The 144179-nt window shown below is 42.2% G+C and overlaps 1 protein-coding gene and 1 pseudogene across 23 annotated transcripts; one reads left to right on the top strand and one right to left on the bottom strand.

The window, feature by feature from the left end:
• Positions 1–72219: 72219 nt before the first annotated feature.
• On the top strand, positions 72220–131939 carry LOC139361351 (centromere protein I-like). Of its 23 annotated transcripts, none has more exons than XR_011618912.1 (9): positions 83933–84061; positions 85727–85816; positions 86493–86564; positions 87373–87493; positions 94309–94442; positions 107038–107123; positions 108829–108886; positions 110515–110698; positions 111357–112207. XR_011618912.1 is itself a non-coding variant. In XM_071089994.1 (8 exons), exons 4-7 carry the CDS (start codon positions 94435–94437, stop codon positions 110679–110681), a joined length of 309 nt encoding a protein of 102 aa, XP_070946095.1. In that variant the 5' UTR covers positions 83940–84061; positions 86493–86564; positions 87339–87493; positions 94309–94434; the 3' UTR covers positions 110682–110698; positions 111357–112207. The 23 variants fall into 23 exon arrangements, 8 of the variants coding, with proteins under 8 accessions (XP_070946097.1, XP_070946092.1, XP_070946093.1 ...); XR_011618918.1 differs by adding an exon at positions 97321–97368 and having other exon boundaries at positions 110515–112207; XR_011618920.1 differs by lacking the exons at positions 108829–108886; positions 110515–110698; positions 111357–112207 and adding exons at positions 97321–97368; positions 130610–131937.
• Positions 120379–122894, bottom strand: LOC139361338 (sphingomyelin phosphodiesterase 4-like; annotated as a pseudogene).
• Positions 131940–144179: the final 12240 nt, after the last annotated feature.

Raw genomic sequence — 144179 nt, 5'->3', positions numbered from 1 at the left:
TCTGAAGTCCTTGCTTTCCTAATAAAAGTGCAGAAGTGACTGCTTTTGCTGGCCTTAAAAACACATGTAGTGGTTGGAGCTGCAGTAGCCATCTTACAACCATGAGCAAAATTCCAATAGACTCACAAAGATGCTGGCCTAACACTGTTGAACCAGTGAACCACACCCAGGAACCGTAGATACTCTAACTATGTAAGAAAAATGAACCTGTATTTGTTTAAGTGACTGAACTTTCAGATTAATGCACTCCCAACAGATACAGAGCATGATCCCATGTATACCCGTATGTAAAAATATGAACAAAAAAATTAAAGTGATTATCTCTAGGTGGTAGGATTCTCCTTCATATTTTTTTATTTTATAAAGTTTTCCCAAATGACACGTAAATAATAATCAGACAAATTTTTCTGTACCTTCAGAAAATAAACATTTGTACTAATTTTTTTTAAATAAACAAAATATTGGGCCCCCAGAAGGTACTTCACTACCAGATGATAACTTAGTTAGCCACAACGGAGATGAACACTTGTGGGTATCCTGGAAGACAGGTCCAGCCGCAGTGAGAGGTCCCCTCCAGAACAGTATGTGTTTCCAAACTCCTGAGGGAGGCAGGGCAGACCCCAGGGAAGTAGATGAGAACCTGAGTGAGGCTCTGCGGGGAGAGAGGATGTTCCTCAGCCCTCACAAGGACATGTCAGTTTCACCTGAGATTAGGCCCCGGCCTTGGCTGGGCAGCCTGCCAGGCAGGTTCTCAGCGGCATGGGGTGATAGCAGGAGGAGGGGAAGCCTGGCAAGCTGGGGCAGCTCTGGGGTCTTCAGGTGGGGCTGTCTCGGGAAGCAGCTGTGTTGGCTGTAAACACAGATTTATAGGAAGCAGAGCTTAGCAATCTCTCCTACCACAAACCTGGACTATCAGGGATGTTTCCATAGCAGCATCCACACCAGTGAGGAATCTGGACGTGACCTATGATCCTCTCTCCCGCTGTTCCTTTTCTCTTAGAATGGGACAGAGCAGCTAGTGTCCTGTAGTGACTCCAGTTTGCTGCTCTCTTCCTTTCCTTCTTCCTCCTGCCCTCAGTCTCCTCTGCTTCCTTCACCTTTTACATGAGGAAGCTTAAGTCACCTGCCTGAGCCTGAGCTTCTCATCTAAATCACGGAGTGCCAGTCAATGCCTCCCTTCCTCTTCCCAGGGAGCAACTTCAGTGTTCCCTGCCTGCTGTGGGGAGCTAGACACTGCCCCTTATTCCCTGTGGGACCATCCACAGCCCGTTTCCTCACCCCTGTAATGGGACAGCAGTCCTGTCTGCCCACTTGGTAGTGCTGATTCCAGGCCTGGGTCCCTCCTGAGAAAAATCTCCAGTGTGGTTGATACGGTGGGTGTTTGTGCATGTGGAGGGGTGGAGCATCCATATAGCCATTTACAGACCCCATCTTTCCTCTCTCCCCATGCTTATTGCATTTCAGGAATCCCTCTCCTTTATGCCAAGAAACATAAGACATTTTCAGATCCATCATCTCATTGAGACTCACATCTCCTTGAAGTTGGAGTTATTGTCACCCTTTTACTGATGATTAAACTGAGGCTCAGAAAGGGGCAAGTCATTGCCCAGAGTTCTACTGTGAATTTATAGTCAACCTGGGATTAAGATGCATGTTCTGGATTCCTGCTGGAGTCCTGGCCCATCTGCAGCCAAGGCCCATCTTTCTGCTCCCATGAGGCCCCCTTCCCATTCCTTTCCTCCCCATGACAGCCACTGTCACTACCACCCAGAGCCTGTGCTCACTGTCACACCACCTCTCGCTGCATCTGTGCTGGAACCCACCATGTCCATCAGATGGATTTTCCTAAATGGTGGTTGGGCTCCAAATCCATTCCCCCAAGACTGCCACAAATTGCACTACAGGGGGCCTCAACTGTAGGCGTTTCTGGTCTAGAGAGAGAGATGGTCCCATAGAAATGTCAACATCACTTGGAAAGAGGAGAGTGGAAACACAGGAGAAAGTTCAGGAAGTGACATCAGGAGGAGGTGGCCCTTAAGTTGGGTCTTGAGGGATGTGTGAGAGTTACTGGGAAAGGAATGCTGAGAAGGGCATTCCAGGAGGAAAGATCAGCATTCTCCAAGACTCAGACTGGTCTGGTGGCTGCAGTGTAGAGCTGGGGGTCACTATCTGTGTAATTACTTTGCAGTGTGAGGATTCATCTCACAGAGTTAAACCTTTGTTTTAATTCATCAGGTTGGTAACACTCTTTTTACACAATCCGCAATGGAACATTCCTAAGCCCATTGAGGCCTATAGTGAAAAATCAGAATATCTTCAGATAAAACCTAGAAAGAAGCTATCTGTGAAACTGTTTCATGATGCATGGATTTACCTCAGAGAGTTAAAGCTTTATTTTGATTAAGCAGGTTGGAAACCCCTTTTGTGTAGAATCTGTGAAGGGACATTTGGGAGCCTATTGAGGCCTATAATTAAAAACTGAATGCCCCAGATAAAACTCAGAAAGAAGCTATATGTGACCCCACTTTGCCCGGTGTGGATTAATATCACAGAGTTAAACTTTTCTTTTGACTCCGCAAGTTGAATACACTCTTTTTGCAGAATCTGCAAAGCGACATTTCCAAGCCCATTAAAGTCTATAGTGAAATACTGAATAACTCACAATAAAAATTGGAAAGAAGCTATCTGTGAAACCGCTTTGTGAGGTTTGGATTTATCTCATGAAGTTAAACCTTTCATTTGATTCAGCAGGTTGGAAACACTCTTTTTGTAGAATCCGCAAAGGGACATCCGGGAGCCCACTGAGGGCTATGTTGAAAAAACAAATATTCCCAGAGAAAAACTAGAAAGGAGCTATCTGTGAAACCGATTTGTGATGTGTGGTTTCATCTCACAGAGTTACACCTTTCTTTTGTTTGAGCAGGTTTAAAACACTTTTTTTTGTAGAATCTGCATAGGGACATTTGGGAACCTAAAAAGGCAGAATTTGAAAAACCGAATATTCCCTGATAAAAAGTAGAAGGAATCTATCTGTGAAACTGCGTTGTGATGGGTGGATTCATCTCACAGAGTTAAATCTTTCATTTGATTAAGCAAGTTGCAAACATTCTTCTTGTAGAACCTTTGAAGGGACATTTTGGAGCCAATTGAGGCCTATAGGGAAAAACTGAATATCCCTTGATAAAAACTAGAAAGAAGCTCTCTGTGAAACTGCTTTGTGATGTGTGTATTCATCTCACAGAGTTGAAACATTCTTTTCATTCAGCAGGTTGGAAACACATTTTTTGTAGAATCTGCGAAGGGATATTTGGGAGCCTATTGAGGAAAGTAGTGAGAATCCTAATATATCACGATAAGCACTAGAAAGAAGCTATCTGTGAAAACACTTTGCGATGTGTTGATTCATCTCACATACTCAAACTTTTCTTTTGATTCAGCGGGTTGGAAACACTCTGTGGAATGTGTGAAAGAATCTTTGTGAGCTCAGTAAGGCCTATAATGAAAAACGGAATACCTTTGATTAAAAACTAGAAACAAGGTATCTCTGAAACCACTTCATGATGTGTATGTTCATCTCCTAGATTTAAATATTACTTTAGATTAAGCAGGTTTTCCACACTCTGTTTGTAGAATCTGTGAAGAAATTTGGAAGCCTACAGAGGCCTAGTGTAGTAAACCCAGTACATCCTGATGGAAATTAGAAAGAAGCTGTTTGTAAAACCTTTTAGAGATGTGCAGATTCACTTAACAGAGTTAAACTTACCTTTTGATTCACCAGGTTGTAAACACCATTTTTGTAGAATTTCAAATGCACATTGAGGAGTTTATTGAGGACTATAGTGAAAAATGGAATATCCTGATAAAAAGTAGAAAGAAGCTAACTGTGAAACTGCTTTGCTATGTGTGGATTCTTATCTTAGGCTGAAAACTTTCTTTTGATTCAGCAGGTTGGAAACACTCTGTGTATATCTGTGAAGGGACATTTGGGAGCCCATAGAGGCCTAGAGTGTAAAACCTAATACCTCAAATACAAACTAAAAAGAAGCTGTCTGTGAAACTGCTTTGCAATGCATGGATTCTTCTAACAGAATTAAATTTTTTCTTTGATTCAGCAGGTTGGAATAACTCTTTTCGTAGAATCTGCGAAGAGACATTTGAGAGCCCATGTAGGCCTATAGTAATAAATTGAATATCCCAAGTTAAAAGCCTGAAAGAAGCTATAGGTGAAAGTGTTTTGCAATGCGTGGATTTATCTCAATGTTAAACTTTTGTCTTTTTTCAGCAGTTTGGAAATGCTCTGTTTGGATAATATGCAAAGAGACATTTTAGAGCCCATTGAGGCCTATAGTGAAAAACTAAATGTCCCTTGATAAAAACTAGAAGAAAGCTATCTGTGAAACTGCTTTCTGATATGTGGATTCATGTCACAGAGGTAAACCTTTCTTTTGATTCAGGAAGTTGAAACACTCTATTTTTAGAAGCTGCAAAGGGACCTTTGGGAGCCCACTGAGGCCTATGGTGAAAAACCAAATATCCTTCATTAAAAACTATAACGAGGCTATCTGTGAAACCACTTGGTGATGTGTGGGGTCATCTCAGATACTTAAAACTTTCCTTTGATTCAGCAAGTTGGAAGAACTTTTTGTAGAATCTGCGTTAGGAATTCGAAAGCTCATTGAGGCCAAGAGTGGAAAATTGAATATACCAGGATAAAAAATAGAAAGAAGCTATCTGTGAAACTGCTTTGTGATTTGTGAATTCATCTCACATAGTGAAACCTTTCTTTTGATTCAGCATGTTGGAAATACTGTGTTTGCAGAATCTGTGAAGGGACATTTGGGAATCCATTGAGGCCTTTATTGAAAAACAGAATACTACTGAAAACAACTAGAAAGAAGGTGTCTGTAAAACTGTTTTACAATGTTTGGATTCATCTCATAGAGTTAACCTTTCTTTTGATTCAGCAGGTTAAACAAACTCTTTTTGTAGAATCTGCCAAAGAATACATCATAGCCCATTGAGGCCTATAGTTGAAAACCAAATATCCTTTGATCAAAACAAGAACAAAGCTATCTGTGTAACTGCTTTTTGATGTGTGGATTAATCTCACAGAGTTAAACTTTTCTTTTGATTCAGCAGGTTGGAAACACTAGGTTTCTATAATCCGCAAAGGGACTCTTGGGAGTCCATTGAGTCCTATAGTGAAAAACAGAATATCCTTCTATAAAAACTAGAAAGAAGCATCTATGAAGCCACTTTGTAATGCGTGGATTTTTCTCATGGAATTAAACATTGTTTCATTTCAGCATTTTGGAAACATTCTTTTTGTAGAATCTGCAAAGGAACTTTAGGAACTCATTGAGGCTTATTGTGAAAAACCAAATATCTCTGGGTAAAAATTCGAAGGAACCTATCTTTGAAATTGCTTTGTGATGTGTGGCTTCATCTCACAGAGGTAAACCTTTCTATTGATTCAACAGGTTGGGAACACTGTTTTTCTTAGAATCTGTGAAGGGACATTTAGGAGTCTATAGAGGTCTAGATTGTAAGACCAAATATTGCACCATAAAATCTAGAAAGATGCTATTTGTTAAACTACTTTGCAATGTTTGGATTCATCTCAGAGTTAAACTTTCTTATGATTCAGCAGTTTAAAACACTATTTTTGTAGAATCTGTGAACGAACACAGCCCATTGAGGCCTGTAGTGAAAAAACGAATATCCCATGAAAAAAGTGGAGAGAAGCTATCTGTGAAACTGCTATGCAATATGTGGATTTATCTCACAGAGTTAAACCTTTTGTTTAATTCAGCAAGTTGGAAAATATCACATTTTAGAAGCAGCAAAAAGACATTTGGGAGCCTTAGAGGCCAAGGGTGGAAAACAGAATATCCTCTAATAAAAACCAGAAAGAAGCTATCTGTGAAATGGTTTTGCAATGTGTGGATTCATCTCACATAGGTAAACCTTTCTATTGATTCAAGATGTTGAAAACACCTTTTCAGTGGAACCTGTGAAAGTACATATTGGAGCCTGTTAAGGCCTATAGTGTAAAACCAAATATCCTTTTATAAAAACTAGAAGGAACCAATTTGTGAAACCTTTTTGCGATGTGTGGATTCATCTCCCAGTGTTAAATCATTCTTTTGATTGTGCAGGTCAGAAACACTGTATTTATACAATCTGCAAAAAAAAATTTTGGAGACCATAGAGTCCTAGAGTGGAAAATAAAATATCCCCCAATAAAAGTAGGAAGAAGCTATTGGTGAAACCAATATGCAATGTGCGTATTAATCTCAAGGAGACAAACCTTTCTCTTGATTCAGCACTTGAGAAACACTCTTTTTGTAGAATCTGTGAGAAGACATTTTGGAGCCCAGTGAGGATAACAGTAAAAAGCTGAATATCCCACGATAAAAACTAGAAAGAAGCTTTCTGTGAAACTGCTTTGTGATGTGTATTCATCTCACCCAGTTAAACCTTTATTTGATTCCAACCTTTATTTGGAAACACATTGTTTGTAGAATCTGGTAGGAACATTTATGTGTCCATTGAGGCCTACAGTGAAAAGGTAAATATCCCCTGATAAAAACTAGAAAGAAGATATCTGTGAGACCGTTCTCCACTGTGTTGATTTATCTCACAGAGTTAAATCTTTCTTTTGATTCAGCGAGTTGGAAACACTCGGTTTGTAGAATCAGTGAAGGGACATTTGGGAGTCTATTGAGGCCTATAGTGAAAAATTGAATATCCTTAGATAAAAATGAGATAGAAGCTTTCTGTGAAACCGTTTTGCAAATGTGTGGATTCATCTCACAGAGTTAACCTTTGTTTTGATTTAGCAGGTTGGAAACACTCTTTTTGTAGAATCTGCGAAGAGACATTTGGGAGTCCATAGAGACCTATAGTGGAAAACCAAGTATTTCTGAATAAAAATTAGAGAGACGCTATCTGTGAAGTTGCTGTGTGATATGTGGATGGATCCATCTCACAGAGTTAAATCATTCTTTTGATTCAGCAGGTTGTAGTCCATCTTTTTGTAGAATCTGCAAAGGGATATTTGGGAGCCCATTGGGGCCTATAGTGGAAATCTGAATATTTGCCAACAAAAAGTAAAAAGAAGAAATCTGTGAAACTGCATTGTCATGTGTGGATTCATCTTAAAGAGTTAAACCTTTATTTTGATTCAGCAGATTAGAAACACTCTTTTTGTAGAATCAGGGAAGGGACACTTGGGAGCCCACTGAGGCTTACAGTGAAAAACTCATATCCCTAGATAAAAACTAGGAAGAATCTATCTGTAAAAATGCTTTTCGATGTATGGAATCATCTCAAAGAGTTAAACCTTTCTTTTGATTCAGCAGTTTGAAAATACCTTGTTTGTAAAATCAGAAAATAAGATATTTGGGAGCCTATGGAGGCTTATTATAAAAAACAGAATATCCTTTGATAAAAACCAGAAAGAAGCTATTGGTGAAACTGCTTTGTGATGTGTGCATTTATATCACAGTTAAACCTTTCTTTTGATAGAGCAGGTTGAAAACACCCTGGTTATAGAATCTGTGAAGGGACATCTGGGAGCCCATAGAGGCCTATAGTGAAAAAGTGAATATTTCTTTTTTCTTGTTTCTTTTTCTTTTCTTTCTTTCTTTCTTTTTTTTTGAGACAGAGTTCCACTCTTTCACCCAGGATGGAATGCAGTGGCGCTATCTCGGTTTACTGCAAGTTCCACCTCCCAGGTTTATGCCATTCTTCTGCCTCAGTCTCCCAAGTAGCTGGGAGTACAGACGTCCGCCACCATGCGTGGATAATTTTTTTGTATTTTTAGTAGAGACAGGGTTTCACTGTGTTAGCTAGGATGGTCTTGATCTCCTGACCTCGTGATTTTCCTGCCTTGGCCTCCCAAAGTGTTGGGATTACAGGCCTGAGCCACCGCACCAGGCCTAAAACTGAATATTTCTAAATAAAAACTAGAAAGAAGATATCTATGAAATTGCTGTGCAATGTGTGGATTCATCTCACAGAGTTAAACCATTCTTTTGATTCAGCAGTTTGGAAACACTCTTTTTGTACAAACTGAAAAACCATTTGAAGTCCATTGAGGCTTATAGCAAAAAACAGAATAGACCCAGATATAAACTTGAAAGAACCTATCTGGGATACTGCTTTGGGATGTGTGGATGCTTCTCACTCAGTTAAATATTTCTTTTGATTCAGAAGTTTGGAAACATACAATTTGTAGAATCTGCTCAGGGACATTCGGAAGCCTATAGTTACCTAGAGTGAAAAACCAAAAAATCCCAGAAGAAAACTATGAAGAAGCAATTTGTGAAACTGCTTTGCGATGTGTGGATACATGTCACCAAGTTAATCTACTCTTGTGATTAAGCAGGTTGGAACACTCTGTTTGTAGAATGTGTGAAGGAACATTTGGGAGTCCATTTAGGCCTATGTTGAAAAACAAAATATCCCCTGATAAGAACTAAAAAGAAGTTATGTGTGAGAACACTTTGCAATGTGTGCATTTATCTCAGGGAGTTAAACATTTCTTTTGATGTAGTAGGTTGGAAACACTCTGTAGAATCACTGAAGGGACATTTCAGAGCCCACTGAGGCCTATAATAAAAAACAGAATATCATTTGATAAAAATGAGAAAGAAGACATCTGTGAAACTGCTTCACAATGTGTGGATTCATCTCACAGAGTTAACCTTTCTTTTGATTCAGCAGTTTGTTAACACTCTTTTTGTTGGATATGCAAAGGGATATTTTGGAGCCCATAGAGACCTAGAGTGCAAAACCGAATATTTCTTGATAAAAACTAGAAAGAAGCTATCTGAGAAATAGCTTTCCAATAAATGGATTCATCTCACAAATTTAAACCATTTGATTGATTCAGCAGGTTGGAAACCCTTTTTTTGTACAATTTGCATAGGGACATTTGGGAACCAAATGGGGCCTGTAGTGAAAAATTGAATATCACTAGATAAAATCTAGGAAGAAGCCATCTGTAAAACTGCTTTGTGATGTTTGAATTCATCTTACCAACTTAAACCATTTTTTTTGTTCAGCAGGTTGGAAACACTCTTTTTGTAACATCTACAAAGGGACATTTAAGAGCCCATTGAGGCCTATTGTGAAAACCAAAATATACTCTTATAAAAACTAAAAAGAAGCTATCTGTAAAACCATTTTGTGATGTGTAGATTCATGTCAAATAGTTAAACCTTTCTTTTGATTCAGCATGTTGTAAACACTATTTTGCCAGAATCTGTGAAGAATCTTTTGGGAGCCCACTGTGGTCATTAGTGAAAAACAGAATATTTCTGGATAAAAACTAGAAAGAAGCTATCGGTGAAAACGCTTTGCAATGTGTGAATTTATCTCACAAAATTAAACCTTTCTATTGACTCAGCAGGTTTGAAACCCTCTTTTTGTAGAATCTGCAAAGGGACATTTGGAACCAAATGAAACCCGTAGTTTATCCCTGGATAAAAACTACAAAGAAGCTATCCATGAAAATGCATTGTGATGTGTCAATTCATCTCACAAAGTTAAATCTTTTTTTATTCAGCAGGTTGGAAAGACTTTTGTAGCATCTTCAAGTGGATATTTAAGAGCTCATTGAGGCCTATTGTGAAAAATTGAATATCCCCTGATGAAAACTATAGAGAAACTAATTTTGAAACCACTTTGCACTGTGCCGATTCATGTCAAAGAGTTAAACGTTTCTTTTGATTTAGCAGGTTGGAAACACCTATTTTCTAGAATCTGCAAAGAGACATTTGGGAGCCCATTGTGGCCTACAGTGAAAAACAATATTCCTGTACGGAAACTAGAAAGAAGCTATCTGTGAAATCGCTTTGTGATGTGTGGATTTATGTCAAAGATTTAAACCTTCCTTTTTATTTGGCAGGTTGGAAACACTCTTTTTGTAGAATCTGAGAAGAACTTTTAGGGGTCTAATGAGTCCAATAGTAGAAAAGTGAGTATCCCCTAATAAAAACTAGAAAGGAGCTCTCTGTGAAACTGCTTAGTGATGTGTGGATTCATGTGAAAGAAGTAAACGTTTCTTTGGATTCAGCAGGCTGGAAATGCTCTTTTTGTAGAATCTGTGAAGAAACATTTGGGAGCCCATTGAGACATATAGTGAAAAACATTCTATACTCTTATAAAAGTAGAAAGAAGCTATCTGTGAAACCACATTGCGATGTGTGGATTCATCTCACAAAGTTAAACCTTTCCTTTAATTCAGCATGTTGGAAACACTATGTCTGTAGAATCTGTAAAGGGTTATTTTGGAGCCCATGGAGGCTTATGGTGAAAACCATAATATCCACCAACGAAAGTTAGAAGGCTGCTACCATTGAAGCCACTTTGCAACATTTAGATTTATCTCACAGAGTAAAGCCTTTCTTTTGATTCAGCGTGTTGGAAAAACTCTGTTCATAGACTCTGCAAAAAGACATTAGGGAGCTCATGGAAGCCTAACATAGAAAACTGTATATCACCCCATAAAAACTAGAAAGAAGCTCTCTGTGAAACCTCATTGCAATGTGTAGATTCACTTCACAGAGGTTTACCTTTTTTTGTTTTGATTCAGCAGGGTGAAAACACTCTTTTTAAAGAATCTGTGAAAAGCCATTTAGGAGCCCATTGAGGTCTATTGTAAAAAACAGAATATACTTCAATGAAAACTAGAAAGAAGCCATTTGTGAAACTGCTTTGTGATTTGTGGATTCACCTAAGAGAGTTAAGCTTTTGTTTTGATTCACCAGATTGGATACACTCTTTTTGTAGAATCAGCGATGAAACATTTGGAAGCCCATTGATGCCTAGAGCAAAAAAAATGAATATCCTTTGATAAAAACTACAAAGAAGTGATCTGTGAAACCACTTTTCAATGTGTGGATTAATCCCACAGAAATAATATTTTCCTTCAATCCAGCAGGTTGGAGAAACTTTTTTGTAGAATCTGTGAAGGAACATTTGGGAGCCAATGAGGCCTGTAGTTAAAAACCCAATATCTACCATTAGATACTATAAAGAAACTACCTGTAAAATTGCTTTGCCATATGTGTGTTCATCTCACAGAGTTAAATCTTTCTTTTGATTCAGCAGATTGGACACATTGTTTCTGTAGAATCTGCAAAGGGACAGTTTGGAACCCATATATTGGAGTAAAACTCCAAATATAGGCCGGGTGTGGTGGCTCATACCTGTAATCCCAGCACTTTGGGAGGCTGAAGTGGGAGGATCATGAGATCAGGAGATCAAGACCATCCTGGCTAACATGGTGAAACCCCATCTCTACTAAAAAATACAAAAAATTAGCTGGGCGTGGTGGCAGGCACCTGTAATCCCAGCTACTTGGGAGGCTGAGGCAGGAAAATGGCATGAACCTGAGGACAGAGCTTGCAGTGAGCCGAGATCATGCTACTGCACTCCAGCCTGGGTGAGGGTGAGACTCAGTCTCAAAAAAAACAAAAATAAAAATCTCAATATAATTTGATAAAAACTTGAAAGAAGCTATCCGTGAAATCAATTTGAGATGTGTGAATTCATCTCACAAAGTTAAAACTTTCTTTTGATTCAGCAGGTGGGAAACACTCTTATTGTGGAATCTGCAAAGGCACATTTGGGAGCCCATTGTCTATAGTGAAACATTGAATATCCAGTTATAAATGCTTGAAATAAGCTACTTGTGAAACTTCTTTGTGACATGTGGATTCATCTTACAGAGTGGAACATTTCTTTTGCTTTGGCAGGTTGGCAACACTCTTTTTGTAGAATCTGCAAAGGGACAATTTGAAGCACATTTTGGCCTGTAGTGACAAAGCAAATATCCTCCAGTAAAAACTAGAAAGAAGCCATCTGTGAAATCACTTTGTGATGTGTGAATTCATCTCACAAAGGTAAACTTTTTAAAAATTCCACATGTTAGAAACACTCTTTTTGTAGCATCTGAGAAGAGACATTTAGGAGGCCATTGATGCCTTTTGTGAAAAACAAAATATTCCCTAAAAACACTAGAAAGAAGCTATCTGTAAAACCGCTTTGTGATGTGGAGATTCATGTCAAAGAGTTAAATCTTTCTTTTGATTCAGCAGGTTGGAAACACTCTTTTTCTAGAATCCGGGAAGATCATTTAGAAGCCCATTGTGACCTATGCTAAAAAACAGAATATTCCTGGATAAAAACTAAAAAAAAACTCTATCAGTGAAAACACTTTGTGATGTGTGGATTCATCTAAGAGAATTAAAACTTTCTATTGATTCAGCAGGTTGGAAACCCTCATTTTGTAGAATCTGCAAAGGGACTTTTGGGGAAAAAATGACACCCATAGTGAAAAACCGAATATGCCCAGATAAAAACTACAGAGAAGTTATCTGTGAAACTACTTTGCACTGTGTCAATTCATCTCACAAAGTTAAAACCTTTTTTTATTCAGCTGGTTGGAAACACTCTTTTTGTAGCATCTGTGAAAAGACATTTAACAGCCCATTGAGATCTATTATGAAAAACCAAATATCCCCTGATAAAAAGTAGACAGAAGCTGTCTGTGAAACCACTTTGTGATGTGTGGATTCACCTCACAGAGGTTAACCTTTTTTTTTTTTTTTGATTCAGCAGGTTTTAAACATTCTTTTTAAAGAATCTGAGAAAAGACATTAAGGAGCCCATTGAGACCTACAGTAAAAACCAGAATATACTTCAATAAAAACTAGAAAGCAATTATCTGTGAAACTGCTTTGTAAAGGGTAGATTCACCTCAGAGAGTTAAACTTTCATTTTGATTCACCAGGTTTGATATACTCTTTCTGTAGAGTATACTCTTTTGTATACTCCCAGCAATGGGACATCTGGGAGACCACTGATATCTATGGCAAAAAACCAAATATCCCCTGATACAAAATAGAAATAAGCTACCTGTGAAACTGCTTTGTGATGTGTGGATTCATCACACAGAGTTAAACCTTTCTTTTGATTCAGCAGGATTGCAAAACTCTTTTTGAAAATCTGTGAAGGGACATTTGAGAGCCCATTGATGTATATAGAAAAAAATGGGATATCACCAATAATAACTAGAAAGAAGCTATCTGTAAAACCGCTTTGCAATGTGTGGATTCATCTCCAGAGGTAAACATTCCTTTTAATTCAACATGTTGGAAACACTCTTTTGTGTTGAATCTGTGAAGAACCTTTTGGAGTCCATTGAGGTCTACAGTGAAAAAGAGAATATACCTGGATATACACTTGAAAGAAGCTATCTGTGAAAATGCTTTGCGATGTGTGGATTCATCTCAAATAATTAAACCTTTCTTTTGATGAATCCGGTTGGAAATATATTGTTTGTAAATCTGTGAATAAACATTTGGAAGCCCACAGAGGCGTAGAGTGGAAAACCGAATATCATACGATCAAAACTAGAAAGAAGCTATCTGTAAAACAGATTTGAGATGTGTGTCTTCATCTCACAAAATTAAAACTTTCTTTTGATTCAGCAGGTTGGAGACAATCTTATTTTGGAATCTGCCAAGGGATATTTGGGAGCCCATTACAGCCTATAGTAAAAAATTGAATATCCATTGATAAATACTAGAAAGAAGCTACCTTTGAAACCACTTTGTGATGTGTGGATTCATCTCAAAGAGTGGAACCTTTCTTTCGATTCAGCTTGTTGTCAACCCTCTTTTTGTAAAATCTGTGAAGGGACATTTCAGATCGCACTGAGGCCTACAGTGAAAAACTGAATATCCCACGATAAAAACTAGGAAGAAGCTATCTTTGAGACTGTTTTGCAATATGTGAATTCATCTCACAAATTTTAACCTTTATTTTTATTCAGCAGGTTGGAAACACTCTTTTTGTAGCATCTGTGAAATAACCTTTAAGAGCCCATGGAGTCCTATTGTGAAAAACTGAATATTCTTTGATAAAAACTAGAAAGAAGCTATCTGTGAAACCACTCTGTGATGTGTGGATTCATGTCAAAGAGCTAAACCTTTCTTTTGATTCAGCAGGTTGGAAACACTCTTTTTCTAGAATCTGCAAATAATCATTTAAGAGCCCACTGTGGCCTATAGTGAAAAACAGAATATTCCTGGATACAAACTAGAAAGAAGCCATTGGTGAAAACTTTTTGCGATGTGTGGATTCATGTCACAGAATAAACCTTTTTAGTGATTCATCAGGTTCAAAATCCTCTTTTTGTAAAATCTGCAAAACAACATTTGGGAACCAAATGAGGACTATAGTGAAAAACAGAATATCCCCAGATCAAAACTAGAAAAAATGCTATATGTGAAACTGCTTTGTGATGTGTTAATTCATCTCACAAAGTTCAACCTTTTTTATTATTCAGCAGGTTGGAAATACTCTTTTTGTAAGATCTGCACAAATACACTTAACAGCCTATTGAGATTTATTGTGAAAAACTGAATAGCTCCCGATAAAAACTAGAAAGATTCTATCTGTGAAACCACTTTGTGATGTGTGGATTCATGTAGAAAAGTTAAATTTTTGATTCAGCAGGTTGGAAACACTTTTTTTTAGAAATCGGCAGAGAAACATTTGGAAGCCTACTGTGGCCTATAGTGAAAAACAGAATATTGATGGATAAAAACTAGAAAGAAGCTATCTGTGAAATTGCTTTGCAATGTGTGGATTTATCTCACAAAGTTAAACTTTTCTTTTGATTCAGCAGGTTGGAAACACTCTGTTTGTAGAATCTGTAAAGGATTATTTTGGAGCCCATGGAGGACTATAGTAAAAAACAGAATATCCCGCAATAAAAAATAGAAGTAAGCTACCAGTGAAACCATTTTGCAACGTTTGAATTTTTTCTCACAGAGTTAAGCCCTTCTTTTGATTCAGCAGGTTGGAGACACTCTGTTCATAAAATCTGCAAAGAGACATTTGGGAGCTCATAGAAGCCTAGAGTAGAAAACCGTATATCGCCTGATAAAAACTAGAAAGAAGCTGTCTGTGAAACCCCTTTGCAATGTGTTCATTCACCTCACAGAGTTTAACCTTTTGTTTTCTTTATTAATCAGTTTGGAAACACTCTTTGAAAGAATCTGCAAGAAGACATTTAGGAGCCCATTGAGGCCTATTGTAAAAAACAGAGTATACTTTGATAAAAACTAGAAAGAAGCTACCTGTGAAACCTCTTCATGATTTCCACATTTACCTCAGAGAGTTAAGCTTTTATTTCGATTGAACAGGTTGGATACACTCTTTTTGTAGAACCAGTGAAGGGACATTTGGAAGCCCATTGATGCCTATAGTGAAAAACCAAGTATCCTTCTATAAAACCTAGAAAGAAGCTGTGAAACCACTTTGCACTGTGTGGATTCATTTCACAGAAATAATACTTCCCTTCAATTAAGCAGGTTGAGAAAACTTTTTTTGTAGAATCTGAAAAGGGACATTTGGGAACCCATTGGGGTCTGTAGTGCCAAACAGAATATCCTCCGATAAATACTACAAAGAAGCTACCTGCGAAACTGCATTGTGATGCGTGTATTCAGCTTGCAGAGTTAAATATTTCTTTTGAATCAGCAGATTGGAAACACTCTGTAGAATCTGTGAAGGGACATCTGGGAGCCCATTGAGGCCTATAGTAAAAATCTCAATATAATTTGATAAAAACTTGAAGGAAGCTATCTGTGAAACCGATTTGAGATGTGTGCATTCATCTCACAAAGTTAAAACTTTCTTTTGATTCAGCAGATGGGAAATACTCTTATTGTGGAATCTGTGAAGGAATATTTTGGAGCACATTGTGCTCTATAGTGAAAAACTGAATATCCATTGATAAATGCTTGAAATAAGCTACTTGTGAAACTGTTTTGTGATGTGTGGATTTATCTCACGGAGGGGAACCTTTCTTTTGTTTCAGCAGGTTGACAACACTCTTTTGTAGAATCTGTGAAGAGACATTTTGGAGTGCACTTAGTCCTATAGTGAAAAACCAAATATCCCGCTATAAAAACTAGAAAGAAGCTACCTGTGAAATCGCTTGGCAATATGTGAATTCATCTCACAAAGATCAACCTTTTTTTTAATTCAGCAGATTGGAAACACGCTTTTGTCACATCTGAGAAGGGACATTTAAGAGCCTTCTTAATCAAAGACATTGATGCCTTTTGTGAAAAAACAAATATTCCCTAATAAAAACTAGAAAGAAGCTATAGGTGAAATCACTTTGTGATGTTTGGATTCATGTAAAAGAGGTACACCATTCTTTTCATTCAGCAGGTTGGAAACACTCTTTTTCTAGAATTTGCAAGGATCATTTAGGAGCCCATTGTGACCTATGGTGAAAAGCAAAATATTCCTGGATAAAAACTAGTAAGAAGTTATTAATGATAATGCTTTGTGATCTGTGGATTCATCTCACAGATTTAAACCTTTATATTGATTCAGCACGTTGGAAACCCTCTTTTTGTAGAATCTGCAAAGGGACTTTCGGGAACCAAATGAGGTCTGTTGTGAAAAACTGAATATCCCTGGATAAGAACTACAAAGAATTTATCTGTGAAACTACTTTGTGATGTGTCAATTCATCTTACAAAGTTAAAATGTTTTTTATTCAGCAGGTTGGAAACACTCTTTTTGTAGCATCTGCGAGAATTTATTTAACAGTCCATTGACGCCTATTATGAAAAAACGAGTATCTCCTAATAAAAAGTAGACAGAAACTGTCTGTGAAACTGCTTTGTGATGGGTGGATTTACCTCACAGAGGTTAACCCTCTTTTTGATTCAGCAGGTTGGAAACCCGCTTTAAAATTTTTTTTTTATTATTATACTTTAAGTTCTAGGATACATATGCACAACGTGCAGGTATGTTACATATGTATACATGTCCCATGTTGGTGTACTGCACCCATTGACTCATTTACATTAGGTGTATCTCCTAATGCTATCCTTCCCCTCCTCCCCAAACCCACAAGGGGCCCTGGTGTGTCATGTTCCCCTTCCTGTGTCCAAGTGTTCTCATTGTTCAATTCCCAACTGTAAGTGAGAACATGCACTGTTTGGTTTTCTGCCCTTGCAATAATTTGCTGAGAATGATGCTTTCCAGCATCATCCATGTCCCTACAAAGGACACAAACTCATCCTTTTTTATGGCTGCATAGTATTCCATGGTGTGTATGTGCCACATTTTCTTAATCCAGTCTATCATTGACAGACATTTGGGTTGGTGACAAGTCTTTGCTATTGGGAATAGTGCCACAATAAACATACGTGTGCATGTGTCTTTACAGCAGCATGATTTATAATCCTTTGGGTATATACCCAGTAATGGGAAGGCTGGGTCAAATGGTATTTCTCATTCTAGATCCTTGAGGAATTGCCACACTGTTTTCCACAATGGTTGAACTAGTTTACAATCCCACCAACAGTGTAAAAGTGTTCCTATTTCTCCACATCCTCTCCAGCACCTGTTGTTTCCTGACTTTTTAATGATTGCCATTCTAACTGGTGTGAGATGGTATCTCATTGTGGTTTTGATCTGCATTTCTCTGATGGCCAGTGATGATGAGCATTTTTTTCATGTGTCTGTTGGCTGCATAAATGTTTTCTTTTGAAAAGTGTCTGTTCATATCCTTTGCCCACGTTTTGATGAGGTTGTTTGTTTTTTTCTTGTAAATTTGTTTGAGTTCTTTGTAGATTCTGGATATTAGTCCTTCGTCAGATGAGTAGATTGCAAAAATTTTCTCCCATTCTGTAGGTTGTCTGTTTACTCTGATGGTAGTTTCTTTTGCTGTGCAGAAGCTCTTTAGGTTAATTAGATCGCATTTGTCAATTTTGGCTTTTGTTGTTGCTTTTAGTGTTTTAGACATGAAGTCCTTGCCCATGCCTATGTCCTGAATGGTATTGCCTAGGTTTTCTTCTAGGATTTTTATGGTTTTAGGTCTAATATTTAAGTCTTTAATCCATCTTGAATTAATTTTTGTGTAAGTTGTAAGGAAGGGATCCAATTTCGGCTTTCTACATATGGCTAGCCAGGTTTCCCAGCACCATTTATTAAATAGAGAATCCTTTCCCCATTTCTTGTTTTGTCAGGCTTGTCAAATATCAGATGGTTGTAGATTTGCGATATTATTTCTGAGGGCTCTGTTCTGTCCCACTGCTCTATATCTCAGTTTTGGTACCAGTACCATGCTGTTTTGGTTACTGTAGCCTTGTAGTATAGTTTGAAGTCAGGTAGCGTGATGCCTCCAGCTTTGTTCTTTTAGCTTAACATTGTCTTGGTGATGCAGGTTCTTTTTGGTCCCATATGAACTTTAAAGTTTCCAATTCTGTGAAGAAAGTCATTGGTGGCTTGATGGGGATGACACTGAATCTATAAATTACTTTGGGCAGTATGACCATTTTCACGTTATTGATTCTTCCTATCCATGAGCATGGAATGTTCCTCCATTTGTGTCCTCTTTTATTTCGTTGAGCAGTGGTTTGTAGTTCTCCTTGAAGAGGTCCTTCACATCCCTTGTAAGTTGGATTCCTGGGTATTTTATTCTCTTTGAAGCAATTGTGAATGGGAGTTCATTCATGATTTGACTTTGTCTGTTATTGGTGTATAAGAATGCTGGTGATTTTTGCACATTGATTTTTTATCCTGAGACTTTGCTGAAGTTGCTTATCAGCTTAAGGAGATATTGGGCTGAGATGATGGGGTTTTCTAAATATACAATCATGTCATCTGCAAGAAGGGACAACTTGACTCTCTCTTTTCCTAATTAAATACCCTTTATTTCTTTCTCCTGCTTGATTGCCCTGGCCAGAACTTCCAACACTATGTTGAATAGGAGTGGTGAGAGAGGGCATCCCTGTCTAATGCCTGTCTAGTCCCTGTCAAAGGGAATGCTTCCAGTTTTTGCCTATTCAGTATGATATTGGCTGTGGGTTTGTCATAAATAGCTTCTATTATTTTGAGATACATCTCATCAATACCAAATTTATTGAGAGTTACTGGCATGAAGGATTGTTGCGTTTTGTCAAAGTCCTTTTTCTGCATCAATTGAGATAGTCATGTGATTTTTGTCTTTGGTTCTGTTTATAAGCTGGATTGCATTTATTAATTTGCGTTTGTTGAACCAGACTTGCATCCCAGGGATGAAGCCCACTTGATCATGGTGGATAAGCTTTTTGATGTGCTGCTGGATTTGGTTTGCCAGTATTTTATTGAGGATTTTTGCATCGATGTTCATCAGGGATACTGGTCTAAAATTCTCTTTTCTTGTTGTGTCTCTGCTAGGCTTTGGTATCAGGATGATGTTGGCCTCATAAAATGAGATAGAGAGGATTCCCTCTTTTTCTATTGATTGGAATAGTTTCAGAAGGAATGGTCCATCTCCTCCTTGTACCTCTGGTAGAATTCAGCTGTGATTCCTTCTGCTCTTGGACTTTTTTTTTTGTTGGTAGGCTACTAATTATTGCCTCAATTTCAGAGCCTGCTATTGGTCTATTCAGGGATTCAACTTCTTCCTGGTTTAGTCTTGGGAGGGTGTATGTGTCCAGGAATTTAATCATTTCTTCTAGATTTTCTAGTTTATTTATGTAGAGATGTTTATACTATTCTCTGATGATAGTTTATATTTGTGTGGAATTCACGGTGATATCCCCTTTATCTTTTTTATTGTGTCTATTTGATTCTTCTCCCTTTTCTTCTTTATTAGTCTTGCTAGAGGTTTGTCAATTTTGTTGATCTTTTCAAAAAAATAGCTCCTGGATTCATTGATTTTTTTGAAGACTTTTTTTTGTGTGTGTTTCTTTCTCCTTCAGTTCTGCTCTGATCTTAGTTATTTCTTGCCTTTTGCTAGCTTTTGAATGTGTTTGCTCTTGCTTCTCTAGTTCTTTTAATTGTGATGTTAGGGTGTCAATTTTAGATCTTTCCTGCTTTCTCTTGTGTGCATTTAGTGCTGTAAATTTCCCTCTACACACTGCTTTAAATATGTCTCAGAGATTCTGGTATGTTGTGTCTTTGTTCTCATTGGTTTCAAAGAACATCTTTATTTCTGTCTTCATTTCGTTATGTACCCAGTAATCATTCAGGAGCAGGTTGTTCAGTTTCCTTGTAGTTGAGCGATTTTGAGTGAGTTTCTTAATCCTGAGTTCTACTTTGATTGCACAGTGGTCTGAGAGACAGTTTGTTTTAATTTCTGTTCTTTTACATTTGCTGAGGAGTGCTTCACTTCCAACTATGTGGTCGATTTTGGAATAAAGTGTGATGTGGTGCTGAGAAGAGTGTATATTCTGTTGATTTGGGGTGGAGAGTTCTGTAGATGTCTATTAGGTCCGCTTGGTGCAGAGCTGAGTTCAATTCCTGGATATCCTTGTTAACTTTCTGTCTCGTTGATCTGTCTAATGTTGACAGTGGGGTGTTAAAGTATCCCATTATTATTGTATGGAAGTCTAAGTCTCTTTGTAAGTCTCTAAGGACTTGCTTTATGAATCTGGGTGCTCCTGTATTGGGTACATATATATTTAGAATAGTTAGCTCTTCATGTTGAATTGATCCCTTTACCAATATGTAATGGCCTTTTTGTCTCTTTTGATCTTTGTTGGTTTAAAGTCTGTTTTATCAGAGACTAGGATTGCAACTCCTGCCTTTTTGTTTTCCATTTTCTTGGTAGATCTTCCTCCATCCCTTTATTTTGAGCCTATGTGTGTCTCTGCACATTAGATTGGTCTCCTGAATACAGCAAACTGATGGGTCTTGATTCTTTATCCAATTTGCCAGTCTGTGTCTTTTAATTGGAGAATTTAGCCCATTTACATTTAAGGCTAATATTGTTATGCGTGAATTTGATCCTGTCATTATGATGTTAGCTGTTTATTTTGCTCGTTAGTTGATGCAGTTTCTTCCTAGCATTGATGGTCTTTACATTTTCGCATGTTTTTGCAGTGGCTGGTACTGGTTGTTCCTTTCTGTGTTTAGTGCTTCCTTCAGGAGCTCTTATAGGGCAGACCTGGTGGTGACAAAACCTTAGCATTTTCTTGTCTGTAAAGGATTTTGTTTCTCCTTCATTTATGAAGTTTAGTTTGGCTGGATATGAAATTCTGGGTTTAAAATTCTTTTCTTTAAGAATGTTGAATATTGGCCCCCACTCTCTTCTGGCTTGTAGAGTTTCTGCTGAGAGATCTGCTGTTAGTCTGTTGGGCTTCCCTTTGTGGATAACCTGACCTTTGTCTCTGGCTGCCCTTAACATGTTTTCCTTCATTTCAACTTTGGTGAATCTGACAATTATGTGTCTTGGAGTTGCTCTTCTTGAGGAGAATATTTGTGGCGTTCTCTGTATTTCCTGAATTTGAATGTTGGCCTGCTTTGCTAGGTTGGGGAAGTTCTCCAGGGTAATATCTTGCAGAGTGTTTTTCCATTTGGTTCCATTCTCCCCATCAATTTCAGGTACACCAATCAGACATAGATTTGGTCTTTTCACATTGTCCCACATTGTCCCAAAGCCCTTGGAGGCTTTGTTCATTTCTTTTTACTCTTTCTTCTCTAAACTTCTCTTCTTGCTTTATTTCATTCATTTGATCTTCAATCACTGATACCCTTTCTTCCAGTTGATTGAATCAGTTACTGAAGCTTGTGCATTCATCATGTAGTTCTTGTGCCATGGAAACCCTTTTCTCAAAGAATCTGAGAAAAGACATTTAGGAGCCTATTGAGACCCTCTGTGAAAAATAGAATATATGGAGATAACACCTAGAAAGGAAATGTCTGTGAAATCCCTTTTTAATAGACAGATTATTCTCAGAGAGCTAAACTTTTATTTTAATTCACCAGGTTGGATACAGTCTTTTTGTCGCATCAGCAAAGGGACATTTGGGAGCCCATTGATGTCTATAGTAAAAAACCGAATATCTTCTGATAAATAGAAATAAGCTATCCATAAAACTGCTTTGTGATGTGTGGATTCATCACCCATGGTTAAACATTTCTTTTGATACTGCAGGATGGAAACACTTTGTTGTAAAATCTGTGAAGGGACAATTGGGAGTCCATTGAGGCCTATAGTGAAAAGCTGAATATCCATTGATGAATGCTAGAAAGAAGCTACCTGTGAAACTGCTCTGTGACATGTGGATTCATTTCACATAGTGAAACCTTTCTTTTGATTCAACAGGTTTGCAAAACACATTTTGTGAAATCTGCAAAGGGACATTTGGGAGCCCACTGAGGCTGATAGAGAAAAATAGAATATCCCCCATAATAACTAGAAAGAAGCTATCTGTGAAACTGCTTTGCAATGTGTGTATTCATCTTCAGAAGTTAACTTTTCTTTTAATTCAGCATGTAGCAAACACTCTTTTTGTAGAATCTATGGAGAGCTTTCTGGAGTTCATTGAGGTCTAAGTGAAAAAGAGAACGTGCCCAAATATACACTTGAAAGAAGCTGTCTTGAAAGAAACACTCTGTGATGTGTGGATTGATGTCACAGAAGTAAATCTTTTTTTTTTTTTTTTGTTATTCCATAGATTGGAAACACTCTTTAAAGAATCTGCGAAAAGACATTTAGGAGCCCATTAAGGCCTATTGTGAAAAATATATATATACTTCGATAAAAACTAGAAAGAAGCTATCTGTGAAACTGCTTTGTGATGTGTGGATTCACCTCAGAGAGTTAAACTCTTCTTTTGATTCACCAGGTTGGATACACTCTTTTTATAGAATCTGCAAAAGGACATTTGTGATGTCTTTGATGTCTATGGTGAAAACCCAAATATTCCCTGATAAAAAGTAGAAATAAGCTACCTGTGAAATTGCTTTGAATATGTGAATTCATCTCACAGAGTTAAACCTTTCTTTTGATACAGCAGGATGGAAACACTTTGTTGTAGAATGTGCAAAGGGACATTTGGGAGCACATTGAGGCCTATAGTGGCAAACCAAATATCTCCCAAAGGAACTAGAAAGAAGCTGTCTGTGAAACCACATTGTGATGTGTGGATTGATCTCACAGAGTTAATACTTTCTTTTGATTCAGCAGGTTGGTAAAACTTTTTTGTAGAATCTGCGAAGGGACATTTAGGAACCCATTGAGGACTGTAGTAAAAAATGAAATATCCCCCAATAAATACTACAAGAATCTATCTGTGAAACTGCTTTGCAATGTATGTATTCATCTCACAGAGTTAAATCTGTCTTTTGACTTAGCATATTGAAAATACTTTTTTTTGTAGAATCTACAAAGAATCATTTGGGAACGCATGGTAGCTTATAGTGAAAAACATAATTTTCCTGGATAAAAACTAGAAAGAATCTATGTGGGATTCATTTCACAGTATAAACTTTTCTATTGATTCAGCATGATGGAAACCCTCTTTTTGCAGAATCTGCAAAGGCACATTTGGGAACCAAATGAGGCTGGTAGTGAAAAACTGAATATCCCCAGATAAAAACTAGAAAGAAGTTATCTGTGAAACCGCTTTTTGATGTGTCAATTTATATCACAATGTTAAACCTTTTTTTATTCAGCAGGGTGGAAACACTTTTTTTTGTAGCATCTGTGATGAGACATTTAAGAGCCCATTGAGGCCTACTATGAAAACCCGAATATCCCCTGATAAAATCTAGAAAGAATTTATATGTGAAAGCACTTTATGATGTGTGGATTCATGTCAAAGAGTTAAAACTTTCTGTTTATTCAGTAGGTTGCACACACTCTTTTTGTAGAATCTGTGAAGAAACATTTGGGAGCCCATTGTGACCTATATTGAAAAAGAGAATATTACTGGATAAAAACTAGAAAGAAGCTATCTGTGTAATAGCTTTGTGATGTGGGGATTCTTCTCACAGAGTTAAAACTTTCTTTTGATTAATAATGTTGGAAACACTCTCTTTGTAAATCTGTGAAGGGACATTTGGAAGCCCAAAGAGGCCTAGCATTGAAAACCCTATATTCCTTGATTTAAACAGGAAAGAAGGTAACTGTGAATTCACTTTGCAATATGTGGATTCATGCTAAAGAGTTAAACCTTTCTTTTGACTCAGCAGGTTGGACAGGCTCTATTTGTAGAATCTGCAAAGGAACGTTTGGGAGTCCATTGAAGCCTATAGTGAATAACAGAGTATCACTTGATAAAAATGAGAAAGACAGTATCTGTGAAACTCCTTCAAAATGTCTGGATTCATTTCACAGTTAACCTTTCTTTTGATTCAGCAGGTTGGAAACACTCTTTTTGTAGAATATTTAAAGAGACATTTAGGAGCCCATAGAGACATACAGTGGAAAACTGAATATTCCCTGATACAAACTAGAAGGAACATGTTTGTGAAACTGCTTTGCAATGTGTGGATTTACCTCAAAGAGTTAAGCATAGAAAAAAAAAAAAAAGGTTGAAAACACTCTGTTTTCAGAATCTTTGAAGTGACATTTGGGAGCTCATAAAGTCCTACAGTAGAAAACCAAATATTGCATGATAAAAACTAGAAAAAAAGCTATCTGTGAAATTACTTTGTGATGGGTTTGATTCATCTCACAGAGTTTAACCTTTCTTTTGAATTAACATGTTGAGAACACTCTGTAGAATCTGTGAAGAGATATTTGGGAGCCCATAGATGCCTAGAGTGGGAAACTGAATATTCCTTGATAAAAACTAGAAAGAAACCATCTTTGAAACCACTTTGTGATTTGTGGATTCATCTCACAGAGCTGAACCTTTCTTTTGATTCAGCGTATTAGAGATTCAGCTCAGAGTTAAACCTTTCTTTTGATTCAGTAGGTGAGAGAAACTTTTTATGGAGAACCTGTGAAGTAATATTTCTGAGCACATTGAGGACTATGCTGAAAAGCTGAATATCCTGCAATAAAAACTAGGGAGAAGCTATCTGTGAAACTGCTTTGTGATGATAGGATTCAGTTCGCAAAGTTAAACATTTCTTTTGATTCAGCAGATTGAAGAAACTTTTTTTGAAGAATCTGTGAAGGGACATTTCAGATCGAAATGAAGCCTATAGCGAAAACCCGAATATCCAGTGATAAAAGCTAGAAAGAAGCTGTAAAACTTCTTTGTGATGTGTGGATTCAGCTCACAGAACTAAATTTTTCTTTTGATTCAGAAGGTTGGAAACACTCTTTTTGGAGAATCTGCAAAGGGACATTTCAGAGTGCACTGAGGCCTATATTGAAAAACAAAATATCCTGTGATAAAAAGTAAAAAGTAGCTATCTGTAAAACTGCTTTGTGGTGTGTGGATTCAACTCACAGAGTTAAAGCTTTCTTTTGATTTAGCAGGTTGGAAACATTCTCTTTGGAGGATCTGCAAGGAGACATTTCAAAGTGCACAGAGGCCTAGAGTTAAAAACTAAATATCCCGTGGTAAAAACTAGAAAGAATCTATCTTAGAAACTGTTCTGTGATACATGGATTCAACTCACAGATTTAAGCCTTTCTTTTGATTCAACAGGTTGGAAACAGATTTTTTTTATTTTTGGAGAATCAGGAGCACATTGAGGCCTATAGTGAAGAACCGAATGTTCCACTATAAAAACTACAGAGAGGCTAACTGCGAAACTTCTTTGTGATTTGTGGATTCAGTTCACAGAGTTAAATCTTCTTTTCTCTTCACCAGGTTGGAAACACTACTTTGTAGAATCTGCCAAGAAACTTTTTGAAGTGCCCTGAGACCTATAATAAAAAAAACAAATATCCCACTATAAAAACTAGAAGGAAGCTATTTGTGAAACTGCTTTGTGATGTGTGGATTCATCTCACAGAGTTAAACCTTTCTTTTGATTCAGCAGTTTGTAAAAATACTTTTGGAAGAATCTGCAAAGGGACATTTCAAAGTGCACTGAGGCTGATAGTGAAAAACAGTATGTCCTGTGATAAAAACTAGAAAGAAGTTACCTGTGAAAATGTTTTGTTATGTGTGGATTTGGTTCATATATTTCAACCTTTGTTTTGAGTCAGCATGTTGGAAAAACTGTTTTTGGAGAATCTGCGAAGAGATATTTCGGATCAAACTGATGTCCACAGTGAAAAACAGAACATTCTGCGATAAAAAACTGGAAAGAATCTATTTGGCAAATTGCTTTGTGATGTATGGACTCAGCTCACGTAGTTAAACTTTTCTTAGATTCAGCAGGTTGGAAATACTCTTTTTGGAGGATCTGTGAAGGGACATTTTGAAGTGCACTGAGGCCTACTTTGAAAAACTGAATATCCTGTGATATAAACTAGAAATAAGCTATCTGTGAAACTGCTGCATGATGTGTAGATTCAGCTGACAGAGTTAAACCTTTCTTTTAATTCAGCAGGTTTGAATCACTTTTTTTGAAGAAACTGCAAAGGGACATTTCAGAGTGCACTGCGGACTATAGTGAAAAGAACAATTTCCATGATAAAAATTAGAAAGAAGCTCTCTGTTAAACTGTTTTGTGATGTATAGATTCAGCTGACAGAGTTAAATCTTTCTTTTGATTCAGCAGGTTGAAAATACTCTTTTTGGAGAATCTGCGAAGGGACATTTCAAACTGCCCTGAGGCCTATAGTGAAAAACTGAATATCCCATGATATAAACTAGAAAGGAGCTATCTGGGAATCTGAATTGCTATGTGGGTAGTCAGCTCACAGAGTTAAAACTTTCTTTTGTTTGAGTAGGTTAGAAAAACTGTTTTGGAGAATCTGTGAAGGAACATTTCAAAGAGCTCTGAGGCTTATAGTGAAAAACAGAATAACCCCTGATAAAAAGTAGAAAGAAGCTGTCTGTGAAACTGCTTGTGATGTGTAGATTCAGCTCAGTGAGTTAAACCTTTCTTTTGATTCAAAATGTGGAAGCACTCTTTTTGTAGAATCTGCAGAGGGATGTTCTGAAGCACAGTGAGCTCTAGAGTGAAAAACGAAACATCCCGTGATAAAATCTAGAAAGAAGCTATCTGTAAAACTGCTTTGTTATATGTTGATTCAGCTCCCATAGTAAAACCTTTGTTTTGATCCAACAGGTTAGAAAAACTCTTTTTGGAGAATCTGTGAAGGGACATTTTGGAGCACAGTGTGGCCTATAGTGGAAAACCGAATATCCCATGATTAAAAACTAGAAAGAATCTATCTGTGAAACTGCTTTGTGATGTGTGGATTCAGTTCACAGAGTTAAATGTTTCTTTTTATTCAGCAGATTGGAAATACTCTTTGTAGAATCTGCCAAGGGACGTTTCTGAACACACTGAGGCATATAGTGAAAAACCAAATATCCCACAATAAAAGCTAGATAGAAGGTATTTGTGAAACTTTGTGATGTGTGGATTCAGCTAACAGAGGTAAACCTTTCTTTTGATTCATCTGGTTGAAAACACTCTTTTCGGAGAATCTGCAAAGGGACATTTAGAAGCACACTGAGGCCTGTAGTGAAAAACTGAATACCCCACAGTATAAACTGGAAAGAAGCTATCTGTGAAACTGCTTTGTAATGTGTGGATTCAGCTCACAGAGTTTTCCTTTCTTTTGATTTAGCAGGTTGGAAACACTAGTTTTGTAGAATCTGTGAAGAGACATTTAGGAGCACACTGAAGCTTATAGTGAAAAACAGAATATCACCTGATAAAAATTAGGAAGAAAGTATTTGTGAAACTGTTTGTGATGTGTGGATTCAACTCACAGAGTTAAACCTTTCTTTTGATTCGGCATTTGGAAACACTATTTATGTAGCATCTGCGGAGTGCCATTTCAGAGTGCACTGAGGCCTATAGTCAAAAATCAATAATCCCACAATAAAAACTACAAAGATGCTATCTGTTTAACTGCTTTGTGATATGTGGATTCAGCTCTCAGAGTTAAACCTTTCTTTTGATTAAGCCAGTTGGAAACACTTTTTGTATATTCTGAGAAGGGACGTTTCATATCGCACTGAGGCCTATCGTGAAAAACTGAATATCCCATGATAAAAACTAGAAAGAAACTGTCAGTGAAACAGCGCTGTGATGTGTGGATTCAGCTAATACAGTTAAACTATAATTTGACTCAACAGATTGGTAACACTTTTTATGTAGAATCTGCGAAGAGACATTTAGGAGTGCACCGAGGCCTATAGTGAAAAACCAAATATCCCACAATAAAAACTACAAAGATTGTATGTGTGAAACTGCTTTGTGATGTGTGGATTCAACTCACCAAGTAAAACCTTTGTTTTGATTCAGGACGTTGGAAACACTCTTTTTGGAGAATCTGCCAAGGGACATTTCAGAGCACACTAAGGCTTATTGTAAGAAAACGAAATATCCCGTGATAAAAACAAGAAGGAATCTGTCTGTGAAACTGCTTTGTATTGTGTTGATTCAGCTCACCTAGTTAAATCTTCCCTTAAATTTGGCAGGTTGGAAACTCTCTTTCTGGAGAATCTGTGAAGAGATATTTTGGATTGCCCAGAAGCCTACAGTGAAAAACAAAGTATCATGTGATAAAAACTAGAAAGAAGCTATCTGTGAAACTCCTTTGTAATGTGTGGATTTGGCTCACAGAATTAGACCTGTCTTTTGATTGAGCAGCTTGGAAATACTCTTTTTCAGAATCTGTGAACAGACATTCCAAACTGCACTGAGGCCCATAATGAAAAACTGAATATCCAATGACAAAAACTAAAAAGAGGCTATCTTTGAATCTGTATGGTGATGTGTAGAATCAGTTAACAGAGTTAAACCTTTCTTTGGTTTGAGCAGATCAGAAACAGTCTTTTTGCAGAATCTATGAAGGGACATTTCAGAGCACACTGAGGCTTATAGTAAAAAACAGAATATCCCCTAATAAAAACAAGAAAATATCTATCTGTGAAACTGCTTTGTGATGTGTGGATTCAGCTCATGGAGTGAAACCTCTCTTTTGATTCAGCATTTGGAAGCACTCTTTTTATAGAACCTGCAAAGGGACATTTCAGAGTACACTGAGGCTTATAGTAAAAACAGAATATCGGGGGGCGGAGCAAGATGATCGAATAGGAACAGCTCCAGTCTCCAACTCCCAGCGCAAGCGACACAGAAGACTGGTGATTTCTGCATTTTCAACTGAGGTACTGGGTTCATCTCACTGGGGAGTGCTGGACGATCGGTGCTGGTCAGCTGCTGCAGCCCAACCAGCAAGAGCTGAAGCAGGGCAAGGCATCGCCTCACCTGGGAAGCGCAAGGGGGAAGGGAATCCCTTTTCCTAGCCAGGGGAACTGAGACACACAACACCTGGAAAATCGGGTAACTCCCACCCCAATACTGGGCTTTAAGCAAACAGGCACACCAGGAGATTATATCCCACACCTGGCCGGGAGGGTCCCATGCCCACGGAGCCTCCCTCATTGGTAGCACAGCAGTCTGCGATCTACCGGCAAGGCAGCAGCGAGGCTGGGGGAGGGGCGCCTGCCATTACTGAGGCTTAAGTAGGTAAACAAAGCTGCTGGGAAGCTCGAACTGTGTGGAGCTCACAGCAGCTCAAGGAAACCTGCCTGTCTCTGTAGACTCCACCTCTGGGGACAGGGCACAGTAAACAACAAAAGCAGCAGAAACCTCTGCAGACGCAAACGACTCTGTTTGACAGCTTTGAAGAGAGCAGTGGATCTCCCAACACGGAGGTTGAGATCTGAGAAGGGACAGACTGCCTGCTCAAGTGGGTCCCTGACTCCTGAGTAGCTTAACTGGGAGACATCCCCCACTAAGGGCAGTCTGACACCCCACACCTCACAGGGTGGAGTACACCCCTGAGAGGAAGCTTCCAAAGCAAGAATCAGACAGGTACACTCGCTGTTCAGCAATATTCTATCTTCTGCAGCCTCTGCTGCTGTACCCAGGCAAACAGGGTCTGGGGTGGACCTCAAGCAATCTCCAACAGACCTACAGCTGAGGGTCCTGACTGTTAGAAGGAAAACTATCAAACAGGAAGGACACCTACACCAAAACCCCATCAGTACATCACCATCATCAAAGACCAGAGGCAGATAAAACCACAAAGATGGGGAAAAAGCAGGGCAGAAAAGCTGGAAATTCAAAAAATAAGAGCGCATCTCCCCTGGCAAAGGAGCGCAGTTCATCGCCAGCAACGGATCAAAGCTGGACGGAGAATGACTTTGACGAGATGAGAGAAGAAGGCTTCAGTCCATCAAACTTCTCAGAGCTAAAGGAGGAATTACGTACCCAGCGCAAAGAAACTAAAAATCTTAAAAAAAAAGTGGAAGAATTGATGGCTAGAGTGATTAATGCAAAGAAGGTCATAAACGAAATGAAAGAGATGAAAGCCATATCATGGGAAATACGTGACAAATGCACAAGCTTCAGTAACCGACTCGATCAACTGGAAGAAACAGTATCAGCGATCGAGGAGCAAATGAATGAAATGAAGCAAGAAGAGAAACCAAAAGAAAAAAGAAGAAAAAGAAATGAACAAAGCCTGCAAGAAGTATGGGATTATGTAAAAAGACCAAATCTACGTCTGATTGGGGTGCCTGAAAGTGAGGGAGAAAATGGAACCAAGTTGGAAAACACCTTTCAGGATATCATCCAGGAGAACTTCCCCAACCTAGTAGGGCAGGCCAACATTCAAATCCAGGAAATACAGAGAACGCCACAAAGATACTCCTCGAGAAGAGCAACTCCAAGACACATAATTGCCAGATTCACCAAAGTTGAAATGAAGGAAAAAATCTTAAGGGCAGCCAGAGAGAAAGGTCGGGTTACCCACAAAGGGAAGCCCATCAGACTAACAGCAGATCTCTCGGCAGAAACTCTCCAAGCCAGAAGAGAGTGGGGGCCAATATTCAACATTCTTAAAGAAAAGAATTTTAAACCCAGAATTTCATATCCAGCCAAACTAAGTTTCATAAGTGAAGGAGAAATAAAATCCTTTACAGATAAGCAAATGCTTAGAGATTTTGTCACCACCAGGCCTGCCTTACAAGAGACCCTGAAGGAAGCACTAAACATGGAAAGGAACAACTGATACCAGCCATTGCAAAAACATGCCAAAATGTAAAGACCATCAAGGCTAGGAAGAAACTGCATCAACTAACGAGCAAAATAGCCAGTTAATATCATAATGGCCAGATCAAGTTCACACATAACAATATTAACCTTAAATGTAAATGGACTAAATGCTCCCAAGAAAAGACACAGACTGGCAAACTGGATAAAGAGTCAAGACCCATCAGTCTGCTGTATTCAGGAGACCCATCTCACATGCAGAGACATACATAGGCTCAAAATAAAGGGATGGAGGAAGATTTACCAAGCAAATGGAGAACAAAAGAAAGCAGGGGTTGCAATACTAGTCTCTGATAAAACAGACTTTAAACCATCAAAGATCAAAAGAGACAAAGAAGGCCATTACATAATGGTAAAAGGATCAATTCAACAGGAAGAGCTAACTATTCTAAATATATATGCACCCAATACAGGAGCACCCAGATTCATAAAGCAAGTCCTTAGAGATTTACAAAGAGACTTAGACTCCCATGCAATAATAATGGGAGACTTCAACACTCCACTGTCAACATTAGACAGATCAACGAGACAGAAAGTTAACAAGGATATCCAGGAATTGAACTCATCTCTGCAGCCAGCAGACCTAATAGACATCTATAGAACTCTCCACCCCAAATCAACAGAATATACATTCTTCTCAGCACCACATCGTACTTATTCCAAAATTGACCACATTATTGGAAGTAAAGCACTCCCCAGCAAATGTACAAGAACAGAAATTATAACAAACTGTCTCTCAGACCACAGTGCAATCAAACTAGAACTCAGGACTAAGAAACTCAATCAAAACCGCTCAACTACATGGAAACTGAACAACCTGATCCTGAATGACTACTGGGTACATCACGAAATGAAGGCAGAAATAAAGATGTTCTCTGAAACCAATGAGAACAAAGATACAACATACCAGAATCTCTGGGACACATATAAAGCAGTGTGTAGAGGGAAATTTATAGCACTAAACGCACACAAGAGAAAGCAGGAAAGATCTAAAATTGACACTCTAACATCACAGTTAAGAAAACTAGAGAAGCAAGAGCAAACACATTCGAAAGCTAGCAGAAGGCAAGAAATAACTAAGATCAGAGCAGAACTGAAGGAGATAGAGACACAAAAAACCCTCCAAAAAATCAATGAATCCAGGAGTTGGTTTTTTGAAAAGATCAACAAAATTGACAGACCACTAGCCAGACTAATAAAGAAGAAAAGAGAGAAGAATCAAATCGATGCAATTAAAAATGATAAAGGGGATATCACCACCGACCCCACAGAAATACAAACTACCATCAGAGAATACTATAAACACCTCTACGCAAATAAACTGGAAAATCTAGAAGAAATGGATAATTTCCTGGACACTTACACTCTTCCAAGACTAAACCAGGAAGAAGTTGAATCCCTGAATAGACCAATAACAGGCTCTGAAATTGAGGCAATAATTAATAGCCTACCAACCAAAAAAAGTCCAGGACCAGATGGATTCACAGCTGAATTCTACCAGAGGTACAAGGAGGAGCTGGTACCATTCCTTCTGAAACTATTCCAATCAATAGAAAAAGAGGGAATCCTCCCTAACTCATTTTATGAGGCCAACATCATCCTGATACCAAAGCCTGGCAGAGACACAACAAAAAAAGAGAATTTTAGACCAATATCCCTGATGAACATCGATGCAAAAATCCTCAATAAAATACTGGCAAACCGGATTCAGCAACACATCAAAAAGCTTATCCACCATGATCAAGTGGGCTTCATCCCTGGGATGCAAGGCTGGTTCAACATTCGCAAATCAATAAACATAATCCAGCATATAAACAGAACCAAAGACAAGTACCACATGATTATCTCAATAGATGCAGAAAAGGCTTTTGACAAAATTCAACAGCCCTTCATGCTAAAAACGCTCAATAAATTCGGTATTGATGGAACGTACCTCAAAATAATAAGAGCTATTTATGACAAACCTCTCAGCCAATATCATACTGAATGGGCAAAAACTGGAAAAATTCCCTTTGAAAACTGGCACAAGACAGGGATGCCCTCTCTCACCACTCCTATTCAACATGGTGTTGGAAGTTCTGGCTAGGGCAATTAGGCAAGAGAAAGAAATAACGGGTATTCAGTTAGGAAAAGAAGAAGTCATATTGTCCCTGTTTGCAGATGACATGATTGTATATTTAGAAAACCCCATTGTCTCAGCCCAAAATCTCCTTAAGCTGATAAGCAACTTCAGCAAAGTCTCAGGATACAAAATTAATGTGCAAAAATCACAAGCATTCGTATACACCAGTAACAGACAAACACAGAGCCAAATCAGGAATGAACTTCCATTCACAGTTGCTTCAAAGAGAATAAAATACCTAGGAATCCAACTTACAAGGGATGCAAAGGACCTCTTCAAGGAGAACTACAAACCACTGCTCAGTGAAATAAAAGAGGACACAAACAAATGGAAGAACATACCATGCTCATGGATAGGAAGAATCAACATCGTGAAAATGGCCATACTGCCCAAGGTTATTTACAGATTCAATGCCATCCCCATCAAGCTACCAATGAGTTTCTTCACAGAATTGGAAAAAACTGCTTTAAAGTTCATATGGAACCAAAAAAGAGCCCGCATTGCCAAGACAATCCTAAGTCAAAAGAACAAAGCTGGAGGCATCACGCTACCTGACTTCAAACTACACTACAAGGCTACAGTAACCAAAACAGCATGGTACTGGTACCAAAACAGAGATATAGACCAATGGAACAGAACAGAGTCCTCAGAAATAATACCACACATCTACAGCCATCTGATCTTTGACAAACCTGAGAGAAACAAGAAATGGGGAAAGGATTCCCTATTTAATAAATGGTGCTGGGAAAATTGGCTAGCCATTAGTAGAAAGCTGAAACTGGATCCTTTCCTTACTCCTTATACGAAAATTAATTCAAGATGGATTAGAGACTTAAATGTTAGACCTAATACCATAAAACCCTAGAGGAAAACCTAGGTAGTACCATTCAGGACATAGGCATGGGCAAAGACTTCATGTCTAAAACACCAAAAGCAATGGCAGCAAAAGCCAAAATTGACAAATGGGATCTCATTAAACTAAAGAGCTTCTGCACAGCAAAAGAAACTACCATCAGAGTGAACAGGCAACCTACAGAATGGGAGAAAATTTTTGCAATCTACTCATCTGACAAAGGGCTAATATCCAGAACCTACAAAGAACCCAAACAAATTTAGAAGAAAAAAACAAACAACCCCATCAAAAAGTGGGAAAAGGATATGAACAGACATTTCTCAAAAGAAGACATTCATAGAGCCAACAGACACATGAAAAAATGCTCATCATCACTGGCCATCAGAGAAATGCAAATCAAAACCACAATGAGATACCATCTCACACCAGTTAGAATGGCGATCATTAAAAAGTCAGGAAACAACAGGTGCTGGAGAGGATGTGGTGGAGAAATAGGAACACTTTTACACTGTTGGTGGGATTGTAAACTAGTTCAACCATTATGGAAAACAGTATGGCGATTCCTCAAGGATCTAGAACTAGATGTACCATATGACCCAGCCATCCCATTACTGGGTATATACCCAAAGGATTATAAATCATGCTGCTATAAAGACACATGCACACGTATGTTTATTGCGGCACTATTCACAATAGCAAAGACTTGGAATCAACCCAAATGTCCATCAGTGACAGATTGGATTAAGAAAATGTGGCACATATACACCATGGAATACTATGTAGCCATCAAAAAGGATGAGTTTGTGTCCTTTGTAGGGACATGGATGCAGCTGGAAACCATCATTCTTAGCAAACTATCACAAGAACAGAAAACCAAACACCGCATGTTCTCACTCATAGGTGGGAACTGAACAATGAGATCACTTGGACTCGGGAAGGGGGACATCACACACCAGGGCCTATCATGGGGAAGGGGGAGGGGAGAGGGATTGCATTGGGAGTTATACCTGATGTAAATGACGAGTTGATGGGTGCTGACGAGTTGATGGGTGCAGCACAGCAACATGGCACAAGTATACATATGTAACAAACCTGCACATTATGCACATGTACCCTAGAACTTAAAGTATAATAAGAATAAATAAATTAAAAAAAAAAGAAAAAAACCCCAGAATATCCCCTGATAAACATAAGGAAAAATCTATCTGTGAAACTGCTTTGTGATGTGGATTCAACTCACAGAGTTAAACTCATCTTTTGATTCAGCAGGTAGGAAACACTCTTTTTGTAGAATCAGCCAAGGGACATTTCAGAGTGTACTGAGGCCTATAGTGAAATACGGAATATCCTCTGATAAAAACTAGAAAGTAACTGTGAAACTGCTTTGTGATATGTGGATTCAGCTCACTGAGTTACACTTTTCTCAAGATTTAGCAGGTTGGAAACACTCTTTTGGTAGAATGTGCAAAGGGACATTTAGGAGTGCACCGAAGCTTATAGTGAAAAACAGATTATCCCTTGATAAAAACTAGAAAAAGGTATTTGTGAAACTCTTTGGGATGTGGGGATTCAATTCACAAAGTTAAACCTTTATTTTGATTCAGCATTAGGAAACACTCTTTATGTAGAATTTGAGAAGGGACATTTCAGAGCTCATTGAGGAGTATAGTGAAAAACAGAATATGCCCCAATAAAAACTAGAAAGAAGCTATCTGTGAAACCACCTTGTGATGTATGGATTCATCTCACAGAGTTAAACCTTTCTTTTGATTCAGCAGGTTGGAAACACTCTTTTTGGGGATTCTGAGAAGGGACGATTTGGATTGCACTAAGGTGTATAGTGAAAAACAAAATATCCTGCAATAAAAACTAGAAAGAAGCTATCTGTGAAACTGCTTTGTGATGTGTGGATTCAGCTCATAGAGTAAAACCTTAATTTTGATTCACTAGGTGGAAAACACTCTTTTGGTGAAATCTGCAAAGGGACATTTCAGAGGGCACTGAACGCCTATAGTGAAAAACTGAATATCCCGCGAGAAACACTAGAGAGAAGCTGTCTGTGAAACTGCTTTGTGATGTGTGAATTCAGTTCACAGAGTTCAACTATTCTTTTGTTTCAGGAGGTTGGAAACATGATTTTTGGATAAACTGGGAAGGGACATTTCGGAACACAGTGAGGCCTGTAATGAAAAACTGAATATCCTGTGATAAAAACTAGAGAGAAGCTAACTGTGTAACTGCTTTGTGATGTGTGGATTCAGCTCACAGAGTTACATCTTTCTCTTGATTTAGCCGGTTGGAATCACTCTTTTTTTAGAATCTGCAAAGGGACACTTAGGAGTGCACTGAGGCCTATAGTGAAAAACAGAATATTCCCCAGTAAAAACTGGAAAGAACATATTTGTGAAACTGTTTTTGATGTGAGGATTCAGCTTACAGAGTGAAACCTTCCTTTTGATTCAGGATTTGGAAGCACTCTTTTTGTAGAATCTGCAGAAGGACATTTTGGAGTACATTGAGGCCTATAGTGAAAAACAAAATATCCCGTGATAAAAACTAGAAAGATGCTATCTGTGAAACTGCTTTGTGATGAGTGGATTCAGCTCACAGAGTTAAACCTTTCTTTTGATTAAGCATGTTGGAAACACTCTTTTTGGAGATACTAAAAAGGGACGTTTTGGAGCACACTGAGGCCTACAGTGAAAAATTGAATTTCCCGTGATAAAAACTAGAAACAAGCTATCCGTGAAATTGCTCTTTGGTGTAAAGATTCAGCTCACAGAGGTAAAGTTTTCTTTTCATTCATCAAGTTCGAATCACACTTTTTGTAGAATATGCAAAGGGACATTTGGAATGCACTGAGAACTATAGTAAAAAACCAAATATCCCTCAATAAAAATTAGAAAGAGATTTTGTTGAAAAGAAAGACAGCCCCAAAAGTCTCATATCAAATGAAAAATATTAATGTGCTTGCTGAGTTCTGAAAATAAAATCTCCACAAATTTCTATGAAAATATGCAAAAGATGAATCAGTATAAACACTGCAGTTCTATGTAGGGTCAATGGTTAGATCACAATCTGAAGTGTGCAAAACATTTAAATCCAACTTAATGAAGCGAGGACAAAACTATTTTAATTGTTGTTTCCAAATAATGCGTCCAAAATAGATAGGTCTATATAACTGTCACCCACCAAAAATGTAAAAATGCCCCAAAATACTGAAGACAGCAGCAGCCTCACATGTGGTAAGGCACACTGTGCTACACTAGCCAATGCCCACTTTAGGAATCATGTAGAGAAAACTTGGATGTTTCTTTGTATGACACGAATGTTCTTAAGGGGCAATTCTGTGCTCCCTCTTTTGCCCTCAGGAAAGAAAGTTCTCAACCTAGGTTTTATTGTGGAATTTGCAATATGTATGCTGTTAGAGGGAAACAGAAGCATGATTTCCTCAGTAGACACCAACCCCTGTGTCTGTTCTTACACATCCTGGGCTCAGTGTGTTTTGCTCCCACTCCCCAGGAGCCACTACTGCTGCATTTGCATTGTGGAGACAGGCTGGATGCTGGGATATGTATGTAAGTGAGTAAATGTGTGACCCAACCTAGAGGAAGGAGCTGGCCCCTCAGGATGAGGCCCGTCTTCCACCATGAGCCAGGATGCAGGTGCAAGGCTGCTTCTTTAGGAAAACTCCAAAGGCAGATGGGAGGTGAGAGCCCTTTTTAAAGGCAGCAGGTAACAGACTTAACTCGAGGCAACACAAGGACGGAAAGCAGACAGAACCTCTCAGAGCCCCACCCCGCATGCAAATCTAGACTATCAGAGAAGCATGACACCCAGTTATTTCAAGATCTCTATTGCATGGTGAGCAATCGCTCCTCAGACTGACATTAATGTTTGCTACCTTGGAAGCTGCAGCACCACACACATGAGATTTTAAAGACTAAAGGTGTCTGTGTATTCTTTCTAATAGAGTCCTTTTGATTTAACTGAGGATTTGGTGAAGTACATTTTATTTTGCCTACTTCCTCATCATATTTTCTGTGTCATAAATTTATGGTATAAAATTTCTGCAGTAACATAAATGAGAATTTCCACTGAAATAATCATCCAGAAAAACTAGCTTAGATGCAGTTACAAATAAATAAACAAGGATACTATCAAAAAGAACATCTGTGTTTAATTGACATTTGTCCTCCCTGTCCAAAAAGAATCTTACTTTGACCCTGCAGCTGGGTATGGCAGAAATCTGAAGTCAGATGCAGGGGAGACACCTGAAAAACACAGGAGCCAGAGAGGGACACAGGTTTCCATCCACATAGATGGACTGACCATCCTCCCTCCTTTGTCTAAGAAATCCCTCACATGCTCCTCCTCATAGGCTACAGCTAAAGCAGAGGCTTCCTTATGGCCTTTCAATGAAATATCAGACTGGGGTTATCTAAGGGAACACGAAAAGTAAAAGGAACATAAAACTCCAAATTTAATGAGGTGCTGTGACCTCCCCACTTCTACAGCACTTGTTTCCACAGGCTAAGACTTTATAGACAATTGGCTCTAGAAGCTTCTCTGAAGAGTACATCATCTGATATTTAAATTTATTCTTACCTTGTTTCTCTTTTTTCAGCATAGATAGTTGATATTTATAACTACAGCCAAGGCATAACATCTGAGTCTTTCTGCAGTGTGAGTCTCACACACATTGGGCAGACACAAAGGAAAGAAGAACATGGTTCCTTTGACCCATGCTCCTGGCTTCATGTCAACTTTTTATAACCCATTGCTCCGCAGTTTCCCGGGTGAAGCATGCTGGAAATCATGCTATCCCCAGACAATTGTCCAAGGTACCACTGTCCTTCAAAGCCAATGAAGCAAGAGTTCTAACAGTAGAGTATCAGTGGTGGAAGAAAGTAAAATGTGAAATAAAACACACTGTTCTTGGTGGGTGTGTGTCCTTTGGTCTGAAAGATGCTTCTTAAAGGAGTAGTTGATCTCCAAAGAAACAGACTGACTTGTTCTTTCTCAGCTGCAGAGTAAACAAATTTACAGCATTTGGGCAGTCTAGGGAAGCTGCGTGGGGTCAGCACTTTGGGGTCCTGCACTTATGACCCCACAAAGTAGGCACCACCAGGCCCTAGGGAAGTCACCCAAGGGTCCCCTGTGCATCCCAATGTTTGCCCCATGCCTGACCATTGTGTGGAGGGAGGTGTCCTGACATCCCATAGGACCCTGGCCATCCACCTCATAGGGAGGTCTGAAGACAGGCTGGGTTTTGGGAGCTTCTGGGAGTCTATTGAAAATCTCGTGGGAAACCATTTACAGTACTAGAAGCAGGCCAGTCCGTTCCCATCTACAGGATGCTGCCAGAAACAAAGATTCTTACAAAGTTCCTGAGTTCTGGGGAACCCACTGCTGAACTGAATCAAATGAAGAGAGATGAGCTCCCTGAGAGGGATGGAGAATAGCAGGGACTCACTCTCAGCTTCAGTCCCCTTCAAGGAATCATTCAGTAAGAAGAAAACATCAATTTACCAAATGTATTAATATCAAGTAAATGTCAGAACTTATTAAAAGAATCAGGTTGAAGCAAATCAATCACAAAATTTTATAATCACATAGAGCAAAGCTGCTCAGGAAATATCAGTTGTCCATTGAATAAACGAAGAGCTTGTGTGTGTGTTTATGTGAATGTGTACATATGTGTATGTGTGTATGTGTATGTGCATGTATGTGTGTATGTATGTATATGCATATGTGTGTATGTGTGTTTGTGTATTTGTGTATGTGTGTCTCCCATTAAATGAATCTAAAATATTTCATCCAAGTTTTCACTGAAAAAATTAAAACAAAAATAATATACAGTTTACAGAAACCTAAATGTCTACTGAGAGAAAAAAAACTATAAGGACAAAATAATGATATAGAACTAGAGAACTTCAGGTAGATTAGATTCAACAAATTATTTTCCCTTTCCTTGAGGTAAGAATGGATGTTTAGGGAAAAAAATTAGTCACTTACAAAACATCATTTATTTTAAATGGTATATTCTATTTTCCCTACATGACAAAGAAAGCTGGAGCAGCTATTGTTGCTGCTTTATTCAAAGTTTCAACATGTTTTTAATGTAGATAGTGCATACAAGTATACAATTCAGTGAAAGGATGTCAAATGCTTTCAATTTTAATCATGTTATCTTTTATGGACTATTTTATAGAAAGATGTTTCACATCTGTATTTTAGATAACTTTAAACTACTTTTTCTACTAAAGTAAACTTTATATATAGTTCTTTCTCTTTACCACATTTTCCAAGTATTGCTATTTTCTATTTGCGCTAAAGTTAGATGGAATCTGTTCCTCAGTGTGCGGCTGCACTGGAGGATCAATGGATAGCATCATCACAAGCTATTAGCTGTTTCTAGAAGGGGATGGAACTCCCTCAGGCCATAGAAAATGGTTCTCCAGGGTACCAAAGAGCTGCTTCAAACAGATGTGTGTCCAGAGCCCAGCTCTCTGAAATGGATCCTGAGGTCTGGGGCGGCGGGGGGGGGGTGGTCCCGTGAGCTGGCAGCAACCATCCCAGGCCACACACTGTGGTGTTTGCCAAATCTGTCCCACTAAGTTCACTTCAGCATCTTTAAACTTTGTGTTTGGGATTCAGATATGATACTGCCACTGCACTTCATTTATTTAAAGTATGAATCAAATGCATTTTTTCTGCATTTTGTTCCTTGCAATCCCAGTAGCATATTGAGGTTAATGAGTGAATTAAGGTCCCATTTTCCTTTTGAAGTAACTCACCCCTTCCCTTTATATTCCTTTCTAAAGCATGCCAGGGCTTCAGCACAGCAAGACTTGTTGCAATCATGCTGGTGGCGCTGGAGCCTGGCGCACCTGGACAAAGGCACAAGATGGGTGCTGGGGCAGGGCAGCCTGGTGAGCTCAGGGAAGCATGTGCCTTGCAGAATGGCAATTTGCTTCCATCCCTGTTCTGCCCATGAGTTCCTGTGTCTTTCCATTTCCCACAGGTGAGTGCAGACTCCAGGATCCAGCACTCAGGTCTGCCCACCTGACTCCACCTACTTCCCTCTCAGCCCCTCCTGTCGGTCCTCATAGGGCCCTCTGAGTGGGCTTCTGCCCTAGGGTCTTCATAACTCCCCAAGCATGAGGGGAGGATAACACCGTCATGTGATAAACACTTTAGAAACAGCATCTGACCACAAAAGCAGAATGGACGTTTAAGCTCCGCAGCACCATTCTCTCTTGTGCCTTCAGATGTATAATAAAATCATCTTATCAGGGACTCTTACTGGATAATCTACCTGCCTACCTACGTGCCCCATACCTGGCATTTGTGTAGCCTTTAAACACTGTGTCATGAAACACTCTGACTTTGAACAAATCAAATTTCAGAAAAAAAATCCTTGATAATGAATAGCCTTTTGTCATGGGCAAAGCCACAGGTGCATGCAGAGAGGAGTCTGGCCTTTAAATCAAGAGTCTGTGCATGCTGTTGGTAGGTAAATGCATAGTGAATGGGTTTGCCACTGGGCAAAGACCAAGACTCCAGAGGGAGATTATGCTGTTCCTTGTTTTCAGAGCACTATATCTGGGTAAAGGCATGCATTTCTTCATAACAGGGATACATTCTGAGAAATCATTCTGATATGGTTTGGCTGTGTCCCCACCCAAATCTCATCTCGAATCATAGTTACCATAATCCCCATGTGTCTTGGGAGGGACCTGGAGGGAGGTAATTTAATCATGGGGGTGGCTACCCTCATGCTCTTCTTGGGATAGTGAATGAGTTCTCATGAGATCTGATGGTTTTATAAGGGGATTTCCCCCCTTCTTGGCACTTCTCCTTGGCACTTGTTCTTGCCATCATGTGAAGAAGAATGTGTTTGTTTTCCCTTTTGCTGTGATTGTAAGTTTCCTGAGGCCTCCCCAGCCATGCAGAACTATGAGTGAATTACATCTCTTTCCTTATAAAAGTCTTGGCCTTAAGTATGTCTTTATTAGCAGCATGAGAACAAACTAATACACACCTTTAGGCAATTTCATAATTGTGTGAGCATCATAGAGTATACTTATACAAATTTAGATGATATATACATCTTTATTTATATACTTTTTTGGCATGGAAAACAGAATTTCCTAGCATCATTACTGAACATCAGTCATTTCCCCTACTTGATCTCAATGCCAATATCAAGTGACATCCAACAGGTTTCTATATCTGCTCTGTTAAACCTTATGGGACCCTGTTGGACATGTAGTCTGTTATTGGCCAAAAAATCCTTGTGGCTGTATATAGAAATATCTTTATAACATCAGTAGGAAGAACTCTCAGGTCTAAAGAACGTGGCAAAATTCTGCCTTTATCATCTGCAAAAGTAATGGAAATGTGTTTACCTCGTATTGCACTATTAAAGTAAGAACAAGCTTATTCAAAACCTGGGTAAGCATGGACCTAGACACTGCACTCATAGTGCTGGTTTGCAGTGTGGTTGCTGTTTTGTTTCATTTAAGAGGATTGTTGAAGCTAATCACCAGATAATGCAGAACATTGTCTCAAAGGCATTTTTATAGTCCCTGTAGTCTTTTTTTTTTTTTTAGATAATAAGACAAAGAAAGTAAATCTCTTTCTGAAAATAACTGAAACATCAGCATATTTTGCTGACTCAAACCCTTCATCGATGTACGAAACATTTCAATCTTTGTCTCTAAGCATTAGATTCTTAATTCTGAATCTAATTCTTAAATTGGGAAAATTGAAAATTGAGAATATAAAATCAACACCAAAAAAAATCACTGAAAACTGCACAAGTGCTATTGTACACATTCCACTTGCTATAAAGAAAAATGAGAGAGAATCACTAACAAATCTTATTGAGAATAATTTTAGAAGACTTTGGGTAAAAAATGAAATATTTGGATAAATTTCTTTCATGATGACATAAGACATTCTAAGAAAAGAATATTAGACACATAAAGACTCTGCTCTTAAAATTCATAGAAATTACTCTTCTTCCTTACACGCTGTGAAAAAAATGCAAACATAAACTCGAGTTTGTAAATGTAAAAAATTATCAAATATGAAAACATGTTTGCATTCATTTTGATGATGAATTTACCCATCTTTGGATGAATGATCGAAGAGCAGCTCACCCGTGCAGTTTTCTCGATATGCAATCTCTAGCTGGGGGTCTTTGCACTTGGCACATTGAAATTCACAACAGGAAAGGAAAGTCCTTCCATCAGAGGCACAGAGAGGTTTCTGAGGTGGACTTGCACAGTCCAAGCTCCAATCCTTGTCTTTATCTCGATCAACTCTCAAAAACCTGAGGGAGAAAAAAAAGAAGCCAGACAAATTTAAACACATATTACTCAGAGCAGCAGAAAACAGAAGGCTGTCTCAGGGCACTTCATGGTGAGGGAATGAAACCTTGAGGAATGCTGCCACCTGGTTCTTACACCTGCCAGAAGCATCATGTGCACCTCTGAACATTTAAAGCCATTGTCTGTTTCAAAAATCTATATAATTTGGAAATTTCCTACATCAATATTGGCCATCTGACACAGAACAACATGTGAATCTTTGTAGGGGATGCATGTGTGCCTAGTTTACCCCTAAGAGTCTGAGTTTTCCTTTTAATTTATGAATCCATTGACTAATTTGCCTCCACATTCAATGCCACACAATTTCATCTACATTCTCTGAATGCATTCATGTGCACTCAATTGGAGTAGATTACTGTTTTTTAATAAATGTTTGTTGAATGGATGAGTGACCTCATGACCCAGAGGAAGCTTGTGTATTTATCTGAAAATGCTTAAGGCACCAGGAATGCTCTCTGCAGGCCAAACAGACTGACCAATGGCCATGTGTGCCCCACAGTTCCCAAGGTGGCCCCAGGCCTCTGATCTCCCATCTGCTCTTTTACAGCCTGACATGCTTCAGAGCTTGCTGGGACTCCCAGGAAAGCCTCCGATCTGGGCGTGCTCGTCCCTCATGTTTATCAGTGTCCTGCCCCTTCCTGATTAGCCCCTAGTCCTGTCCAGGCCTCCATTCGGCCAGACAAAATACCAGACACCAAGGTGAAGCTCAAAGTGACACTGAGAAAGTGTCTGTGCTCCAGGACAAACAGGATTGTCGGAGGCCTTTGGTCTCTGGAATAACACCTGCCCCATGGCGGTGTTTTCCCTGATTCACAGAGCATAGAAAATGCGTTAAGGAAAAGAAAGAAAACCCTAGAATAATAATAATAAATAAATTTAAAAAAAAAAGAAAAGAAAGAAAAGCACAGAGCTGTAGTTGGCAGGGTATAGGCTACAGTAGCACTTGGCCCCCTGGGCAATGTGTGCATGTGAGAGGGGCTATGTGGCATTGTTCGCCCGGGGACATTTGTGGAGATAAAGAGAGTGCTGCTCTGATGGCCCATCACCTTTTCCAGTTTGAGCAGGGGTAAAATAGGATTGAGGTTCAGCAGAAGCTAGGGGACCCTCATTAACGTGCTCCTTTACCAGTAAGAGAGAAAAAAGAAATTTGCCAACTCAGGATGCTACATTCCTTCACAAGTTAACAAAACTTTCCACCTTGAAGTTTGCATCCCAGCTGGCTCTGTTTAAAGGTTAGCTTTGCCCAGCTAATCAGCACTGTAACCCTCTGGGTCTGTGGATCACAGGCGGGTTGTGTCAGTGGAGCTAACTCGGCAAGGCTGGTCCTGGAAATTACACTAACTTTTATATTATTGTCACATAGGGCTGTCAACACTACTGTGGGTCAAACCTCAGTTCTTTTAAAAGGGTTGCTCTGCTATCTTGAAGATAAATCTTGACCCACGCTTTGAAGGAACTACAGTGACCTTGATGGGCAGTAGAAGGAATCATAACCTGTAATTTGTTGAATGAAAATTTATCAACTTTAAATAATTTGCCCAGTGTTACATATACAATTTTTTTAAACCGTCACACTGAACAAAGAATTAAAAATAACTAGCCAAAAGCTGAAGCTGGACTGAAAGCCAGGGAGGGCACAGAAGATGCTGTAGGGGCCAGATGGCCCTTGGGGAGCCCCTGCCCTCACCAGGAATCCAGGCAGAGTCCTCAGAGCTCCCGACCTGAGGACTGTGGCAGCGTTGTGTGGCCCAGCGAGTGTGGCTAAGAACAGGTAAGCCAGTGCATTTTGGAGATCACAAAGCTACTTGGCAGTGGCCTTGCCCAGATTTGGAGATGAAGGCTGGAGCCAAGGGACAGGTGAGCGGCACCCAGAGGTGATGGAGCCTTTGCCATCTCAGAGGGGGCTACTTTTCAAGTTTGTTTCATTTCAACAGTATGCTCTAATTTTCCTGAGTATAAGCTCACCTGCTAAAATGATTCAGGCTTATTTTAGCTAAGAGGCAAGTGAAAACAGATCATTGCCTTTCAGGGTTTTGCAAAAATGTGTGCTTTTATTTAAAAAGGGCAGAGCAGGCACATAAATAAATTCAATTGAATTCTGCCACTGATGAGTCTGAACACACATTTTTCACTTCACTAAAACCCATTGATTGTGCTCTTCCAGCAGTGGAGGGGTGCCCTGGGGGCAGGCAACTCCTGGGCGACTTGACTTTCAGGTGCTGTGTCTTGGGGAGTTCCTCCACTTGCTGAGATGCTGCTTGAATCTTATAAAATGCATCAAAGTCCTTCCTCACTTCACAGAAACTTGAGGATCTTGACAGCCTCATTCTTGCAGCACATAGCTGGCAGGGGCAGTGCAGGTTTGCACCTGAGAAAGAGGGGGGAAAAAAAACAAGAAGAAAACACGAACCTGCAGTGTGCTCAAGAGGAATCCCAGGTGCCTTCATTTCAAACAAGGGCTGGCCCACCCTATTAATAGCTGTTTTCTACTGTAGATGAAAAGACGGAATATCCTAAATCCTGTTGATTTTTATGTTTAAGAGGTGGTCTCTATGCATTTCCTGAAACCATAAGTGAGGAGATGCTGAGGACTTAGGTAAAACACCATAATTATCATTTTCGCTAAAGGGAAGGAGACAGTCTCTCTCTCTCTCTTTTTTTTTAATCAAAAGCACCCAGCATCCAGGCATTTGGAATTTGACCATAATTTTTGATAATTTACTGGTGCAGAACTAACAATGGAAGTCTCAGGAATAAGAGAACACACAGGTTATGCACATGTTTCTCCCCTTCCTCCTGTTTAATAGCAATTAAATTTCACGGAAGACAGTGCATGTAAGAAAATAAGCTTTTAACTAAGTTGTGTTAATAAACAGCACATTCAAGAAAAATAAAAATTCCAATTCCTAAGAATTCACTATTTGTTGAAATAATTCAGTTGATAGTCTTAAAACTAATTCAAGATAAGAAGTACTTGGCCAAATTTAGAATGTAGTCATTGGACATCGAGCAACTTTCTTTAAAAAAACCCAAAAACCTCAGATTTACAGGGGTTCCCATTTCTTTTGATTTCCACGTAGCAGTTCTGTTTGCACAGGTGCAAGAAGGCCAGGTGTAAGGAAGCTAGTGGGGAGAGAAGGGCACAGGAAGTGTCTTTGTGGACACTAAGTAACTCACGCATTAGAAAACCAGTCAGACAGACTCAGTGGATGAAAGTCATGGTCTATATTTCTTTTTAATAAATTACTGGGTTTGGGCAAGAAGAAAAAGATTAAAACAAAATCAAACTGTTTACAAAACAGGTAAAACCACTGTTCAGATCTTAACATGTATAAAATGTCTCCTTATATCACTGATTAAATACTTCTCTGACTATATGAGATAACACATGGTATGAGAAAACATTAAGAAAATTTTGCCTCTGAAATACATACTTCTATATCTATAAGATTTGCAAGGCCAGGTGCAGTGGCTCACACCTATAATCCCAGAGCTTTGAGAGGCCAAGTCAGGAGGATCTGCTAGGCCAGGAGTTTGAGACCAATCTGGGCCACACAGTGAGACTCTGTCTCTGTCAGGGGTGGGGGGAAATTAGCCAAGTGTGTTGTTGTACTCCTGTGGACCCAGCTACTTTGGAGGCTGAGGCAGGAGGATCACTTGAGCACGGGAATTGGATGTTGCAGTGAGCTATAACTGTGCGCTAGTGCACTCTAGCCTGGGTAACAAAGGGAGACCTTGTCTCAAATAATAATAATAAAAATCTCAAAAGCATGCACTTTCTACATAATACGCCAAGAGAAAATAGATGGCATCTACATTAGGTATATCTCCTAATGCTATCTCTCCCCCGTACCCCCTCCCCACAATAAGACCCGGTATGTGATGATCCCCTTCCTGTGTCTGAGTGATCTCATTGTTCAATTCCCACCTATGAGTGAGAACATGCGGTATTTGGTTTTCTGTTCTTGCGATAGTTTGCTGAGAATGATGGTTTCCAGCTGCATCCATGTCCCTACAAACGACACGAACTCATCCTTTTTTATGGCTACATAGTATTCCATGGTGTATATGTGCCACATTTTCTTAATCCAGTCTCTCACTGATGGACATTTGGGTTGATTCCAAGTCTTTGCTATTGTGAATAGTGCCGCAATAAACATACGTGTGCATGTGTCTTTATAGCAGCATGATTTATAATCCTTTCATTCTCCTGGAGGCAGGTAGAATGCCTACAGAGAGGGGTCCTTAATAATTATTTAATACGTTCAGTTCAAACCGGGTCTGACTTTTGAGCTAACTAGAAACATGAGGCTTTACTCCTAAAGACTGGGGAAAAGAAGGCAAAGACAATAAAATACTGAAGTTAAGTGTTTTTAAAATACATACAAAGTGGTGCAACTAACTTTCATCAAATGCTACATGAATGAGTATTATAGATTTAGGTTCTAATCCTTTGGGTATATCCCCAGTAATGGGATGGCTGGGTCAAATGGTATTTCTAGTTCTAGATCCTTGAGGAATTGCCACACTGTTTTCCACAATGGTTGAACTGGTTTACAGTCCCACCAACAGTGTAAAAGTGTTCCTATTTCTCCACAGCCTCTCCAGCACCTGTTGTTTCCTGATTTTTTAATGATTGCCATTCTAACTGATGTGAGATGGCACACCAACATGGCACATGTATACATATGTAACAAACCTGCACATTGTGCACATGTACCCTAGAACTTAAAGTATAATAATAAAAGAAAGAAAGAAAACAGATGGCATCCATGTATTTGCTTACTCTTAGTGGGAGGTGCATACAGGAAGAAATGAGATTGAACAGAAGATGGGGCAGTGCTGGCAACAAGGCCTAGTGCATGGAAAGCCTGCACAATTCTAAAACTAACTGGGGACAGGTGGGAGAGTGGTTACAGACTCAAGCCTGTTTTAGAGTCATTTCTCCATTTTAAGGCCTGGACTTTCTCAGGTTTCAGAAAACAGGGTCCTACTCTTTTAGGACAAATAACCTAAATCTATAATGCAAAAGTGAAAATTATGTTTTAGATGCTGCAATCTGAAGCTTAAATGCTAAAGGAAAACACAGCTTGCCACGGGACATTTTCTCCCAGAGAGACAGACATTTCATTCACTTATTCATGTAGCATTTGGTGAAAGTTAGTTGCACCACTTTGTATGTATTTTAAAAACACTTAACTTCAGAATTTTATTGTCTTTGCCTTCTTTTCCCCAGTCTTTAGGAGTAAAGCCTCATGTTTCTAGTTAGCTCAAAAGTCAGACCCAGTTTGAACTGAACGTATTAAATAATTATTAAGGACCCCTCTCTGTAGGCATTCTACCTGCCTCCAGGAGAATGAAAGGATTATAAATCATGCTGCTATAAAGACACATGCACACGTATGTTTATTGCGGCACTATTCACAATAGCAAAGACTTGGAATCAACCCAAATGTCCATCAGTGACAGACTGGATTAAGAAAATGTGGCACATATACACCATGGAATACTACGCAGCCATAAAAAAGGATGAGTTCGTGTCCTTTGTAGGGACATGGATGCAGCTGGAAACCATCATTCTTAGCAAACTATCACAAGAACAGAAAACCAAATACCGCATGTTCTCACTCATAGGTGGGAACTGAACAATGAGATCACTTGGACTCGGGAAGGGGGACATCACACACCGGGGCCTATCATGGGGAGGGGGGAGGGGGGAGGGATTGCATTGGGAGTTATACCTGATGTAAATGACGAGTTGATGGGTGCTGACGAGTTGATGGGTGCAGCACAGCAACATGGCACAAGTATACATATGTAACAAACCTGCACGTTATGCACATGTACCCTAGAACTTAAAGTATAATAATAATAATAAATAAATTAAAAAAAGAAAAAAAAAAGAAATTTTGAAAAAGAACCTGCCCTTGAGAAGCTGAAATTCCAGAGGACAGAAACCTAAGTCCAGAAATGATGACCACGCTGTATAAGGAAGAAAACAGGTGCCTGAGAGGCTCAGAGGGAAGATCAGTTAAAGCCAATTTGGGGGGATATCTGCTGCTTCCTAAAAGATGATCTGAGGCAGAGGTCCCCAACCTTGTATTCATCTGTATTTACAGCCTCTCCCCATCACTAACCTTACCACCTGAGCTCTGCCTCCTGTCAGATCAGTAGCAGCATTAGATCCTCACAGCAGCATGAACCCTATTGTGAACTACACATGTGAGGGATCTAGGTTGTGGGCTCCTTATGAGAATCTAATGCCTGATGATCTCTCCCTGTCTCCTATTGCCCCCAGATGGGACCATCTGATTGCCTGAAAACAAGCTCAGGGCTCTCACTGCTTCTACACGATGGTGAGTTGTATAATTATTTTATCATATATTACAATGTAATAATAGCAATGAAGTGCACAATAAATGTAATGTGCTTGAATCATCCGAAAACCATCCCCCACCCACTGGCTCATGGAAAAATTGTCTCCCATGAAACCAGTTTCTCATGCCAAAAAGGGTGGGAATCGCTGAACTAAGGAACCCAGAGAAACTGGATGAAAATCCATGTGAGCTGGCATCCCACAGCAAATCCACAGATGTGGATGTGTCAAAGCCAGCAGTAGGAAGAAATTGGAAAGGGTGTCACTGAAAGCAGGTCTCGTGTGTCATCGTGGTGGCTAGTGCCTCTTGAATCAAGGCACTGGCATCACTTGAGTACTTGGGGAGGCCAGGGCTCAAACTGAAAACAAGGAGATGCTGGACTCTTCCCTCCAGCAGAGGATTCTGAAGAGTGTGCTCTCCTCACCAAGACACAGATGAGGCCAATGAGCAAACTCTGCACAGGATCTCGCCAATTTTGTGGTGCAGTCTTTCATCCTCTCTGATGAACTAGACTTTGGGGAGGCCGAGGCAGGAGGACTGCCTGAGGTCAGGAGTTGGAGACCAGCCTGGCCAACCTGATGAAACACTATCTCTACTAAAAATACCAAAATTAGCTGGGCATGGTGGGTGGTGCCTTTAATCCCAGCTACCTGGGAGATTGAGGCAGAGAATCACTTGAACCCAGGTGGCAGAGGTTGCAGTGGGCAGAGATTGTGCCACTGCATTCCAGTCTAGGTGACAGAGTGAGACTTCATCTCAAAAATAATAAAAATAAAAAGTAGAACAAGTGATGCATGAGTCAGAGACACTGGGCATCGACTTTTCAAAGGTAGCTTCTCTTAGTAAGTTTAAGAGCCTGATTGAAATAACTCAGTAAATTAGGAAAGTGGTGACAATGTTGGTCCTGTCAGCATTCCTGACCCCCTTTTACCTTTTTGTTCAATTTATTGGGTATCCATAGGAATTTAAAAACCAAGAGCAAATGATTGAATGAGATGACTTTGTTTTAATCTGCCTGACTAGATTACAGCTACAAGCGCAATAAATATGCAGAAGGTGGCTGTGGGCAGATGCAGGGCATGGAGTGTCATCGGGCTGGCAAGGATCTGTGGTCGAAGGGACCATGCTGACCTTGATGAGGCAGAAGAGCAAAGTGACCAGGGACGTGTATGGAGCCATGTGAACCAAGTGAAGCCATATGAACCAAGTGGTTTCTTCACTTGTCAAATGGAGGTAATAATGATGCATGTTTCATAAAGATGACTGTGAAAACAAAATGTGATAGTGCATGTGAAAGTGTTTGGAAAAGATATGAAAATGTTATTTGCAAGAAGCCCTCAGAGTAGAGGGCTTGTCTACCATTTAAATGAATATAAGGTATGTTTACCATTTCAACTCTACTGTGTGAGCCCTAAGCAATCCTCCTTCTGGTGATCATTTCCAAAGCGAAAATGACGAGTGTGAGGTAAAAAGGGAGCTAAATTAGAAGTTCAAGAAGAGAGAGCAGGTTTCTCCAGGAAGCCTGGGAAAGATGGAGGCAGATGCAGGAGAGAGAGCAGGGGCTCATCTCTGCAGCGGAGCTGCCAGTGCGAGGTGTCTGCAGCCAGTGGGAAAACCTGAGGGATGTACAGGCAGATGTGGCCAGGGTGAGGCAGCCCCTCTTGGGACCAAGATCCTGGAGATGCTTCCACCTTCTGTAGGGAACCAAGACAGACCTCTTAGGATGCACACACAACCAAGCAAGGCTGAATCCCAGACACCCTGCTGACGCTGTCTGGTATGGAGATCCCAGACAAAAGCAGGAGACATGAGGCCCTGGTTGTTTCTCTATTTACCATGCTGCCTTTGTTTGTTTTAGTGGAGCTAGAACTTTTTATAAGTGCATCTACAGATACTTTACTGACTTTTGGTCCCTGACCCAGCTTTCCCTAGAGCTCTTGGTTCCATCTTCCTCCCACCTCATGTTCTGCATGATGGGCTCCAGGTTACTGGCCCCACCGTGAGGGAAAGACAATGCAGGTCCTTGGCACCACAGGGAAGGATGGACAATGCTTCACTGCATTTCATGCTGTGCAGCTCTCTTCTTCTTTTCTAAAACATTTATTTTATATTTATTTTCCTTCCCTCCATCCACATCAATGTTAATTTCAGTGATGAAAATGGATATTTTTGCTCTTTGTTAGTAATTTTTGGAGACAATTTAAGAAATCTCAGGTTATTCATTGTTGCATATCTAGGTTTATTTGAGATTCAGTAGGAACTCTGTTATTCTAAAACTCTTCCTAATAAGATATCATGAGGATGATGTTACTTTAACGCAAGAATTATCTCTGACAACAACAAAAAATTACCCTTGGCATTTGGCCACAATACTTATGGGTCAGAGGTACTTAAAGGCACGAAGTGGATTCTACCAGTCCCCTATGAAATACTGTAACACAGCTGAACTTTCATTATCGTAAGCAATGTCCACTCTATTGGAGGCTCTTGTTATGCTTTGGGTCACTTAAAAGTGTTTCTAGGAGGTTCGTGTTGCCTCAGGCACCATCCTCATTGCTTTAGCAATAAAAATGCTAGCTTCTTATCCAGGATCACAGTGAGAATCAAGATGCCCCTGGATCAGTGTGAAGCACTCACGTGTGTCCTCAGCCACCACTGTGAAGCAGTACATGTGTGGGTGCAGAATGCACAGGTGTGGACTCTCAACCCAGTTCTCCTGAGCCCATGGACTGTGCCTCCATGGGGGTAGAGATGCTTGTGCACCCACATGGCCTCAGAGTCCAGCAGTGTGTGGCCAGCACTGTGGCTCGGTGAAGAGTGTTGTCTTCAGAGCCAGATTCGGGTAGCCACCTGGGGTCCCTACAGAATCAATGGGGTAAGTAGCAGGACCTAGATAAGGTGTTTGAGAAAACGAGTATAGGAACATGGGGCATGACCATGCTGAGGCCTTGGAACACCTCTGTGAGGGACCTCATTGGGTGCCACGCATGAACGCTGTCCTTCCACCTGAGTCAACAGGAGACCTGCACCACGCATGAACGCCATCCTTTCACCGGAGTCAACAGGAAACCTGTGAACACCAACTACAAAACACCTCCAGCATTCACAGTTCCCACTCCCTCCTACTTCAGTCTCCTCTTCTCTGGCTCAACCCTCTTTGGACATCATCTCTTCCTTCTTCCTCCTTTTTTTTTTTTTTTAAAGACAGAGTTTCACTCTGTCATCCAGGCTGAAGTGCAGTGGGGTGGTTGGGGCTCACTGCAACCTCCACCATCTGGGTTCAAGTCATTCTCCTGTCTCAGCCTCCTGAGTTGCTGGGACTACAGGCACCACAACACTCAGCTACTTTTTGTATTTTTGGATAAAGATGGGGTTTTGCAATATTGCCCAGGTTGGTCTCAAACTTCTGAGCTCCAGTGATCCACCTACCTTGGCCTCCCAAAGTGCTGGGATTACAGGCATGAGCCACCGCGCCTGACATGGACTTCATCTCTGTTAGCCTCTTCCCCTGCTCACAGCTTGAACACTGAGCACATAGGCCGGGCATTGTTCTAAACACTTTACTGCACTAGTGCATTCAATCTAACAGTCTTCTGCTTTAAATGCTATCATTAGCCCCATTGTGCAGATGAGGACGTGGAAACAGACTGACTAATTAACTGGCCCTTTCCTGGTTGCACTGCTGGCTAGCATGGGACCCCAGAGCCCATTCTGCTCCATAGTCCCCTCTTGGTTCTTGTTAAAAAATCAATTGTGTAGCCCCTCAAGGGTTTCCAGTGGAAAATTCCAGTAAAAAATTAAAGTAGTAGTTTCCAATTGACATAAAAATATACACAATGGAAATACATAAACGTTTTTCTTTCACATGTAGAAGACAATTTAAAGTTTAGGAGGCGACACACACTTGGAATTCTCTGCTGTAGGTATATCAGACCTGACTTCTAACCTGAAGGTTTGACTGTCATCACTGCCCCATCGGAGGCACACTTCATAGCTCACATAAAGCTCATGGGTTTCTGGGCTGCAACTCACAAAAGATCAGATAAACTCTGACTTTTACTGATAGCAAAAGCAAATATGCTACCTGGAGAGTGATTACCCAGTCCAAGATTACAGAGGTTAAATGAGAAGTGCCTTAAAATAAAAGTACCAATCAACCATGAAAATAAGTATGAAGCACGTGTTGGACTGTGTTTCCCAAACACCCAATGGCACCTGGAAACATAGTGGCTCTCAGTGGCAGCATGCAGCCTGTCACCCGGACAGTGGACTCCCATCTCCACCCCCAGAGACTCTGACTCATAGAGCTGGGAGAACCCAAGGTTTTCATGTGCAGTAAACAGGATATGGGCTCTGGTTGTCCTCAGGAAACACGCTCACAAAAGGGTTGCAGCTTTCTGACCAGCCGCAGTAGGGAGGGTGATCAGAAAAGAGTGGCTCCCCTACCATTCCAATGACACATACAACCCCAACGACCTGACCTCTTTTATTGAAGAAGTAGCTCTGTTTTTATTACAGTATGTAACTCACAAATTCCCTGATAGACTCAACATTTTCTGGAACGGCTAAACTACCCAATGGAAAGCCACTTTCCCTCTCCGTCCTTACTTTCCCTGGAATATAAACACATTTGCTAATGAAATGACATATTCAAAGGCATTCAGGCAGAGTTTCTTTTCTGAGGCTCTTGCTCATTTCAAAGCATTTAGAGTAAATTGCACTAAAATGTATGTTAGAGAATATGAGAGTAACTTGGAAAGCCAGGGAAATGCATCCAAATGCCAAGATACCAGATAATTTGTTTCTTAGTCAAACTTCAGTGGAGACTGTGTTATTTGGTGAAATCATTCCCACGGAGTCATAACTAAAGGATTTAAAACAGGAAACAGAAAGACGGATCCTTGCTGGAAACAATATGTCTGAGAGGCAGCTCCACAGATCACCTGTCTCCCACTCAGGCAGGTGAAGAGAAACTGCTCCCCTGTGAAAGGAATGGGCAGCAGTCATGCAGTCCCATGGGTTAAAAGTGTGACAAAATGACACAGCATGTAAAGGTCATGCTGTTTATCTCTGCATAAAGTCCAGGCAGCGTCCAGCCCTGTGTCTCCATCTAAAGGTAGCAAGACATCATTTTATTCTAAATGTCACCCACATCCCTTCAGCACCCCCCATAATCACAGTTCTGACTACTTCCATTTATTTTCCTTTGTGGGGGGCAAAACGTGGATGTAGGGGAGATCTCAAAACTAAGAATGTTTAGCTGCTAATGCAGGACCATGATTGAATGTCCCGAAAACTGAGTTTATTTCTCATTTCATCTGAGCAGGGTTTTCGTGACAAGACCATGGGCTCTTAATGGGGATTTGTCCCATGAATGTCCCAGAGAATGGAACATTCCTGAGACAGGCCTCTTGCTTCCACTCAGGACTCCTGGCAGCCTACTTCCCCTGTCACTGAGGGATCTGCACGCTCATTGCCCGGGTGGGCAGGGGGGTTCGTGGAGGAGAGAGAGCACTCAAGAAGACCCCCATCTTCATCCACATTCACCACCACATGCCACGGAAGCCACAGAGTGAAAAGAAGGGGAAATTCTTTCTTTGTAATAAAAAGAGCCAGATCCCCTGTGCCCACACCTGGGGGCAGGTGCAGAGGCTGTCCCTTTGGGAAGGCATACTGTCAGGGCTGGAGGCTAAGTGGAGCTGCTCACAGGGTCACCCATGAACACACAAGGATGCCAGCCCAGGTGCCTCATTTGACCACAAAGAGCCGAAGCTCCCAGCAATCACCCAGCTCATCTGCAAGGGAAGAAGAATCCAGCCAAGGGCTTGGGGCCCGGGCCCCTGCCCTCCATTCCAACCAGGACTCTTAATCACAGGAGCCAGGGCTGAGCCTTCTTTCACCAGGACAGCAAGCCCTGTGGCTCTCGCATAGCTTTACACTCACAGGCTTTGAGAGGAAGGGGTCAGGACCTGGCCACAGAGCCCCCTCTAACCCTCTTCCCGGGCTTCCCCATGCTTATTGGGGTTGCATCTTCCGCTCACCTGGAGGAGAGGCAGTGCTGGCTCCTGTCAGGCTCCTGTTCCCCTCTCACCTTGGGTCATGCATTAAAACAGATTATTTGAATTTTTGACAGGCTTTGTTTACACTATGTGATAGCTCAGACATGGAATCCTTCCAAGAGAACTCTCCCCACAGACCTCTGAAATGGAACAACTGAAATACTGTCACACCCCAGTCAGAAGGATCCCCATGCTGAAGTGCACAGTGTAATCTCAGAGACCGGCAGGGGAGAGCTCCGGAGGTCCCATGGTTGGGGATCCTTGCTGCTGCCTCCTGCAGTCCTTCACCTGACACCTCTCGGTCACAGCCCCATCCAGGTGCCGCCGAGGAAGAAAGCCTCTCAGACAGAAAGGAGCTCTCAGGACAGAACCATTATGGAAAACAGTATGGCGATTCCTCAAGGATCTAGAACTAGATGTACCATATGACCCAGCCATCCCATTACTGGGGATATACCCAAAGGATTATAAATCATGCTGCTATAAAGACACATGCACTCGTATGTTTATTGCAGCACTATTCACAATAGCAAAGACTTGGAATCAACCCAAATGTCCATCAGTGACAGATTGGATTAAGAAAATGTGGCACATATACACCATGGAATACTATGCAGCCATCAAAAAGGATGAGTTTGTGTCCTTTGTAGGGACATGGATGCAGCTGGAAACCATCATTCTTAGCAATCTATCACAAGAACAGAAAACCAAACACCGCATGTTCTCACTCATAGGTGGGAACTGAACAATGAGATCACTTGGACTCAGGAAGGGGAACATCACACACAGGGGCCTATCATGGGGAGGGGGGAGGGGGGAGGGATTGCATTGGGAGTTATACCTGATGTAAATGACAAGTTGATGGGTGCAGCACAGCAACATGGCACAAGTATACATATGTAACAAACCTGCACGTTATGCACATGTACCCTACAACTTAAAGTATAATAATAATAAATAAATTTAAAAAAAAAGAAAAAAGAAAAGAAAAAGAATTTGAATCTTTTAATGCTATTTTAAATAAAATTGTTTTCTGTATTGTATTTTCAGAAAAAAAAAAAAAAAAAAAAAAGAACTCACTTGAGGGCTGGGTCGGCAGGCAATTGGCCCCGTCTGCAACTCCACCATTACCTCTGAGCACGGGCAGGCTTTCTCCAGGCTTGGACAGTCCAACACATAAACCTTAAGCTGTGTGAAGCTATTAACATTTAAATGAACTAAAATGAAGTAAAATCTTACTGAAACCAGTCGCTCATTTGCTATGCGTTTAGTTCTTATGGCCTCCTGTGCTAGTGGCTGCTGTCTGGGACAAGGCAGCTCATAAATCATTTCCATCACTGCAGACAGCTCTTCTGGAAAGTGTTATCCATAAACAGGGATTGCAGGGCAAGTACTTCCCACCCTGGCTTCCCAAACCCCAGTGATTTTCATAAAATGCCCAAGAAGCAAACGGTTGCAACAACATGAATACAAATAAGCTTGCTAGCTCTGTGACCAATCGAACAAAACCTAAATGCCAAGCAGAGTAACTTAAGAAAAGTGTCTTGAAACTTACACTTTTAATTATAGAAAAAATAGAAACACCTTAATTGCAGGAGGATGAGAAGCTTGGAGATTTTTATGGAGGGAATACAGAAGATTTCGAGGGACTTCAAAGGTATTTTAGACCTTAATAGAAAAGAGTGGGGAGGTGGTAGGGGGTAGGAAATGCATGCAGGGCACCCACAGGCTTTGAGGCCTGAGCTCCCAGCTCTGCCTGGCCCTGACCACTCATTGAGAAGGAGGCCAAGGAGGGCAGGGCTAGCTGTATGGGTGGGTGAAGCCACCACGGTGAACTGTGCAGGTGGGTGAAGCCACCATGGAGAATCATGCAGGTGAGTGGAGCTCCCAGGGTAAACCTTGCAGGTGGATGAGGCTGCCAGGGGGAACTGCGCTGGTGGGTGGAGCTCCCAGGATAAACCCTGCAGATGGGTGAAGCCACCAAGGGGAGTCACGCAGGTGAGTGGAGCTCCCAGGGTGAACCCCACAGGTGGGTGATGTTGCCAGGGAACCACACAGGTGAGTGAAGCCATGGGTTAGCAGAACCCTGTGACCCAGGCCACACCTGTGTCCTGTGGCCAACAGGGGCAGGCAGCATGGGAGTGACAGGCACAGGCCTGAGGGGTTTGCAGAGCCCTGCTCCCCAGGAGGAGTAAGCTGGGCTTTCTTTAAAGTTTCACCAAACGCTTCCTGGGCACTGTGAATTTCAGGGCTGTCACCACAATAAACGCATGCTAATTTATTGTTCAGGAGGTGCTCACAGCATCCCACATCTACGATCTTTATTTTACAGAGAAATTAAATGTAACAAAGAGAATTAAAAACTCAGGTTTCCAAGGAAAATGTTGGAGCTCTGGAAGCTACCCCAGCAGTGGGCACTGCGACCCATGGACAAGGTCACACTGGCTGGCATCAGCCGGTGGCTGAGAGAGAGGAAGTAAGGAAGATCCACCCACCACAGTGGGCTTTCCACAGGGCCTTAGTTACAGAGGGTTTGGACACCCAGAAGGGCCTATACCTGGGCCACAAGGAGGCTTTCCTTTGGCCGGTGGTCCCTCCTTTCCAATTCACTCAGAGCAAGACAAATCTCAGTCTGCAGCAGCACATGTAGGACGCAGGAGCATGGCCTTCCTGGGACCGCTCTGAGCCAGGAGGTGTCTGTGTCCTTAGCCCACCCTGCTTCACTCTTACCTTAGACCCTCTGAGAAGGGTCATGGTGTGACCAGGCTCCCTGCAGGTTTCAGGAAGGTTCCAGGGAGGCCTGTAGGATGCAGGCATGAGGGAAGTGGTGAGGCTGAGCGAGATGAGCACACCCTGGCCCAAGGGAGGTTCCCTGTTCCCCAGGTACTGCAGGCAGAGGGAGGCCTCAGCCAAGATGGTCGCATCCCAGCCCTCCCAGGCCCAGTGCACTTAGACCAGGCTGTGATTCCATTCTAGCAGCTGGGAGCAAAGCGGTGCCCGCCCTTCACAGCCACCTTCCCTGCCCTTTAGCTGCTGGGATGGGGATGCTCCAGTCAATGGCTCACTCCCAGCCTTTTGGGAAATAATTGCAAAACCCCAATATGAGGAGAGCTACATTTCTCAATCTGCATCTCTTCCAAGTCTTAGGCTTCCCTGGAAATCAGTGACACTCTAAGCAGAGTAAGTCAAGGGGGCACTGCCCACTCATTTTCAATGTACTTGGGAAGTGATCCCCTATCTTGTTGACCATGAAAATGCGTAGAAGAAAACACATTCTGTGTTTGTTCATCTATCCAAAAAGATTCTGATGGGCACTTTAAACCTAGTAAAGTGCTTCAACTAAAGTCAAGAAAAAGTCTCTCTAGGTATTAAATTCAGAATAAGAGGAGAGGGAAGAAGAGAGGTGAGGATCCACTCTTTTCACTTATTTGCTGGTTGGGTGAGCATTAGGTGCGAGTCTGCTGAAACCTAAAAAACCAGATTATCACATGCCTTCCTTACCACTGAGCTATGTGAGCCTAGACCAAATACTTTACCATGTTACGAAGAATGCTTGCGCTCAGAATGTGTAGAAGGAAAACTGCTCTTAGTAAAATCTGGAATAACCATCTAATACACTTGCCAAGATTCAGACCAATATGCCTAGAATAATGTCAAACCAAGAAAACAATGAGGTTTATGATGGAAACAGAGACAAAAATTTAGGATCATTCCAATGGCATCGGAATGATCCCACACTCATAACATTTTAAGATTACCAAATGCACTTATGAAAGGTGGCTATCACATAGAATCTAATTTTGTTTTTTGAAGACCAACTCCTTTGGAAGTTTTTCTTGGCAGATACTGAATAGCAAGAACAATTAAAATTAAAACAATAAAGAGAATTAAAAACTACATATGTCTGATGAAATAAACACTCAGATGAAATTGATTTTCTTGGCTCTCTGTCATTTAACTGAGAAAAGAAAAACTAGGATTTATACACTTTTTTGAAAAATAAAATCGTGTCCTCAATGTCAACTTGTCAAAAGCTAATTTTAACTACCTAGGATTTAATATCACTAAAATGTTGATATTAATACATCAAGTTAATATAATTGTAAATTACAATACTCTTAGACAGATCTTATCACAATGGGTATCCATTCTGAAGATATCTTGGCCTTTGTACTTTGAACATCATTTTCTGAAAAGGAACAGTTTTCCTTTGGTTCTGGGAACTAGTCACTTCCTTTGCCTTCTATACATCATTCACAAAACATTTGCCTTCAACATCATGCAAAGCTACAGAAGATCTTGTACAAGGTAAGATTATGAAGTAACAGGGATTAAGTTTTTAACAAATCTACACTAATGCAGATCAATGTTCAAGTCGGTTCTTTAAAGAGATCACTTTTGAGTCTGGGTGTGGTGGCTCACACCTGTAATCCCAGCACTTTTGGAGGCCGAGGTGGGTGGGTTACCTGAGGTCAGGAGTTTGAGACCAGCCTGACCAATATGGTGAAACACCATCTCTACTAAAAATACCAAAATTAGCTGGGTGTGGTGGCATGCATCTGTAATCCCAGCTACTCAGGATGTTAAGACAGGAGAATTGCTTGAACCTGCGAAGCAGAGTTTTCAGTGAGCTGAGATCCCACCACTGTACTCCAACCTGGATGACAGAGAGAGATTCTGTCTCAAAAAAAAAAGACATCACTTTTGAGCATATCTAAATATTCCAACAATTTAGTCTTCATTCAAATTTGTGAACTCTTCCTTTGAAGCTACCTTCACAATATATGGAGAGCTCAAGGAAAGTCAGCCATATGATGTCATGCTGAAACACAGATTCCATTCGATTCTAACAAACCTACAACACAAGGAAATAAAGACACATTTCCTTATTGTATAGATGGCAATATTAAAGTTAGAGAAATGCAATGTCTTGCTCAAAGTGACAAATTATTTTGTGGTGGTGGGAGGGCGTCAGGACAAGTATGTGCCTCTGGTCACTGTCCACATTTTGTCCTGTGAGACAGTGCTGGCTCTAAAATGTCATCAACTTCGTAGGTCACGTCATCTTGAGACTGAAAGAAAAGTCAATTTAGACAAACCTACCTCACACTGCAATAATTTTTATGTAATCTTGTGGTAATAACTATTGGAATCTGTAACAGAGGCTCATGTGTATATTTTCTGTCATGCTTTTTCACCCCTTGCACTGGACTGAGTTGTTGGTTTTGAGTGACACCTGTAAGAGTGACTTTATCAAATTGAGTTTGGTCAGATTTGATCAATCCATTGTTGTATGAATTTGTCTGTTAACCTAGGACTAGTGAGCTGAGAGGTGGTGGAGCTTCCTTCATGTTTGTATAGCTCTTGCTTTGAAAATAGAAGGTGAACTGAAAGCTATGGAAAAGTAGATGGATGTCTTGTGGATTACAAATGAGCATCATGCGTGTGTGTGTGTGTGTGTGTGTGTGTGTGTGTGTGTGTGTGTGTGTATGTCTTGTATCTTTGAGAGGATGGGCCCAGCTAAGATGTACTTGGCAAATTGAAACTTTCATTTTAATTAAAACTGACTTTTCTAATTTAGATAGGTTAGTCCTATATTTTTGCTTTCAAGAGAAATATTCCTTTTAGATACAACCTGTACTTTCTCTTCCGCAAATAAAAAAATGGGAAGACATAATTTTGTTTTATTAAGCCCATTATTAATGCCAGAAGGAGACCAGTAAGACTGAACCATGTTCTCCCAACTACTCGGGAGGGTGACGCAGGAGAATGGCATGAACCTGGGAGTCGGAGCTTGGAGTGAGCTGAGATCGTGCCACTGCACTCCAGCCTGGGCAACAGAGCAAGACTGTCCCCCCGCTGCAAAAAAAAAAAAAAAAAAAAAAAAAGAAAAAAAAAAGACTGAGCCATGTTCAAAGGAGTTCAGTATTAGGAGACTTCCTTCTAAAGTGAGAATATGAAGTTTTATCAAAAAGAAGAATGGGGGAGAATGTGTGGGTGGCCCAAAAATGGTTAAAAATCATATTTCAGTGTAGTTAGCAATACCTAGACTTATTTAAGAGAGTACTTAAGACGTTGATCAGCACAGTTCACTCTCCATGGGGTTTATAATTTCTGTAGTTAAGGTTTCCGCTTAATGTTAACATATAATACAGCCAACAGGCAATCTCTTTAAAAATAACAAAATAAAATCACAATTAAGTAAAATCAGTGGCTCTTCTGTATCTGTGTCTAACAAGATTAGAAACTTTCCCACAGCTCATGCAGATATTTTAAATATAATATGAAATGAATGTTTTGGTTTAAAATTTTATTAAATATTTTATTGTTATTAGCAATAATGTTTTCTATATTTAAATATGCACAGGAATATTTGGATGACTGGTGGGAGTTGCCCACGAGGATCTTAGGGCTGAATTGATCTCAAGCACTTCTTTTAAAAGATGCTCTGGCCGGGCGCGGTGGCTCACGCCTGTAATCCCAGCACTTTGGGAGGCTGAGGCAGACAGATCACGAGGTCAAGAGATTGAGACCATCCTGGCTAACATGGTGAAATCCCGTCTCTACTAAAATCACAAAAAATTAGCCAGGCATGTTGTTGGGCGCCTGTAGTCCCAGCTACTCAGGAGTCTGAGGTAGGAGAATGGCAAGAGCCTGGGAGGCGGAGCTTGCAGTGAACCGAGATGGCACCACTGCACTCCAACCTGGGAGGCAGAGTGATACTCCGTCTCAAAACAAACAAACAAACAAAAAAGAGATGCTCCATGGGTGACATCACCACGAGACTCAGAAACCAAGCAGGCTTCACCTTCCAGCTGCAAGAAATTTCTCAGACTGCTGTGAGGTCTTGGAGACCTCCTTTCCTAATTCTTCCCTTGACTCTCATCCCACGATTCAGTTGTTATGGAAACTAACATCTATGCATTATCTTAGCATCCAAAATTTTACATCCAAGAGTTAACTTGTGATTTTAATAAAACTAAAGTTGATTTCTGTTCAGCATCATCTGTCCCTTACCTCCTCACAATTCAAATTCTCCAGTTTCCACAAGACTGAGATAAAAAATACTGCATTACTCAGGTGCGTGAAAGCAAGGCTAGTGTGAGTAGTATTTGCAGTGATTTGCACAAGATGATGCAGAAATATTTGACACCATCAGGAATTACCTCTCCAGAGTCTTATAGGGTTACTCTTTAATGACAGAAACCAGCCGCCTGCCCCCAGCTGCCCTGCTGTGTCTCAAGTCATGCATGGGCATACCTGAGCAGCAACAGAGGTCTCACCTCCACCTGCTGTCCCACTCAGTGCTGAGTGGGAATCCAAGCCCCAAATGCAGCCTCAGCCACAGTGATTGTGTGATCAGGATGGAGAGTGTTGAAGATAAGAGATATCCCAAGAGATGTCAGGGTCCTTCCAGGGAGCCCTGAGCCCTGGCATCATGACAGGTGCACTGACCTGCTGTCTCAAAACAGCAGTCTCAAGTTGCTCACATGACATTTTTAAAATCTCAATTCTACCCCTCCAATCCTGATAAACTTAGGGGCTTGCATGGAGTGATTTCTAAGATCCCACCAAGGCTAAATCCTGAAATTTCACTCAGCACATCAATTTGCTTCTGAGTTTCCACCATGAACTTGAAGATGGGTGGGTGTGCAGACCATTGATCGGTGAGTGAGAGACATCTGCTGAGTGAAAGTTTCCCTCTGGAGCCCACTTGCTGTGACAATGCCTTGTATGTGACACACCTTGATGAGACACAAGAAGATATCATGACTTTCAAAGGAAGAATGATTGCCAGAGTATCTCTGTCTTCCTCCCTGATATTATTTCCCTCTAAAATACAGTGCAATGCAAGGGGACTCAGATGATTTGATTGAGAACCTGGGTCCTGATCTCTTCCTCCTGCGAAAATGTCCAGGAGTCTAGGACTTCCATGCCTCATCTCACCTACAGTGCCCTGACTTTCAGCACATGGGCATGCCCCACAGACCGCCAGGAGTAGGGACAGCTGGAAGCAGGCGCTCTTCACAGTCTCAGGAGGAGCTGCCCTGTAACACCTGATCTCACATCTGCAACCCCAGAACTGAGTGAGTTTCTGTCTGAGCCACCCTATCTGAGTATGCTGTTGCAGCAGCCCAGCAAACTCACACAACTGGCACCCTCATAAGAAGAGAAAACAGACACTGATGGGCACAGAAAGAAGAGAGGGAAGACAATATGAAGACATGAGGGGAAGCAGTTGTGGGAGCAGAGAGCTGCATCTGCAAGCCGAGGAATGCCTAGGAGTGCCGGAGACACCAGAGACAGGAGAAGACCAGGGGGATTTTACCCAGAGTGCAGGCCTGCAATTACCCAGAGTTTGGACTGCTGGCCTCCTGAACTCAGAAATCGTAAGTTTCTGTTGTTTTAAGCTACTCATTTGTGGTGCTGTGATATGGCAGCCCTAGTAACTATTGCAGATGTATTGCCTTGTTCTACAACAGAAGAGAAAAGCAGTAAAATAACTATGCCGTCACATAAAATTTCCCAATCAGAATGATTATAGCATTTTACTGCTTTACATATAAAATATGCATGCAAATTGCCAAAAAAAAATACTTAAAAGAAGGAGAACTACATTGATGTATAGACTGTGTGCCATGTATATGTTTTTTAATCAAAAGGTAATTTTTGGCCAGGCACAGTGGCTCACACCTGTAATCCCAGTATTTTGGGAGGCCAAGGCTGGTGGATCACCTGAGGTCAGGATTTCAAGACCACCCTGGCCAACATGGTGAAACCCGGTCTCTATTAAAAACACAAAAGTTAGCTGGGCATGGTGTTGGGCACCTGTAATCCCAGCCACTTGGGAGGCTGAGGCAAGAGAATTGCTTGAATCAGGGAGGTGGAGGTGGAGGTTGCCGTGAGCTGAGATTGCAGCACTGCACTCCAGCCTGGGCAACAGAGAGAGATCCATCTGAAAAAAAAAAAAAAAAAAAAAAAGGTAATTTTAAAATTAATTTTAAAATTAATTACATATTTAATTCTTTTCTACATATGATAATTTCCAGTGCATGAGGTAGCTCAACAAATACTAAAATGCACTATATAGAAGCAATTCCCAGATACTGTTGGCACAGCATCTCATATATTCTGAAATAAAGACTGCTTGGCCCATCACCCTGATGAGTAGCCAATCAGGTTGACTAATTCATAAGCCAAAACTTAGTTGCTACTGTCCACTGCTAGCTAATTTAAGTTGGACCTTTCCCCATCCACAGCTGAGATCATAACATGGGAGAAATAGAATTTTGAGGGACCCTGTGGAGGTGTAGGTTTGCCCAGGAAAAAGACTTGGTTTCATAGCAACCAGCAACCTACAGAATGGGAGAAAATTTTTGCAATCTACTCATCTGACAAAGGGCTAATATCCAGAACCTACAAAGAACTCAATCAAATTTACAAGAAAAAAACAAACAACTCCATCAAAAAGTGGGCAAAGGGTATGAACAGAAACTTCTCAAAAGAAGACATTCATACAGCCAACAGACACATGAAAAAATGCTCATCATCGCTGGCCATCAGAGAAATGCAAATCAAAACCACAATGAGATACCATCTCACACCAGTTAGAATGGCGATCATTAAAAAGTCAGGAAACAACAGGTGCTGGAGAGGATGTGGAGAAATAGGAACACTTTTACACTGTTGGTGGGATTGTAAACTAGTTCAACCATTATGGAAAACAGTATGGCGATTCCTCAAGGATCTAGAACTAGATGTACCATATGACCCAGCCATCCCATTACTGGGTATAGACCCAAAGGATTATAAATTATGCTGCTATAAAGACACATGCACACGTATGTTTATTGCAGCACTATTCACAATAGCAAAGACTTGGAATCAACCCAAATGTCCATCAGTGACAGATTGGATTAAGAAAATGTGGCACATATACACCATGGAATACTATGCAGCCATCAAAAAGGATGAGTTTGCGTCCTTTGTAGGGACATGGATGCAGCTGGAAACCATCATTCTCAGCAAACTATCACAAGAACAGAAAACCAAACACCGCATGTTCTCATTCATAGGTGGGAACTGAACAATAAGATCACTTGGACTCAGGAAGGGGAACATCACACACAGGGGCCTATCATGGGGAGGGGGGAGGGGGGAGGGATTGCATTGGGAGTTATACCTGATGTAAATGATGAGTTGATGGGTGCAGTACACCAACATGGCACAAGTATACATATGTAACAAACCTGTACATTATGCACATGTACCCTACAACTTAAAGTATAATAATAATAAATAAATTAAAAAACAAATAAACAAACAAAAAAAACAAACAGCCCCATCAAAAAGTGGGCAAAGGATATGAACAGACAGTTCTCAAAAGAAGACATTCATACAGCCAACAGACACATGAAAAAATGCTCATCATCACTGGCCATCAGAGAAATGCAAATCAAAACCACAATGAGATACCATCTCACACCAGTTAGAATGGCGATCATTAAAAAGTCAGGAAACAACAGGTGCTGGAGAGGATGTGGAGAAATAGGAACACTTTTACACTGTTGGTGGGATTGTAAACTAGTTCAACCATTATGGAAAACAGTATGGCGATTCCTCAAGGATCTAGAACTAGATGTACCATATGACCCAGCCATCCCATTACTGGGGATATACCCAAAGGATTATAAATCATGCTGCTATAAAGACACATGCACACGTATGTTTATTGCAGCACTATTCACAATAGCAAAGACTTGGAATCAACCCAAATGTCCATCAGTGACAGATTGGATTAAGAAAATGTGGCACATATACACCATGGAATACTATGCAGCCATCAAAAAGGATGAGTTTGTGTCCTTTGTAGGGACATGGATGCAGCTGGAAACCATCATTCTTAGCAAACTATCACAAGAACAGAAAACCAAACACCGCATGTTCTCACTCATAGGTGGGAACTGAACAATGAGATCACTTGGACTCGGGAAGGGGAACATCACACACCGGGGCCTATCATGGGGAGAGGGGAGGGGAGAGGGGGGAGGGATAGCATTGGGAGTTATACCTGATGTAAATGACGAGTTGATGGGTGCTGACGAGTTGATGGGTGCAGCACAGCAACATGGCGCAAGTATACATCTGTAACAAACCTGCACGTTATGCACATGTACCCTAGAACTTAAAGTATAATAATAATTTAAAAAAATAAAAAAATAAAAAAAATTAAAAAAAGAATATTTGCTAATAAATTTTTATAGGCACAGCCCTAACATCAAGCCATTTAAAAGTTTTTGCTATGGTGCAGTATCTTTTATGTTAGTTTATTTCATCCTATGAGTTTTATTTCAAACTTTAAGTTAATAGATTATTAAATCGTACTTTGAAACTCATTTCAAACTCATACCAGTGATAAAAACCCACAGCAGAGCAAATTACTGAAGAATAAACGGCAGCAATGAATTAACAGTTGGGGTGTTAGACTAATCTTTGGATAGCTTTTACTCCATTTTTGTTGATGCTCAGTTTTATGTTGATGCTTTGGGGTGATGAAAGTAATAGTTTGTTAATGGTAAAGTGCTTGTAACAAGCATCTTTTCATTTTCAGATACTATATTGTGTGTACTTTTAATTGTCAAATATGCATTAGCATCAGCATTTTTTTCCAGACCTCCTTTCCTCTTTTGGAAAAGAAACAACAGTAACACAAAAACAGCATAATAATCACTTCCTAATATCCCATTTACTTTTAACATGTAAAGGAACAATTTCATTTTTAAAGACAGATGGTACATCATTTGTTCTATATTATAAAATTCTTCCTGGACACATATTGTCATGGACTCAAGTATCAAATATTCCAGCCCCCATTTGCTTCCCAAGTATTTCATGCTGATTAATTCTTACACCTTAATGTAAATACAGGACATTAAAATGTAGAAATGGGTTCATTAAAAATGTATTATATGTACATACCTGAAATGTATTATATGTACGTAACTGAAAGAGTGTTGCAGAATCCAAACAATACCAGTGTCGAAATTTTCTGAATTGGTATTGAATTGCCTTTAGCGTTTTGGCATATGCTTTTGAATATCCTTAATGATTCTAGCTCTTTGCCCTCTGATGGTAGATTTAATGCTTCCAATTGTCCAAAGAACTATGGGAGCCAAGTTTAGTGCAAAAGGAGCATGAACTGGCTTTAACAGAAATAATGGCACTTATAAAATATTAAGCCCACTCTTTCTTTGTTAGTAAATTCATAGTCATTTACTTTTAAACAACTCAGTGTAGTGCTACTATTTCAAGTTAAAAGAAAACTTTTACAGAGGTATTTGTCAAGTTTGGCATGTAAATGTGACTTGGTGAAAAAGGGTAAATTTGAGATTAGTGGAGTAGATGCTTCTAACATGCTGGATAGCCAGCAGGATTATAATTTTCTGTAAAAATCCTATTCTAGAGCAAATGTTTATAAAAATCCTGAGGAAAAATCAAAATATAATGGGTAAATGGTGATTTACATTGAATCAGAAAGATTATCATTGACATCTCAGCCAAAACTATTTGCTATGTTATAAAATCTCCCTCATTTTAAAAATCATAATTTGATGTCATTTGAAAGAAAGACACATGTCAACCCTGTAGTGAGCTACCAATTTAATGTGTATATATACATATTTGTATATCATATACATTGTATACATTTATATATTACATTAATATTTGTTAATATACATATATTTTCAATAATGTATAAATATTGAATATATTATTGAAAATATATGTATATTAACAAATATTAATGTAATATATTGAATACATTACATTAATGTATTATTGATTATTGAAATTACTGAATAAAAATAATATATTATTTTCAATAATAAATTTCAATGCATAATACACTTAACTATTTTAATTAAAATAAATCAGAATTCTACTTGTACTATTTGCGACAATCTATTCTAAAGTATTTTTAAATATTAAAACTGAAGTTCGCAAAAATAGTCTTTGGCCTTTCACGTTCTTATTTTGAATAAAATAACTTTTTAGTCTAAATCAATAGATATTATTATATATACTTTAAGCAATTTTTCTCATTTTTTATTTCTCTTCTGAATCTTTTGCTATGAAGCAGGTTAAGTAGAAATTCACGAATTACATCATTAGAAATTTTGTTAGGAAGCAGATTAAGTACAAATTCATGAATTATGTAATTAGAAAATGTGTATTTGTTTTACATTAAGACAATAGTAATAAAAAACACTTATTTAATAAACAGATCTTTTTTCATGCAATTTCTCTAAAATTACTATAGCTATTATCTAACCACTTTAAAAATATGCATAAACCCAAAATTAAAAATTAAAAATTAGAGCTCTGAATGGCTATACAATATCATTGAAATTATATTTGGAGTCTCTGACTCCAATAAAATTGATTTTAGTAGATGTTAGCAGAATGGTACACTAATTTCAGCAGTGGTAGTTGTCACCATACAATTTTCTGTCTCAAGAAATCATGTAAAGACTTGGATAAATTACCTTCAATGTATACCCCAAAATACTCTGATTATCATTCACTCCCCTCCTTGAAAAGGAAAAAAAAGAAAATAAAAGAGAAAACCTCTATAGATTTAAACCTCAGAAAGGGAAACGGCAGAGTGATAAACTGTAATACTTCCTAAATACTGTGGTCTCCCATTTGCTTTCAATATATTTTAATTTCTTTTTAAAAATTGTGATAGAAACATATAAAAGTTTTGATTATATTTCTAAGAAGGAGAAAGGTTTGTATAAATTACAAATGAGCTGAGAAAAGAGAAAGATCAATTTCAAAGCAGCAGATGTGTAAATATTCCTTGCTTAAAACCAAATAAGGAACCACAGTTAATGATCAAAAATTCTTAAACACAAAAGGGTAATGTCAATGCTTTTATCTCCACAGTGAAGATACTGTATGTGTAGAATTAACATGGCAAAACTGAGAAAAAATACTAAGTCAGTTATTAGAGAGACTGCCCGTTGATGAATTTTATAGGAATAGTCCTTAAGGAAAATAAAAGCGAACCTGATTCACTTTTATCATGATGAAAGGAGGAGGTTGAGAAATTCTCACCATAGAAAATGACTACAAAGCTGTACAAAACTGTCAAAAACAGTCACTTAAATGTTTGGGAACTATAAAAGAGGTACATAACAAATCAAGGAGTGTTTATTCACAAAAAGGACTAAACTTTGAATAGTAACAGTGAGAGCATGTGGCATTTTTATTGACGATGTTCCTATCCACACCTCATCTTTTTTGGCAAAGGGGTTCAACCAGGAAGAGCAGACCTTGCAAATTAGCAGTCTAATTGCTATTGCTAGTGGGGACTCACTTAAAGCACTGTCAGTTAAAGTGATGATCTCAGTGACACATGAACATGCAGGTCCAGCAGTTGTATTAGCCTGAGATTGAAATCCTGTTTGACGCAAACAGCAAGGTGACAGCCAGGGAATTTCCAGGGAGTTCCAGGATGTAAGCTACTATAGTGGGCTTGATAAACTCTCTACATATCCTAGGTTGTCCCAAGCCTCAGCTGACGCACAACAGAGCCTGAAGGAGGGCCAAGCTCCCCAAGCCAGAAAAGCCTAGAACACGAAGCACTGAGTGGAAGTGTTAAAGCTTCACCTTGTCATGCTGGCCACTGGGAGGCAGGGACCAGTTTCAGTGAAGGCACTCAAACCTACCCTCCAAATCCCAGCTTTTGCTTCTAGCAAAAGGTCCAGCTGGCCAGGAATTGCTGGGCCCATCTGCACTGCACTCCTTGGGGAGCCCAAGTAGGAGAAACTCAGACGGAGCCAGCCCTCCCCACCCAAGTGCTGGTTCCCATTCCTGACGCCTCCACACACAGTGCCCTTTTTCCCCCCTCTCCCTGTGGTGCCCACTATTCCCTGTGTGCTAGTCCCAGGTGGTCTCTGCAACACAGAACGTGAGTGTCCAGGCCAGGGAACCACAGTGGGTGTGGGGACCCTGCTGAACTCAAGAGTGCTCAAGCGTACTCGAACAGGAGGAGGAGATCACCCTCTAGAGCTTTAAGTCCGGGAAGAGCAGAACGATCCCTTCTTTGGAGTCCACCAGAAAGAAGGAGGCCACCAATGTCACTGCCTCCTCAGCCTGCCAACCCCGCTGGCAGTATAGCCCCCAATAGCACCCCTACCCTGCCCCCTGCTGCCAGCCCTGTAGCCCCTGGATAGCACACTCAACACACCCTACAGCTGCAGGCAATGTAACCCCCAATACCCTCCCCGCCCCCAGGCTCCGAGCCCGCAGGCAGTGTTAGCACCCGATAGTGCCCACAACCTGACCCACCCACGGGTGTTACTGCACTAGACAGCGCCCCAAACCTGCCCTCCCCCACCCCACCATGAGCAGCACAGCTCCTAATAGTGCACCCCCACTCACGGGCAGTGCAGCACCTGATGATGCCCCTGAACCACCCCTCACTGCCAGCACTGTAGCCCCAGATAGCTCCACCGAACCCGCCCCCTGCCACGAGCAGTGCACCAGAAGATGGTGCCCTTAACCCATCCACTGCCACCGTCAGTACACGTTAGTGTGCACGACCTGCCTCCCGTGACCACCCCCACCACCGTAGCCCCCACTCCACCACCAGCAATGTAACCTCAGAGAGTGCCCCCAACCAGACCAATGCCACAGATAGTTAGCCTTGGGCAGTGAGCCCCAATAGGTCACCCAACCTTTGCCCAGGAGGACAGTGCAGCCCTGGATAACTCACCTATCCCGCCACATTTCTACCACTCTGGCCGAGTTGCAGTCTCCGATGTCACCACCCACTGCAGCGAGGCGACCCGCGGTGGCACAGGTTCCAGCCTCCAGCATGCAGTGGTGCTGCTTCTCGTCTTCCAGCTAGGCAAGAGAAACTCCCGCTGCTAGCTGCCCTCCTACCGCTCTGTCACCACCACCAACAGCAGCGAAGCAGGGCCTCAGGCTCTGGGCTCCCGGCTCTGGGCTCCAGGCTCCCGCGGGCAGCAAGTGACGGCCCCTTCCAGTTCTCCAGTTCTCTAAGCTGGGACGTAACAGCTCAGCACGCTGACAAACAGGAGTCTGAAATGACCTCAGACCACGTCAACATGCTTTATATACTGAGGTCGCGCACATGCGGATGCTGGAATACATGTTCTGATTGGATGAGAGAAAACCTCTATGCTTACTATGATTGGGCTTTATTTTCATGCTGTGATTGGTTGTCTTCAGACTTGCTCTCATCCAATCAGAACACGATAATAAAGTCCAATCCGAGTAAGCCTGGAGGTTTTTTCTCATCCAATCAGAACATGCAGTCAAAGAAGCTCCACCTCCATGACGTCAGTATATAAATGATGCTGAAAGCGCGGCAGGCTTTTTTAGTTTCCGTGTCTTCCTGTGAAGCTGGTCAGTTCCCGACTTAGAAGACGAGGAGAAGGGAGCAGCACGCCGCGTGCTGGAGGCTTGAGTCGCGACCCTATGGGGCTGCTCGCCTCGCTGCGGTTGATGGTGGCGGTGACGGAGAGGCTGGAGCGGTAGGAAGAGGAAAATAGTTTTGGGATAGATACATGGAGTGAGGCAAAGAGGGCGGTTAGTGAGAAAGGGCAAAAGGGATAGTGAGGAGGAGAAGACATTGCAAAAAGAGAGTGGGGAAAAAAGTTTTTGGGTAGATGGAGGCGGAAAAACAGGATGGGGAGCGGGAGGGAGGGAAGGTTTTGCAGAAAGACTGGGTAAAAAGTTTATGGGTAGATGGGAGAGGAAAAAGAGAGATGGTGATGGGTGGAAAACGGGGGCGAGCAGTAGTGAGAGAAGATTCTGAGAAAAGATGGTGGGGAGAAAAGTTTTTGGGTTGATAAAGAAGCAAAAGAAGGTAGCAAATGGGAGAAGGAAAAAGAGGGTAGCCAACTGGAGGAAGAGAAGGTTTAGTGAAGAAACAGTGGCAGAAAAGAAAGATGGTGAAGAAAGAAAAGACAAGACGGTGGGTAAAAAGTGTTCGGGTAGATGGAGGGGGGAAAGAGGGTGACGAGGAGGAGGAGAAAAAAGGGTGGCGAGAAGGAGCGAGAAAGAAGGTTGGGGAAAAGATGGGAAAATTATGGTTGGTAGAGGGTAAAAAGGGTGGCAAGCAGGATAGCGGAGAGAAGAGGACGAGTAAGAAGCGGGGAAGACTTCGTGAAAAGACATTGGGGGAAATTTTGGGGGTAGATGGAGGGGGAAAAGAGGGAGATGAAAAGGAATGGGAAGAAGACTTTCAGAAAAGATTGGGGAAATGTTTTTGGGTGGTTGGAGAAGTGAAAGAGAATAGCAAGGAGGAGCTGAGGGAAGACGATGAGGAAAAGTTTTTGGGTAGATGAAGGAGGAAAAGAGGGTAGTGAGCAGTAGGAGTGGGGAGAAGTTTTTGGGAAAAGACGGGGAAAAAGTGTTTGCTTAGATGAAGAAGCAAAAGGGGGTGATGAGAGCGGGAGGGGGAAAAAGAGGGTGGCCAGGGAGAAGGGGAAAATACGGTGGGAAAAAACAGTGGTGAAAGTGTTGGGTAGATGGATGGGGAATAGCACGGTGAGCAGGAGACTAGAGAAAGCTTTGCGACGGTAGGGAAAAAATGATGGTGAAAAAGTTTGCGGGTGGTTGGGGGAAGGAAAAGGGTGGCGAGAGGGAGGGGGCCAAATGCGGTCGGGAAAAGAAGGTGGGGAAATAATGGTGGGGAACGAAAGTTTTGGGTAGATTTATAAAAATAAGATTATTTGTATTTTTGCTTTTGAGTAGTTTGAGTTATGTGTTTTGTGTATTAACCCCTTGCCTGAGGAATAGTTTGCAAATACTTCCATTCTCTGGTTCCTTCATTCCACTGATTGCTTCCTCTGCTTTGCAGAAACTTTTAATTTAATGTAATTACATTTCTGCTTTTGTTGCTTGTGCTTTTGATGTTTACTTGAAAATTCGTCGTCCTAACCAATTTAATGAAGCATTTATCCTATGTTTTCTTCTTTGGTAGTTTCATAGTTTCGGGTCCTACATTTAAATCTTCATTTTGAGTAGATTTTTGTATATGGTAAGATAACAGCCTAGATGTATTTTTGTTCATGTGGGTGTTGGGCTTTCCTAGCACAGTTTATTGAAGCCATTATCCTTCCCCAATGTGTGTTCTTGGTGCCTTTGTTAAAAGTGAGTTGACCGTAAATGTGTGAGTTGATTTCCGATTTCTCTATTCCGTTTCACTTGTCTGTATCTGTCATTTGTCTCTTTCTCACCCCAACCCCTTTTATTGATAGTACCATGCTTACTATAGATTTGTAGTATATTCTGAATCAGGTAGTGTGATGCCTCCAGCTTTTCTTTTTATTTCAGATACTTTTGTCTATCTGAGGCATTTTGAATTTCCATGTGAATTTTAAGATTGTTTTTTCCTATTTCAATGAAGAAAGTGTTTTGTAATTGAACACAGATTGCATTGATTCTGTAGATCACATTGGGTGATACAGATATTTTAACATTATTCCAGTGCATGGACATGGATATCTTTCCATTTACTTGTGTTGTCTGCTTTAATCTCTTTCATCTATGTTTTATAGTTTTCATTTTGGGATTTCTTGCCTTTTTGGGTAACTTTATCCCTAGATATCTTTTTTTCTAATAAAATAGCTTTCTTGATTTTTTTTCTTAGACATTTCACTACTGGTGCATGGGCGTGCTACTCATTTTTATATATTGATATTGTATCTTGGAACTTGACTAAATTTCTCATTTCTAGTAGGTTTTTTGTGGAATCTTTAGGGTCCTCTCTATATATGTTCGTGTCATCTGGAAACAGACACAATTTGACTCCCCTTTTTTCCAATTTGGATGCCTTTTATTGCATTCTCCTAATTGCTCTAGCTAGGACTTCCAGTACTATGATGAATAAAAGTGGTGTAAAAGTAGCCACGCTTGTTCCAGAGCTTAGAGGAAGAGCTTTTAATTTTTCCCTATTGATTATGTTAGCTGTGGGTTTCTCATATATGGCTTATATTGTGCTGAGATATGTTCCTTCTGTTACTCATGTTGTTTTTATCATGAAGGAATGTTGATTTTTATTTTTTTCAGCATCTACTGAAATGATTATATGGTTTTCGTTCTTGATTTACTGAATGTGATGTCGCACATTTATTTGTGTTTAGTGAATCGTCCTCATATTCCTGGGATGAAACCCACTTGATCATGGCAGGTTATCTGTTTATTGTGTTGTCAAATGCAATTTCCAACTATTTTGTTGAGAATTTCTTGCACCTATGTTTATCAGGGATATTTGCCTGTGGTTTTCTTTCTGTGTTGTGTCCCGGTCTGGTTTTTGTACCAGGGTCACGCTGTCCTCATAGAACAAGTTTCGAAGCCATCCTTCCTCTTTATTTTAGGGGGAATATTTTGAGTCAAATTGGTATTATCTCTTTTTAAAATGTTTGGTAATTTAGCAGAGAAACCATGATTCTAGCGTTTTTCTTTGCCGGGAGGCTTTTTATGACCGCTTTAATTGCATTACTCATTATTGGTCTATTCAGATTTTTTTATTTTTATTTTTTTATCATTCTATCTTGGGAATTCGTTGTGTCTAGAAATTTATTCACTTCTAAATCTCACAGTCCTTCATACTTTTGCGTTATCAATTGCAATGTCTCCTTTTTTATCTACGATTTTGTTTTCTTCTTTATATCTTTAGTCTAGTCAAAGCTTGTCAATTTTGAATTTATTTTTTCTAAAACACTCCAGCTCTTTGTTCCATTGACTTTTTGTATTTTTTGTTTCTATTTTTCAAATTTTTTCTCTAATCTTTATGATATTTTTTCCACTAATTCTAGCATTTGACTGTTCTTGTTTTTTTCATTACTGGAGGTGTACTGTCAGGATGGCTATTTGTGATCCTTCTATTTTTCTGATGTGGGCATTTATAGCTATGCACTTTTCCTCTTAGAATTGCCTTTGCTGCATCCCACAGGATTTATTGTGTTTCTATTGTTATGTTTCAATAAATACTTAATTTCCTTTTTTTTTTATTTATTGGCTCATGAGCATGTATTTCAATTTCCATGTATTTGTACAGTTTTTAAAGTTTCTTCCTGTTACTGATTTCTAATACGATTCCACTCAGGTCAGAAAAGATACTTGATATGAATTCAGTTTTTAAAAATGTGTTGGGACTTGTTTTTTGGCCTGACACATAATCTGTCCTGTGGAATACTCCACGTGCTACTCAGTAGAATGTGCTTTGTGCAGTTGTGGAGTGGAAAACTGTGAAAATGTCTGTTAGGTCCATTCTGTATAGAGTACAGTTTAGCTGATGACGTTTTGTTGTCTGGATGATCTGTCCATTGACAGTAGTGGGGTGCTGATGATAGTGGAGTGTTGAGGTACTCTATTGTATTGCAGTCCATCTGTCCTTTAAGGCCTGTTAATATTTCCATCTGTATTTAGGTGCTTGAGTGTTGGTTGCACATGCACTTATAATTGTTAGGCAGCTGTTTACTACTTTCTCATTATATAATTTTTATTTTCTATTTTTTGACTTAAAGTTTATTTTATCTAAGTATAGCTACTCCTGCTTTTTTTGTTTCCATTTGTATGGGGTATCTTTTATCATCCCTTCACTTTCAGTCTGTGTATGTCTTTAAAGGTGAACTGAGTTTCTCGTAGGCAGTATAAAACTGGGTCTTTTAATCCATTCAGCCACTGTGTCTTAATTTAATTCATTCATATTCAGGATTATCACAGGTAAAAACAGACTACTGCCATTTTTTACTTGTTTTATGGTGGTTTTGCTACTCTTTTTTCTTTTATTTCTCCCTTCCCTGTTTCCCTTCTTTCTGATCTCTTTTTCTTCCTTTCTTTTCTTTCCTCCTTGCCTTCCTTCCTGTCTTTATTTGTAGTGAAGTAGTATTTTTCTGGTAGTGTGTGTTTTAATTCCTTACTTTTTATGTTTAGGGTGTTTATTGATTTTTGTTTTCTGGTTACCATGAGGCTAAACAACGTAAGTATAACAAGTTACTTTAAACCGAGGAAAACTTAACTTTGGTCTCAACTACTCAGGAGGCTCAGGTGGGAGGATTGTTTGAGCCTGGGAGACTGAGGTTGCAGTGAGCTGAGAGCGCAGCTGCACTCTCTATCCTGGCTGACAGAGTAAGACAACGTATCCTTAAATAAAGAGATAAATACATAAATAAAAATACAATAGCTTATAATGAATTCTGATTGTAAATTTTGAGATGATGATATATTAAGGGTGTAAAGAAGAAAGTCAAAATCATTCATAATCTCATTACCCAAATATTTCTAATGTTTTGGTACATATGCTTCCTAATTCATAACCCCCTCTCTCACACACACAGATGTACACATAAAATCTATACACTTTACACACAGATATAGTTTTATTGTAACATTTTTGGAAACATGGTTTTGTAATTTTTTGTTTAAAAATATTGCAATAACTTGAGATGAATATATAAAATACTAATTTTAAGATTTTGTTTTCTGCCCTTTGGGGTGGCAGGTTCACTTCTTGCTGAATTGAATGGTCTAAGTGTCTTTGATTTTTCTTCTCTCCTCCAAGCTGTTGCTTTTGGAAGGGGCGTCTGGATCTCCCTCCTGTTTACTTGGGGGAAAACACATAGTATTGTGGGGTTATGAAGACATGTTGCCTGCACAAGATAGCAACACTGGCTATAGTTCTGAAAGTAAAGGTAATGTAAGAGTTTTCATCCTGTGATTAATACTAGGATGTAACTGAAGTGGTTTTAGATCATAGTTACAAAAGATTTAGATGTAACTGCGTTTTAGATCATTGTAGCCAATGATTTAGGTATAACTCTGGTGTACCTTTCAATTAAGAGCTCAAGATTTCTATGCAGTATGTTGATTGCTTTATCTGTAGATGCATAAAACCTGATACTGGGTAAGGTGAGAAAATAGGTAGGTTTTACTATCACAAAGAAAAGGTATTATCCATACACTCTTGCCAAGGAGGCATGGATTACTTAAATTGGCTTCTGGATATTTGAGTTCGGGTATGATAGCCTTAAGTTGAATTTTTTGGTTACTGTTGATAATATTTATTTTAGTAATTGATTGTGTTTAGTAACTGATTGTGTTACTGAGCTCTACTGTCCTAAAAGCAAAAATGAAGAGGTTCAAGGGAGCACAAATTGCTTAACATCTCCTTTAAAGAAATAGGCTAGTTTAAAATTTTTTTACAGAGCTTTACAGTATTACAAGTGAGTTTTATTACAGTGTTACATGTCAACAAAAATGGTAGAAGCTCTCTTAACTGACTTGCCAGATGGATTAGATCTCTCCATTCACTCAATAAAATGTCCAGGCCAGTGCCATGGCCCACTGAACCCACGGGGCTGGTCGGCTCTGCTTGATACATCTGTGCACTGCTGCTCTCACCAGGGGAGAGCTGCAGGCTCACCAGGAGTCAGCCTTGCTCCCAAACCGGTTTGTTAATTATAACTGGTACTTACCATTGTGATAATACCATTAAATCTTCCATAACTGACGAAATAGGAATTAAAAAAAAAAAACAAGAAATAGTGCCATTAAGAAGTTGAATGTTTTAGAAACAATGAAGTGAGTGTCTAAGAAACTGGTGTTCATCAGTGTGGGATTGAGAGTCTGCTCCTCCCACCCCTTCCTTTCCCAACTTCAATGGGGGAGCCTTCCTGAGCACTGTACTGCCTCCCATGGGTGACCTAGGTTACATTGTTATGTATGTGTCAGTGCATAGAGCAATTCCTGGCATGGAGTAAATGCCATGTGTGTGTGACCTGTTACAGTTTTTGAGAAACAGCACAGCATAGCTTAATGATTAGGAACACGGACTCTGGAACTGCATTGTCTGAACTCAACCCCCAACACTGTTCCTCCATTGGTAACTTGTGTGGCCTTGGACAAGTTACTTAACATCTCTGTGGTCATCATAAGTGAAGAGGAAAATAGTCTACCTTGCAGGGTTATTGTTTAGATCAAATAAGATAATATTTCTAAAGCACTTAAGGCACTTCCTTTTTTGGAGGGGGGTTTTTATTTTTTAACTTTTGGGTTCAGGGGTACATGTGCAGGTTTGTTAATATAGGTAAACTGCATGTTATGAGGGTTTGGCATACAGACTATTTTGTCACCCAGATAATAAGGATAGTACCCAATTGGTGGTTTTTTAATCCTCTCCTTCCTCCCATCCTCCACCCTCAAGTAGGCCCCAGTGTCTGTTGCTGCCTTCTTTGTGACCATGTGTTCTCAGTGTTTAACTCTCACTAACAAGTGAGAATGTACAGTATTTGATTTTCTGTTCCTATGACTGTTGGCTTAGGATAATGGCCTCCAGATTTATCCATGTTGCTGTAAAGGACAGGATCTTGTTCTTTTTTTATGGCTGCATTGGTGTATGTGTACCACTTTTTGTTTATCCAGTCTACTGTCGATGGGCATTTCGGTTGATTCCATGTCTTTGCCAATGTGAATAGTGCTGTGATTAACACACATACATATGTATCTGAATCACGCATTAATCATGTAGAAAGATTTATTTTCCTTTGGGTATACAGCCAAAAATGGGATTTCTGGGTCAAATGGTACTTCTTTTGTAAGATCTTTGAGAAATTCCTACACTGTTTTCCACACTGACTGAACAAATTCACATCTTTAGCACTGTGTAAGTATTCCATCTTCTCCACGACCTTTCCAGAATCTGTTATTTTTTCTGCTTAATTATAGCCATTCTGATAGGTGTGAGATGGTATCTATTAATAGCTTGTCCATTAATAGCTTTCTGCTCTTTCCCTCTTCATCAGTGGCAGAAGGTGGGAAATTGTGGGCTGAATTACTATTGCTGAAAGTGCTTAACTAGTTTAAGGAGATGTAGTTTAAGAGAATTTGTCAGATAAAGATGACATTAGTTGCTTCTCATGTGGTGGTTGGGCATTGCTTAGGCTGAGTGTTTTTCTTGAACTTTCTGTAGGTTAAAAGGCTTGGAAGAAGTTACTAAGGCTACTATGCTCGGTCACCTTCTTCCAGTTTTGCTGACCTCCGTGACACATTGAAAGTTGCAGACTCAGATCATGGTCGATACCCTGATGCCTCAGTTAATGCAGCTGGGACTGTATACCAGCCAGGTACAATCCTTGGTGTGCCAAAGTGAACTGCTTTTTTGCCAACCCGCTTCACAGGGCAACTGTTTGCTTTCACTGAAGTAAACTGGATTTGCAGACTAACTGCAGTCGTTTAGCAGGGGTTCATTTTCAATCAGCTGTAAAAATGCTGATACATAATGCTACTAAAAACCTACCATTTTAGTTTGTCTCCTCAATCCTTGCCAGCTAATAGTAACTAATATAAATGGTGTATTCCATTCCAGCATGAAGTAAAATAATGTTGCGTCTTAAGTAGCATAGCATTTTTTAGTGAAGGAGGGCAGACTAGGATTATAAATAGATGATTTCAGAGAGAATTTTAAGTTTGGCTCTCATACCATTCAGATAATACCATTCAGATAATTGACAGTACCATTCAATTATCATACCATTCAGATAATTGAAGGCATGATGATGGTTTCGTGTTTCAGACAGCTTGTGGCTTGAAATCCAGTGTCCATTTTCTGCTGAGGTGGGCTATTCCCCATGTGGTGCACCAGACCGGAAGTGCAGGCTGTTCCCTGATGAGAGGCAATGGATGCTGCTTCCTTTCAGGAACGCTCTTCTTGTTTTCTTCTGGTGAGAGCCTAGTACTCCTTTTTTTTTTTTTTTTTTTTTTTTTTTAATTAAGTTCTAGGGTACGTGTGCACAACATGCAGGTTTGTTACATATGTATACATGAGCCATGTTGGTGTGCTGCACCCATTAACTCATCATTTATGTTGATATATCTCCTAATGCTATCCCTCCCCCTCCCCCATCCCCACAGTAGGACCCGGTGTGTGATGTTCCCCTTCCTGTGTCCAAGTGATCTCATTGTTCAGTTCTCACCTATGAGTGAGAACATGCGGTATTTGGTTTTCTTTCTTGCGACAGTTTGCTGAGAATGATGGTTTCCAGCTGCATCCATGTCCCTACAAAGGACACGAACTCATCCTTTTTTATGGCTGCATAGTATTCCATGGTGTATAGGTGCCACATTTTCTTAATCTAGTCTGTCACTGATGGACGTTCGGGTCGATCCAAGTCTTTGCTGTTGTGAATAGTGCCGCCATAAACATACGTGTGCATGTGTCTTTATAGCAGCATGACTTACAATCCTTTGGGTATATCCCCAGTAATAGGATGGCTGGGTCGAATGGTATTTCTAGTTCTAGATCCTTGAGGAATCGCCACACTGTTTTCCTAGTACTCCTTTTATGACAATGATTTTTGGCGAGAATTATGTAACTGTGAAAAGAGAAAGACTTGGGAGTCAAAATTTTAGATAGCTGTAGAATTGCTTTGTAGATTTATAGGAACTGTTAGAGTAAATTTCCCCATGGGTTAAGAGCTCAGTTCAAAATGGGTCTGAAATTCTCATACGCTGATAGTTGGGATGTGAAATACTATGACATTGGCAGACAGTTTGGTTGTTTTTTAAAAAGTTAAACGTAGACCTACTATATGATCCAGCTATTTCAGTTTTAGGTATTTGCACAAGAGAAAAGAAAGCATAGCTCTTAGAAAGGCTTTTATATTAATGTTCATAACAGTTTGGGTTAGAAGAGCCCCAAACTGGAAACAAACTAAATCTTCATCAATAAGAGAATGGATAAACAAATTGTGATATAGTCAAAGGAAAGACTCTAATCAGCAATGAAAAGGAATGAACTATTGTTACATAGAGCAGCGTGTATATAATCTCAAAATACTTAATGCTGAGTGAAAGAAGCTGCTTCCCCTTAGGTCACGTACTATGTTATTTTGTTTATATAAAACTAATCTCTAGTGGCAGGCAGCAAATAAATGATCACCTGGGGAAGAAACTGAGAGATTACAAAGAAGAAGAAAAAGGAAACTTAATGAGTGTACACAAATGTCCAAATTTATCAAGTTGTATGCTTTAAATATGTGTAATTTATCATATCAATAATGTTGCGCTAAAGCTATCTTTTTAAAAAATCGGTCAAAAAGGGAAGATTTCCTGGGTTTCTCTAGAGCAGTGTGCTGTGGAATTGAACTTTTTGCAGTGAGGAGAAAACTGTGCTGCCTAGTGCCAGAGCCACAGGTTGTTTTTGAGCACCTGCCATGTATATAGCTAATGTGATTGAGAAGGCATTTTAAATTTTACTTCGTTTAAATTCAATCTGATTGAAATGGCCACATGTGACTAGTAGCTACTGTATTGGATAGTGGGGCTGTGAAAGCATAAAAGAATTCCACGGCAGCTAGATTTAAGTCTTAAAAGAGTTTGTGTTCCACAGTCTCAAGCTCCATGAGAGTTCAATTATAGCAGGTTAGAGAACCTTTAAAGGCACCTTTGTTTAGTAAAAATTACAGGAAAAGTAGATATGTCGAATCCTGGAGTTTTCACGTACCTATCAACAAAAGCAAATTTTTACAGGATACTTATCCTGTGGGATTTGGGAAGTGGCCAGTCTTAAAGTCCCTTCATGGTATCTTTTTTTTTTTTTTTTTTTTTTGAGACAGAGTCTCTCTGTCATGCCCAGGGTGGAGTGCAATGGCATGCTCTCAGCTTGCTGCAACCTCCGCCTCCCGGGTTCAAGTGATTCTCCTGCCTCAGTCTCCGAAGTAGTTGGGGTTACCGGTATGTGCCATCATGCCCAGCTAATTTTTGTGTTTTTAGTAGAGATGAGGTTTCACCATGTTGGCCAGGCTGGTCTCAAACTCCTGACCTTGGGTGATCTGCCTGCCTTGACCTCTCAAAGTGCTGGGATTACAGGCACAAGCCACTGTTTTGCGTAACTTTAAATGAGAATTGGTCAGGTCTTTTCCTGAATATCAGTTGGGCTTCTCCCTTGAAAAAATAGGGAAAAATGAAAATATATCTCTGCTTCATGTCCAAGAAAAAGGCGAAAACGAAACAAAAGCAAATATATCTAACAACAAAGAAGAAAAAACCCTTAAATAGAGGAATTTTAAAATGTTTGTGATCACCACTGATATGAAGCATTTAAAAGCCCCAGTAGTGTTACCATACTGCAAGCAAGCTGTAGAAAATTAAGGGGCCGGCCGGGCGCGGTGGCTCAAGCCTGTAATCCCAGCACTTTGGGAGGCCGAGACGGGCGGATCACGAGGTCAGGAGATTGAGACCATCCTGGCTAACACGGTGAAACCCCGTCTCTACTAAAAAATACAAAAAACTAGCCGGGCGCGGTGGCGGGCGCCTGTAGTCCCAGCTACTCGGGAGGCTGGGGCAGGAGAATGGCGTGAACCCGGGAGGCGGAGCTTGCAGTGAGCTGAGATCCGGCCACTGCACTCCAGCCTGGGTGGCAGAGCGAGACTCCGTCTAAAAAAAAAAAAAAAAAAAAGAAAGAAAGAAAATTAAAGGGCCTAGAACTAGAAGTACCATATGACCCAGCCATCCCATTACTGGGGATATACCCAAAGGATTATAAATCATGCTGCTATAAAGACACATGCACACGTATGTTTATTGCGGCACTATTCACAATAGCAAAGACTTAGAATCAACCCAAATGTCCATCAGAGACAGACTGGATTAAGAAAATGTGGCACCTATGCACCATGGAATACTATGCAGCCATAAAAAAGGATGAGTTTGTGTCCTTTCTAGGGACATGGATGCAGCTGGAAACCATTATTTTCAGCAAACTATCGCAAGAACAGAAAACCAAACACCGCATGTTCTCACTCATAGGTGGGAACTGAACAATGAGATCACTTGGACTTGGGAAGGGGAACATCACACACCAGGGCCTATCACGGGGAGGGGGGAGGGGGGGAAGGATAGCATTGGGAGTGTTATACCTGATGTAAATGACGAGTTGATGGGTGCAGCACACCAACATGGCACAAGTATACATATGTAACCTGCACGTTATGCGCATGTACCCTAGAACTTAAAGTATAATTTAAAAAAAAAAGAAAAAAATTAAAGGGCAATTTAATGTATATGTTGTTTTTTCTTTCCTTGGCTGCTAAGCTAAATCGCTTTCTCTTTTTCTCTTTAGAATGTTAGAAGAGGCCAGGTGCAGTGGCTCACGCCTATAATGCCAGCACTTTGGGGAGGCCAAGGTGGCAGGGATTACCTGAAGTCAGGAGTTCGAGGCTAGCCTTCCCATCATGGTAAAATCCTGTCTCCACTAAAAATACAAAGATTAACTGAGCGTGGTGGTGGGTTCCTGTAATCCCAGCTACTTGGGAGGCTAAGGCAGGAGAATCGCTTGAGCCTGAGAGGCAGAGGTTGCAGTGAGCCGAGATTGCACCATTGCAGCCAGATTTGGTGACAAAAATGAGACTTAGTCTTAAAAAAAAAAAAAAAAAAAAAAAAAAAAGGAATGTTAGAAGAGGAGGGAAGAGCCAGGCTTTCTCATGGGTTTAAAGATTCCTGCCTCATGGACTGCTGGAAAGTCTGGAAACAGTCCAGCTATGCAGAGACAACTGTAAATTTAAAGAAAATGGTTCATATCCCAGGAGCTCACTGCCTGTATATTAGATTTGATAGCAGATGCTCTTCACAAGTTGCTGGGACTACAGGCATATGCAACTATGAGTGGCTAATTTTTTGTATTTTTTATAAAGATGGAGTTTCAATATATTGCCCAGGTTGGTCCTGCATTCCTGGGCTTAAGCATGAGTCATCACATTCGACCTCATTTAATTTTTAATTTTTTTAATATAAATTTTATCAAAATAGTATATGTACACAACTGTAAAGGGAAGAAACTACAGTGGTTCCTACTCTGTCCGTTCTCCCCAGAGGCAGCACCTGCCTTTGCATCTCAGCTTTTTTCCAGCCTATGCCCTGATTCCAGGTAATAGGCACATGCTCTGAGATTCTTTCCAGCGTGTACCTGATTCTAGGTCATAGACATCTTCTCTGAGCCAAGGCGGGTGTATTACTGGAGGTCAGAAGTCCAAGACCAGCCCAGCCAACATGGTGAAACCACGTCTCTACTAAAAATACAAAATTATCTGGGTGTGGTGGTGTCTGCTTTTAATCCCAGCTACTTGGGAGAGGCTGAGGCAGGAGAATCGCTTGAACCCGGGAAGGGGAGGTTGCAGTGAGCAGAGATCATGCCATTGATTCTAGCCTGGGCAAAAAGAGCAAAGCTCCATCTCAAAAAATAATTATTTCTAAGCCTCATTTACTGCCTGCCTTTGTACAGTATTTGATATAATAAAATTTTAGTATTACAAAACAATTTGGTTACTTCCTCGGAATTCGTTTTAGTGGTGTGCTTTCTGTGCATAGTCAGATGCAGGTGTCTAGCAGTAATGACTTCTTTCATTGTGAAATTAGTGCTTTGTTAAGATTTTAGTTATGTCAAAGCTGCTTGATAATGGCATGCCAATTGTAATTTCCTAGATACTTTACCAAGAACTATAATAATCAGGTATTAGCTTCTCTTTTGGTCGTATCTCCTTGATGTGTAAATCAAGGATGAATAAACTTTGAGTCCTGAGTATGCTACCAGTGAGAATAAGCTATGCAATGCTAGTAAGTATGACTGTTAAGCCTAAGGTACAGGAAGAGGAGAGAAAATATGAGAAAGAACTAAAGTCAGTAATGGTAGTAAGAGAGAAGATCACAGTTTGGAGCGGATTGTTTTATGGTGGTTGACTTAAATGTCTGGTTACTCCTTCCTTGATTTTTGATAGCATCTTCCTATAGCTATATCTCATGGTGAAATTATGGTCTGAATATACTTTCTTTCTTCTTACTGGTATTTGTTTTCTCAGTTTCTTAGTAGCCACAGAATTGAAAATGGAAAACTTATTTTATTTCAGGGAATGCAGCTTCATCTTCAGGCTTTGTTGTCTCTGTATAGGTTCTTTGCTTCTGCTCTGATTTCTGTATCTTTGCCTGTTAGGAAAAAGGTAAGGGATTAAGGAGAGAGAAATCATATTGAGACTGAAATATGTTATTTTTGTTAAAGTTAGCTTACAGATTTCAACTAAAATGCTTACAGCCTACTGTTTTACTATCTAGTATTGTGGTACTGCTCTGGGGAAGTTTTTTTTAAGGATTGGCACTTCGTGTTGATCCCGTTTGGTGCATTTAATAGATTGCTGATCAGAAAAATAAATGCATTTGTATGTAAAGGAATTCATAATATATATTCAATTAATGAGCAGTTTTAGACTTTACATCACTCCAATTTGTGGGTACCTCTCTCTTGTACTTTATATCCAAATTTATAGATCTATTTTAAGAATTCAGAGAATATATGGAAGATGGCTCTGCTTGCCATGAAGTGAAGAAACCAGGGACTTTCTCCAGAACCTCGGAAGTTGATGTTAGGTCCAGCTAGTGTTCGTCCTCTAAAAATAGTATCTAAAGCTCAAACAAGTTGCATGGCTTTCTTTTGTTAAATCCAAATAATAACCATTCAGATCTTAGAGGAGATTATAGATATTTAAATACATGTCAGTTACCCAGGATTCTGTGTAAACCATATTCCCATTTAATTGAAACACATTAACAGCTGCTTTTATATTTGTGTTTTGTAGTTTGTTTTGTCCATTGATAGATTGTTTTATTATCTTTCTTTAGAAATTGAATTCTCTCTCAGTTATACCAGTGCTCAATTCCAGTAGCTACACTAAAGAATATGGAAAAAAAGAGGTGAGTCTTTCTGATTGTCTGAATAGAAGTGGATCATTTCCACTAGAACAGCTTCAAAGCTTTCCCCAACTTTTACAGAATATCCATGGCTTAGAGGTGTGTGACTGGACCATGTGCTTCTTCGCATTTTCTGTTTGAACTGTATGGCCTTTGTTTTTGTTTTTTTGAGACGGTCTTACTCTGTCACCCAGGCAGTAACACAGTCATGATTCACTGCTGCCTTGAACTCCTGGGCTTACGTAATCCTTCCACCTCAGCCTTCCAAGTACCTGGGACTATAGATGTGAATCACCACGCCTGGCTAATTTTTCAAAAAAATTACATCAGGCCAGCCTCGGTGGCTTACACTGGTAATCCCTACACTTTGGGAAGCCAAGGCGGGCAGATCACTTGAGGTTTCAGGAGTTCAAGACCACGACCACCAGCCTGGCCAACATGGTGAAATCCTATCTCTACCAAAAAATGCAGAAATTAGCTGAGCATGGTGGTGCACACCTGTACTTCCAGCTACTCAGGAGGCTGAGGCATGAGAATTGCTTGAACCTGGGAGAAGAAGTTGGAGTGAGCCAAGATCCTGCCACTGTTCTCCATCCAGCCTGGTTGACAGAGTGAGACTGTCTCAAAAAAAAAAAAAAAAAATTTAAAAATACGTTGCCCGGGTTGGTCTCAAACTCCTGGGCTCAAGTGATCCTCCTGCTTCAGCATCCCACAGTGTTGCAATTATAAGCATGAGCCACCATGCCTAGCCTATTTTTTGTTACATAATTTCTTTAGTTTCAGAAGTTGATCGGTGGTTCTGTTACTGCAGCTGCGTTCTCAGATGGGCTCAGTGCTAAACAACTCTCTGCTGCTTCAGTATATTGACTGTGTCGTAGATGAGTCGGTCTCGCTGAGGTCTTACTACGGGTTGAGTCAAATATTACAAGAAGGTAAGAATTGAGGGAGGATGGGACAAGATAGTTTACAAATGAATTTCTTTTATAAGGGAGTGCCAAATTCAAGATAAGAGGAGCCTTCGTATGCTGTAATTATGTCTGTGGTAATCATATATTTAGAGCATGAATGTTTCTGTTGTAATTTTAAGGTAGTAAGAAGGGAGAGGGATTATGTTAAGGAAACACTACTGGATGGCCACCAAAACTCACTGGGTGGCTCTACGTTGATGACTATCACAATCCAAGGATTTTTCATCTTTATATGTCCAGAAACTTGCTGTTAGGCCCCCAGAGTCATCCCGTTAATGGTAATGAAACTCAGAGGAGATGAATGTATAAGCCAGGATATCAGTTTAATATAAAATGAATGATTTCTGGTAAGCGTAATGCTCATATCTGCCAACTAGAATATCCCCTCTGTGCTATCTGCATATATGGGAACAAGATTTGTCAGTAGAAGGTTTCTTAATTATAGAATTAGAGGAAATGGCAGTGAGAAGTCTTTCATCCAGGCCATAGTAAAGCCTGGGCATTTCATTCCTCCAGTGGTGGGGGGCAGTGGGAAGATAGCATTTCTTTTGACCAAATTAAGTGTTTCTTTACTGGATAAGCAACTTCCGATTCTTCTGGTGGTTAAAGTTGCTTTTGATTGTTTCCAGGCCAATTCTTCTTCTACTCTGAATCTTTTAAATGGAATATGATACAGTTTATTAGATTTCCACTTACTAAATTTCAATCTTTTTTACGTTATACCCAGCCTACCCTAATTGAAGTCTAGAGTGTTCTAAAACTTTCAATTCAGATGTTTATAACTTGCTTGGATGACTGTGATACAAAGTTTATCTTATTCATTATATGTGAATTCTCTCCACTTTTTTCACTATAAGTTTTTCCCTAGATTACCAAGTTGTTGAGGAACATCTCACTGTCACCTCCATCTGTCTGTTCTCGTCTACATTATGAGTTAGTCAGGATGTATGAGACTAGTGGCTTTTTTACTTTGTCACTTATTTGTAACTTTGGTGATAATTTTGTTTTGTGCACTTTTTTATTGTGGTACAGCTAGATGCTTATATTTAGTGTTCCTGCTCTAGAATGTATTTGGTACAAGGTGAATAATTACAAACATGGAAAAGAATTTACCAACTTCCTGGATACTTTGTGAGGGCAGAGTCCTTCTTACAAGTAAGATTTCACTTGCTTCTTCCACACTCCACCACTCTTTACTAAAATTTATTTAGATATCCATTGACAGTCTTTTTCTTGGCCGAGTGTGGTAGTTCACACCTGTAATCTCCGCAGTTTCAGTTTGGAGGCTGAGGCGGGTTGGGCAACATGGCAAAACCCCATGTCTACAAAGAATACAAAACTTTGCCAGGCATGGTGGCATGCATCTGTTGTCCCAGCTACTCAGGAGGATGCCGTAGAAGGATCATTTGAGCTCAGGAGGTCAAGGGTGCCGTGACCTGTAGATGTGCCACTGCACTGCAGCCTGGGTGACAAAGTGAGATCCTGTCTCAAAAACAACAACAAAAACGTTTTTTAAGTACCTGACATCATTTGTAAATAATATTTGTTCAATTTGTTCAATTTGAAACTCTTTATAAAGAGAGCTGAGTTGGACTTTTATCTTTACACTGTTGGATTTGAAGAAAGAATATGTTACATTACGCAAATAAAAGGGAAAAACCTGTAGTTTAGGAGGACAAACTGAAGATATAATTAAATGTATTCAGGTAATTGAATTAGTAATGTAAATTTCATAAGGTCACTACTTTTATATTCTTTTAATCAACAAACATTTTTTGAGCATCAAATAAATTCCAGCCAGTGGACACTCTGGTCTGGGTAACCCTGAGTTGTATTTTAAGCTGCAGTTTAGGTATCAGCGCCATCAAGGAGCCTTCAGTTATTGCCCAGTGTGGTTCAGTTCAGGTTATGACAGAATCTAGTGTGTATCTGTGGGACTGGGTAACTAAGGTGGAGTGAAGGTGAAGGTTATTTGATTCAAAGTCAAGAAACTGAAACTGAAATGTTGGGATCATTTGCATGGACACTGGTGTAACTGAGATGTTGATGGCAGGACATGATAACAGAGTTCTAAGCTCCTCAGTGAATCTGGATGAGCTTCCAAGTGATAGACAGCAGAGATATCAGAAGATAAAAAAAAATAGAGGGTAGGGTAGCTGGACAGTATGTTCGTATCCTGTATTTTGGTTATATGCATTAATTTATCTTAACTTTGGAGTTTAAAATGAGAACCCTAAATTTTTGTTATATGTGTGCTTTACCTTCAAAGTAAAAGACTAAATTTCAAGGAACTGCATAGTCAGATTGTTTTGACTCTTTCTACCTAAAGTTTTTTGCCTTCTATTACACTTTTTTTTTTTTTTTTTTTGTCTTAAGACAGTCTCACTGTGTTGCCCAGGCTGAAGTGCAGTGGTACAATGTTGGCTCACCGCAGCCTCCACCTCCCAGCTTCAAATGATTCTCCTGCCTCAGCTTCCCAAGTAGCTGGGATTACAGGCATGTGCCACCACACCCAGCTACATTTTTGTTTTGTTTTGTAGATGGAGCTTTGCCATTTTTGCCAGGCTGGTGTCAACCTCCTGACCTCAGGTGATCTGTTCGCCTTGGCCTCCCAAAGTGCTGGAATTACCAGTGTGAGCCACTGTGCCTGGCTGCTTCTCGTAAATTCTGTTATCAGCCACGTAATTTTTTGGCATTTGAAAAACTATATTATAGAAAATTACGAATACAATCAAAAGTAGAGAAAATACTGCAGTATTCCGCGTCTGTGCCCATTAGCCATCTTCAACAGTTAGCAACTCTTGGTTAACCTTTTTTCATCTATAATACATTTCACCTTTCCTTTCCATTATTTTAAAGCAAAACTCAGCTCCCGTTTCAACTGTAAAATATGGTACTATTACGACACCTAAAAAATTAGAAGCTTTTTTTTTTTTTTTTTTAAAGACAGTCTCACCCTTGCCCAGGCTGGAGTGCAGTGGGTTGATGCAAGTTCACTGCAACTTCCATCTCCTGGATTCACATAATTCTCGTATTTCAGCCTTCGAGTAGCTGGGACTATAGGCATGTGCCACCACACCCAGCTAATTTTTGTGTTTTTAGTAAAGAGAGGGTTTCACAGAGTTGGCCAGGGCTGGTCTTGAACTTGTGACCTCAAATTATGCACCCACCTTGGCCTCCCAAAGTGCTGGGATTACAGGCGTGAGCCACCGTGCCAAGCCAATAGTTCTTAGTATCTTTAAATATCTAACCAATGTTCAAATTCCTCTTAGCTTCAGTTGTAAATAGCTAGTGGGTAGCTTGGTTAACAGATGAGCCCAGACTCATTTTTCTGTATGTTCTTATCCCTATAGTGGTTTCTTACTTTGGTAGAATAGAGAGTAGAAGCTACTTAGGCCTGGAAAATTGTTTTTAATTCTTCATATTCGTTATTAAATTGTTTCCAGATACACCTGATCACTTTTAGAAGGAAATGGAGCATTAGTGGGTAGTAAACATCTTGTAAAGCTATGCTTCTCAAAATACGGTCCTTGGATCATCAGCATAACCTGGAAACTTGTTAGAGATGCAAATCTTAGGTCTTGGCCTAGACCTACTGAATTAAACTCTGGAGTTAGGGCTCTGTAATTAAACACTACTATAATTCTGGTGCATGCTGAAGTTTGAGAACCACTATTTAAAAGAAACTCCACTTAAATGTTTAACCTCTTCTACCTAAATTACATCAAGAACTGTACCTTTGAAATTACCCCTCTCTGCTTTTGTGTGAGACAGGGTCTTTCTCTGTCTCCCAGGAGTGCAGTGACGCAGTCTCAGCTCACTGCAGCCTCAACCACCCAGGCTCAAGCGATCCACCTCAGCCCCCAAGTAGCTGTGACCAAGAGTGTGCACCAATATAACATGCCAGGCTGATTTTTGTTGTAGAGACAAGGTCTCACTGTGTTGTCTGGGTTGGTCTTGAACTCCTAGGCTCAAACTATCCTCCTGCATTGGCCTCCCAAAGTATTGGGATCACAGGCATGAGCCACCACATCCAGCCTGAAATTCTTCTCTCTTACTTGTGGTTATTCCTAACCTGCATTCCCCTCTTCGAGCTGCTGTGCCTGGACCCATGTTTATTCATTCTCTATTCCCCAGATGAGCAAAAGATTGAACAAAACAGTATGTTTGCATCTACAGTATTTGGCCAAGTTGCAGTGTAAGTCTCCGGTACCCTTGAAATAGTTGCCTTACAGTTTCTGTATTATCTTTCCTTTTATTAGTATCATAAGGGAGACAATTTAAAAAGGAATTCTGCTTTCTAAAATTTAATGGACATGTGGATAATTTTGCTTGTCATAACAATATTTGGCATTATATAGTATAGCTCAAGTTTTCAATAATTGAGTAAATATAGGTGTAATGCCATATTTCTGGCATGTGACCATATGCCATATCATTGTCAAAAAGGGAGTAAATTGTAGTTATCTATCATAAGAAGAGAAGGGTAGAAAACTACTCAGCAGTGGTTCTTGAAGGGAGGGGGCATTTCTGGTGTCATGGTGACCGGGAAGAGGTTGCGACTGTCATTTAATATGTGGGAGGTGGGGAAGCTCAGTGTGCTTCAGGGGCTGCGTGGGTAGTAAGAGCCAGTCCTGAACAGTGAATTGTTTGATCCAAAATGCCAATAGTGTGGTGTGGAAAAACACTTCAAAAGAGACTGTTTGAAGCAATCGTCATTGTTTCAAATTGACACAGTTGCCAAGTGCTACCCAAAATCATAGTTAAGATACGGTTACGCCTGTAATTCCAGCACATTGGGAGACTGAGACCAGCAGATCACTTGAGGGTCTAGAGTTTCATACGAGCCTGGCCAACATGGTGAAACCTTGTCTCTAATCAAAATATAACAATTAGTTGGATGTGGTGGCACACGCCTGTAATCCCAGCTACTCAGGAACCTGAGGCACGAAAACTGGTTGACCCCAGAGGAGGAGGTTGCAGTGATTTGAGATCGCACCTGTGTACTCCAGCCTGGGTGACAGAGCAAGACTCCATCTCGGAAAAAAAAAAACAAAAAAAACACAAAAAACTACTTAGTTTTGCAAGTAGCCAACTGGCTATGTGTGGATGCTTGCATATTTGAATGGTCTCCTGATCATTGATTGTCCTGACACTGAACTATCATGGTGGTGGGCAGTAGTAGAGTCGTCATCATCTCTGAAATTCTAAGATTATACATGTTCTTTTCCTTGTGCATAACCATTGTTGACTGCCTAGATAGGAGAGTAAAGCTGTGAATTCACATTTGTAAGTCTTTTCCTAATCCGTTTAACAGTGGCATGATCTTGGCTAACTGCCAACTCCACCTCCTGGGTTCAAGGGATTCTTTTGCCTCAGCCTCCCCAGTAGCTGGGATTACAGGCTTGCACCACCATACCTGGCTAATTTTTTATTTTTAATAGAGGTGGGGTTTCACCATGTTGACCAGGCTGGTCTTAAACTCCCAACCTCAGGTGATCCGCCTGCCTTAGCATCGCAAAGTGCTGGGATTACAGGCATGAGTCACTGTGCCACGCCAAATTCAAGTGAAAATATGTTTAACAGCGTTTTATAAAGCTCAGGAATTCAGGCAAAACAGAGTTTTGATTTGTGTAGGGTAGGTTTCTGTGCATCTGTGTTACAATGTTACTGACAGTATAGGAAACGATTCCTAAAGTCATTTTAATGTTTATTCCTTTAAACCACATTTGATTTGGTTCGAATAAATTAGTTGTCATTGTTTTCTAGTTTACTGTATCATTTTGTCCATTTTCACATTTCATCCTGATTTTTTTTTGTTTTTTTGAAACAGGGTCTTGTTATATTGCCCAGGCTGGAGTGCAGTGTCATGATCTTGGCTCACTGCAAACTCCACCTCCTGGGTTCAAGGTATTCTCCTGCCTCAGCCTCCCAAGTAGCTGGGATTACAGGGACCCACCATCACGCCTTGCTAATTTTTTTATTTTTAGTAGAGACAGGGTTTCACCATGTTGGCTACGGTGGTCTCAGACTCGACCTCAAGTGATCTGCCCACCTCAGCCTCCCAGAGTGCTGGGATTACAGGCATAAGCCACTGCACATGGCCTGATTTTTTTTTTTTTTTTTTGAACAGTCTTGCTCTGTCACTTAGGCTAGAGTGCGGTGGTGCATACTCACTCACTGCAACCTTTGCCTCTGGGCATCAAGCAATCCTCCCACCTCAGCCTCTTGAGTAGCTGGAACTAGAAGTGTGTGCTGCCACCCCAGCTAATTTTTGTATTTTTTGTAAAGAGCATTTGCCACGTTGCCCAGGCTGGTCTCAAATTCCTGGATTCAAGAACTCTGCCTGCCTTGGCCTCCCTAAGTACTGGAATTACAGATGTGAGCCACTGTGCTTGGCCATGAATTTTTCATGTCACTTTTATGTGAACCTGTTTCTCCCCTTAACTGTTAATGAAATACCTATATTTCTAGTGGTTTTTATATCTCTCACTTGAGAATTTTCATAACTGCTTGGAGCTTATCTGTATTTATCTGTTATTTACTAGTAGAGTCTGGTTGTTTAGAATGTTCTATGTGATTTCGTCTTAATGATTCCCTGGAAGGCTGTGTGTAGTTTTATGATTAACCACTGATTTTTTAAAAAGTAAATTATACATTGGCGCACTGATAGTTTTTAAACCTTCACCACCTTTTTCCTTTATATTATTCACCTTTAGCTTGGAAATTGTGAACACTTTTGCTACTCTGTATCTGAATGTTATGGTTTCTTATTGCAGAGAGAGAACTGGGCGGATCCATGAGCTCTGTGTCTAAACTGCTCCACTATGTAGGGTGGCTGTCCACTACTGCAGTGCACGTGGAGAGCAACAGAACTTTCTTGCTGCACTTTATTTTGGATTTCTATGAGAAGGTAAAACATGTTTCAGTTTCCCCATTGGGATTTTTGTGAAGGCTATTCACTTTATTGGCATAGTATTTAAATTTTATGCACAAATATTAAGGTAGGCTGTGATCTCATTAGCATCATTAAAGTAACCTTACATTTTGAAGTTCATGATTATTTTCTCTCCGGAACAATTGACTTTCATAAACCACGTGGAAAAGCAAATGCTTTTTTTTTTCCCTAAGGTCCAGGCACCACAGCATTACCCTGTGTTAACACTGGTCCTAGACAGAAGTCTGTTGTTAGCATTATTTTTTGTTCCTTCCATTCCTAACTCCTGGTGGAAACCAAAAATTTCTTGTTGTTTCTTCAGATCTCCATGTCTGCTTTTCAACTGCCTTACTTCTCTTGGTACCTAGTACCCTTTTATTGTGTTATAGTATATAACCTGGCAGAACTATAGGGTGATGCAAAAGTAATTGTGGTTTTTGCTATTGTTTTCAATGGCAAAAACTGCAATTACTTTTGCAGCAACTTAATATCCATGAAGTGTCCATGATAGTCTCACTTTTCCCAGCTTCCTCTGCTAATACCTATTTGTCTTGTGTTAACGCATTTGCTTAGAAACACGCTCCTTTGTTTTCTAGGTTGACAGCTAACTCATATGATAAATAAGTATTTTGGGACTTAAGGGGAAAGAACTCCTTCCTTCCTTTACCCTGTCCACCTAACTGTAAGACCTTTCCCTAGAAGAAATGAAAGATTCAAGTAATGGTCTTTTAGAAATTATCCTCTGTAGTATGACTGATATTTGGTGAAGTCTGTGTTAAGCAAGCTTATAGTTATCTGTTTGTTTAGGAGTCAGGCATGTCCAAAGCTAATGTTACATTATTATCTTATACTGATGATTCTTTGGGTGAACTTGGTTGAGAAGTTCTGGGGAATAGCCTATATACTGATATTATCTTTCCTTCTGAAAGGTGTTTGACACATACATACATTATAACCTTCCATTAGTGGTGGTGTCTCTTCCTGGGATCTTATATTCTGTACTCTTCAGCCTGGATGCCAACATCCTGAACCAGAGGTGTTTTATTATGAGCAGGTACAAAGCCTTTTTACCATTTTATGAAATGGTATATTATAATTTTCTCTTCATCTTTCAGCTGTAATACAAAAAATATTCCTACTTGTCTTTGGCCAGGGCCTCTGGAAATCGGGCTTGCTATTGGACATGAGATTCCAATATGGGGCCATGACAGCTGTGGTGTTTTTAAATCCTCCACTGGTGTGGCTACAGAATAAAAAAAAATCATAGTTAAGGACCTGTTGTGCAGTGGTACTATTGCACTCAGCGTTGTTCATTCTAATTGCTGTGTCTTCAGGAAAAATTAAGTCATTTGCTGACAATTGCTTTAAGTATTTGTACCTTCTCTGATAAAAATATTTTCTGGGAGATAAGGGGAGCTGTTGCCAATTATGTGGAACTGTAAGTATTATTTCTGGTCTCCTCTAATTCTGTAACTTGTGGACTGAAATTACTTTTCTCAGTCCATAAATGTAAACTTTTTTTTTTTTTTTTTGGAGACAGAGTTTTGCTCTTGTCAACCTGGAGTGCAACAGCACCTTCTCGGCTCACTGCACCTTCTGCCTCCCGGGTTAAAGCAATTCTCCTGCTTCAGTCTCCGGAGTAGCTGGGATTAAAGGTGCCTGCCACCACGCCAGGCTAATTTTTTGTGTTTTTTCATAGAGACGGGGTTTCACCATTTTGGCCAGGCTGGTGTCGTACTCCTGACCTCAGGTGATCCGCCCACCTCGGCCTCCCAAATTGCTGGGATTACAGGCATGAGTCACCATGCCTGGCTAAGTGCAGACCTTGTTGGTGTAACTTGTAGGACTATGTCAAGTTTAAAATGTTTAAAAACTAATTAGTTAATAGTTCTCAGACAAGAAAAACATAGTTGTAGGTTTCCCTTTTGTGCTTTCTGCTGCATCATTTTCTTTCCATTAAGAAAGTACGTTTTACATCAGTGACCATTTTTGAGCCTCTATTAATTTTTTTTCATTTTACTTTTAAGTTTTGGGATAAATATGCAGAAGGTGCACGTTTGTTACATGGTTATGCATGTGGCATGGGGTGGTTTGCTGCACCTATCAACCTGTCATCTAGGTTTTAAGCCCCATATGCATTAGGTATTTGTCCTAATGCCCTCCCTCCCCTTTCCCCTCACCCCCGACAGGCCCCAGTGTATGATGTTCTCCTCTCTGTGTCCATGTGTTCTCATCATTCAACCCCTACTTATGAATGAGAACTCTATTAATTTTTATTTTTTTGAGATGCAATCTAGGTCTTGTTGCCCAGGCTAGAGTGCAGTGTTGCGATCTTGGCTCACTGCAACCTCTGCCTCCCAGGTTCAAGCGATTCTCCTTCCTCAGCCTCTCGAGTATCTGGGATTACAGGCACCCACGCCACCACGTCCAGCTAATTTTTGTATTTTTAGTAGAGACGGGATTTCACCATGTTTCTCAGGCTGGTCTCAAACTCCTGACCTGGTGATTCACCCAGCTTGGCCTCCCAAAGTGCTGCAATTACAAGCGTGAGCCACCGCACCCAGCCAGAACTTTATTAATTTTTTAATAGTGAAACATTGAAAGCATTTTTTATTGTTTATTTTTTATTTAGTGAAGTAAGCATCTTAAGTGTACAACTTATTGAGCCTCTATTTATTTTCACTTGAGAATGTACCATAAAAGGATAAAATCCTTAACTAGACAACTGGATATTTGTGTATGTACATATTTGCATATATTTACATTTATAGTGTATTTTTGTATTTTACTATGTCAAAGGCATTGTATTCAAAGGTATGTTAAATGTTTCATTCTGTTTGTTTTTTTCTGTTAGGTATCGTAAAAATCTGACTGCCGCAAAGAAAAATGTTTGGTACAAAAGGTATGAATGAGAAAGCTCTGTGTTAAATCACTGTTACTCAAAAATTAAGTCTAGATTTACGTGATCTGATGGGAAGGAGGAGGAAAGGGAAAATAGGTGATAGTGACAATTTTTTTATTTCTTTCCCATTAGACAAAATCAGGTTTTGATTTCAGCAGCAAGACTTATCAAGAATTTAATCACTATTTAATATCCATGGTTGGTTGCCTGTGGACATCCAAACCCTTTAGGAAAGGAATATGTATTGACCCTAAAATCCTAGAAAAAAACTGGAGTGGCTGAATATAAAAAGTTTAAATGTAGTCATTCATCCTTCCTTCTTGAGTTATGCTGTTTCCGTTTTGCTACAGGTAAGGGTATTTAAAGAATGTTTAGATTTTGTGTAATACTGTGATGGCAGAAATAGGAACTGCTGTACATTTAATGTGTCTGAACTGTAAGACGTGTTTAGTAGTTTTTTTTTTAAGTAACAACTAAATTTTGGGCATTTTGCTAGGGTCTGGGATTCCAGTTAATTTAAGTTTCTGTCCTCTGAGAGAGCTTGGGCTTGTAGCAGAGACAGACTTGTAAACAAATCACTGTAATACAATGTGGCAAAATGTGAAAAGCTTCAGTTGTGAGAAAGATGGGGGAGTGATCAGTTCAGTGCTGCCTGGGTAGAGGTGGTGCCATGTAAGGAAAAGCTTCATAGACGTGGAAGCTCTCAGAAAATCCTTCTAGAAAAGATAGAAAATTTAGGCTAGATAATATTACAATTAGAGTTACAACCTTAGTCAAAGACTGCTGATTTAATGGAATGATACCAATATGCAGGCAGGGGGAGGAGGGTGTATGTTTGTGTATATCCTTTCAGGACTTCACTCTCAGCCCTGTCTCTTTCTTTTCTCTTCTTTTCTTTTCTTTTCTTTTTTTCTTTTTTTTTTTTTTTTTAATTTTTTTTGTATTTATTTATTTTGAGAGGGAGTCTCGCTCTGTCGCCCGCGCTGGAGTGCAGTGGTGCAATCTCAGCTCATTGCAACCTCCGCCTCCTGGGTTCAAGCGATTCTCTTGCCTCGGCCTCCTGAGTAGCTGGGATTACAGGCACCTGCCACTACACCCAGCTAATTTTTGTATTTTTAGTAGAGATGAGGCTTAACCATGTTGGCCAGGCTGGTCTCAAACGCCTGACATTAAGTGATCCACCTGCCTCGGCCTCCCATACTGCTGGGATTACAGGCATGAGCCACAGTGCCCAGCCTGGCTTCTTTCACTTAGCATAATGTTTTCAGTGTTCAGCTGTCTTATAGCATGTATCAGTACTTTTACTTGTAAATACTATTCCTTTGTATAGATATGACATTTTATTCATTTATCAGTTGATAGAAATTTTGGTTATTTTCACTTTTTGGTGATTATGAGTAAGTATTCTTGTAAAAGGTTTTGTGTGGACATAGTTTTCATTTCTCTTGGGTGTATGTACTTAAGAGTGGGAATGCTAGATCATATGGTAACTCTGTTTAACCACTGGAAGAACTTCCATACTTTTCCAAAGTAACAGCACCATTTCACATTCCCATCAGCAGTATGTGATGGTTCCATTCTCTCCACCTCTTTCCTAACACTTGCTATCTGATCTGTTTTGTTTTGGTTTGGTTTGGTTTGGTTCTGGCCATCCCGGAGATGTGAAGTGGTATTTCATTGTGGTATTGATTTGCATTTCCATGGTAGCTGTTGATTTTTAGCATCTTTTCTTGTACTTACTGATCATTTATGTATTTTCTTTGGAGAAATGCCTATTCAGATTCTTTGCTCATTCTTAAGATTTTATAAATTTCTTTAGTGTGTATCTAAATACACTATGTATGTATGTCGATATATATATGTCTATATATATATATATATTTTTTTTTTTGAGATGGTCGTTCTGTAGCTCAGGCTGGAGGGCAGTAGCACAATCACAGCTTACTGCAGCCACGAACTCCAGAACTCAATTGATTCTCCCACCTAAGCCTCCTGAATAGCTGGGACTAAAAGCGCACGCCACCATTCCTGGCTCATTTTTTTGTAGAAAGGGTTTCACCATGTTGCCCAGGCTGGTCTGGAAATCCTGGGCTCAAACAGTCTTATCTGGGTTGGCCTGCCACAGTGCTGGGATTACAGGTGTAAGCCACCACGCCTGGCCCTTTGCATATTTTTAAATGAGTTTGTGATTTTATTATTCAGTTGTAATAGTTTTTATATTCTAGATACAAATCCTTTATCAAATAAGTAATTTGCAATTTTTGTTTCCAATTTTATGGATTGTCAATTTTTTGTTAGTGTCTTTTGATTTACAAAAGGTTTTAATTTTGATGAAATGAAACTTCACCTTTTTTTTTTTCCTACTGCTTATGCTTTGGTAGAGCTTAAGAAATCACTGCCTAAATCAAGGTTACAAAGATTTATTCCTCTGAGAATTTTACAGTTTTAAATTCTTACATTTGGGTTTTTAAAATCAATTTTATCTCTTGTATATGTTGTGGTTTAAGTATACAACTTCATTTGTGTGTGTGTGAGGACACAAATGCACCCACACCATTTGTTGAAAAGGCTACTCCTTCCCATTAAAATGTTTTGACCCTTGTCTTAGCATCAATGGGCCATAAATGTATGGACTCTGAGTTCTATTTTATGGATCTATATGTCTATCATCTTGCCAGTAAATGCTGTCTTGATTAGTATAGCTTTGTATTGTAGCGAGCTTTGAAATCAGAAAATGTAAGTTCTCAAACTTGTTCTTCTTCAAGATTGTTTTGTCTATTGTTGGTTCTTTGAATTCCGTATGAATTTTAGAAACAGCTTATCAATTTCCATAAAGAATCCAGGCTGGGCGCAGTGGCTCATGCCTGTAATCCTATTACTTTGGGAGGCCGAGGCGGGTGAATCAACTGAGGTCACGTGTTCGGGACCAGCCTGGCAAACATGGTGAAACTCCGTCTCTACTAAAAATAAAAAAATTAGCCCGGTGTGGTGGCACATGCCTGTAATCCCAGATTCTCAAGAGGCTGAAGAAGGAGAATCGCTTGAACCCAGGAGGTGGAGGTTGCAGTGAGTCAAGATCGCACCGCTGCACTCCAGCCTGGGCGACAGAGCGAGACTCCATGCACGGCTAATTTTTGTATTTTTAGTAGAGACGGGGTCTTGCCATGTTGCCCAGGCTGGTCTCGAACTCCTGACTTCAAGAGATCCACCTGCCTTGGCCTCCCAGAGGGCTGGGATTATAGGTGTGAGCCACTGCGCCCCACCCATATCTTCAGTATGGGAAAATCTTTCTTTTATGGTGTCTGTTTCTGGTGACATGCTTAGGAAATATTTTTCATCCTGAGACTGTGTAACTCTCCTTCTGTTGTCTTCTGGTCCTCTATGATTTAGGTTTGTGAACACACAGGGTAAAGGGCCCCACTTACAAGCTGTGGACTCCTGTCCCAGGTGGGCAAACAGACTGTCTGCACACACAGGCAGCAATTTACCAGGAGGCTTCTTGGGTGGGGCAAAGTGGAGCTGCCAAAAATTCCTTCTGCCCCATGAGAGTTCACTTGATTAGTGGGTGTTGTGCCTCTCAAAATTAGAAGAAACCCACAGAAGTTTCCTTTGAGCAGAACATAAATCTGTCCCACAAATAGCTGGGAGGTATCATCCTGTCCCCCTGAGGTCAGGAGGGTGAGTCTGTGACCCAGGGAGGAAAGCAGCTCCCCTTCTTTAGGACACCACAGGAGGACAGAGGAGTTGGCTGTCCTGGGAATTCATGCCTTCATTCAGCAAAGGGAAAGCAGTTAGACCAGGGAAGGGGCCTGGCAGTGTGGCGGGGGTACAGTGGTGAAGAGGGTGGGGCCGGGGAGAGGCCTCATTGAGAGGAGAGAGGGTCCTCAGTGGGAACCAGGGTGTTTGTGGAAGGCAGAGTCAGGGCATGGAGCAGGAGTGGGAGCGGGGAGGCCAGCTCAGGCCTCCTCCACGTTTGTGTGAACGTCCTTCCTGCGGGCTGTAGAGCTGGCCTCGGTACACTGCAGGGGACTCAGAGCTCCAGTGGAAGGGTGGCTCTGCCTCAGGAAGCTGCTGGTGCTCACCACTCCATCATCTGCTGTGGAGGGGGTGACAGTAACCTCAATGCGTGGCAGAGGTGTTTTGGGATGCTGTCCTACTGCACAGTTCAGCAGGCTGTTACCTGACTTATTTCTTTTTTTTCTTTTTTTTTTTTTTTTTTGAGACGGAGTTTCGCTGTGTCTCCCAGGCTGGAGTGCAGTGGCGTGATCTCGGCTCACTGCAAGCTCCGCTTCCCGGGTTCACGCCATTCTCCTGCCTCAGCCTCCCAAGTAGCTGAGACTACAGGCGCCCGCCACCACGCCCGGCTAGTTTTTTTTTTTGTATTTTTAGTAGAGATGGGGTTTCACCATGTTAGCCAGGATAGTCTCGATCTCCTGACCTCGTGATCCACCCGCCTCGGCCTCCCAAAGTGCTGGGATTACAGGCTTGAGCCACCGGACTTATTTCTTTAATGCATCCCTCGCACTTCCTGTGTGTCCAGTGCCTTATAATATTAAGTGATAATTAACCTCAGAGCCCTGCGTGAGGTCAGCACTGTCCCCACCCTGTGTGCAAAGGGAGGACGGGGAGGCACTGCCAGTTGGGTGAGGGCAGACGGGGCAGCTTGCCTTGGGCCTCGCTGACCTTAGCAGGCTTTGCATTTGATGCCCTGTGTTCCTTCCCTAGGGTACTCAGTTTGCCAGGTTTTTGGTTTATCCTAGTCTCATTCAGATTGTAAAGACTGAGAGTGGACTTCTGTTGATAGAGTTTCCCTATTTGGGTACAGGAAGGAGGTGAGGAACCACAAGCCCCTGCTGGACAGTAGCCCTGTAGACCCAGCCAACGCCGGCTCTGTCCTCACTTCCTGGTCCTCTCTGTGAACCTTCATCCTGGCCACAGCCCCTCAGAGTCCTCCTTTATGAAGGGGCCATGCTTTGGGGGAGGGAGTGCCTCTCCCAGGACCCAGAGTTGGTGAGTGGCCACTTTGGAATTTAAGCCCAGGCCCTTCTTCCCTTCTCTGCTTCCTGCCAGGCCCAGCTGCCTGCCCCAGCACACACCTTCCCTGGGCACCCTGGTCTTCACTGCCAGGAGATGCCTGTTTTAGGCCTGGTTTGCTCCTATGGCTGCCATGCTGATTTTTCATTCTGCACATCATGTCTCATCAAAATGCATGGCGGTTCCACTCCTTGTGCTAAAGAGAGCCAGTAGTTTTGTCTGGCAGTGATGCTTGTCTGCTGCCCACAAAGGTGAACAGCCATTGTCTCTACTCACAGGGTGTTCAGAGTATAGTGGGACTGGTACACAAGAACCAGTGATCTCTCCAGGAGGTGCCACAGACATGGGTGAGGTGGCTACAGGGTTTCTATGCAGTCCTGATGGGATGGTCAGGCAGTGTGCGAGGCAGCAGGTCACCATCCCCAGGGTCCTGGGGACAGTGTGCAGGCAGGCATAGGAGCAGCCTTGGTGGGGTCCAGGACAGGCTGCCTGCCCTCCTGGTGAGAGGTGAGGATCAAGGACCTCGAGGCAGGCAGGGATATGGCCCAGTTTGCTTCCCACGCTCACTGGCAGTCCTGTGACTTGGGGTGCTGGGAAGGGTGTGGGGGTAGGAAGGGGAACTGGAGACAGGCCCAGTGGGAGGAATTGCCACAGATTCAGTGGGAGTTGTGGCAGAGATGTGAACTTGGGGAATTGGAGGTGGCAGTTAGAAAGTAAAGGGGGTTCGCAGATTTCTGGCATAGGCACTTGGTGCTGGGCGATGAAAATACCAACAGCTTTTCTTAGTGTGTCCCTGCAGGCTGCTCAGAAAGGGTCAGGCAATGCCTTTGAGACATACCATGTTCTGGGGACAGTTCTGGACAGTAAGGTCCCTGGAGAGGCTTCGCTTTAAACCAGATACGAGTTGAACCCTGATTGGGTGCACAGACATGCCCATGGCAGCCAGCTAGAGCATGGCCCTAGGCAGAGCACTGGAGCCCAGGTCACGGCAAGTGGTTGTGTGCTCTGAGCAGGTGACAGTCCTTGTGTCCGGAGGTCTGGTTGGTCGCAAGCAGGGAGTGACCCCCCAGCCCCCTTCCTCAGCTAGTGTGAGCACTATCCAGGCATCCTGGGGTTCCTTGGTGGCTGCCTTATAGGCTCCTACTGTTTGCGAGCCTGTTGCTTATGTTGGATGGGACTATGGCAGGTCAGCCATTGAGCTTGACACCAGTCTGCTCGCTGCCTGCCCCTGGCTGGGCAGACCCTCGTTTTCCAAGCTTGCTTGGGTGGAGGTAAAGCTCACCATGACAGGTTGGTTCTCTGTTCTTTGTCTGAAGCTATACTCCTTGCTCCGTGTTTGGAGCTGTCTCGTACAATCGTTTTCCTTCATTTCATGACAGTGAATCAAAGGGAATTTGTCTTCACAAGACCGAGGCTGAGGAGTGGCCAGTCGGGTCTGACTGTTCAGGAAGGCATTCTGGGGTTGGCAGCAGAGCCCAGCTCATTGAGATCAGAAGGGGGCTTTGGGAGCAGTTGGTGCTGTTCTGAAAGTTGGCCCCTGCAGCAGGCATGTTAGGTCTGAGGAAGGAAGGAGGTGGGGGAGTGGATCTCAGCAGGAATGTGAAATGAGTGCCCTGGTGGAGTCAGTGTCCAGGCAAGGGATGCCTCTGGAAAGCGCTGGGCTAGCTGAAGAGGAGAGGGCAGCATCCACGGGGAAGTGTGGGGGTTTCACTGCAGGGTGTCTGGGTGCTTTTTTTTCACTGTGTCTGTTTTGTGGCACACGATCTTCAAAGTAGAAACAAGAGCAAAGACATTTTCAAAAATATTATTCACAGAATTGAAAATGGTGCAGGGTGTCTGTTTACCAGCCACCAAACCTGCAGGGCCTCCTTGGGTGAATGCTGCATAGAGGACATGCGAGTGACATGGCACGGTGCTGCTGTTTAGAGCCGCAGCCTTGCAGGATGATCACCTATTGCTTCTCAGCCCCACTCCAACCCGCTGGAGCTCAGCCAGGACTGGACGTTGACATAAGCTGGGTTTTCCTGGTGTTGGCCTGTCAAGACATGCCTGTTTCTGGCCTCCAGTTTGTTCCATGCTCCTCAGGCTTTCACTTGCTGACAGTTAGTGCCCAGTGTCCACGTCATCTATGACGTTACCCAGGACCGGACAGGGCTCATCCACCAGCACATCCCCTGGTGTCTGATGCCAGCTTGTCTTCAGCTCACCAAACACGTTTCTTCAACCTGGTCATTCCACCACCCCAAAGCTATTGCACTAAGCCGTGTTTCTGGATCTTGTCTCTGTGACTGTGCCAGGCGTCTCTGCTGCACCAAGACTGGGGACTGCTAGTGTGCGGACACACTCAAAAATAGCCAGTAGCAGCTTGAAAAGACTGCTTTTGTATCAGGCCTGGCTTTGCCTTCCGTGATTGTTGCTGTAGGTCATAGAGCCAATCTGTGTAACTGGATGTCACCCTCAGACTCCTGTGCACCCCTCTCCCTCTCTGACTCCTGGCCACATGTGCCCCACGGCCTCCCCACTCCACACAGCCAACCTTTATATTGTCCCGCTTTGCTGCTGTTTCTGCTGCTCTCTCCTGAGTCTTGCTATTGGTCCCAGTGGTTTGGGAGGCCAAGTTGGGAGGATCACTGAAGGCCAGGAGTTCAAGACCAGGCTGGAAAATAAAACAAGACCCTGTCTTTACCAAAATAATAATAATAAATAATAAAAAGTATAAACCAAAAAACTTAGCCAGGCGTGGTAGTGCCTGCCTGTAGTCCCAACTATTTGGGAGGCTGAGGTGGAAGGATACTTGAGCCCAGGAGTTCACAACTGCAGTGAGCTGTTTGTGCCATTGTGCTGTACCTGTGACAGAGTGAGACCTTGTCTCAAAAAACAAAAGAGAAAAGGAAGGTGGGAAGAAAGACAGGTATGCTCTTGAGGTGGGAGGGGCACAGGTGAGGCATCCTTCAGAAAAGAGGCCTGTGCAGCCACTTCTATCAGAAATGCTCAGTGACTCCTGGGGCCTAGCAGCTCCCTTCTCAGCCTCTGGGTTTGGAGAGCCTGCCCCTTGCCAGCCCCAGACCATGTGCACAGGGTCCTCCCAGCCTACCCTGCCTGGCTTCACCAGGACTCTGACCCTGCACTGTGTGCGAGCTGGTTCTCATCCTCCTGAACTAATAACTCTCATCTCTTGTGGCCCTAGTGACCTTTCCCCTTATTTTTCTGTTTCACCCATGGATGCCTGGTGAGCAGGAACCTCTTGCTGCCTTGTCGCCTCAGTTGAGGCTTCAGAAAGCACCCAGGGAGGTGGGAGCTGCAAGTATGCTTTTTGAATTGAGCAGGGGTAGGACAGTGTCGCTTTGTTTTTCTTTTCACATGAAGACAGATGTGTGCGCGTCTCAGCATTGAGTCTCCTTTCTGTGATGTCTTGAGGAATCACAGTTGTGTTGCTGCAGCCCCGTGTGCACAGTCCTTCTGTTTCCTGGGGTTGGTTGATTACTGTTTGGAGTGAGCAGAATTATTTCTAGCACCAGCTGGACTGGGCCTATTCAGTTCACTCCGAGACAAGGCCCCCGAGCCCTGGCACACTCGCTTGTTTCTTTATCAGTAAGCCCAGTGTTGCTGACAGTTGGTGCCCACAGTGTGCATGTCATCTGTGATGTTACCCAGGAGAGGACAGCGCTTGTCCACCAGCAAATCCACTGGTGTCTGGTGCCGCCTTGCCTTCAGCTCACCAAGTACATTTCTTCAACCTGGTCATCCCGCCACCTCAAAGCTGTTGCACGGAGACCAGGCAGGGAAGAGACCTCTCCTCCTGGGAAGAAGGCAGGCCATGAGCAGACCAGGGCAGCCAGTCCCTGGGAGCCACAGGCCAGGCCTTCCTAACAGATGCACTCCTGTTCCCGTCTTGCCCTGTGAATGTCAGGGGCAATGTGGGCTGCATTCAAGCTGGCTCCAGCTTAACTGACGCACATGGCTCTTTGTCTCTGCGGAGCAGAAGTGTGATGAAAAACCTTTCATAGGATTCCATCTCTCAGTACAGAATTGTTGGTAAATGTTATTAAAGATAACGTTTCATGTTTCTGTCTTCTTTCTCCTCTTGTTCCCAGCTAGAAGGTGTTGAAGTTGGGGCTTCTCTCTGATCCCACATATAGGACCTGCGTTGTCCCACACAGGGTCAAATCCTTGCTTTGGGAGGGACTGAATGATGACTTCTCGTGGCCCCTTTATTTTACAGAGGAGAAATCTGGGTCCTACCATGCTGGCAGAGTTGGTGGGAATCCAGGCCACTCAAGAGAACAGGAACTAGGAACTAGAGACCAGCTGCCGCCGTAGTCTAATGCATACCTCCTTCATCATGTAGGGACTAGCCCCCCACCCCTTCGTGCCATGGTTCCCTCTTTGCTCCATGGTGACCACTTTTCCAGTCCCTTCTGTTTCATCATCCTGGTCACTCTCCCTGGCTCAGCGGCCTGTCATTGCTCTTTGTTGAGTGCCCCTTTCTTCATGCCTCTTTTGGACCTCAGCCAGACTGGTGTGCTGAGGACAGCACCTTGTTACCAGGAGCAGCTGCTCTGCAGGACCTGTTGGCCAGGGCCCCGCAGCATTGGACTCGCTGGTGTAACCAAACGTCTCTTCTCTGTGTTTCAGCGAGAATGCCATGAGGAAAGCTAGCGTGGCGCACAGTAAATCCAGCAACGATATGGAGAGCCATGTTCCTGAAGGCCAAGCCCCAAGTAAGACCTTAGCGGGTGGAGCCCCTCTGCCAGAGTGGCTTGGAAAGGAGAGTGTCACAGACTCTGGAATCCTTCTCTGGGGGGTCCTAGGGAGTGTGGGTGGGGTGGTTGCTCATTGATTGATCACAGGAAGTCGGGGTGGGGGCGTTGCACATTGGTTGATCACCAGGAGTCGGAGTGGGGTGGTTGCTCATTGATCACAGGCACAGCTGGCTTTGCCTGCAGCACTCTGGGTGCTCCTGTGTGTCCATGGTACAGGGAGGACACTTGGGATGCAGGCCCAGCCTCTGGCCCCAGACCTCACAGCCAGCACCTTCCATCTGTGGTGAGCCCCTGTGAATCCTACAGAGAGCTCACTTAGACCCCCAGTTGCTCCTGTGGAAGGGATCAGTGTCGTGAGCAAGAATCTCGTTTGTTCTCAGCCCCTCCGAGGGGTCCTTACGGAAGCCCCACAGTGCCCTGAGGCATGAGCCAGAAGCATCCTTGTCCCTTTTTGCTAAGTTAGAAGAATTCATCCCGGGTGGAGTAGAGGATAAGGGTTTCTACCACATAGGCTCTCTCCCTGGGCCAGCACCACACTGAGGGCCTGATGTGACCACTTCCCTTCATCTGTGTGTGCTCCCTGGAACAGAACCGTTTTACCAGAAATGAATGAAACATACAAGCAGTTGTGTGCCCATGTGTGTGCAAGATAGAGCTGCAAGAGCACAGGGGCTGAGGTGGGTGGAGTGGGCTCTGTCTATGCATGCATGTGATAAGCTTTTTCTTTAAGAGCATTATGTAATTCACACTTCAAGGTTTACGTGTCTGTGGTCTTTAGGATATTCACAGAGTTCTGCATCTGTCATCAAAATCTAATTTTGGAATATTCATTAATAAATAAATAAATAGAAGTGCAGCTTCACTGTGTTGCCCAGGCTGTTCTAAAACTGCTGGCCTCATGGCAGACCTTTTGCCTAGGCATCCCAAAGTGCTGGGGTCACAGGTGTGAGCCACACAGCCTAAGTTTACAACTTTTTTTTTTTTTTTTTTTTTTTTGGTGACAGTGTCCCTGTAACCCAGGCTGGAGTGCAGTGGCATGATCCCAGGCCTGAGTCTACCAGCATGTACCCCCACACCGGGCTAATTTTTTTTTTTTTTTTTTTTTTTTGTAGATACAGAGTCCCACTATGTTGCCAGGTTTTATCTATCCTCCTGCCTCCCAAAGTAGAGATTACAAGTGTGAGCCACCATGACCAGTCAGCATTTTTTTTTTTTTTTTTTGAAACTAAGTTTTGCTCTATCACCCAGGCTGGAGTGCAGTGGTGCCATCTTGGCTCACTGCAGCCTCTGCCTCCAAAGTTCAAGCATTTCTTCTGCCTCAGCCTCCTGGTTAGCTGAGATTACAGGCACATGCCACCATGCCCGGCTAATTTTTGTATTTTTAGTAGAGATGGGGTTTCACCATGTTGGGCAGACTGGTTTCAAACTCCTGACCTCAGGTGATCTGACTGCCTCGGCCTCCCAAAGTGCTGGGATTACAGATGAGAGCCACTGCGTCTGGCCCAGTCTGCATTTTTTAAAGGAACTTTGTAACTGTTAGCAGTCACACACTCCCCTTTCCTTCAACTCTCAGCCACCACTTACACTTTTCACTGGCATGGATTTTCCTATTCTGAATTTTCCATGTAAATACAATTGTACAGTCCATGTTTTTATTTTACAGCTGGCTTATTTCACTTAACATAATATTTTCAAGGTTCAAGGTCCATGAAGCATGTTTGGTATGTACTTTATTCCTTTTTATTGTCAAAGATTCCATGTATGAATGTGTATATCACATTTATTATAGCCATTCATTAGTTGGTGGATATATGGATTGTCTCTACTTTTTGCTTATGAATAAGCAGAATAACAGTTGATGTGTAAGTGTTTGTGGGGGCTGTTTTCTCACTTCTCTTGGGTATATACCTGGGGTAGTGTTGCCAGGTCATACGGTACCTCTGTGTTTAACCTTTTGAGGAATTGCCATGTGTTTCCCAAAGCAACTGCACTATTCTAAATTCTCACCAGCAGCTTAAATGAGGTTCCAGTTTCCCCTCATCCTCTCCAGTATTTGTTACCGTTTATCTGTAGCCATTGAATCGGTGTCTCGTTGCTTTGATTTGTATTTGACTAGCGACTAATGATATTGAGCATCTTTTCATGTGCTTTTTGGCCATTTGTATATTTTCTTGAAAGTATGTCTGTTCAGATCCTTTGTCCATTTTTAAATTGGGTTGTTACTCTTTTCATTGTTGGGTTGTTAATAGTTCTTTATGCATTTGGATGTAAGTCTCTTATTAGATATGTAATTTGAAATTATCTGGGGGAATTTTTCTTTAAATTGAGACAGAGTTGCTCTGTTTTTCAGGCTGGAGTTCAGTGGTGTGATCTCAGTTTACTACAACCTCTGTCTCCCAGGTTGAAGCGATTATCCTGCCTCAGCCTCCCGAATGGGTGGGATTACAGGCCTGCAGCACCACACCTGGCTAATTTTTGTATTTTTAGTAAAGGTGGGGTTTTTCCATGTTGGCCAGGCTGGTTTTGACCTGGCCTCAAAGAACCCACCCTCTTCAACCTCCCCAAGTGCTGGGATTACAGGTGTGAGCCACTGTGCCTGGCCTATTTTGGGGGATTTTTTAATTTAAAAATTTAACAATTTTTGGCCAGGCGCAGTGGTTGACTCCTGTAATCCCGGAACTTTAGGAGACCAAGACTGGTGGATTGCTTGAGCCTATGAGTTCAAGACCAACCTGGGCAACACGGTGAGACCTTCACTCTTGACTTTTTTTTTTTTTTTTTTGAGATGGAGTCTCGATCTGTTGCCCAGGCTGGAGGGCAGTGGTCAGACCTCAGCTCACTGCACCCTCCGCCTCCTGGGTTCAAGTGATTGTCCTGCCTCAGCCTCCCAAGTATCTGAGATTACAGGTGCCCGCCACCATGCCAGTCTAATTTTTGTATTTTTAGTAGAGAACTCGATCTCAATTGATCCACCTGCCTTGATCTCCCAAAGTGCTGGGATTACAGGCTTGAACCACTGTGCCTGGCCAACACTGACTCTGGTTTTTTTTGTCTCTATTTTTTTAAAAAATAACATTTTAAATTGTTTTTGTTAGTTGGTATTTTCTTACAATTCAATGAAGTTTTGTAAGGACTTATTAAACTATCTCAGATTTTTGAAAGGCAGACTTACTTATCCAGCATTGTTAATTACTTCATAACAAACTACCCCACAACTTAGGGGCTTAAAGCAGTGAGTTACTATTTTTCCTGCATCTGTGGGTCAGAAGTTGGGGCAGCTGGGATTACATGGCAGGGCCGTTCTCCCGGTCTCACTTGTGACTTCCCATGTGGCTGTTTTCCCTTCCAGCCAGGCGGGAGGGCCATAATAGCCTTCACTCAGGTGGCTGCACGTCAACTTTCCTGACACAGCCTCCACGTGGTATCTTTAGCAGCGTAGCCGGACTTCCCTACAACATGGCAGCTGGCTTCCAAGAGGAGGAAGAAGTGGCAGCTGCCAGTCCTCACAGCTCCTAGAACAACACTTGAAAACAGTAAGTTCGAAGGCCAGTGCAGATTCAGGGGAGGGTAACTCACCTCCACCTTTTGATAAGAGCAGCAGCCTATAGGTACAGGCAGACCGTTGATCAGTTTGGGAGCATCATGGAGACTAGCTACCACAGAGACCTTCCCACCACCTGAGGATTAAGCTTTCTCTCCCAAAGGAGGCATCAAGCAGAACTCCTACCCCTCCCCATGACAGCTTGCTCTGCCTTGGCCCCCAAATTACTGTAGCCCACACACTGTGCCTTAATGATTTTAGTCCATTTTCTTTTATCAAGCTGGTTCTAAATTCCTAACTCCAGGAAGAAGCTCTGTCTAATTGGAAGACAAGTATTTATAAGAGCTGTGTTGGAAATGTTCTACATCACTTTTACAGAGACAGACATCTTACTGGGATATTGTTGTCTGGTGGCCATCTTTATACTTACTGCTCAAGCTCCACGTGGAGGGAATGCCAGCTAGTGCTGTGAGGGTCAGCTCAGCAGGTGGACTGTGGTAGGACACGCTCTGGGTCAGATGCAGCTGGGGCACACTTGTTACGTGCCCCTGCTGTCTGAGACCCTGTTGTAACAACTGTGAATGAATGTAAAACGTGAAACCCATGAGCAGGGAAGAGGATAGGAAGAAGTAATTTCTCTGTGTTTCCAGATCCCAAGAAACTCTGGGAGGTTGTTGATCATGGAGGAGGAGGATGACCTTCCATTGCAATCCTGGCAGGCTTTGGAGTCCAGAGGTGCCCATCGCAAAAGAAACCAGGCTGCTAATGAGCACCCCAGGCTGTCTAGTGTATACCCCAAAGCAAAGAAAGCCTTGTGTGTACTTGTCTAAAGGAATTAACGAAATTGTCTGGAGTGAGCTCATGCCTTCAGCGTGGGTGTTAGCACCCCAAGTTAAAGCCCTCCTTATTCTCTCATTGCCTGGCTCCAGTTCTCACAGCCGGACCCCATTTGTGCACTCTACAGTGATGTCTGCCTGCAAGGCCCTGTTCTACATGCCTCATGCGTGTGAACTCATTTGATCTCTACTCAATTGCAATACCATTCGTTCCAGTTTACAGGCAAGGAAACTCAGGCATGAAGATACTGTTTTGCTCAGGATGTCACTTTGCTGATGACAGAGCCCACGCTCTTAGTCACATCTCTTACTGACTCCCGAACCTTTGAAAGCAAAAGATACCCAACACTCACTTTAATTCCTTAACACCTTAATTTCTATGGGTGGGACTACTCTCTGTCTAAGGGAGACTCAGGGATACAAAAATAGCTATGCCTGGGGGTGATAGGCGATAGTGATAATGGCATCTCCAAACGTTCCAGCCAACTTCCTGAAGGGAAGGTTCAAGAAGATTTGGCACCCATTGAATGAGAAGACAGGGGTCCTGGCACCTCTGTGTCAGCACCTAGAGGGGCAGTGTGGAGATATATTTACGGGAACTGGATGTATTTCTGGACATTTGCTTACTTGGGCCATTTAAAATTAAATACCTGTTTTGCACTTAACATAGTATTATGGAAAAGTAATATGTGTTTCTGGTTTGCAGTTTGGAAACTATTTGTACAGAATTGAACCCTAATTAGAGAACAAAGGTGAAACTCAGGGACTAGGGAGGCTGAAACGGCATCAGAACACGGCAGCCACTTTGGGATTTATCAGAGAGGAAGGCCTGGGCTGAGCCACCAACCAGCTAGAATCAAGGGACAAAAAGATAGGCCCAACTGTTCCCCAGGAGAGCAAGAGAGGACAAAGATGCTCACATGCCTCTGATGAATGGAGATATTTTCCTACCTTCAGCTATTTATTTATTTATTTATTTATTTTGTCAGGGTGTTGCTCTGTTGCCCAGGCTGGAGTACAGTGGTGTGATCATAGCTCACTGCACCCTCAAATTACTGGATTCAAGTGATCTTTCCACCCCAGCCTCCTGAGTAGCTGGGACTATAGGTGTGTACCACAATGCCTGGCTAATTATTTTCAACTTTTTTTTCATAAAATTAACTCAAAATGGGCGAAAAATGTAAATTTATAAGCTAAAACTATATGTTAGAGGACAGCAAAGGCATACATCTTCATGACCTTGGATTAGGCAACAGCAGTTTCTTAGATGTGATGCCAAAAAAGCACATGCAACAAAAAATGTAGATAAATTTGACTTCATCAAAGTTAAAAATTTGCACATTGGCTGGGCGCGGTGGCTCAAACCTGTAATCCCAGCACTTTGGGAGGCTGAGGCAGGCGGATCATGAGGTCAGAAGATCGAGACCATCCTGGCTAACACGGTGAAACCCTGTCTCTACTAAAAAATACCAAAAACTAGCCAGGCGAGGTGGCAGGTGCCTGTAGTCCCAGCTACTCGGGAGGCTGAGGCAGGAGAATGGCGTAAACCCGGGAGACAGAGCTTGCAGTGAGCTGAGATCCGGCCACTGTTCTCCAGCCTGGGTGACAGAGGAAGACTCCCGTCTCAAAAAAAAAAAAAAAAAAAAAAAAAAAAATTGGTACATCATAAGACATTGTCAAAATAAGGAAAACAAGAATATATTGGCAACTCACATATCAGGTAAGGGTTTAATATCCAGAATACGTAAAGAACTTCTCCAACTCAACACCAAAAAAAAAATGCAACTGAAAAATGGGCAACATATTTGAATAAGTATCTCCAAAAAAGAGGAGATAAAAATGGCCAAGAAGTACATGAAAAGATGCTCAGCATCATTAGGGGATTGCAAATAACCACAATGAGATGCCACTTCGTACCTATTGTAATGGCTGTGATTTAAAAAAAGGTAGACAATATTGACAAAGATGTAGAGAAATTGGAATTCTCTTTTTTCTTGTGATGGAGCCCCTCTCTGTCACCCAGGCTGGAGTGCAGTGGCATAATGTTGGCTTACTGCAGCCTCCACCTCCCAGCTTCAAGTGATTCTCCTGCCTCAGCCTCCCGAGTAGCTAGGACTACAGGCACACACCACCTAGCTAATTTCGTATTTTTCCTAGAGACCGGGATGGGGGCTCATCGTGTTTGCGAGGCTGGTCTTGAACTCTTGACCTCAGGTGATCCACCCATCTCAGCCTCCCAAAGTGTTGGGAGTACATGTGTGAACCACCACACTTAGCAGAGAAACTGGAATTCTCATACATTGCTGGAGAGAATGTGAAATGGTACAGCTGCTGTGGAAGACAGTATGACAATTCTTCAAGAAATTAAATGTAGAGTTACTGTATGACCCAGACGTTTTCTACTCTTAGGTATATACTCAAGAGGAAAGAAACCATGTCCACACAAAAACATACACAGACTGTTGTACATCATAACATCATTCCTAATAGCACAAAGTGGAAACAATCCAAATGTCTACTAGCTGTTGGATGAACAGTGTGTCGAATTTCCACATAATGGAATATCATATGGCCACACAAAGGAATGTCTGATTGACACATGCTGCAACATGGATGAAGCTTTAAAGCATTACATAAATGAAGCAGTCACAAAAGACCATGTTGCGTTTTTATAAAATTTCCAAAGAGGCCAGGCACAGTGGCTCACACCTGTAATCCCAGCACTTTGGGAGGCCAAGGCAGGCAGATGATGAGGTCAGGAGTTTGAGACCAGACTGGCCGATATGGTGAAACCCCATCTCTACTAAAAATACAAAAATCAGCCGGGCATAGTGGCGCACAGCAGTCGTCCCAGCTACTCAGGAGGTTGAGGCAAAAGAACCACTGGAACTCAGAAGGCGAAGGTTGCAGTGAGCCGAGATTGCACCACTGTACTCCAGCCTGGGCAATAGAGCAAGACTCCATCAAAAAAAAAAAAAAAGCCAAAGGTGGATACTCTCTATAATACTGTTTCAGTTTCCCATGGCTGCCATAACAAGATACCATAAAGTTGGAGACTCCTATCTCTGGGTCCATGGCTTTGGCCTCTGAGCCCCATGACTCTGCTCTCATGGTCATCTTTCCTTAAAGAGTAGCACGTGTTTGAGGTTGAGTAGTTTTATCAGCCTATTTTCTGCCTCTAAATTTTGGGAGTTCTTTGGTTTTGTCTAGTCTCTAAACTTTCTGTGATTTTGTCTAGTCTGTAAACTTTCTAGTCCAAGATGGCAGTGTTTCGTCTCATAGAACATTCTAAAATCCTTGTAGAATTTCTGCGTATATGATGGAATTCATGGCGTTAGATGAGGTTTCTCCACCGATCTTTCCTAGATAATTTAGTCTCTTTGCCTCACTTCTGTGAGATGATTGAGGGGATTCATGAGTCCCATGTTTAATATCTTTGGCACTAGGAAAATTTGCAAGGCATGTCACACCATTGGCATTCTCTACAGAACACGCTTTCCTAACTGGATCTCCTAGTTTTAGCATTTTGGTTTTTTCCAATGTGAATAGCCTGAGAATTTCCCAAATCATCAAGTCTAGGTTCTTTTTGGCATAAGAGTTCTTCCCTCAGTTTATCTATTTCATTGTACTTTTAAATTCGTTACATTACCTCAATTTATCTCTTGCCTCTTGCACTTACTATAAGTGGGAAAAAGAAACAAAGCTGAGTCTTGAGTGCTTTGATTGCAAGTCTGCTCAGCTAAATATGCAAGCTCATTGCTTATGATTCTGCCTTCCACACAGCTGTAGGACACAATCCAACTAAATTTTTGCTATTCTATAGCAAAGAAAATCTTTGCTCTAGTTTCCTGTAACATGTTCCTTGTTTCCTCTGTGCCCTTAGAATCACCTTTAATGTTCATGTGTTTACCAACATTCTGTTTATGACAGTATGTATTCTTGAAAATAACACACAGGCTTTCTATTAAGTTCCTCAATTCCTTTAAGGCAGAGTATGGGTGACCGAGTCTTTAACATCCACATGTCTACCAACAGCCTCTTCAAGGCAGCCTAGGCCTTTTCTATCATGATTTCTCACAATTCTACCATCGCTGCTTTATTATCCAATTTTAAAGCCACTGCCACATTTTTAGGCACCCCACTCCTGGTGGGAAAAAAATGCATATGTTTCCTGTGAGTGCTCTAACAAGTTCCTACAAACTTGATGACTTAAAAGAACAGAAATTTAATCTCTCACAATTCTGAAGACCAGAAGTTCTCAAAGTCAGTACCATGGGCAAAAATCACAGTGGCAGCAGGGAGGCTATAGTAGAGGAACCTGTTTCTCACATCTTTCAGCTTCTGGTCACTGCTGGTACTCCTTGCCTTGTGGCTGTATCACTCCAGTCTTTCAAGGCCAGCATCACAGAGTAGATTCTTTCTTTATTCCATCTTCACATCGCCTTCTCCTGTGTGTGTGCGAATTTCTGCCTCCCTCTTATGTGGCAATTGCGCTTAGGGTCCACCTGTATAACACTCTGTCTCAAGATCTTTAACTTCACCACACTTGCAAAGACCCTTTTCCCAAATGAGGTAACATTTACAGGTTTCAAGGAATAGGACCTGATCTCTCTAAGTACTGTTATTTAGCCTACTTCAGGTAGAAAGTTGATGAGTGATTGTCAAGGGCCAAAGATGCTGTGGGGAAAATGGAGTTTTCATTTGGCGTGATGAAAATGTTGTAAAATGGGACTGTACATAGTGGCTCACGTCTGTCATCCCGGCACTTTGGGAGGCCTGGGCAGGTGGATCCCTTGAGGTCAGGAGTTTGAGACCAGCCTGGCCAACGTAGTGAAACCCTGCCTCCACTAAAAATTCAAAAATTAGGAGCCGTGGTGCACATCTGTAGTCCCAGCTACTCAGGAGGCTGAGGCAGGAGAATCGCTTGAACCTGGGAGGTGGAAGTTGCAGTGAGCTGAGATCATGCCACTGCATTCCAGCCTGGGCTACAGAGCGAGATGAGACTCCATCTCAAAAAAAAAAAGAAAGAAAAAGAAAAAAGAAAAAAAGAGAAAATGTTCTAAGATGGATTTTGATAGTGCTGCACAATTCTGAATGTAGTACCAAAAACCAACGAATGTCATGCTTTAAGTTGGTGAACTGTGTATCAGCCAACTTATTAATATGTATTTTAATGGAACCAGTAAAGGTGATGGATGACAGGTCTGTCTGCTTGATGGCCAGGTCAGGACAGCGTGATTTCCTTGGGTAGAGGGCACTACTGGGGCTGCCTAGTTCCTGCTTAATGAAATCCCACGCTTGGACGGAACTGGAACAGAGGCAGTGGAGCAGGCTGTCTGGGAGGCATTGGCCAGGTTCTTAGAGAAGGCTGTCCATGTAACTTTCTCCAGGGAGCCAGATCCTTGGGCCACTCGGCCTGTCCACGGTCCAGGTTCATCTCAACTGTGTGAGGGTGCACTCGGTGGTGTTAGAGCATCTTGTGTGTGGGCAACACACTCCTACTCATTTTTGTAAGACAACACAGGGCATAGGAAACCCTTGAAACATGCATGTGATTTTCTCGTCACAGTTCTGAGTCCAGGCAGAGCTGCTTTAGGCAAGTGGGGCACTTCCCCGGGGAAGCCCAAGTCCATAACACAAAGGCTGCCCCTCAGAGGAAGGGCTGGCTTGTGGGCACTGCTGGCTTACCATCACCAGCTGGGCCTCAGCCCTCGTGGCATTCCTGTTGAGCACTGCAGGGCACCCGGGGGTCAGTGGCATCAGGGATCCTGCTGCAGGCACACCTGTGCTGCTCACATGGCGACCATGTCCCCGCTGTAAAGGGATGAAGAGCAAGGTCTTCAGGACCCGTGTCCTCAAAACACCTTGCACTGCACCACCCATCAAGAGTGGGCCTGGTGGCTGGCAGGGCCAGGCAGTGAGTGCCTCCCTGTGCTGCCCGACACTCTGGGCACCGGAGGTACTTGAGGTACTGCAGCCCTCTGCTGATGAGAGGTCCCCCCTTTCTGTGCACTACCCCATTTGTGATTGTTACAATTGTTTGTGTTCATCAGTAGCTGTCACTGTGTACACTTCTCCATGAACCTGGGCCTGCTGTCGTCTGAATGCTGTCAGCCTTGGAGCTGGCACTGTCCAGTCTGGCCCTGGTCAGCCCAGACCTCAGTTATCCTTGTCTCACATACTGTCCTGGTTCATTCTCCAGCTTCCTGGCAAAGTTCCTGCTCCCTGAAGCAGGAAGAGGCTGAGATTAATGCCAAGAAAGTGGGACCGTGGGCCTGGGAGGACTGTGCTGCCGGGTGAGGATGGTACTGAGCTGGCTACTCTGAGACCATGAACACAGCTGTGTTGTGGTGGGAGGGTTGGTGTGGCTGTAGCCACAGCACTCTAAAGATTGCCCTCTGAGGAGAAAGGTGAGCCTGGCCGGACCGCCTGTCAGGGCTGCTATGTCAGGGCAAGAGGACAGTGTCTTGCCCCCAGGAGCACACATTCTGGGCAGGAGACCCAGAGTGATCTTGTGTTTGGAAGGCAACTCCAGCCCAGCCTAGGGGACTGGGAGGCTCTCCCGCCTCCAGGGAGGTGTGTGCGGCTCTGCCAATGCCTCTCTTCCAGGGCAGTTGCCAGGTCCCAGGATGAGCAAGAGTCCTTGGCTGCCCAGGAAGGTCCCTGAAGCAGCAGGGGCTGGGCTAGGGGCCAGGGACTGGGAAGAAATGCCTGATAGCCGGTGAGGAACAAGGCACACACGTGACTTGGAAAGAAACAAGCTTTATTTTCAGTTTTCAATAGGTAGAGTGATACTTCATCATATTCTTTTTGTGTGAATAGCAAATAGCAAAATATTAGAACGTAAACAGTTTTGTCAGTTTGGAGATCAAGTACTTTTGTCATCTTGAGTGTCATCTGTCTTGGAATTTAGCTGGGTTTAAAAGTAGTGGAATTATCAGGAAATTCTATAGAGAGCCAGTCTCCAGCTGCAGGTAGGTGTGCCTGGCACTGACCAGCTGCGGGCACAGATGCAGGCATCTCAAAGCACCAAGCAGTACAGGTGCCAGTTCTGCAGAGCCTGCAGCCTCTTCTGCCACTTGGCAAAGTTGTTCTTCAGGGTCTGCTTCAGCGCGGGCAGAATGGCACGTGCTGCCACAGGCATGGGGCTCAGAAGCAGGCTGGGGGTGGGTAGAGAGACTGTCACCTTGAGTGTCCCCAGGAGTGGAGCGTGCTGGGAGTAGGGCCTGCATGACTCTCACTGGGACCCAGTGAGGCCATGGCCGCCTCTGCTGCTGTGCTGCTACCCCTCCACCACTCCCTTCCTGGGGCCCACGTGGCAGGGTTGCCCTGCTGTTCCCACACCCATGGGACTTACCGTTTCTTGGAAAGGCTCTTGGTGGAGACCTTGGGGAACTGAATGGCTTTTTGGTCCCTGGGTGAAGGAAGAGTCAGCAACGGGCCTCAAACAGGCCCCAGGGATGGGGAAGGGGTGACTGGGCATTCACCTAGAAGAGCTAGATCCAGCCTCCTTTGGGGGCCACCCGGGGCCTCTGGCACTTTTCCCTTGGGCTGCAGCTTTGGGTCCCCCAGTACTAATATTACTCAGACTTGAGGTACTGCAGCTGAAAGATGGGGACATCAGCATGGTGGGGCCAGCAGCAGCGCCAGGCGGCACAGCCACCCCCACCACCCAGGGCCTCACCTCTTGGGCCTGTTGGATGTTGACATTCCACAGCTGGCAGGTGAGAACTTCACACTGCTGAAGTGTGGTGGGCTTTCATAGATGCGGCTGCAGCGTCACTGGAGGGTGTGCTCCCATCACCTCCCAAGCCCAAGGGCTGGGCTGTGTGGCAAGTACCCCCAGCCTGCTCTGAACACAGCGGCCAATACCATCAGGGCTGCTGCAGCTTCCCCACTCAGCAGCCTCATGTCTGAGGCATAGAGAACATAGCCCAGGGCAAGGAGCAGTGCCAGGGAGGGCCCAATTCAAAACAGGCCTCAAAGAAGGCCAGCAGCAGCCAGAGCATCATCCAGTAGCTACCCAGGAGGTGCAGGCTGAACCTGGGGTCATGGGAGTGGCTGGCGGCCAATCTCTACCCATGGGGCTTACCAGGTGCCTGCTGGCCAGCACAGGCTGGTGAGATGGTAGAAACTTGCTGAGGAAGTCATCCCAGGAATGCAGAGTCCCCCAACATCTGGCCTGCAAACTGATGCGCCTCAGGACAACAGCACCCCACCCCCACAGGCCACCCTGGGACTGCACCCTGGGCAGGAGCATCCAGAATCCTCTGAAGAAGCCAGGCTCGTTCTGCCCAGTCATTGCAGTTGACGGCAGATAACCACCAGAAGAGCATACAGACGAAGCTGGCAATCTCGTAGCCTAAGATGGACTGCAGCTCTGGGTTCCCCTGGTACTAAAATTTCAAACCTTGACAGCACATTGATGATTTCGAAACCCAGGCTACAGGGACAGGTCAGAAAACACAGCTCGCACACAACTGAGAGGAGCGGAGCTGCCTCTGCTACAGGGGAGGAGGGAGCTGGGGACAGGTCAGGGCCCAGCCCATACACCTCTGGGACAGGAACCTCTCAGCTGGTACTGACCCAGGTCTGGGAGAATGAGTCCATCCTCACTTGTGATGCAGTCGAGGAGGTACTGCTTTTCATTCTCATCCTAGGTGGTGCCCGAGGCGAGTGTGAAGTGTGTGGGCTGCACTTCACTGAGTTGCCAGAGAGAAGCGCCTCTGCTCTGAGCATCAAGGTGAAGGGAGGGGAGCGATCTTCACCCCACAGGCCTGTAACAGTGCCAACAAGGCGATGGGGTGGGGCTCTGCCTCCCACAACACTGGCTCCCTCTGAGTGGGGCCTGGGACTGGCACTTGGCTGACAACAGGCTGAGGAGGAGCGAATCCTTTGAGGAAGGGGACCCTGATGGCTGTGGGTGGGGCAGTCCCCATAGTTCATACCAGAAATAGCTGTTGCAGGTACTCCAGGGCTGCCTCCAGGTACTCGTCTGTCTGCTGGACACCATCCTGGCCTATCTTGTCTAGGTCGTTGGCTGGATAAGAGCCGTTGGGGTTCATGGGGCCAAAGCCCAGTCACGACAGGAAGGAGCAGCTGTAGGGCGCTCTCCACACTGGTCCAAGATGGGCTTGACCATGTGCTTGGCCTGCATGATATGCTGAGCAAGGTGCAGGGCCTGTGAGGGAGGTGCAGGCAGGTCACTGACAGATTGGCCTGTGCTACCACCCAGGCAGGCCGGCTGGGGCCCCAAGACCAATGCACAGCCAAAGTGCTGAGTGCCAGGAGGAGCAGCTTCTGCCAGGGGACTTTTAAAGACTAAAGGATGATCTTCTGAATGTTAAATTTTCCAAACAACACTGCCTTTGTTAGGAAAAATCAGACTTTACTGAAAGGGGGTAAGGAGACATAGCCTGAACTCTAAGCCCAGCCTTGACCTTTCCCACCAGAACACAGCACTCCGCGGGGTCTGTTCAGCCCCATGGCTCCAGGGTTCCTGAGGATGGTCAGTGGTGACCACTCAACAGGATGTGGGCCTCTGGCACAAACATCAGAGTGTACTGACTGTCCTGGCCCTCCAGACTGTAGACGTGGCTCTTCACCTTGAAGGACGCATCAGTGATTTCTGGCAGCCACAGTGACAGGAAACTGCTGGTGAACGTGGGGGCCGTGAAGAGTCAGTGCTGGTGGTGGAGAGGTGACAAGCTCTGGCTCCAGGAACAGCTAGTCACCTGGAAGGCAGGAGACGAACCTGGTGCCCACTTCCAGGGGCACAGAGTACCCGGCTGCTGCTTGCAAAATTCTGGGTTTCCCCCGAGGCGTCTGGGGAGCCATGACTCAGGGGTGTTCTCCTGAGGCCCTGGCTCATAGCGTTTCCCATGCAGTAGGTGGCTGACATTGGGAGGGTGGGTGGGGTAGCTGGTGGCTCACAGAGCTTCCAGCAGTGTTTGCAGGTGGCAAATACCAGGAGGAGTGACAGAAGCCAGTGTCCAATCCAGTCAGCATGAACACACAGCAGTGACTTGGCTCACCATGAGCTGAGGCAGCTGCCATGAGTCATCAGGGAGAAAGTGAGGCTGCAGCTTGGACTGTGCAGCTGCCCTCTATGGGCACACCTGCAGTCCCTCGCTCAGTGCCTGGTAGCTGCAGGGCAGGCAGGGATCCAGCCAGTCTCACACTTCACTTTGCAGATTTTCCCAGGAGTCTCCACAACACCCTTTGCTGGGGCCCACTTTGAGCACTTGGTTCCCTTCTGTAGACCTGCCACCCACCAGCTAAGGTCCTGGCCTGGTCTGACTGGGTCAGGGTCTGCCAGACTGGCCCAGGCTGAGGACTTACCTGGATTATCTCAGCCAAGTTGGGCTGGGCAAAGACTTTGACTACTCACAACATCATGAGTGCATGTATGGGGCTGACCAAGTCTCTGCACAGTTCGCATTCAGGAAGACCAGGAACGGCTTTGTGTACATCAGCAGATTCTCCTGGACAAAGGGTGCCCTGGGGACTGAAGTGGCAATTTGGGATCAGCCCTCTCGCTGGAGGCAGGGGTTGCACCACTCCATGCCCCTAAGACCATTGCTCATCCCTGTGCTTCCAGACTCTCTGGCCAAGGTGATAAGATGTCATAGATGATAACTCAGAGGGCTGTGGGTGGGCATGGAGGGCAGGCCAGAGGCAGGTGACACCCAGGCCCTCTGAGGACACTGCATTGTTAGCAAGGCTGAGGCCCTTTTCCAAGAGGACTGAGGCTGCCATGGCAGAGGCTGGCTCAGAGCATGTGGGGGCCAAGGGACGATCCCCGGAAGGATCCAAAGGGGAAGGGCTTGGGCAAGAAGGGAAGAGGTCAGTGGGCACGCCAGGTGCCACGTTAGCCTGGAGGTCTGCCATGAGGATCAACCAGGGGATGAGAGGAAGACAGCCATTGCTCTGCGCTCTGTGCCGGTGAGGGTCAAGGGATAGTTTGGGTGTTGCTGAACGTTTATCTGGACCAGAAGGGGGAAGGGACAGGGTAGGATGGGTCACCGGTGCACTGCTTCCCTGAGAAAGCAGTTTTAGGGCCTGATAAGGTTGAGTCTAGGAAGGGCTGGTCTGTGCTCCACTAGGGAAGGCCTGGGAGAAGACCAGAGGAGGCCACTGGGGCCAGGACCAGGCTGACCCCAGGATAGGCTGCTGGCTTCGTTTCCTGACCCACAGGAGCAACATCCATCCCCAGGAGCCAGTGGCATGACTGTGAGGAGCGGGGCTGAGGCTTATTTTTCCAACACACACTGGGAGTCAGTGGGACTGTCACTGCCCAGAACCTGCTTGTCAGGGAGCATGGTGCCATGGCTGCAGGTAGGTCGGCCACATCTCCAGGACCTGTGGGAGCGGGTGTGAGCTGAGGGTCCGGTGGCTGGGGGCCAAATCCTCTAGTGGCTTGGAGTCGGTGTCCCAGCTAGCAGCTGGGTGGGGCTGGCTCTTCTTACATCCCCCAGAGGGTGCAGGAGAGATGTGCACAGCCCTGTGAGGTTTGGCTCTGTTGCTGGCCGTTTAGAAGCCAGGGCCATGGGTGGGCTTTTACCAGCCCAAAAGGCTCAGTGCTCCCCGGACAGGTAAAGGTAGGAACCTGCCTGGCACCAGAAAGCTGGGACAGGGCAGGGCTTTCCTGTACCTGAGGGTTTGCTTTGGAAATTAAAACGGAACCATGTGGCCTTCCAACAGCCCCCTCTTCTCCACCCTCTTCTCCACCTCCTCCTCCACCTTCTCTATACTTGTTCTCATTTGCCACAGGGGATCGCTTCTCATTGGGGTACACAGAGAACACAGATGTGTAACGGGGCAACACTCACAGTTCTGAACAATGTGTCCAGGGGCCAGTGGCCAAAGCAGTGCTGCACAAAAAGGTCAAGTTTCTGCTGGACAAACCTTGGGACGGGGCCTTGCAGGAAATAGGGTCACCTGCTGCTTGCCCGGTAAGGAGGCCTTGCTCACAGATGAGCCCAGAGCTCCCATCAATGAGGGTCAGCTCTGACAGGAGAGAGCGCTGGGGATCTCCAGGAGATCAGAGTTGGCTTCAGCCCCTGTTTCTCAGAGGAAGAAACCAAGATTCAGAGAGGCCAGTGAACATCCCAAGGAGACACAGCACACAGGCAGCTGAGCCAGTGCAGCTCCCGCGTGCTCCTCATCTCAGTGCTACACAAACAGCCCACTTTGGTGGGCCTGGAGTCAGCCACACCAGCTCTTCTGATAGGGGTAGGGAGGAGCTAGAGATGGCAGCATGATGAGGCCTCTGGCCAGTCCGGGGAGAGAGGCTCTGGGAGCCCGGGCGCTGGTCAGGGTGATAAGGCATCTGCCTAGCTCTCCAGAGGCCTCAAGTGCTCTGTGAACAGGAAGGGACTTACCCTGTTCCCTATGCCCTGGGGTGAGATCCTTGTGGGCAATAGCTGAGGAGGGGAAGGCAGGGGAGATGGCAGTGGCGGGAAACCACAGGGGCCACCCACCATTTGAACTCCTCCAGGGACCTGGTGGCATGGGAGTGGGTGAGGTGTGCTCTGGCTTCAGGCTGTTTCCGAAAGCACGCAGGTGCTTCAGCAGCAGGCACACCAGCAGTGCTCCTCAGTGGGCCTGAACCACTGCTAGGTGGAGGAGGAAGGGTCAGGGTTGGGAAGGGCTGCTGATCCACAGCATTCATTCTCCAGGTCTGACCACATCCCGCCCCAGGCTGGTGGCTTTGCTTCCCCACGGAGGGCATGAGCCGGGCCAAGAGTGGGACCACCCTCTGGGGTACCACTGTGCCTGGCATGCAGTGGACGTGCCTGGTACTGCTTGGTCTGAACTACAACCAGCTTGTGATAGGGAAGTACTTGGCCCAACACCCACACAGCCCACCCTGCAGAGGGCTCACTAAGACACACATCTGCAGGGGATCTCCTAGCCCTGCTTCTACACCGCTGTGCACCCGCAGTGGGTGATACAGGCCACAGGTTTCCAGGCTGTGCCCTTGTGCACTGCTTGATCCTCAGGGTAGGAGAAGGCCAGCATCATCCCCAATCTCTGGATCCAGGGTCTCCCACCGGCCTCCCGAATGTGTACAGAAAGCACAAGGAACCCAGGCACGGTGCCTCAGAGGTTTAATTCCAGCACTTTGGGAGGCCAAGGCAGGAAGATCACCAAGGCCCGCAGTTTGAAATTAGCCTGGATAATACAGGGATACCTTGTCTCTGCAACAAATTGTTAAAAGTGAGCTGGGTGTGGTGGTGCACACCTGTAGTCCTAGTGACTCAGGAGGCTAGGGTGAGAGGATCACTTGAACTGAGGAGTTCACGACTGCAGTGAGCCAGGATCGTGCCACTGCACTCCAGCCTGGGCGACATAGGAAGACCTTGTTCAAAAATAACCCAGTGGCTTCGCTTATCTCCCAAATTCTTTCCACCTCCTACTCTTCCTGGACACAGCCAGACAAAGGCTCAGTCCAGCCCTGGGCATCACTCCGTTGCCGATGGATTTGTGGTCAGGAAAACCCTCAGAGGAGCACAGTCAAGCATGTAGGCCAAACTTTTGATTTGCAACCTATAAGCAGGGTCCTGGAGAGCGAAGCTGAGAGGAAAGCCTTTTTGCTGGCCATGGACTTCTGGTTGCTCAGTATTGTAAGGGCAGGTGGGAGCATCCAGTGGATGAGAGCAGGGGAATGGGGTACTAAGGGCAGGATTGTGAGTCTGAGTGGACATGCTCACCTCTCCACGTTTGTCCCCCAGCCCTTTGGGCCTCAACACATCTGTGCTGCTGAGGCTGGTGCAGGGCGCGGCTTCTGGGTGTATCCTGGGATGATGCAGACCCCACAAGGGACACTGCCCACATCACCATCCACTCAAGTCTCCCTGTCAGGAAAACATCCCCACGGGTCCAGGTGGCGCCCCACAGATCAGTGGCTGAGTCTGAGGATGGAGCTATGGGGTGGGAGGCATTTTCCTTTTTGAGACAAGGTCTGTCACCCAGGCTGGAGGGCGGTGGTGTGATCTTGGCTCATCATAGCCTCTGCCTCCTGGTCTCAAGGGATCCTTGCACTTCAGCCTCTGGAGTAGCTGGGAACACAGGCACACACCACCACACCCGGATAATTTTTGTATTTTTTTTTTGTAGAGACAGGTCTTGCCGTTGTTGCCCAGACTGGCCTCAAACTCCTGAGCTCAAGCAATCTGCCTGCGTCAGCCTCCCAAAGCACTGGAATTACAGGCATGAGCCATGTGCCAGACTGTTTACTTCTAGTTATCTGTATCTTCAAGTCTTTGGGCAACAAATTTACGTTGTTTTGGAAGGAAGAGCTGGGCACGGTGGTTCACGCCGGTAACCCCCAGCACTTTGGGAGGCTGAGGCAGGCAGATCACTTGAGGTCAGGAGTTTGAGACCAGCCTGGCCAAAAAAGGTTGAAAACCTGTCTCTACTAAAAATACAAAAATTAGCCTGGTGTGGTGGCATGCGCATGTACTCTCAGATACTCAAGAGGTTGAAGCGGGAGAACTGCTTGAACCCAGGAGGTGGAGGTTGCAATAAGCCAAGATGTGTCACTGCACTCTAGCCTGGGCGACAGAGGGAGACCCCTCTAAAAGGAAAAAGAATAATAAAAAGGAGAAAAACATGGAATATAATAGCTGTACCTACACCGCCCGACTACAAGGGCACCAGCTGGGTAGGAAGTTAGACCGGGGTCCTTCTCCAGTTTCAGCCCTGGCCCTCCCTCTGATCCTGGACTGGGATCCTGAATCTCGACATTGTCCCTGCAGCTCAGGGGAGGGGACAGCCTCCACGTGGGAACTAGAAACTTGCCTTACCTTGCTGGCGCACTTGCCTTACCTCACCTGGTCCTTCCAAAGGGTCTGGCGGGCTCACTGTCTGCCCCTGAGCCTGCCTCTGCCCCTGGCAATCAGGTGGAACTCTCTCAGGCTATTTTCTTACAGGTTTGCAGAGCTAAACTCCCTCAGCTCTGCATCTGTCCTGGGCCATGTTCTCCATGGAGTCCCTGGCCACAGTCACACTTGGTTGGTTCTTAAGGATGTGTCCCCAAAGCCCCACCATTTCCCACTGGGCTGAGCCTCACAGCACCTCAGCAAACCTGCCTGGGCCTTGCTGGTCACCCTTCCCGCCATGGGGTTTGCCACCAGCTTCCTAGACACTCCTCTCTCTCCCTGGCCCAAACCCTCAGGTCCTTCCCTTTGCAGTGGTTCCTGCATAATGGGGGTGTCCCTGTGTGCTGTGGCCACCATCCCAGCCCGCCGGCACTTGGGGGCCAACCCGTTTTCTCATCTTGTGCTCAAATTCTCATTCACTGGTGTGCTCCTTCCCAGGTGAACGGGACAGACCCGGGGCTGCGAGCACAGCTCATCTCCAGCTCTCACAGACTGGTTAATTCTGCCATCCCTGAAGTCCCCTACAGGTCTGAACTCCGCTTCACTGACCTCAGATCCATCAATGCACTTGTCATTTCTGCCTGTGCAGTCCCAGTCCTATGAGGTTACCACGTACTCTCATTTGCCCCTGGAGGTGTGTATGAATGGCCAGGGCTCCCCAGGTGAAGGCTGGCGTGCCCCAGCTGGGCTAAGTACTGACAGCCTCTGTGGGCTATAGGGTCAAGCCCCAGGTTCTTCCCACCCCACTGCCTCACATGCAGGCTGTGGGTCACAGCACCTCCAGGCTGGGTGACAGATACTTCTGAAAAAGGCAGAAACCACACCACCCAGAGGTCCCAGGCCTCTGTATCTTCCGAAGTGCCAAAGCCTGCAGAGCGGGGGTGAACGTGACCACTGCAGAGGTCTGATGACTCTAGCTCTTCAAACCAAGGCCAAGCACAGGGCCTCCAACGCCAGAGAGCTTGTGACACCTGCAGTGGCCAGCCAGGGCCCCGCACCGCCTTCTGCCTCACAGCCACATCCCCACCCAAACCAGGCTAGTCTGCAGAATCTACATTGAATGGATGGTGTCCCTGGCTGCCCATGTCTTTCTCATTATGGACTTTCACTTTTCATTTGCCACATGAAAGACCACTGAGATAGGCTACATCTCATTTTTCTCTTGAGGATCTCTCTTACTGAGAAATTTTTGTATTCTGGGCTATGCTGGGTTCACAATCTGACTATATCATGTGTGTATTTGTTCCTTTCCTAAAATGCTCAGCTGCAGTTCTAGAGGTAAATACTACTAGGCTTCCATTGTAGAGAGTTGAAGATCCGAGGTCTGGAGAGGTTAGTGTGTAGAAAGCTATGTTTAATAAGTGGTAAGACCATGTGGCCAGGTCAGATAAGCTGCCTTCAGATTTGACTCTTGAACTTTTACTGGATAATATCTTCTCATTATAGAAAATAAAAGAGTGAACTTAGATTTTTTTTTTCAAAATCATTGACTGTAGGAGTTCTTTCAAGATATGATGAAAAGCAGTAATTGTCTCATTTTACATTACCTCTAATTATTGCTCACTAGAAATTGATTATCTATGTGGCAACCTTTTGCATTCATCTCTGCTTTATTATGCATGAGTAGGCTTCCCTGTGAATAAGATGTGCAAGATTCAGAAATATCTTTAACTTGGTAATGCTTGTTCACAGGTACCCATCAGAAAAATATTTTGCTCATTAGCCATATGGACTCATAAGGTAAACTACAGGCAGAGACACAAAACGTGGAAAGAAGAAAGGGCTATCAGAAGTCCTGTGTCTCCTTACATTTTGCATTTCTATTCATTTGCATCTAGAATCATGAGGAATTTGAGCAAATGGGAAATGCAAAGTCCTCATCAAAGCATACCCACATTTCAGTTATCTGCATTATTGCACATTTAAATTTGTAATGCTTACATAGGTTATACAATTCAATAGGTATAAAAATGGTAAGTAACCTTTTCTCTCTCACGCCCCATTCAGTAGCTCACTTTAAATGTTGTGCCTACTTTCATAAATTATTTTCTTTATCTTATTTTTTTTTTTTGGGAGATGGAGTCTCGGCCTGTTGCCCAGGCTGGAGTGCAATGGCGAGATCTCAGCTCACTGCCACGTCCACCTCCTGGCCTTTTCTTTTTTTATGGAGATAGTGTCTCACTATGTCACTCAGACTGTAGGCTGTCCTTGGACTCCTGGGCTCAAGCAATCCTCCTGCCTCCACCTTCCAAAGTGCTGGAAGTAGAGGTGTGAGCCCCCACTCCTGGCCAAAGTGTTTTCTTTTCTTTTTGTTTTTAGACTTGGGGTTTCACCATGCTAGCCAGGCTGAATTTGAACTCCTGACCTCATGATCCTCCCGTCTTGGCCTCCCGAAGTGCTGAAATTACAGGCCTGACCCACCACTTCCAGCGGTGGATATCTGCCATCTTCTCCTTGCTTCTCTTTGTAATTTTATTATGTATTTTCTTTCTTTTCTTTTCTCTCGCTCTCTCTTTTTTTTTTTTTTTTTTTTTTTTTTTTTTTGAGATGGAGCCTCGCTGTTTCACCCAGGCTGGAGTGCAATGATGTGATCTTGGCTCACTGCAGCCTCAGTCTCCTGTGTAGCTGGGATTACAGGCACGGGCTACCTGCCACCACTCCTGGATAATTGTTGTATTTTTAGTAGAGACGGGGTTTTGCATGTTGGCCAGGCTGGTGTTGAACTCCTGACCTCAGTGTCCTTATTACATATTTTTAATATGCCTAAAGTCTGATTTTGCCTGGTGGTTCTTTTACATAATTGGAGTAATAGTCTGTATCCTGCTGCAGCTGCCTTCTTTTACTCAATATTAAGTTTTTAAGATTCACACTTAGCATTGTGTCTGCATTCTATTAGAACAGTATACCACCAGCCAGGCACGGTGGCTGACACCTATAATCCCAGCACTTTGGGAGGCCGAGGCAAGCAGATCACTTGATATCAGGAGTTCCAGGCCAGCCTAGCCAACATGGAGAAACCCCACCTCTACTAAAAATACAAAAATTAGCCAGGCGTGGCAGCATGCACCTGTAGTCCCAGCTACTCAGGAGGCTGAGGCAGGAGAATCCCTTGAACCCGCGAGGTGGAGGTTGCAATGAGCTGAGATTAGGCCACTGCACTCCAACATGGGTGACAAAGCAAGACTCTGTCTTAAAAAAAAAAAAAAATTAGGTGTGGTGATGTGTACCTGTAATCCCAGGTACTTGGGAGACTGAGGCAGGATTATCACTTGAACCTGGGAGGTGGAAGTTGTAGTGAACCCAGATTGTGCCCTCTACTCCAGCCTGGGCAACAGAGTGAGACTCAGTCTCAAAAAAAAAAAAAAAAAAAAAAAAAAAGCTAGGCGAAGTGGTTCACACCTGTAATCCCAGTACTTTGGGAGGCCAAGGCAGGTGGATCACCTGAGGTCAGGAGTTTCAGACCAGCCTCACCAACATGGTGAAACCACGTCTCCACTAAAAATACAAAACTTTGCCAGAAGTGGCAGCGTGCACCTGTAATCCCAGCTACTCAGGAGGCTAAGATAGGAGAAATACTTGAACTCGGGAGGCAGAGATTGCAGTCAGCTGAGATCACGCCACTGCACTCCAACCTGGGAGACTAAGCGAGACTCTGTCTCAAAAAATATATATTAAAAAATACAGTACACTAGTGTGTATCCCTTCATTGTTGATGGACATGTGGGTCGTATTCATTTTTGTCAGTTACAAGTGATGCTGTTGTGAACACTTTTGTATTTCTATTTGGCTACCATTAGTGTGTATTTATGTACACTATAAAGCAATAGATGAAACCATAGGTCACAGGATAAACATACTTTCAGTTTTACTTGGTATTATTGGTTTTATCCCAGTGTTAACACACCAAGCGACAGTCTTCCAAGGTCTGATAATTCCCAAATCTTCGCATTCTTGTTGACACTTAATTTTGTCAAAATTTTAATTTGAGTCTTTTGGTGGGTATGTGCCAATGATTGTGATATTAATTTACTGGGCATTTTCTTCTCTGTAACAGGCAAGATATATGTGTGGTGTGGCAGGGGTAGGAGCCCCTAGAGGTTGCATGGGCTCTGGAATCCTTCGTCATCCTATGTAAAAGGTTTGTGGGGCAGTAACTTTTTTTTTTTTTTTTTTTTTTTTTAGACAGAGTTTTGCTCTTGTTGCCCGGGCTGAAGTACAACGGCATGACCTCATCTCACTGCAACATTTGCCTCATGGGTTCAAGTGATTCTCCTGCCGCAGCCTTACAAGTAGCTGGGATTGCAGGCATGCACCACCACACCTGGCTAATTTTTTGTATTTAGTAGAGATGGGGTTTCACCATGTTCATCAGACTGGTCTTGAACTCCTGACCTGGTGATCCACCCGCCTCAGCCTCCCGAAGTGCTGGGATTACAGGCATGCACCACTGCACCCTGATATTTCCTGTGTACAGTGGTGTAGCCAGGGTGCAAAGCCATTTCTTAATGATTCTGTCATCTAAATATTATGTTTTCTTGCTTCCCTTTGAGATATGCTCATTCTTCCATATAATTAAACAATCTCAATTACTCTTGAGGGAGCATAAAATCCTCACTGTCTAATCATGGGTCCTTTCAAATTATTTGTTGACTTGTGTTTAAAATATGAAAAAAAGAATGCAGATTTTGTTTTCTTCTTACTGTTTAACCTGAACAAAATGTCATAGATACCTCCTGGCCTGTTGCTAAACCAAGAAGAGTCACTTGGATAATGATCAAGACAGGAGGGAAACCACATTGATAATTTATCATTAAACTATCATTACACAGATGGAACTCATCAATGATGCTTACAAAAAATTGGGTCATTTGTGCAAAAGTGTAGAGAGAATATAGGAGATGTTTCAACTGAAGAGAAAATGCTACAGAAAATAATTACAAAAAATTAAGATGTGAACACAAATTCAGAGATTCAGGAGCACAAAGGGCTAAGTTAAGGGAAAAAGAGTTATCAATATTTTCTTATTCATTATGGAGAGCAGGATGAATTCTTAAAAGGTCAAGTAATTGTGAGTCTGATAAACTGATGATGATTTGTATTTCTAATGTAAATGGTTTTGAATTTATAGTCATTTCTATTTCCTTTAGACTAATGACCATGAGTTTGATTGACAAACTATGTGTGTTCATCATACTATGTGTTAAAATAAGTCAAACAATTTTTATCTTGTATTTGTTTTCATTTCATTTTAGTTTAGTTTCTTTGGGCCAGGGTCTCACTCTGTCATCTAGGCTGGAAGTGCAGTGGCATGATCACATGTCACTGCAGCCTCGACATCTCCAGGCTCAGGTGATCCTCCTGCCTCAGCCTCCCAAGTAGCGGGGACTACAGGTTAGAGCCACCATGCCTGGCTAATTTTTGTATTTTTTTTTTAGAGATGGGGTTTTGATGTGTTCTTCAGGCTGGTCTCAAACTCCTGGACTCAAGCGATCTGCCCATCTTGGTCTCACAAAGTGCTGAAATGACAGGCATGCACTACTGCCCCTGGCCTGTTTCCGTTTTTTTATTTGGCTGATTCATTGAGACACATAATTATCAAGTCAAATCTCACTATTTCCTTAGCATTTCTCTTCTGTTTAGCTTAGAAAAATCTATTCCTAAGTTAATATTTTAAAATATATACGATTAGTTAGGTGTGGTGGCATGCACCTGTAATCCCAGCTACTTGGGAGGTTGAGGCAGGAGAGTCATTTGAACCCGGGAGACAGAGGTTGCAGTGAGTCGAGACCGTGCCACTGCACTCAAGCCTGGGCAACGAGTGAGATGCCATCTCAATAAACAAAAGCAAAAACCAAAACAAAAACCAAGGTTTTCTCCAGATCATTTTTAGATTTAATTATTCAGTCTGTTTTGACTATATGTCAAAACAGAATTCAGTAAATACAACTTCACTCCTACACACTATTAGTCAATGTACCTTACACAATTTATTGAATAAATCAGTTAATTCCCAACAGCATCAAAAGTAACATTTCCTATTGTAAATTAATGTAGGCATTATGGAAAATAATATGGAGATTCATCAGAGAAACAGAATAGAACTACTGTATGTTCCAGCAATCCTACCTGTGGGTATATAGCTAAAGGAATTGAAATCAGCATACAGAAGAGATAACTGCACTACCGTATTCACTGCAGCATTCTTCATAATAGCTAAGGTATGGAAGCAACCTAGGAGGCCAGCATTGGGTGAATGGATAAAGAAAATGTGATATATACACACACACACACACACACACACACACACACACGAGAATACTATTCACTCTTTTATTTTTATTTTTATTTTTATTTTGATACATAGTTTCGCTCTTGTTGCCCAGGCTGGAGTGCAAAGGCACAATCTCAGCTCACCACAACCTCCATCTCCCTGGTTTGAGATTCTCCTACCTCAGTCTCCTGAGTAGCTGGAATTACAGACATGCATCACCACACCCGGCTAATTTTGTATTTTTAGTAGAGATGGGGTTTCTCCATGTTGGTCAGGCTGGTCTCCACTTCCCGACCTCAGGTGATCCTCTCACCTCAGCCTCCCTAAGTGCTAGGATTACAGGCATGAGCCACTGTGCCTGATCTTACGATTTACTTTTTTTTCTTTTTTTTTTTTTCCTTTGAGATAGAATTTCCCTCTTGTTGCCCAGGCTGCAATGGTGTTATCTCCATCACTGCAACCTCCGCCTCCTAGGTTCAAACGATTCTCCTGCCTCAGCCTCCCAAGTAGCTGGGATTACAGGTGCCCGCCACCACGCCCAGCTAATTTTTGTATTTTTAGTAGAGAGAGGCCTTCGCAATATTGCCCGTACTGGTCTCGAACTCCTCCTGAGCTTGAGTGATCCACTTGTCTCAGCCTCTGAAAGTGCTGGGATTACAGGCGTGAGCCACAGCATCCAGCCAAAAACACAGAGAGGTGTATTAATAGTCTGAAGCATTGCAAAATACTGCTGAGAATACAGTTCACTAATATCATCATCATAGAGTACAAAATACATTCTGGTATTATTAAAAATATCATAGCTCTAACACATACACAGAACACTCATTCTATTAGAAATTATAGCAATATTATTGACAACCACTTTTATAGCTGTCATTGTAAACTCAAAGACAAGAAATAAATTCATCATCAGAAAACATAAAACAAGTACTTAGCCTTATTGTTGAGAAGCCTAAAGTTGTCTTTTACTGAATGACACCTCAGTTCTTGGGATAAGGTTGAAACAGCACCTGGAAGGACAGCTTTAACTTGAAAATGGTTTTATTTTTAGAGTTGTCGTGTTATAAAAGCTATTCTCACATAGCCAAGCTGTTGGACAGAGACCAGGTTTCATGAAAGATTTTCATCAAGTGTTTCACATTTTCCTCACTGCAACCCCAAACAATGGCAAATGCTTCATAAGCCCCTGTAAATGCTGATTCAGCTGATAAATTAATAAAATTCTCTTTCTTTAGGCCGGGTGTGGTGGCTCACACCTGTAATCCCAGCACTTTGGGAGGCCGAGGCAAGCGGATCATGAGGTCAGGAGGTCGAGACCATCCTGGCTAACACGGTGAAATCCCGTCTCTACTAAAAATACAAAAAATTAGCCAGGCGTGGTGGCACGCACCTGTAATCCCAGATACTTTGGAGGCTGAGACAGGAGAATTGCTTGAACCAGGGAGGAGGAGGTTGCAGTGAGCCAAGATTGCACAACTGCACTGCAGCCTGGGTGACAGAGCAAGACTCCATCTCAAATAAATAAATAAAATAAAAATAAAAAATTAAATAAAATTCTCCTTTTTTAAAGTCCTAAGCCAGAAAATATTTAAAATTGTTAATAGGAACGAATGGACATGGCTGGACCACCCAAAGATTCTCCTATTCCAGGGTCACCTTCAAAGAGAAAATATCAATTTCATTGGGTTTCTTGCTTACCCAGGTCAAGAGTTACCAATACCAAGACAGCCAACTGCACAGAGATTGGACCTAGAGCAGCAGGAGGTGGTATATAAGTCACAGATACTAGAGAAAATTGAGAGAGGGAGCAGAAAAGTGATTCATCTGTATCAGGTGTGGTCTGCAAGTTGTAAGATGTAGAATGTAGCTGGTGGATAGAGTAACAGAATTAGAAAAATTTAATGTTCATTCAAGTTTATTTTATGAACTAACCAAACAGTCACACATGGATATTGACAGTAGGTGGAAAGATCAGAGCAGAAATAGCACCTTTGGCACATAGTTATTGGGATTGAGGGAGAATTCATTTTAGCTTTAATTTTAAAATAGATTTAATTACGTTTATTTTAATTAATTATTGTAAAGCTTTTAATTTTAAAAAAGGTTTTAATTTTTATTGTGGCAAAATATACGTAACATAAAATTTGCCATTTTAACCATTTTTAAGTGCATAGTTCAATGTCACTAAATACAGTCACCTGATTGTACAATCATCACCACCATCCATCATCTCTAGAGCTTTTTCCTTTTTAATTTCTGAAACTGAAACTCTGTACCCATTAAACAATATCCCATCATTACTCTCTCCTCCAAGTACCTGGGAACCATCATTCTACTTTTGGTTTCTATGAATATGACACTCTAGATACCTCATATAAGTGGAGTCATGCAGTATTAGTTTTTTGTATCCAGTTTCTTTCACTTAGCATTATGTCAAGGTTCATCCATGTTGTAGCATGTGTCAGAATGTCCCTTTTTAAGGCTAAGTAATATCCCACTGTATGTCTGTACCACATTTTGTTCATCTATTTCCCTGTCAATGACTGCTTCCACCTTTTGGCTATCATGAATAATGTTGTTATGCACATAACTTTGCAAATATCTGTTGAAGTCCCTGCTTTCAAGTTTTGTGGGTTTAAACCCAGAAGTTGACTTGCTGACTCATACGGTAATTCTAGGTTCCATTTTTAATTTATTTTTGAGATGGAATCTCTCTCTGTTGCCCAGGCTAGAGTGAAGTGGCATGATCTCAGCTCACTGAGACCTGCGCCTCCCAGGTTCAAGTGATTCTGCTACCTCAGCCTCCTGAGTAGCTAGGATTACAGGCACACACCTCAACGCGTGGCTAATTTTTATATTTTGAGTAAAGACGGGATTTCACTTTGTTGGTAAGGCTGGTCTCGAACTCCTGACCTTGTGATCTCCCCACGTCAGCCTCCCAAAGTGCTGGGATTACAGGCATGAGCCACCGCACCCAGCCTAGGTTCCTTATTTTTTAAAAAAAATTTAGGAACCACTGCACTCTTTTCCATTATGACTATAGCAATGTAGAGTCCACTAGCAATGCACAAGAGTTCTGATTGGCTACATCCTCACCAACACTTACTATTTCCTGGATTTTTGATGATTGCCGTCTGAATGAGTATGAAGTGGTATCTTATTGTGGTGTTGATTTGCATTTCCTTAATCAGTGATGTTGAGCATCTTTCATGTGTTTCATGGCCATTTGTGTATCTTCTTTGGGAAAATGTCTATGTAAGTCCTTTGCCTATTTTTTAGTTGGGTTGTTTATTTATTGCTGAGCTGTAGGAATGTTTTATATATTCTGGATATTGATGCCTTATCAAAGATATCATTTGAAATTTTTTTTCCATTCTGCAAGTTGCCTTTGATTACACAAGTTTTAAATTTTGATGAAATCCAATTTACTTTCAAGTAAATTGTTGTTTGTTTGCTTTTTGTTGTAACCATACAGCCAACCTTCATGCTCTTCTCCCTTCCCATGCTTTATTATTGCCGTCTCCAGAGGGCTTGACTCTGAGTAAAGAAAAACAGACACCAGTTGAATTTTTATGGAATAGAGGAACTGTGGGAAAGAAACAGGTGGAAGAGTCATGGGGTTAAAACCAGGGTCAGGAGAAGACAGGTCAGAGGATGGGCTTTACTTTCAAGCCTCCTGAGTAGCTGGGACTGCACATATGTGCCTCCACACCAGCTTACATTTATCTTTAAACAAGGGTTTGACCCCTTTTTGAAATTTATTTGTGTTAAGGCATGTACTCTAAGTGATATGGCAGGCTCATTTTAGACCGTCGGACAATTTGATCTCTGGACCACCATTTGCCATTTGTGATCTGCTCTCCTACGAAATTCAAGTGTTGCCCATGCTTTTGGTGTCAGAAAACTTTTAGTTTATAATTTTAAGTATATCATGTCTCCTGCCTCATATGTACCACTGGACAATGTCCCTTTTATGTGCTCAACTTCTGTCAGAGATAAATGTATTTTGAAGCGGAGAACAAAGATAATTGCAAAATTGGCCTGGAGAACTAAGATAATTATGAAAGTTCCAGGTACAAAGAGAGAGGGTTCAATATGTCAGCAGTTCTTTACCAATCCATCCTAGAAGTCTTGTTTTAGGATTGCCTAAATAATGCAGGGAATGTGTGCAAGACACACAAGTGTTCCAGAAACATGTAAACAAGGTACAGAGAAGAGGATAAGATAAAATAATATGAATTAAGATTATTAGGAAAACCTTGTTCAGAAGATTGCCTACAGAGGCAAAAGGGACAGTTTCACTTTGCTGAGGGAAATAGGGTGGTAAGAACCCTCGTGGGGAAGACCCGCACTTACACTGACACAGAGAGAAGGTGTAAAATAACTTCATGGGAGAGCATTAGGCTGAGATAGCTCCCATGGCCTGGGTTCCTACATAGACAAAATGAACCAAGCTTCACCCGTCACAAGTGGCCAGCTGAGTATTAGCTTTGTGATGAGAGACCTTCCACCGGGATAGTTCAAATAATGCAATTGCACAAATTTTTGCCGATCAAATAATTTCTCTAGTTTGCTTCTACATTCACCCTATAAAACGTTCCCTACAAACACCTTTAGTATATCCTCCAATCACTTCCAGTTTGGAGCTGCCTGATCCAGGAAACTCTGTTTGTTCAAATGCCCTCTTTAAAATTTTAATATGCTTAAGTTTATCTATTTTTTTCTTTTTAAAAATTGAGATAGGATCTTCCTATGTTGCGCAGGCTGGTCTTGAACTCCTGAGCTCAAGGGATCCTGCCACTTCAGCCTCCTGAGTAGCTGGGACTATAGACATGTGCCTCCACACCAAGCTGACATTTATCTTTAAACAAGGGTTTGACCCTTTTTGAAATTTGTGTTAAGGCATGTACCCTAAGTAATATGGCAGGCTCATTTTAGACCGTCGGATACTCCAGTCTCTGGACCACCATTTGCCATTTGTGACCTGCTCTCCTAAGAAATTCAAGTGTAATTCAAGTTAGTTCACCCTCTGCTGATCAGGGGAGGTTGCTGTGGGTGCAAGTTCAAGACAGGGATTCACACTTTCCTACCAACTCCTCTGGAGACTCAACAGGACAAATCTGGCCCTCTGGGGACCTAGGACAGAGAAAGGCATCCACCTGGGGCTGAATCACTGAATTTCTTCCCAGGCCTATGCCCTCTGTATATGAAGACACTGATGCTGGGTAGACATTCATCAAAGACATGTGTCCCCTACCATCTGGTCCCTTCACTGCATATCTCCTGGTCATTTCTGCTGACCCTGTGCTGACCTTGGAGAAGCGAAGCCTGCTCCCAAGGCGCCTAGACTTTGTGCTGTTTCACAATCACACAGTTTCATCTGGGATAGGAGATGGGAGGAAAATCAGCAGTGATTACTGTTCCACTCTGAGGGTCTCTAGATAATTTGATCATTGCCTCCCAGGGCTTTATTACCTGGTCAGTCTCCTGGAGAGATGAGAAATATTTCCACTGAGGATAGGATGCACTGCCTGACATGAACTTATTGCAAGATAAATCTCCCACCTGGTGGAGAAGGGCCATCTGCCTTCTGCTCAGACCTGCTGCTTATGGCTTGAGTGCTCATGACAGGTACACAAGTCTTCCACTCCAAAGCCCAGGCCAGGGAAGAGGTGGCTTTACCAGTGGAGGGCGCCAGACTCTATGATGGGCCAGGAAGTGGAATGCAGCCTCCTGAGCAGATGTGGTAGTGACAGGGATACTGAGTGGCAGGGAGAGTGAGATTATTGTTATATAAAGCATTCATCATGGTATTTAACTGATGACACCTTGAAGCCATGAAATTCACTAAAATCAATCTGTTGTAGATCATCTGTGATTTGTAATTTTGTAATTTGCTTTTTGCTTTTTCTTTCTAGCAAAAATTCCTTGTAGCCAGCATGATGGGAACTGAGAGAGATGGTGCCAGCCTAGTAAATGATACAAGTTTCTAGTTGAGTGTTTCCATAAATTTCCATAAATTAGCCACACAAGCCTTTATAAAGGGTCAAAATCCCATCCTCTGACCTGTCTTCTCCTGACCCTCATTTTAACCCCATGACTCTTCCACCCATTTCTTTCCCACAGCTCCTCTATTCCATAAAAATTCAACAGGTGTCTGTTTTTCTTAAATCAGAGTCAAGCCTTGTGGAGAGGGCAATAATAAAGCATAAGAAGGGAGAAGAGCATGAAGGTTGGCTGTATGGTTACAACAAAAAGCAAACAAAACACAAAAACTAATAAATCACATTGCATGCAAGTGAGTCTACCAGGAATTTTTGTTGAATTTATAATATTTTTAGGAAGAAAACAAGTAACTATGATTTTTATTTTACAGATAGAAAACCTAAGATGTATAAATTTTTTCCCAAAGTCACACTGTTAGAAACAAATTGAGCAGCATAATATTAGATATCTTTGGAAAGAATGGGGAGAATAAACAAACTGTTCATGGAACTTGAGTCTTCTGACTTCCAGATCAGATTCCCTTAAAAATGCTATTCCTTTTATAAAGTCCTCAGTCTTTATGTCAAAATGGAAATGCACCAGTCTGGGCAACTTAAGACTCCATCTCTACAAATATATATTTTTTTAATTAGCCAGGCCTGTTGGTGGCCAGGCTGGTCTTAAACTCCTGAGCTCAAGGGATCCTCCTGCCTCAGCCTCCTGAGTGGCTGGGACTACGGACATGTGCCTCCACACCCAGCTTACATTTATCTTTAAGGTTTGACCCCTTTCTGAAATTTCCTTGAATTAAGACATGAGCCGTAAGTGATATTGCAGCCTCATTTTAGGCCGTCAGACATTTTGGTCTCTGGACCTGTAGTCCCAGCTACTTAGGAGGCTGAGGCCAGATGATCACTAGAGCCTGGGAGGTTGAGGTTTTGTGAGCCATGATCATGCCACTGCACTCCTGCCTGGGCAACAGAGTGAGACCCTGTCTCAGAAGTAGATGCAGCTGGAGTCTGAATACACTAATTGCTAATCTGTGCTATAGGCACGTTAATGATTCATTCATCTTTGAAAATGTCATCTACTTCTTTAAGTCAGTTGGTGTCCTGAAACATGATACTGGTTGCCTAATACCTACAGTTGCCATTCAATATCCTTCTTTCTTTTTTTTTTTCCAAAGAAATAGCAGAGGCCGGGCGCGGTGGCTTAAGCCTGTACTCCCAGCACTTTGGAAGGCTGAGACAGGCGGATCACGAGGTCAGTAGATCGAGACCATCCTGGCTAACACGGTGAAACCCCGTCTCTACTAAAAAATACAAAAAACTAGCCGGGTGAGGTGGCGGGCGCCTGTAGTCCCAGGTACTCGGGAGGCTGAGGCAGGAGAATGGCGTAAACCCGGGAGGCAGAGCTTGCAGTGAGCCAAGATCGCGCCACTGCACTCCAGCCCGGGCGACAGAGCGAGACTCTGTCTCAAAAAAAAAAAAAAAGAAAAAAGAAATAGCAGAGATAATGACCTTATCATTTTAGTGAGGGTTTTATTTGCCATCTGTAAACATTTATATAATACATCATTTGATCTAAAAAAGGTTTGCTAAATGAAAAAGCATGCCACGCTCATGGAATAGAAGGATCGATATCGTTAAAATGGCCATACTGCCCAAAGCAATCTATGATTCAATGCTATTCCTATCAAATTACTACCATCATTTTTCACAGCAGAAACTATTCTAAAATTTGCATGGAATCAAAAAAGAGCCCAAATAGCCAAAGCAATCCTAAGCAAAAAGAACCAAGCTGGAAGCATTACATTACTTGACTTCAAACTATACTATAAGCCTACAGTACCCAAAACAGCATGACACTGATATTAGCAGAGACCAATGGAACAGAATAAAGAGCTCAGAAATAAATCCACACACCTACAGCCATCTGATCTTTGACAAAGTCAACAAAAATAAGCATTGAAGAAAGGACTCCCTAATCAGTAAATGGTGCTGGGAAAACTGGCCAGCCATAGGTGGAATGAAACAGGAACCTTTCCTTTCACTATATTAGAAAATTAAAACGGATTAAAGATTTAAATGTCAACCTCAAACTATAAGAATTCAAGAAAGTCTGGGAAATACCATTCTGGACATCCACCTTGTGAAAGAATTTATGACTAAGTCCTCAAAAGCAATTGCAACAAAAACAAAAATTGATAATGGGGACCTAACTAAAACTTTCCGTGGCAGGGTAGTGTGCCATGCTGTCTCCCAGGCTGAAGTGCAGTGGCACAATCTCGGCTCACTGCAACCTCCTCCTTCTGGGCTCAAGTGATTCGCCCCCCAGAGGTGCACACCACCATGCCTGGCTTATTATTTTTCCTTTCTTTTTTTTTTGTTTGTTTTTTAGAGATGAGTTTTCACCATGTTGCCTAGGCTGGTCTCAGACTCCTGGGACCAAGCGATCATCTTACCTCTGTCTTCCAAAATGCTGGGATTAGAGGCATGAGCCACCATGCCAGGCCAGGACCTAACTAAAGAGCTTCTGCACAGCAAGATAAACTATCAACAGAGTAAACAGACAACCTACAGAATGGGAGAAAATATTCACAAACTATGCATCTGATGAAAGTCTACTATCCAAATCTATAAGGAAATAAATTCAGCAAGCATAAAACAACCCCATTAAAAAGTAGGTAAAAGACATGTAGAGACACTTCTCAAAAGAAGACATAGAAGAAGGCAACAAGGCCAGGCGCAGTGGCTCATGCCTGTAATCCCAGAACTTTGGGAGGCCGAGGCAGGCAGATCACAAGGTTAGGAGTTAGAGACCAGCCTGGCCCACATGGTGAAACACCGCCTCTACTAAAAATACAAAAATTAGCCAGGCATGGTGGTGGGTGCCTGTAATCCCAGTTACTCAAGTGACTGAGGCAGGAGAATCATTTGAACCAGGCAGACGGAGGTTGTGGTGAGCTGAGATCATGCCATTGCACTCCAGCCTGGGCAACAGAGTGAGACTTCAGCTCAAAAAAAAGAAGCCAATGAACATAACTATCAGTAGCCATCAGAGATATGCAAATCACAGCTACAATGAGATACCATCTCACAATAGTCACAGTGGCTACTATTAAAAAGTCAAAAAATAACAGAGGCTGGTGAGGCTGAGGAGAAAGGGGAATGTTTATACACTGTTGGTGGGAATGGGAAATTAGTTTAGCCACTGTGGAAAGCTTTTTTCAGACTTCACAAAGAACTCAAAACTGAACTCCCATTTGACTCAGCAATCCCATTACTGCACATATATCCAAAGGAAACTAAACTATTCTACCAAAAAGACACATGCGCTGGTATGTTCATTGAAGCACTATTCACAATAGCAAAGACATGAAATCAACCTAAGTGCCCATCAACAATGGACTAGGAAAAGAAAATATGGTACACATACAGCATGGAATGCTATGCAGCTGTAAAAAGAACAGAATCATGTCCTTTGTAGCAACATGGGTGCAGCTAGAGGACACCATAAGCAAACTTACACAGGAACAGAAAACCAAATACTGCATGTTCTCAGTCATGAGGGGGCACACATGGACATACAATTAGCAATAATAGACACCAGGGACTACTAGAGGGGGGAGGGAGGGTAAGAGGGCCAGGCCTTAACTAGCTATTGGGTGCTCTGCTCACCACCTGGGCAATGGGATCATTCGTACCCCAAATCTCAGCATCACACAATACACCCATGTAATAAACCTGCACAGGTATCCTCCTGAATCAAAACTAAAAGTTGAAATTAATTAAAATGTTAATTTCATTTTGTTACAAAACAAAGGTAAATTTATTTCTTTCCAATTTTGATATACATGATACTAACATACATACTGTATTATATGGTCAATTACATTGATTGAATTTCACATTTTAAACTAACACTGAGCTACTGTGAAAAACTCTATTGGATCATATGTATTATGTGTTTAATATATTTTAATACAATTTGCAAAAATTCTGTTTTAAATTTGCATCTATGTTTCATAAATAAATATGTAAAAAATTAAAAATGTTGGTATTATTCAAGTAAAGATTTTAGCGATCTTTAAAAATACCTACTTAATATCAACTAGCTTTAAATTCAGAAGTAGCAACTCCATAGAAATTCAACTTATTTCTACTTTATTAATGATAGTGGTCGCCTTGAAGAAGCTTCATTGCTATCATTTAGTTTAGACTGGGATGTCACAAATCTCTAGACTGAGTAGTATAATATTCACTGTTCAAATAAAATCAAACTATTGTAATGTTTTGACACCTCCAAATACAAAGAGCAAGCCCATGGATGTTAGGTTAAGGTATAGAGACAAGTATTCCTACTTACTATCTTTTAGGGCAGACATATCCCAGCCAAGATGATTGAAAAATGAAATGGAAACCATATGGTAGAAGGGGACTTGGGACTCATAAAGCCTGGATTTTCATTCCAAGTCTTACACACACAAGCTGCAGGTCTCTGGGTAGACTGTATATTCTCTTAGAGTTTCAGTTTCCTCATTTGTACAATGGAGGTTAACGCCTACGTGTTATGGCTGATGTGGGGACAAAAGAGAACCAACATGGATGAATGGGCAGGGCCTGATTCATAGAGAAGCTGGCATCAACAAATGCAAGCCCCTTTCCCATCTTGTCTTTGCTTGCACTACAAAATTGGGAATATGTGGGTATAAAAAGTACTGTTTTGTTTGTTCGTTTGTTTGAGATGGAGTCTCGCTCTCTTGCCCAGTCTCGCTCTCTTGTTTGAGATGGAGTCTCGCTCTCTTGGAGTGCAGTGGCGCGATCTTGGCTCACTGCAAACGCCTCCTCCCAGGTTCATGTCATTCTTCTGCCTCAGGCTCCATTTTTTATTAGAGACAGGGTTTCACTGTGTTAGCCAGGATGGTCTTGATCTTCTGACCTCATGATCCGCCCACCTTGGCCTCCCAAAGTGCTGGGATTACAGGCATGAGCCACCGTGCCTGGCCTAAAAAGTACTCTTACAAGAGACAGAATTGGAAACTTTTTCCAAAAGAGGTTGGAAAAGTGTCACATCTTGTGGCATGAGGAATTGTGGGCATATATTTGAACTTTGTGCTGTGAGATATCCATAGACCTTCAATAGCTTTAAGAGAACAGTTTAGATGCCATCTTATTCATCTACCGTAAAACTTCCTCTTCTTTTCTGAGATTTCCGAATTGTACCTTTTACAGCTCTAATAATGCAGTTCTATCCCTATTGTTTGGACTATTCTAATAGATGCAAAGCAGTATTTCACCAGCAGATGCTACTGCAGTTTACATGATTTCAAACTGAGAATCTCTTTAAGGTTATGCAATAGGTTTTTATGGAAATAGGATGGAAAGTACTTTAAGTTTAAAATCCTATAAAATAGGTTTTCTGTAAATAATTACTTGTTGCAATGTCTATCATACTAGCTTATATTCACATATGTATTGGTTTCCTAATACA

This window comes from Macaca nemestrina, unplaced genomic scaffold, assembly GCF_043159975.1.
Source record: "Macaca nemestrina isolate mMacNem1 unplaced genomic scaffold, mMacNem.hap1 Scaffold_44, whole genome shotgun sequence".
Taxonomy (NCBI): Eukaryota; Metazoa; Chordata; class Mammalia; order Primates; family Cercopithecidae; genus Macaca; species Macaca nemestrina.
This window is presented reverse-complemented; position numbering and strand designations above follow the sequence as displayed.

Bases quoted from the DNA above. Each gene is read 5' to 3' on its own strand.
- LOC139361351 (XM_071089991.1), top strand. The intron at 85,817-86,492 runs GTAAGGGATTAA...ATCTTTCTTTAG, and splicing joins CTTTGCCTGTTAGGAAAAAG to AAATTGAATTCTCTCTCAGT. The intron at 86,565-87,372 runs GTGAGTCTTTCT...CTGTTACTGCAG, and splicing joins AAGAATATGGAAAAAAAGAG to CTGCGTTCTCAGATGGGCTC.